This window comes from Egretta garzetta, unplaced genomic scaffold, assembly GCF_000687185.1.
Source record: "Egretta garzetta isolate BGI_Z169 unplaced genomic scaffold, ASM68718v1 scaffold424, whole genome shotgun sequence".
Taxonomy (NCBI): Eukaryota; Metazoa; Chordata; class Aves; order Pelecaniformes; family Ardeidae; genus Egretta; species Egretta garzetta.
Genome location: NW_009259489.1, coordinates 1,049,394 through 1,155,947, shown reverse-complemented (window position 1 = coordinate 1,155,947; position 106,554 = coordinate 1,049,394). Strand labels below are relative to the sequence as shown.

The window sequence follows — 106,554 nt, the reverse complement described above, 5'->3', positions numbered from 1 at the left end:
GGAAGAAGAAAAATAAAAAAGGCAAAAAAGAACAAAAAACCCTAGAAGCAAAAAGAAAAAAAAAAAAAGGCACCCTCTCAGAAAAAAAAAAAAAAAAAAAAAAAAAAAGCAAAAAAAAAAACCTACACCCCCCACCGCCCCCAAGGAAAAAAAGTAACAAAAATAACCCAGCCTCACAATGGGAAAAACCAAGGTGCCTCCCCTCCGGCATTTTGGCAGTGCAAGGTTGTGAAGAGGAGCGAAAAACCAAGCCCAGCACTCCCACTTCCAATTTTGCTCTTTTGAAAATCTCTCACCCTCCACAAGCAGCGTTTTTGCCGGGCCGGGAAGCCACTGCTACAATCTGCAGGGCACCTTTGGGGTGAGGTGCGCCTGCTCAGGCCTGTCCCATATTGGTGCCCCTTTCCAGGGGTTTTGCAAGGGAACGGGGCATGTGCCTGCATTCAACACCCTGGTATCCTCAGAGAGGGCTTGATTTTGAACAGCAGAGCAACAAATCCATGGGTCAAAGGCTCGTGTTTTGTGCCCACAGGCTCCCAGGTGACATCTGAAACACACCTGGAGATGGGCAGGGGCAGGGGGTTCTCAAATGGGGGTGTATTACAGGGCAGCACCATATCTTCCTGGCAGTCTCTAAGCCCCTGATGTGAAGTTTGCTGGAAGATTGAGAGTGAAATGGTGTCTGTGTGCAGCCACAACCTGCCTCACAGAGCCCGTGGGACACGATGCACCTGGGCATGCTTGTGGTTTAATGTAGAGCCAGGTGCCAGGTGACTCTCAATGGGTGTTTGCAGATTCTTTGGAAGACTTCAGTCATTTCTGTTTCAAAATAAAACAGTGCTGGATCTATGGACTCCCCTCTGTGGTTTTCCACAGGTTTGAGGATGCCTGTAAGTTGTTTGCAAGGCCTTCTTCTTGCTCATTCCCTGTCTCTGGTTGTGCTGGTTATGGCCCACAGGTTGGAAACATGCTGGGAGGGAAAAGACACTCCTGACAGTAATTAAAACATGGATTATTCAGGAAGAAAGGACTGAAAAGGTACAGAAGAAAATGATGTCCAACAGGAAACACTGTTACTTTTCCTGAAGCCATCTTGGTTTTCTCTGCTCCCTTTTCCTCCATCCCTGGAAACCAGAGATGATGATGTGCTGTGAAGGTGTGTGGTGTGGGCACTGGTAGAGCCACAACCTGCACTTGGTGTTCTGAATGCTTTCTTGAATTTTAAGCAATCGCCCATTTATTTGCTTCTTCTCCTACAAAAGAAAGCGAGTGACCAAACCCAACATGGAAATGAAGAAATTCACTTCCACAGTTTAAACTGCATTTGAGTTGATTGAAAAATTTGCATTTGCTTTAAATGACCATTTTTACTGCCTTTTATACTCTTACACTTAGCCTGTGTCAAGAAAATATTGAATAACACATTCTCACTCCATTTATTTTATTCCTTAATCAAAATCAGGAACTTCAAAGTTTTCTTTAAAATATTTTTCTGACTAAAATTGAGTGGCTTTGTGCCCCTGGGAAGCTTGTTTTTCACAGAGCTGCATCACGTTTTAAATGACAACACTTCTCTCTTCAGAAGCGTTCAGCCTGGTCTGCGGGGTGCATAGTTGTGGTGTGACAGGGTGGCAGGGGGATGTCTCTCCTGGAGGAACCATCTGCCAAAGCTTCAGAGGGTCTCTGTGAGACGGTGCCAGTCTCTGGTGTGTTTCCTTGCTCTCAGACTCGCTGTGGCTGGGAAGAACAGGGTGTGTGCAGCCATGGCATTACGTGCACACACGTGGTTACCACTGCTGAGAAAATGTTCACCCTTGTCTTTCAGCCTCTGTACCTGCAGCATGTCCTCTCCCTCCTCTGCTCCATGGCTCCCCTTGCCCTGGACTGGCACAAGCATTTTTGTCACCGCATATGGACTCAGCTAATTGATCCCAATGAAAAAGTAACTTTTTTCTTTTGGGAAGGTTATTTCTTAGGCCAGAATTTCCTCCATCACTTTCACCTAGCTGCCTCTCAAATGCGAGTGCCAGCGCAGACAGGGGGACAGCCTGGAGAGAGAAATGAAAGGCCAGGGTAGGGAGAAGTGAGAGTGGTTTTTTGGCAGCGGTAACCTCCGTAATGCTCACAGAGCAACGACCACAACAGGAACCAAATGCTCCCAGCAGGAGATGAGACAGGTAAAAGATTATTGGAGTAACAAGCAGCAGCCATGCGGGTCTGCTCACGACCTCTTGCATTAGATTTGTTAATCCTGGTTTTCTAACTTGAAAGGCAAACTTCATCAGCTGTTCGTGGCATGAAGATTTAGACAGCTCTGGCAGGAACCAGGTGGAGGGGTGGCAGCCTGCTCCTGCAAGCTGCCGGGTGCATGCAGAGCAGTCCCTCTGCACCCTCCTCCTCTCCTTCCTTCTTCCCCTTCCCAAGTGCTGCCACAGCTGCACCCAGTGCCTGCTCGGCTGGCCAGAAAGTTTCCCTGCAAGAAAGGCAGCACACTGTGCATCCTGCCACCCTCTTATTGGAACCTGATTGCAGTAAACCTGACATAAAATCGGCCACAGACTTTTAGTCAGCCTACACCAGAGCTAAGACTATGGATCATATTCTCTTTTTTGTACTCAAGCGCTCTGCTTTTATAGTTACTAAGAAGCAAGCGCTTAAGATAGCGTAGTCAGCTATCTAGAGTAAATGTTTGAATGCGAACATTTCCTGTTCGCGCTCTGGGTCCTTTAATGGAGCTTAAGATCAATGTCCTCACCGTATTATCAAGGACATTGTACTGCGGATAACGTGTTTCCCACTGCATTCTTGCTAACAGCCCAGCTCCAGCCTCTGCACCTGCCGGTGAGAAAAGCAACGTGCCTTCGATAGGGAATGAACGTGGGAGAGTTTGGGGTGAACGGCCTGTTATTTACATACACCGCCTGTATTTTCGGAGGCAGCTATGGACTACTCCAGATCTAACAGGGAAACAAGCTGATGGAAAACTGAGAGGAGGAGGGGATGAAAATGTACCCTTCCTTCATCTCATTGCCTGCCCTTGGATCAAAATACTGCAGAGGCCTCTGCTACTTCATGTTTCCTGACGGTCCTATTGTGTACAAAGGGATTTTATATGGCAAAGGATATTGATATTTGAAATTCTTGGGTGGCTTATGTAGCAGTGACGCAAGTACATGCAGGTAATTAGAGACACTGGGCTTTTTGTTGGAAACAGCAGCTTTAATGTCACTTTTTCTGTGACAATACCTTTATTTTATTGGTAAACCGTATGCCTTGGCTGGCTGCATTTGTCCTACGGAAAGGAAAAATGCAGTTGCTAATTTAGAAGAGTTTGGGGGTTGGTTTTGGGTTTTTTTTCCCCTCTTAGATATTGCAGAGAAAGACTATATCCTTTTTATTTTCACAGGAAAGAAAGACTGGGCTGGAGAGATTGCCCCAGTAAGTGGGAGCAGGGAGCTGCTCCTTGGGTGGGTCAGCCTGAATCTGTGTAGCACAATAGGGAAGGAGATTAGCTCTGGGCAGGCTCCCAGTTACCACAAGGACCTTTTCGATTGTTTCCTTTGCTCAGCTAATTAGAGGCTGACAAGCTCTAGCTAGACTTGCCACACTGGCGCTTCTGCAGACCCAGTAACAGTATGTCGTAACCAAAAAGCTCCAGACGTCCTTTATGGCTCCCTGTGCAGCCAGCAGATCTTTCCCTGACTTGTGGGATGTACCCCAGGTGCCTCAGCATGATGGGAGGGCCCCTTCAGCCCTGCTGGACATCAGAGGTGGCCAAAGGGATGGTCACACATGAAGGCCATGGCAGCAGAGCTGGTCCCCCTGTACACTGATAAGGATTTCAGTGGGAACACCAGGTGAACCCAGATTAATAAATTTGCAGAAATTGCAGGGATAAGGCCATGACTGCTGTGTTTTATGAATCCAATCCAAAAAGGTCAAGAGGTGCTCAAGGCAATGTTAGGAAACAAAATCGGGAAGTGGCCCCCCTACCCCAGCACGGCTGCCTCTGTGGGTCTTGCAAGTGGCTGCCTCCGTGGGGAAGGGGATCAGCTGCAGGGCTCAGCACTGGGAATCGGGCTGGGTTACAGCCTCCCCCTCAGCATGGTATTTGTGTTATGCATTATTTATTGCCGTGAGGCAAGTAAACCAATATGTCATCACATAATTGGCCACAGGGATCCCTGAAAAAACACAGCTAGTGTCAGTAGGGAGGCTGTAACTCCCCTGCTCAGGAAAAGCAAGCGAGGGACATCGCTTGCCTCTGCTGCCTGCCTTGTGTGCCTGGAGGGAAGAGGTGACCATGCAACCCAGCACTTCCCTTCCCCGGTTCCCCTCTCAGCTCTTCCCTTCCAACGGGTGAGGGCCTGTGTTCACAGCAGAACCCCTAATTAAAAGGGTACATTAAGCTCAAGCTAGATGGGAGCTATGTCAGTCAAAGAATCCTAAAGAAATGTGACATTTCACAAATTCAAAACACCACAGAGAACTGAAAGGGTGGGTAAAATGGAGACCCAGAACAAAAGTGCTGAAGCATGTTTCTTGCTCAGCAGCAACGGTTCCTTCCCATTGAGGAAGTGATTTTAACTTCTGAACAATCCTGGCATACAGTTGGAGGCAACACTGGATACCAAAACTCAATGTCAAAAGGAACATGTTCGTCAGATTTTCTAATGGCTGCTAGGGCAAGCCAAGGTAATTGGAAATACACCTAACTGAGCTTTGCTGGGCATCAGTCTAAATTAAAAACAATAATGATGTTGTTATTTATCTTGAAATTGAAACCCCAGTTTTTAAATCAAAAGAAATAATTTGTGGGATGCAGGGAAAACAAACGTGGGTAACTTTGGGCCAAACATTTAGAGAAAGAAACCAGAAGATGTGTATTAAAATGTGCTGGAAAGAATGTTTTCGTATAGCACTGACACCTGGAAAAGGACATGATCAGATAAATTACTTCAGTGTCAGAAATCTGTCATCTTTCTACCACTTGCAAATCTGATGTTGTTTGCCTTAAAGCTGCAGCTACCAAAGTAAGAAGGTGCTTAAGCACCTACACTTAAGTTGTTCTGAGGAAAAGAACCTTTCTAGACCTTGTGTTTTGAGGGAAAAGCTGTTGGGCTCATGAGGCTACCTGTGGGGTCACACCATTATCTGTCATGGGACTGAGCTGACTTAGCATTCCTATTCCCTGCCCAAAAGCTGTGATTTTTTTTTTTTTTTTCAGAAGCCAGCTCAGCTCCTGAATTGCTGCTCAAATATAAAAGAGGGGAGAGTGATTGTCTTCTGTGCTGAAAGTGAGAAGTGGTCGTGAGGCGGGAAATATCAAGTTATACCATACCTTGCTGTGTCTACCTCTAATTGCTTCATGTTATGCATCCTAGCCTTACCTCAGGTGCATTTCTAAGGTGTACTTTTATTTGACCTTTCCTATCATGTGAGGGGTCCCTCCACTTTTCCCACCCTGGCAGGACTTAGTTAAATCCTGCCTGCCAAGGTACCTAAGAAACCAGTTTCTCTGCTTGAACAGGTTTAAAAAAAAAGAAGTGTTTGTTCAGAAAGTCTTGGACCAATGCCCTGGTTCCTGCAAAAGTGGCAAGAGTTTAGCAAGACAGAAGGGGAAATCTTTCTGCAAGAACTTTGCCAGAAGAGAGCTTTTTCCATTTGTCTGTTGGAATAAATATTTATTCATTTAACAGAGTACTTCGGAGTGGAGTGACCCTCCTTGTCTAGACATAATGAATGGCCATAAAAATGAATTCAGAACTGTTTGAATGTAGGGAACATCTGTGCCCAGCTGCAGTTTGCAGATTAAGCAAAAAAGCATTCTTTATTGGGTTGGATGTAGCAAAATTAAAATCATGATTGTTTCCTCACATGTTATCCACAAGTTATAAGTGGTCTGCTTGTGGCAGTGGTATGTTTTTTTTTTGGGGGGGGGAGGGATTTGGGAGGCGTTTGGGGTGGGCTTTTTTTTGGTTTTGTAATACAGCATCTGTGTGCTTCCTTGCGATTGCATGTGCTTAGCAATGTTTCCACTTCGCTAAAAGTCTATGCATTATTCACTCATTAATGTATTATTTATTTACTACTCTAGAGGCAGAGTGCTAGGAGCTTTACATTGACAGTGAACCAAGTGACAGCTAAGGCAACCCTATAACTATTTCTAGCCTGCCAACAGTTGCTCCACAGATAAAGCATGGGCTGAACCCCCATGGATTTCCACTAGACTAATTCTGCTCTTCTTATTTCCACCACTTTTCCACTGGCATGGCTCCAGCCTTTTGAAAAGCTCCTCATTATTCACATTAGTGTAAAAAAAATGAAGAACGTGTCTAAAAGAGTGACAAATTCAGGCTCCAGGAGGTTTGGCGAGGAGAGCTAATTCCAGCATCCAGGACCATTCACAGGGAACACAGTGTCAGCAGCCTCCTCTTATTTAAATCAAAATGGCTTCAGTTTGAATTATGCTTCTGCAAGCAGCTATGTTGTTTTTTTAAGGAAAAAGGGTATTCCTCAGATAACAAAACTGATCCGAGGGATAGAGCACCTCTCCTGTGAGGGCAGGCTGAGAGAGTTGGGGTTGTTCAGCCTGGAGAAGGGAAGGCTGCGGGGAGACCTGATTGCGGCCTTCAAGGGGGCTTATAAGAAAGACAAACTTTTTAGCAGGGCCATGTTGCATTAGGAGAAAGGGTAATGGTTTTAAATTAAAGCAGGGTAGATTTAGACTGGATATAAGGAAGAAATTTTTTATGATGAGGATGGTGAAACACTGGAATGGGTTGCCCAGAGAGGTGGTAGATGTCCCATCCCTGGAAACATTCCAGGTCAGGCTGGATGGGGCTCTGAGCAACCTGATCAAGTTGAAGATGTCCCTGCTCATTGCAGGGGGTTTGGACTAGATGACTTTTAAAGGTCCCTTCCAACCCAAACTTTTCTATGATTCTGTAACCGGATCCCAAATCAGCTGTGGCTGCAGCATTAAAATCAGTATGTGAGATTCCAGGTAAAAATGAACCAGAAGCCTGTGGTAGGTTGGGGAGTGCTGGGACCCTGGTGCTGGTTCATTGAGTTACGGCAGCATGGCTCGCAGAGAGGTCAGGCGCTGCTTTCTGCTCTAGACTTGCCCCACTAAAATGCGTGGCAGAGGTGAGCCAGTCCCCGGCTCAGGACACTTTGCTTGCCCATCTCACGAAGCATGTGGTACCCAGGCAGCAGCTCTACCTACAAGTGAAGGATCTCAGCTTCCTCGGCCATGATAGCTGAAACTCAGAGAGAGCTTTATATTAATAAGGTATTTCCTGATCCTTTCCATTAGCTATTTTTCCTACTCCACCTGTAGGTCAGATTGACAATTGCACTGTTGGACTTTTTTATTTTCTATAACCTGACTACTGGCAGTGAAATATGCACCCCTGACATGGCCAGCATTAATGTTTCCACATAGGAAGGGTCTTGTGTCATAGTGAACAAATATTTTTCCTTTGTTTCAACATTCATGTAACAATAACAATGCAAAGTAATGTATTTAATTACAGGTGACTTCTTAAACAGATGTGTGCCCTTATCCAGCTTTTTTTCTTTCAGATTTATGATCAGCCAATAGTCCTGATATGCTTTTGCCAGGCAAAGGCCAGAATTCTTCCCTGGGAATTGGGCTCTGTATGCCCACATATTCTGGTCTTTAAAAATTACGTATTTTATATGTATTTTAACTCACAAAACACGTTGTGACAGCCCCATCAAAAGATCTGTTAGAGTTCTCACTAGCAGTGTAACACTGATATTGCTGTAACTAAAGAGTACAGCCATATCTTACTCTTTCTTGGTCCTACTCCAGCATCTTTACTAATAGCTAGCGACTTCTTTTTTTTTTCTGAACAGATTCACCATTTTATTCGAAATTAAAAAGCTCTGATTTTAGCTAAAGACTGAAAGGACAAAGTCAAACTCCTCCTGCATACTAAGACTTGGGTTGCTGAATAATTGTTCTCAAGGAGCCTGATCTTATTTTTCATGTAATTTTGCTGGACAGTAACAAAACAGTAATTTCCCTAACTCTTCATGGACAGAGTGGGGGGAAGGGAGGGATATATTCATGGACAGCAGATCACGAAGGGCCCAGACCTGCTGGATGCAAAATAAACCTGGGAAAAATGATCCAAACTGCTGTATAGTCCTACATACCAGGAGGATTGCCTTTCAGATAGTCTAGCTCTACCATCAATACTGCGATGCTGTTTGTAGGCAGAATCTGGAATTTGCAAGCGAGTCCTTGGGGGGAACGTGTGCAAGGACAGCCCCTCAAGGCTAAATGGTGTAGCAAATATGAGAGTCCACTAATGGCTTCACTTCCAGGATGCTGGAGAAGGTGGATTACTCCTAGTTTTATCTGACTTCTCATTCCTAGTCTCTGTAAAGTCCAGTCTGACTGCAAAGCAAAGGATGTTTTAATTTAAGGTCAGGAAGCCCCTGAAGTTCCCGGGGTTAAGCAGTTTGCAGTCTGTATGGGCACGCAACACAATTAATATGTTATGATACAACCTGTCGTAAAATGCACAATTCAGAGCTATTCTAACCACTGACAAAACCATTGTTGTTCTACATTAATCCAACTCTGTGTATTATCATGAAACTTTTTTAATTAAACTGCCATTTGCCTGTGGGAGAATTGAGATTAGATCTGTAGCCAAGACTGTATCTGATCAGAATTCAGCAAAGCTATCTGGATATTCAACCAACATTTTAAGTGGTTACAGCAGGCATTTCACACTTCATTCTTGTAGCTAAGGATTCTTAAGTACCTATTTTTTTTCAGGATTGGACAGTGTATTTGAGGAATACTTTGATATCAATTGATATAAATTTCTCATTCTGTGGCTAGAAGTGCCACAGTTTGGCTTTTCTGAAGCGTAACAGAAGTTACTCAAGGATTGATAAGGCTGACACTGGCTTGTCTTCTCATTTTCAAAGCTGGAAATGTTGCCCGGGTTGATGAGCATAGGCATTTCCAGGTGTAGCTTGTTCAGGCATTACCACCGATGGCAGCAGCTGCAGCTTCTGCCTCTAGCTCCAAACATGGGGACAGCATTTGGCTTTCTGAGCAGAAGTCATACAGCCCTTTGAAGATGGCATTGAACCCTTGTGCAGTCAGTAGTGGTACAGATATCACAGCTGCCAGACCTTTGTGTTTGCATAATCCAGCAAATGATGTGGTCAGGCCCTTACTTCAAGCTCTATCCTTCTCTCCCAGGAAGTCTCTCTGTAATATGGCTTTAGGTGTCTTCCCAAGCTATTTTGCACATGCGACTTTAGTCTGCTATAGTAATACAGAATCATTACTGCAGTCCCAGTTGGACCAGCCAGTTTTTTACTGTGAAAGTTTCCATATGGTGCCACCAGAAAACATACAGAATGGCATGATTTTCAGTTCAGTTTAATATTTTAGGGAAGTTTATGAGGAACTTTAAGCCAATGTTTATTTTTATCTGTTGTCAATGTACAGTGCTATAAAAAAGTTCCAGAGATGACTAAATGGGATGGGGAGTGGTTCAGGTTAGATACTGGTCTCACATCAGCCTAATATATTACTTTTATGTACCTTTATGATTGCAATGGACTGGATAATAATCACAGACTAGTTGGCAACCTAGTGGAAAGCAAAGCATATGGAGGGTGCACATGATCTATTTAACATTTGGTCTCACGTATACACAGTGCTAAATACCACAAAAAGCCTCCTCCTCTTACATTTGCATTGACAGTCTCTGTGTACCAGTCTTAACTCACACAATATATAGACAAACACACTGCTCTGAATTAAGTGTCACTTTTTTGCTAGCATAACTGCATCAGCCAGGAGTATATACATGTATGCTTGCAAAATTCTTTGGAAAAATGCAGTCCTACAAGCTGAAGTGTCCCTTTTTTCAAGAATATGTACTCCAACACAAGATTCTCTCCTACTGAAGGTTTTCTAGAGATTAGGTGAAGTTTCTGAAAGGTAGCTATGAAGAATATGTGCAAATTTTCTCCCATGCTCCCTTTTGGATTGTTACCTTTTCTGCTGCACAAGAGGTTGATTTCTTCCCAGAATCAGCCTAGGGAAAGCTTCACTGGAGGACAAGAGAAGTGCAGTTATACTATCAATCTCCTTCAGATGCAGATAGATGACAGTGTACATCTAAGGACACTTAAAATATGGATTAGTACTTCTGTTGGTTGTACTTAATAAACAGAGAAAGTTTTTTCTGTACTGCAACACAAAAAAACTCCTGTTGCCAAAGGAGAGCCACAAAATAATACATCTCCTTGGTTTTTGGGTTTTGCAGACAGTCTCTTGCATGAGCTGAAAAATGCTTCAACTCACATGCTTAACTTTTCGCTGTTGGTGACACAGCTGAAGAGGCTCATGTGTTTTGTTCAGTCCATCATCTCTTTGGAATAACCTATGTTTGGAGATGTATTTCTGATCCAGCCACGGAGATGGCAGAATATAAATAACTGAGCAGTTTTTTGTTATTTTAAAGCTGCCACATTTGATCTGTTGAAGCTTTTCAGAGGCCCTTAGTGCACAAACACAATGAAGAACTAATGTTGTTGCAGTGCTGCTTCGTTTTTTTGGATTTGAGGGGGGTTTTTTTGGTGAATACCAAGTTCTTATGGAACCATAGTTGATGTGTAAATTCCCATTGGCCTTTTGGATGCATACGTTGCAGCAGTATGCTTTTCACAGACTTAGATTAGACCCTTTGGGTGATAACATATCCCCGCAGTGCAGTTGTGTAGTGAAAGGCCAGATGTCTATTTTGTGCAATTATGTACCATAAAAAATATGAATCCCAGATGGTTAACTAAAGAACTTTTTCTCTTGCAACCATAGCAACTTCTACTCTGTCTTTTTTATGGTAATTTACATTTCTTTCGCTTTATTCACTTGTTCCATGTTTTCTTTTAATGCATGTTCAACCTCCATTACAGGCACTAAAGATGAGATACATGGAGAGCCTTTATAAAAGAACTAATTAAGGTAAAACAACCATTTTCAGTGTTTTATGGGTAGCGAAAATGATGTTCTGGCTAACATCACACCTGATATGTATTCATTGCAGAGAACAAATCTTTATTTGAATATAGTGGAGCAAAATATCCCCATTTATTAATCTGATGTACACTAAATAACTTTGCATTTGTTACATAGATGATAAATATTTGGCAGATAAATTTATAAACACTTCCACATTTAATAGATTTATACTGTACACAGTCATCCTACACAGAGCATGCCCTTTCACAAGTATACAGACAGCTTTCCTCAAGGGACTTAAAACACTTGGTCAAACATTTTGGAAGTTGGCAATCTGACACAGAGGAGCATACTGGAAAGATGAGTTCACAATAGTACCAGCTGGACTTGAAATGAAAAATTCAGAACCCCAAAAGAGAGAATTTGTCAAGGCACATACATGCAAACACATATATACAATAGTGATGACTGTAACCTGCTTTACAGGAGATCACACGCTGCAGTAAAGAAAACAAACAAAGAAAGAAACAGAAAGGTCAGGACCATTGCCAAGATCTTGCTGCAGATTAGCAGATCTGGAAGTAAACATGTATAAATGGGAATCTGACTTCAAAGTAGCTCATTACCATATATACAATATGTACATGCTTCCTCGCATTAAGAAATGGAGACTGTCAGAAATGGTTATGATTTTCTTGACAACGTATGCACACTGACACACCTGCGCTTTTGTACAGTTTGAAAAATTATACTCCCAGTTGACTCGGAACAGTTGGCAATTCGAGTGGAAGTTTAGTAGGAGAAACCGGGAACAGAAAATATCTCACAAAAAACTAGGAAAGAATACATGTTTTCTGTCTGTTGCTCAGCATTAGGAAATGCTAACAAGTATTTAAGAAAATCAGTAACCTGACAATGCCAATAAGTTACAGTGAAGGCAAAGAGCTCTACTTTCAGTACCTCATCCTCGATGCCTGACTTCTGCACATATGTCATTACACTGCAAAGGAAACTTGCCCACTTAAAAAAAAAAATCTAATTATGTATACTACATCGTCACATATATTTGAGGCCAAGTATCAGCTACAATTTAGTTGTCATGATGTTATGCAGCTGAGAGTAATACAGCAAATTTTTTGAAAGTTTTAATTGGGATTTTTAATACAATAATCTATAAAAAATGGTTAAAATAATCTGCCAGGTGATTAATTTGGCTTGAAGCATGGGATGCTATTAAAAATCTTTTTACTGTTTGGGAAATGTTACATTCATAGGAAGAAGCCAGGCTAAAATTATTCATTTAAAAAAGAAGAGCTAAATGAACACATTTCTCTTACACCAGCAATTCCAGCATGAGAGTATACACAATCATGTATTCAATATTTTTGAAAGAGGAAGCTAAGACTCCAATCCTGCAAATTACTTCAGTGATTTAAATGGGGGTCAGTTTAGACACACAATACTAGTTTCACGTAACACTTTGTAGGATATAAACCACTAGGAAGACAATAAATAAAGTCACTAGCAGCCTGGTGCATTTTTTGTTTTAACTCTTTATAAATAAGCTACCTTTCCTACAGCACTAATTTCATGCCTGTTCTCATTTTTGTTGCAAATGGCAGCAAAACCTTTCGTTTCACTAGTGAAGCACTAATCAGAAAGGATCTGAGGCAAGAAGAAACAGGAAAGAGCTGTAAGGTTTGTGCAAAAATGATGATGGGACTCTGTGTTTTGTAAGATTGCTTTCCAAACTTTAATACTCTCTTTTTCCTTCTAAACTATTGGTTTTAATCTATGTTTACAAATTTCCAAATAGAAGGTAGTATTATCTACTGCTACATTGAATCTGAATGGCAATTTTCTACTTTAAACTGTAAATATAAAATTTAAGTTAAACTTTAAACATGATCACAGTTAGAAATTCTATGCTACAGTCTCACTCAGTGAGTATGTTTTCCTTTTGGAAAGACCCACTACTTTCCAAAAGTACTATTAAATGAGCATTGCTACCCTTTCGTAGTCTCCTCCCAAAGGTTTGGTATAGACTGGTATTCAGTTTATCAACTCATAGAACACACGGGGAAAAAAAGAATTACAGGCTGCTCGAGTTTGTTTGTTCATTTGTTTTAATCCTAGTATAAAATTGTCTTTCCTAAAGCAAATATATGTTATTAAGTCCTATGGAAGGAATATGCCCTTTCTTCTGCTGATTTCTTAGTTCTGTAGCATGTGTGTGCGTCCTCCACCAGGGGAAGCACGCCGGAAAGACTGGATGTCCTGCAAAGAGGGAAGGTGAAATGTAGTGGATGCCAGAGCTTCTGAAAGAGCTCTCTCCACCCTCACTGCTCTGTGTGCCTGTGCTGCTATTTTCACACAGGATTTACTCAAATTGTAGCCTCAATTACTTTATACAGAACTAACTACTGTAGAAGGTCTTTGTAGATGTTAATCACTAATTGAAAGACACTCTGGCAACGGCTCTGTTTCAGGCTGGTCAAAGATTGCTGATAAGAACAGCAGCAAACTGTCATTCATCAACATTACTAGCATGAGAGCAGCTATGGTATGCAGAAACAATGAAAAACATACAACACGGGAAGGCACAGACATTTTCTCATATGTTACCCAGAAGTTAACATGTTGAGATCCACATGGAACATTTTGAAGGACTTCTAGTTGAGTAAGACAAGATTCATAGCTGGAACATGACCAATGCCTTTGCACGATGTGCTGTTTTGCTTTTTGGCATGGTGCAGCAGCAAGGGAAGGCTACAGCTAAGTCCGAGCTCAGTTTTCAGATCTCTTCAGGACTTCCTTTCCAATGATTGAAAGCTAATGGCCAGCTAAGATGAATCTTGGCATCCAAGCAATTTTGTGCATGAATGAGTAAGAAGTTCTGCACAAGGGACAAAATGGGATGTTAGGTGTGTTCAAAGCATAATGCATAATGCAGAAAGTAACACTTAGTGTCATTGAGAATGAGATGAGAAGATGGTTTGTAAGACTTACATCCACCTGTGTTACAGGGAGGTGTGTGAGTATATATCTGTGTATACTCACCCACACGTGTCTGTATATGTATTCACCTCTAACTGTGTAGTACTTCTTTTTTACAATATAAAGTATTTATATAGCTGCAGGCTAGGGTTTAAGGAAAACAGCTGACAAAAATAAAAGTAATTGAACCCTAGACCTTGAAGTCTTACTCTTTATGGTTTGCATTTAATTTCATTGTTTTTTCCTGACCCTCTTCTTTTGAAGGAGCAGCTTTTATCTGGGTAAGACAGACCTACATGAGATTCACAAATGACTTTTATCACATAGCCAGTGGGGGACAGGCATATATTTACAAGGCAGATATTAAGAAGATAGAAGACATGTATTACAGGTTAGAAAACATGCAGTATTATCAGAAAGAAATGCTCGATGACAACTCCAGCTCGAGACATCAGATGAAACTGGAACAACACATAAGACATTGGACTCTTGCAGAGTACTGTTCTTGCAATGAGTTCTGAGTGTTGTCCACTAGCAGCAAGTAGCTTCAACTTGCTTGGTCAGGACTACTGGTGAAAACTGACTGGCCGGTGGTAGGTGTCCAAAATTAGAAAGTAGGAGTCTGAGCGAAAGACCAGATCTTTAGGATCCAAGAGAAATGAGCTTAGGTGGCTAGCTGTGGAGAGAGTGATGAAAACCAGCCTGCCAGCAATTTCTCTCTCTCACTTGCAGACTGATGTGTCTGGCTACAGCTCAGAAGTGTTGATGGCCAGAGTAGGGGCAAGATCTCTACAAATCTTCTTGGTTATGTGGTGCTAGAAAATATATATTCATGAATACCCTGCATGGAAAGGACAATACTTTTGTGTCAGGTCATCCTCATCCAAATACTTTTTGTTAAGCAATCTCCAGTCTTTGGTTATTGGACTGTGTACTGCTCACAAGTGAGTAATATGTTCTAGACCTTTGTCAAGCAGGGAAGATTGTTCAACCCAGAAAGCAATTACACCTGCTTTTCCCCCCATTTTTTTCCAAAGTACATTGTTCCTAGTAAATGTAGCTTGTGCATATGTTGTGGGAGGAGACTGCACATAATTACTGCTTTATTCGTTTTCAGTTAGGCAGGGCGTACTCCAAGGGCTAGAAAGTATGGCCACATATAACAGGCCAGCATCTTTGGAGATAATTCAACCTACTATCAGATAAGAAAAGTAAAGTAATCAGGCCCATTTTGTCTTTTTCCTGTTTCTGACATGCTAAGTCACTGCATCAAAGAAAAGTCCTGAATGTGGATGAAGTCCTATATAATAATCTTACACATCTAGAGTAGGACTAAATATTGAAGGATCCTTTCTTTGCAAGAAGAAGTAGGGTATTCACCACTGCAGCAGAAATAAAGAATGCAGTTAATGATACTGGATCCAAAGGTATTTTGCATCACTTGGTTGAATTTATCCAAGTTAGAAGAAAGCAATTGAGGTGGATTTCAGCATATGCATACTGGTTGTAGACTGGGTGAGGGTAAGTGGAGGTAATGGAGATCTGTAAGTAGCATTATAAATTGGTGCTTCTTATTTAATTCAGGTTCTGAACTGAGTTCCAGATTTTCTGGCCAATATGTCTCTGCTAATTCCACATCACTGCCTGATCCCTGTCTTGCCTCCAAACTGCATGCAAAAGTCTGCCTTTTCATGGTTTCCTGAATTAGTAGCACTGGAAAGTACAAATTCAGACAAATACCTAATATTTTACAGTGAGTTTAATGAACAAGGCAGCAGGAAATGCAGAGGAAAAGCCGTCTCTCAGACATGTTTTCTTCTGGAATATGATTACCAAACATGCATTTTCCTTCAAGACTCCAGAGGAAGTGGAACATTTCTGTTTTCACTTCTTGTGTCTTTGACCCCCTGAGTGCAAGGATTCATTTTTTAACATTGTGATTGAAATTTCAATTGCATTTCCAGGTTAGTAAACAGGAAGCATGGCTTGTAGGTTGTATTAGCATGATATCATCTTATTTAGGTAAAGAGTAAAGACTGGATGTAAATATCTTTCTCTGACTAAAGAAGATGATTTTAAAACTCACAATGTGGGAGACAGCTAAAGCCCAGCACAAAGAAGCTGTCCATATGAGGGGCTCAGAACTATATTACATTGATAAGAATTGGAATCTATAGTTGCGCCTTGAGAGCAGTTACATGAAGATAAGGCTCCATAATGGTAGAAAAAGAAAACAAGAACAGAGAATAACATTTCCTCCAAATGGAGCTGAGCCAGGTGCATAGACAAGAAGATTCCCCCACATCTGCACCCACAGCATAAGGAACCCAACAAGGACCCTTCTGAGAGGAGACCCCTTCTTATATTAGATCAGCCTTCTGGGTATGTAGAGAAATGTGGAGTCTGGCTGCCTTAAAAGGGTGTTCATGGAGTTTTCTTTCCATCTTGGTTTGAAAAAGGATGGCCAAATTGCAAAGGATATGTGGCAAATCTTCTTACTGAATGTCACTCCAAAGTGAGAAGAAAGTGAGAGCAGGACCAGTGAGTTTTGACTTTCTTTAAGATTGGCTCTCTGGTAAGAAAAGCAGTTTGGGATGGAATGAATGGAATGGCATGAAGAGAAAGAGAGCAGAGCTTGAGTTTGCCCCACTTTTCTAAGATGATGAACGAAGAGTAGACTACTGGAGCCATAAGGAAGGGGGCCTATCCCTTTTTCACCTGTGTCAAAGTTTTGTACTATACACCTCTGGAAGGGCACTGGTTAAAATCAAGCACAGAGGAAGAAGGCTTCTCAATATATCATTCATTAGTAAGCCCCTTCAGCACTCCAGAAACCATGAACACCTAGTCCTGGTTCCCTTGCTAGGAGTCCATACTCAGCAATCAAAGCAATCCATACCAAATACTGTAGTGCATGCTTCCAACCAACAAGGTGCTAATGTGAATATAGCCAAACTGGTTAAAATGTACAAACACAATGAACAAGATGCTTTCAAGAAACAAGAGTCTGCTAAGTCAAGATCTACTATCAGACAACCCAAAGAGTAAAACTAATTAAAACAAAATTTCTTTGCCAAAAATGAAAACATGGTCTCTTGCAGACAATATTCATATTTTAAAGTAGTTGACCATCACTATTCTAAATGCTGTCAATCTTCTGTGTCTTCAGTGGCCAACGTCCTTTTTGTCATTGCTGTCGCTGGGGTGAGCCTTTCAGCTTTACAGGAGAAGATCACTAGACCTTATATCCTACTTCAATTTATACTGAAAGGAGTTTCCAATTTGTGGCCAGTCAGCTCAGTGACCAAAACAGAAAAATAAGCAGATGTGATTATATGTGTTTTATGGCTCTCATATACAAATGTTATCAAGTTCGGTTCTTTGTCATATATCAGGAATTCAAACAGGCTGCTAAGTGATTCTTTGTGTGAGATATAAGTGATCAGACACAGAAAGGAAGTGCAATTCCCACTGCCCAGTATTTATCACCTGAGATTGCTTTTGAAACTGAAAAAAAAAAAAAAAAAGACAGATTCACTACAGAGCAGTCAAGTCACTTTTGCTTATAATGTAAGTAACACTTATGTCTAGATCCCCATAGATTAAGTATTTCTGTTCCAGCTTATGGATTGTATGGATCTAAGCAAGTATTTACAGCCTGAAATTGCATTCACTTCTTTTGTCTTTATGAGATAAATCTTTACTGCACTCAAGCCCAAACAATTGATTGTTCAAACAGCTTTGATGCTGGCTTGTACACTAGTCCAAATCTGTTGAGCCAATTGGCTCACCAGGTAGGTAGATTCTAGTTTTAGGTTTTGGTTAGTATGTTGGAAATGTTAGTGGGTTTTTTTCTTTGTTTGACTCTTCTGATTATTTTTTATCCCCTTTCCTGCCCCCTGTTCTTTTTTTCTTTTTCTACCTCTGAACTCCCACTCTAATCCTGGACCATACAAGGTCCATGTAGTTGAGAATTTTGTTCATGTTTACTGATTCCTGTTGTTGCTATATTCCACTTCATCCAGACTTAATCACATACATAGACATAGTCAGGATTTAGGGTAAGAACCAGCATTGAAATCAGCATCATTTTACACGCAATGAGATTTTAGTGTGTTAGCCTTGAACTTCAGCCCCCAAAAGTGGAACCTTTTTCTGTGGCTCATTTCCTTCACACTGGTCAGGTGGCATGAAGTGTTGGATCAGAAAGTTCTTCAGAATTACATATACAGATGGACAGAATATACTACTTTTAAGTGGACAGTGCATAGCAAGACAATGTAATATTTTACCATTGCTGTTGGTGTTTACTCCAAACATGTACAGAGGCTTCAGATTTCAAAATAAGTTGTGCAGTAAATACCAGGAGGTGGACACATGCTACTAATGAATGGCACAGAGAAACAAGTCTCAAATATAATTCTCATTGGAGAAAACAGCTTTGAAAAAAACTTTAGGACTATGACTAGTGGACAAAAGCCACAGATGCAAAACTAAGGCCAGCACTTTTTTCTTAACCTTGAACTTGGTGAAAAATAATTCTTTCTCCTTTCTTTTTAACATAGTTTAGAAATTTAAAAGACATGTTTAAGTCAGATTTAAATATAAAATATTTAATCTCAAATATCTTGACTGTTTATATTGCAAAATAAATGCACTTCCTAAACGTTTTTCTTACTATAGCATATTTAATTATCAACATCAAAAAAATGCCCACTAGTTTTCCATACTCATGCTTTTTTTAATTTAACCACTTTTCTCATTTGTTAATAGCAGAAAACCACATCTTGGGCTAATATTTTGGTGCTACAATATGTAGCACAAACATTTGTTAATAAATGAAAAAATGTAACTTCTAGAATCAGTAAATTAAGCAGTGAACTTTAAATATAATGAATAATCTTCTTATGTGGACTTTTACTGTCTCTCTCAGTACAACTAAGATGATGACTGACACAGAATGCAGTGATAGATATCACTACACAAGCTAAGTTCACATACATGAGCAAAAGAAAAATTAACAAAAAGAAATCTATTCTACTACACAATGACCTTATCTGAAAGCATAATTTCTTTGGCAATGATTCATCCACCTAATAAATGTTGTCAGACATAATTAGAAAAAATACTGATAGATTTTCCCTTATGTTTTATACCAGATTTCTTCTTTGAAACTTGAAACTGCAGATAGTTCATCAGCTGATACAAGTTGTCCTAGCTTCACTGAAAGCAATGCTGGTTTCTGTCACCACAGGATCTGCCCCTTTTGTCTGCTAATTTTATAGATGTATTTCTGTTTAATTTTTAATGTTAACATTTTAAAGAGATCCCTTAGTCTTTTGCAGAGCAGTAGGACTGGTGAGGAACTCTTTGCTGTAGTCCAGAACAGTCCACAGCATATGGCTTAGAAAGAATATATTTACTACTGTCTACACTCCATCCTTGTGCTTGGTCTAACACAGACATTACCACTCCCTGCAGTCTTGCCCTGGCTCCTTTCTTAGTGGCCTTTCAGAGAGAAGTTGGAAATTGTTAAATGTGAAATATCTTTAGAACTATTAAAAATCCACTGAGAAAATGTTTATAAAAGAAGTGTATAAACTGTGAAAATAATGAAGGTGGGTTTTATTATTGCTTTTCTTCATTTTTGATATTATTTAAAGAAAAAAATTGAGATGTTATAATTGCATTATACTCTATATCGAAGTTATGACCTGACTAAATTTACTAGGTGGCATTCTACAGCCGCGTGGCTTTATAACCAATCTGTGACAAAGAAAAATATATTAGAAACATAAATATCAAACAAACTTCTCTGAATGCATCTTACTTTTCTTATAGTTCACTGGCCTGATTCTTCCTTTATTCATACTTACAATATAAATATTTGCATTGATTTACTCCTTCATTAAAACAAAGCCATTGTTTTAAAACAGCAAAAATATTCCAAATGCCACATGGGAGAAGAAAACAAGTGTTTTCGGGAGGATCAGCAGCAAAGAGTGAAAGTGCTTATTTTGTTACTCTCTTTGCTGCTCACCCATATTGGCTTTTCTTCTCCCTGCAGTAGCTGTTGCCTTCTCCTTGGCAAATATTGGATATATTTGGTAATCTTTAGATTGAATCTACCTAAAAAGGTTTCCTAGGAAAGTGGCATTGCCACAAGTTTTTACCATCTAAGCATGGCTGCAGAAGGTCAGTATTCTCAGTACTGATACGGTCTGCAGAGTTTCCCAATTAATGCCACATGCATTAATATATGTAATATTAACTTTTTCTGCACCAATACTGCTAAGTAATTGACTTGCATGTCTGTATTCACAATTCCATGGCCAAATTTAGCATGCATTTTTAAATAATATGGCTGCTTGCATTTTAAATATCTAAATTTCAGTGTGGTTTTTGCTTTCCTGGCCCTGTCACTGAAAGTGTTTTTGGAGGTAGCTTTGCAGTTTGAAGTTAAGTGGTTTTGAATAGCAATGTATGCAAGCAAACAAAAGTGACATCTAAAACTTTCATACAGAGGTTTCTAAATCTCTGCCGCTCCAAAGTATCTTTTGAGTTTGATTTCTGACATCTGAGCAATCTAGTAAGCGTTGAGAATCTGAAGCCTTTGCACCATCAGTCAGGAGAGTTGACAATTGTACAAAGAAGGAAATAAACAGTAAATGGCTTTTTCCAGTTACATCAACACCTGGGTTCTTGTGTCAGGAAGCCGAAGTCCTACCAGACCTCCGCATACTAGAACAGTAGAAGCAAGGAGGATAGGGATTGCTTTGGTGATACCAACAAGGGAACCAAATATTAGGTTTCCAAGTACAGCTGCTGCTTTGCATAGTGCATTCAAAAAGCCAAAGCCTGTTGCCCTAGAAGAGAAAACAGAATAAAGTTAAAAAATGTGTGAAAGAGTAAAGCCTTTGAGACAAATCCTCAGTGGGAATAAATGAGTACAGCCTTAATATCTTAAACAGAATGTATGCCAACAAGGATTCTGTGCTTGTCTTTATAATGGGAAATCAAAGCTCAGCTGCTACAGCATTTTACTGAGGCAAATTCATTCTGCTGCCTCAGGGACCAAAATGTGAAATGAATAACTGAATAGGTAACTTTACACCTCTACAGTAGAACAAAGGACTTGCAAAAGGAAATTCAGTAACACTTAAAATGCTGGATTGGGTGACAGGAGGTGGGAAATCTTTTGAGAGCTACTTGATGATTTGGGGAAAAAGTCACCAGAATAAAAGGATGATCATCTTGGGGTACCGAATAGCTATGGATTTCTTACAGGTGGTATACACGTTCAACCAGTGCTTTTTCAAAAGGCTAATGACAACTCCAATAATAATTGGAAATTTGTCTTTTAGAGCTAAAGAGAGTATGGCATAAAAAAACCCTGCTTGGTGCAGAAGAGATATCGGAGAAACTTTGGAAGAAAGGGAAAGGAAATAGATTGCCAACAGAAAATATGACCGGGCAACTCAGAGGGCCTTTTGCATTGCAGTGGTGTGATTTTAGTAGTCTGGATTAAGTATTTTAGACATTTGGTAACCCATACATAGATGTATTATGCAAACTGCCATCATTTTAATAAATTATGTTTTAACATGACTGTATGATTCATAGTTGCAGGAATAACCTAGTCCTATCAAAAATGTCCTACAGAAATATCTGTGTGATAGTAGAATCCCTAACATTTCTCAAATTCATTAGAAGTGAAAGAGATGATTATGTGGAGCTCACACTGTCCTCACTGAGATAAAATAATAAGAATCAGGAGCATAGAAACTTCTTTTCAGAACAAAACATTTCCCTTTTGTTAATATGAAATACTGCCATTAGAAGGAAAAAGCCCCCAGTCTAAAGAGCAGGGGTTAACAGAAATGCTAACGGTCTGAGAGCCCTAGTTATTATACTGAGGTGCATGTGAAGAAAAGGAAGAAGTCCTGTTCTCAGATGTAGCCCAAAAGCCTGAATTCCCAGGAATTAAGTTTGAGAAACTTCTATTGGAGTTCCTAAAGAACAGCCCAGAGAATCAACTTGAAGTAAGCAGACTTGATCCCAGCTGAGAGCAAGGATATAAATTCTCAATGTTCTTCACAGAACTACTTTTTGATTTTGATAACAGCAAACCACGGTATCAAGGGAGAAGAGATCCTCTCCCTCAAGCAATCAATGGACATGGCCACAGCCCAGAGTCTCACTAGTTCATCTTGCCTTCTGTTCTGCAAATCTGGCTGCTGAATCTCAGTAGTGTTGATCAGTCAGGCCCTTCTTTGCCCTACATCCAATTCTTATACTGGCAGAGATGTAAAAGCTAATGTCTAGTATAGTTGACCAGGACATAGTGGGTTTCAGCACTGTCCATGCCCTGACTATCTGACATGTTGTGCTTCAGAATTATACCAGTCCTGGTATATTTGAGGACCTGCACAAAAAGAATGATGAAAGTAGTTCTAGATCCTTCTGGTATATTTCTAGATTGGTGTGGTTTCCTCTAAGAAGCAGAATTCCAGTTAACCCAGAGAGTCAACTCCAGAATCTGAACAAGATTCTGAAATGTGCTAATTTCAAGTAATGGTATTTTGACTGCCAAAATTTGAAATCAGTTAAAAGGATGTTTGAAGAACAGAACAGAACATTATGGAAGTAAAATGAGAAGAGTTGATACTGTTCCAGTGCCAACTGTGTGTATTATATGCCTTTTCTGACTCCAGGACAAGACACAGATTAGTCTCTTTTGCTGGGTGATTATAATCATAATAAATTTATTATTAGTTTGGCTACACATCTCTTGCAATTGACAGCAGTGTTTTGGTCTCTTTAAAATACCTGAGATTTAACAAAGTAATTATTATTTTGCCTGAAGTGATCGTAATTCCTCTTTGTGCAAAACATGGCACCCATCCAGATATTGCATGACAACAAGTATCAGCCATATCTAAGGAAGGAGAGAGAGGTCATTCTGATGGCCAAGCAGAAACTACCCAGAAACACTGTGAAAACACAAGCAGAAGAGACTTGGATATGCCTCCTGAATGTTCAAAGCCGTTATGTGCTTTTTTCCCCCCCTACCTTTGATTAAACCTGCAGTGCTTTTACATACTACTTACTGCTGAGAAAAGCTAAACATGCATGTCCCGGAGGTAACCATCTCCAAAGTGACATGCTCTTCTGGTCAACAGTGCAGACCAGTGGGGGCTGCCTGTGAGCACAATGCGGAGAGCAGATGAGGAAACTTTGGAAGTGTTGCTTGTGAAACTTTCTGACAGAAAAATTTGCAGCAGCTCCTTGAAAATGCCTTCTTCTTCGGAGAAATGAGAAAGTTTAAAAATTACCCATTTTAAGGAAGACTTTTGGAGGAATCAGTCCAAAGGACAAGTGGGAGGTGCACTGAAAGAAGTAGCAAAGAGCCACCCTACTGGAATAATCTTTCAAAGCCTGTGAGAAGATGATCAAATCTCTATCACAGAAATATCTATGCTACAAAGACAAAGTGACATGCTCTTCTGGTCAACAGTGCAGACCAGTGGGGGCTGCCTGTGAGCACAATGCGGAGAGCAGATGAGGAAACTTTGGAAGTGTTGCTTGTGAAACTTTCTGACAGAAAAATTTGCAGCAGCTCCTTGAAAATGCCTTCTTCTTCGGAGAAATGAGAAAGTTTAAAAATTACCCATTTTAAGGAAGACTTTTGGAGGAATCAGTCCAAAGGACAAGTGGGAGGTGCACTGAAAGAAGTAGCAAAGAGCCACCCTACTGGAATAATCTTTCAAAGCCTGTGAGAAGATGATCAAATCTCTATCACAGAAATATCTATGCTACAAAGACAGACAAAGCAGAGCATCATAAGAATATCTGGAGGGAGCTGACCAGAAAGGGGAGAAGCTCCTGAGCAGGGGAAGGAGCTCTAGACTGATGCATCTTTCCAGGGTGAATGAGAGTGCAGATAGGAAGGAGGAGCATGAAGAGGAATCACTGTGGTAAAATAGACGTTATTGCAAATGGGTAGGAAGAGGTTAAAGACAGCACAGCCAGCCTGGAAAACAGAGTTTATGTGATAGGACAGTAAGAGTCTGCAGCTATTTTGAACAAGTCAGGGGAAGAAGGTGAGAAAAAGAGTCAGGACTGTTCTAATTTCAGCCTCATTTATGCACAGAAAGTATTCCTAAAGTTATGGTCGTGACTGGTTGTGGTCAGTGTCTGCACATGTAAACATAATTTCTCCAGCTGCCAGTACTGGTGTAAAATCAAACTTGCCTCCAAATAACAGTAACAGGAAAAAAACCATGTTCACATACAGAAAACAGACACTTAGTCGTCAACAACCTCAGTATGTCCAGAGAGATACCAGAACTCCCCAAGGAATACATAGATCTAGCTAAAGCAAATTTGGATAGATACAGGCAGGAAATCTTTGGAAAGACAATAGCACAAAACATATGGGGATGCTTTCCTTACATTCAGTGTTGTTTTATACTGCCTTATAAAGGTAAGCTGTTTCACAGATGTTATTTGCTTATATTAACTAGATATAACAGGGGTCTGAACATAATTTTCTGAGCAATTTGGACCATTTCTTCTGATGTGCTGGGCTCTACAAATAACACCTTCAGGGCTGCCACAGTGATCTAGATGTATTATACCCAAGATTGCCTTATTAAGGTTTAAATTAATTTTGTAATACAATATCTCTCATATCTGAGCAAAGTTAAGGTAATTTGTTGGCACTGAAAAAACAGTTCTGCTTTGTAAAATGAACTTACTCAATTTTTCCAATTGCAAGGAGTCATTATTTGACTAATCCCATTACTGTTATCAAATTAGAAACAAAGAAGAGTAAGACAAAGTAAGCCCATTTTTATAGCTTTGGCTGTCCTGATGATACTAAATGAACAGCTCAGCAGAATTTCAATCTTTTGATGTTTAAGCAGTTTTCAGGCATGTCCTTTTGCCTAAAATGTGCACATCATTGGCAGGAACAGTAAGATTCTTACAGGCTTAAGTAAAATGCTGTTGTTACCTGTACCTGGAAAGCACTGTTACTGTTCAGCCTTCTGCCTTCATATCCTTCAATTTTAATACCGTCTTTGAAATTTATTGTGTACTAACAGTCAGAACTAAATCATTGAGTGAACTGTTGAGCTCCAGGGATAGCAAATTCAGACTTGCTGATTTTAAAACATCTTTCTTAGAACAGTGTTTGTGATTCAAATCAGCTAAAATCTGTATTAATTCATGTCTTTATAGTTAATCCTACTGAATCCCAGGGAGTAAGCATGGCAGGCAATAAATATGCTGCAATTCACATACCTATATGAGCATAGTGTTCTCTTGCAGCACTAGTAGAGTCTTTGCTACAGTGTTTCAGGAAAGTGCTAGAGTGTATGGGAAGTCTGCAAATGATCAAAGATATGTGATGTTTCACCTCAGCATCAAGAATGAATCAAGTGAAAAATTCCGAGGGCATAAGGCCATTACTATATACACCAATTTCCACTGTGTTGACCAGTTACTAGGCAAAGCACTGGTACAAAAATGCCTTTTTGACTCCATGAGCAATCTTTATTACTGGTCAATGGAGTTCAGCAGCAAGAATCCCTTGTCCAGCTAGAGAATGACGATGAATCCTTCAGACACATCAGTAAGATAATGCTGGTGAATCAATTTGGGATTGCCTTAAGAAAAAAAAAAAAAGGTTACAGATTTTAGTATTAGTAGGAGAAAAATGCGAAAGTCCTATAAAAGTGTCAGGTCTGAGAGAAAGCTGGAAGTTAGAGAAAAGGGATTTTCCCCAATGTATCTTACTTCTCTTGCCGGGAAATCTGCAACAACGAAAAACACTTAGCTTCCTTTCACCCCACATAAAAATGGCAATAGTCCAAACAGTTAAAAATAGAGGGATTATCCAAGCCTTTAGATTAAAAGAGCTTGTTTCCTCGTTGCCACATATGCTCCTTCTTAGACCAGGTGCTTATATTCCTACACAAAATACTTCAGGGCCACTTTTCCATTGCTGATAGTCAGAGCACCTAAGAACTTCATTGTCCTGCAGTGGAGTGCTACTAAATGCATAGCACAGATTTTTGCTAACCTTCTTGCCAGAGCTAGTGCTAAGCAGCACTTCACAACTAACTTTGAATATCACTTTTATGGGTGTTGATAACATGCAAAGGCTACGAAAACAGAGCTTCTGAATACAGTATGGACAGCTTTCTAATGTCCAGACCTTTTAGGATCTTTTAAAAAATGAGTATGAAGGTGGATATCATAGCCTGGTCCATTACAGCACTCAGTGTTCAAGTAAAACTGTGGAATTTGCCTTCTGCCTTGGACTGCTGCCTAAGGCATTGCATAGGTTCAGCATGTCATGCCTTAAAAAAATTAACATGAAATTTCAGCAAAATGCTGTTGAACCACATCCACAGGATGGCAGTAGAAAATAGCTGTCAGGAAGTCTACTGTAAATCAGTGACTGCTGTTATGACTCAAAAGAACAGAAAACAACTTCTGACAGCCACAAGAATAAAAAGTTGGACTTAAGATATCCTGTGAACAATGTTTACTACTCTGGGGATAGATTCTCAGGGCCCAAGAAGAGAAAAATCTAAATATAATGAGCTGAATATAGGTGGGTGACTTCTTAATTATGACCAAACAGTTATGAACTTATTAAATAAGTTATTATTACTAAAAAAAGAAAAACAGGATGACTTCATTTTATAGCACACCTTGAATTCTAAATATTCCTGGCCAAGATTCAAACCCAGATGTCTGGCAGATGTAGTAAAATTGATGAATGTTGGTTATCTGATGCAACCTTGTTTTATTCTGTGGGAGATGACCTATTTCTATTCTGCTTTCTGTTTAGGTTTGGCTTATTTGTTGTGTCCGCTCCTTGACAAGAGTCTTGGCTTATAAAGCTGGTGCTTCCCAAGTTAGTTCACAAGAAGATATTTATCATTTGTGTGAAAGTAATGATTGCATTTTAAAGGCATAAAAATCTCCTAAACATTACTTCTTCAGAGACTTTTAACTCTCTTCCATTCCTATTTATATTACAGAGCTAGGAAACTGTGCAATGTTATTGCAAGCCCCTTGGGCACACACATTACAACACAAGCCATAATTACCTCATCACACAGTATTTTTTTTTCCACATCACTCTGCCAATGCACAGAACAAAGAAAGCTTGAGAGGTAAAACATAAATGAAGTGAAGAAAACTTGGTTTCCCTCATCTGCTGCAGAAGTTGGAAGGCACACTGTGTAGAAGGCTGGGGACTGCAAGATTAGAAAGCAGTCTCGAGGTTAAGGTAGTTGAGTGCTGTCAGGAGAAAGGATAGAATCCATGCCCCTTGCCGCAGTTTTCATATATGATGCAAGCAAGTCACTTAAAGCTAACTAAAAGGTCATTAGGTATGCATTTCATATTTTCTGGGTGCTTGGCTTAGCACCTTCAGGTTTGTGTTGCTGAAGTGCTGAACACTTACAGCTGCAGTGGAAGTTACCCTTTCACCCCATTCCCTCTTCTAAAATACTTAGTGACTGGGATTGTTGGTACCACACATGTCAAATAGGGCACCTAAAGTCAGTTTTAACAATACCTTTTTCCTCTGTGCCTCAATTTCTACATCACCCCTTTCAAAGCACTGTTTGTAAAATATGGAAAGTTTATGAAAGAGTAGGAAAGCACTCCAGAGCACCCAAAAATGTTCACAAGGCATTTAGTATCTCTCCTTCAGAGCAGAGCTTTCATGGTTACAGAACAGTTTGGCCCTGAGGAAGGTCATGACCAGCCAAAGACTTTTCAGAACCTGCTGACTGCTGAGCAGTCCACAATAGCACAGGCCATTAAGAAGATAAGGTGAAAGACAAGAGAAAAGAGGAGTTAAAAGATGAGTTAATACAAGCTCTTTACATTGTGGATCTGGATTAATCATCTTACTTATTGGAAGTTGGGTTTATAGCTAGTCACCATGAGTGTGCTTTTGTGCTGGTTTTGTCTGGGGTAGAGTCAATTTTCTTCACAGTAGCTAGTATGGAGCTGTGTTTTGGATTTATGCTGCAAACAGTGTTGATAACACAGGGATGTTTTCATTACTGCTGAGCAGGGCTTACACAAAGTCAAGGCCTTTTCTGCCTCTAACCCCACCCCACCAGCGAGGAGACTGGGGGGGCACAAGAAGTTGGAGGGGGGACATAGCTGGGACAGCTGACCCCAACTGACCCAAGGGCTATTCCACACCATATGACATCATGCTCAGCATAGAAAGCTGGGGGAAGGAGGAGGAAGGAGGGAAAGTTTGGAGTGATGGCATTTGTCTTCCCAAGTCACCATTACGCGTGATGGAGCCCTGCTTGCCTGGGGATGGCTGAGCACCTGCCTGCTCATGGGAAGCAGGGAATGAATTCCTTGCTTTGCTTGGCTTGCATGCTCAGCTTTTGCTTTCCCTATCAAACTGTCTTTATCTCAACCCATGAGTTTTCTCACTTTCACTCTTCTGATTCTCTCCCCCATCCCACTGGGGGGGATTGAGTGAGCAGCTGGGTGGGGCTGAGTTGCTGGCTGGGGTTAAACCATGACACCTTTTCATCTGGAAGACAGAAACCTACCTATGACTACCAGTAGTAATGTATCTTCACCTTTTAGCACATCTTCGTCATCCACCTGAGCACCATTTGAAATCTATACAGTCTCTAACATCTCGTATTTTAGCAGTTGTGTAAATCAACGGATGGCATAAAATTTGAAAGTAGTTATCAAGAATTTAGGACACAAGATTTAATTACCTCAAATCCAGGCATTAGTAAATTAAAATGTAAATAGGTAGATGAGTTTGAATGTATATGGAATCCAAATCTGTTAAAATTTTGAAGCAACCTTAACTTTGCGCTACAGGCAGCTGATGAAGAGGAAACTGAAATCTGTGCTGCATATCATATACACTGCACATTTCCAAATTGCTCACCACGCCCCTACATGGCAAAAAGCCAGTATGATCCCTAAATAACCTGGAGTACGATTTATGAAACACCTTTTGTACTACCCTGCATGACACTGGCAAAGCCCCAGTGGTTTGGCAACTGGCTGGTCTCCAAGAGGAGTTGTGCAGGAGGGAAAGGAGGGGCTGCCCAGCCTGGTCTCTTGTGTATGGTAGCATGAACTGGCCTCTTTTCACACACTTTTCTTGCAGCCCAGCCTCCGGCTGCATTTGCTGCTGGTTTGTGGACATTTCACTGGTTGGGAGTAGGAAAAAAGTACATATTGGAATAGTAAAATAGTGACAGTGAGCAATGTTTTGTGCCTAGATTGCCTCTTGAGGGGAAACTGGAAGCCAACTTCAGGACCAGATTCACTCTGGGTGTGGCTTTGAAGTGAAAGAGGACGTCGTCTTAAGCACGAAGGGCCTTGTAAGCAAAAACACATCAGGCAGCTTTGTGTACCATATATGCCTGGAAAAGCTGTTCAGCCCTACAGCTACTTGCAGAACCTTGATATTCCCAGCAAACTGTGACAAGTCATGCCAGGTTATGGAGATCAGAGGAGTATTAGAAGGAAAGACAGGACTGTCAGAGGTAGGCAATGGTGGTATTAAATTGTGGCTGGTCTGCATAAAAAAATGCCAGGGAGAAGAGTGTGAGAAAAAAGTTATTTGAGTCCCTTGCAGGTATTAATTTTCAAATAGTTCTATGAAACATGAAGAACCTTTGCCCCCAGTTTAAAAAAAAACCCAACAAACGTCTCTAGGAAGTGACTTCTAGAATTGCCCATTTCCTTACCCAGTTGGCAATAACTGGCAGTGGTGGTTCCATCACTTTTGGAACTTTGGGGGTGGTACATATCATCAATGTCTTTCCTAGCACAGGTAGACTTGGCCTATCAGACTTTTTATATCAATAATATAAAGTGATAGATTTTCTATCTGAGTTGGTGCAAAAAACCCCAACAACCCAGTTGCAAGAAAATTTCTGAGGTGGAATTCCAGGCAGCTATTACTGCATGCATAAGCTTTTTAAGAAAGAAAAATGGGGAAGAATTTGCTAAAATCCCAAAGCTAGCAGAAACTATTAAAAACGAGTATTAGCTACAAATACAGATGCTCTAGAATAGAAATCAGTTACATTCCTTTTATCATTCTTTGTAACAATGATTATTTTTGCTTCCATTAACATTGTGGATACATTCCTAGCAGAACGAGGACATCAAGTCCTGATAAGGTCGGAATGCTATTAAAAGGGAAATGCTTAGCTAGTATAAGGAACTTAGTTGCTAGAGTAGAGAAGCAGTAACCACAAGCAGGATAAGATGATGACAATGAAATAACCAATGAGTGAGCTGGAGGCTTATATGCTTGTTGGATAGACAGTAGTATGTATGAATTAGAAAAGTATACGTGATTGTGTGTACGGGGCTTGGAAGAATATAAAAGCTGTATGCAAAAGTATAATAAATGGCTTCTGGAGATTATACTGGTCGGTGTCAGGAGTCTGGTCTTCCGCATAACATGAATTGCTTTTCCAATTATTTTTCTTTACTTCATTTTAAGAAAATAACTGTGGCTGCTACATTTAGGAATACTAAAAAGATAGCTATTTCTAAAGGATATTTATTAGAATTATATCATAGAGTTTGTATGATGGAATAATTTTTGCCAGAAAAGCAATTTCCTGAGATGTAATAAAACCAGTAGTGCTTAATATTAAAACTTAGTGCTTTGGATTCGTAAGTAGCCTAGTACAATTACTTGATACAACCAAAATGCACACCAATTTCTTGTGTGAAGAAGCACACATTTTTAAAATGCCAGTGAAGAAAACCAGAGAAGTCAGTCTATAGTCTTCCTCTCCTGATGGGCAATACTAAAAACAGTTGCACCTCTGGCCAAACACTTAGACCTGCCAGAAGGGTATCATGCATTTATAAACTGGAAATATTTTTTATCGTATTTGAAACTTCTAGTGAATGACATAGTGAATAGCACTGTGACAGGAGAAAGGACACACTGTTCTTTGGCAGGAATCCGGGTAATCTTCCATAAAAACTGTTTAAGCAGAGGAGAGGGGACAAATATCCCAGTCTATTCAAGAAAATGTGGCTTTTACATTTTTAAACTCGACATACAGCGGTGTATGACTCGACTGTTCTTCCTTCAGTCCATTAAGTGACTTATGTCAGTGTTAAAAAGTACCCTGTATCTGAAAAACCCACCATGTCATCTAGCAGCAATGCTTGCAGGACATGAAGATTGTCCTGAGCTTTCCTGCAAGAGCCATGAAGAGTCAAGGAGCAGTGCCCAAGACATTTTTATATCTGCTTAATGCTGAGTATGTACACTCCTAGTGACCCTGCATACAAATTCATAGCAGATCGATTAACAGTTCAGCATGGTACAAGCCCACAATCTCTTCCAGAAGATGCTGTTCAGCTCCAGACAGTGATTTTTATTATCATCCCCCACCATTTCACAGCCAACAGACAAATGCAGCTATCTTGCTATTTCGGACAAAAAACTGCCTTCATAGCCAATGGCACTAGGGGAAACCCAGAAATACTCCATTACTGTTTTCAGAAATACTACTAATTGCCGTGTTTTAAATGAGGGAAGCAGTTAGACCTTTCTTTTTTTTTTTTTTTTTTTTTTTTATATGAAACTACATTTGTGGTATTTTCCTGTTTAGGTGATATTTGATGCAAAATACATAACAGATAGCTCTTCCCCCCCCGGATATTCATAAGACAAACTATTCGTTCAGCCCACTCAAAACATCACTACCACTGTAAAGCTCATATCTAACCATTTCTATTTACCATTTCTGCTGGTACATAGAGATAGTGTCAGTGAGGTTAGGGGAGCTGTATCTGCACATACCTTCTGTCTGTAGGATACAGCTCCACAGTAATGACATCTAGGGAGTTCCATGCTGAGATGGTGAGGCCATTGTAGAGGCACAGCATACCTATCATCATGGATTCACTGGTCCCAAACCACAGGAAAAAACAGCTGATGCCAGAGAGAACCATGGAGCCACCTAGGTATGAGACAGGTGAAATGAACACGAAGCAGAGCTGTATTTAAAGAATGATCTTCGTTTGTTTTGTCTAATGTTTCTATTCACACAGTGTAGCTAAATAATTGAGCCATATATCTGAGTGAAAAACTAAAAAGACCTCCTCTGCTGGTAAGACCAGTGAGGCAGACAAAGGCTGTAACTGGCTCAGAGAAAAAAAAAACAAAACTCCTCAAATATCAGGATATGTCATAAAGTATTGAGCTGGAACCCTCTCTGAAGTCCCAAAGCAAGATGTTTGGGGAAAACTACCCCCATTCTTCCTTGTTTGTCATCTTCTGCAATCACATGAAACTCATTCATATATAGTAACAATAAAAACACTGAGTGGGAATTGAGTTTATATCGAGATATTGTCCTAGGAAATTAACACAATAAACTACCACATAGTTAAGTGAATTGAAACCAGATTTGTCATTGCAGATAATCCACAGGAGATATTTTTTGACTGTGTTACTTTGCAAAATAGGTAACGGGTGAAGGACTGCTGACTCTTCCAAGGAGCTGCTCCACTAGCTGAGGGTCACCTCTGCACATCTTGCTTTCCTTTCAGCTGGAGCAAAGACAAGCCAATGGTCAGCACTCTCCAAAATCTCATCCCAAATGCCTAAATAACAGTCTTGTAATATCAGGGTGGAAAACCAATGACTGATTATGTGGCCTAGCAGAACGGATTACAGAACCCTTTGTTCCTAGAGTTTCTAAATTGGGGTCTTTTTAAAATGGCACTTACGATGCCACATAAATGAAGTATCTGCATAAGAAATATTTTGCATCTCTGTGAACCAAATTCATTAGAAAGATAGCATGTTACTTTACCAGGAGAGCTTTAGGTTTTGCTGTTGTTCCCTATTTTAAAGCGAAGCCCCTACCTAGCATCGTTAACCGTCCAATTCTATCCATCAGGAGAGCGGACACAATATTGCCTGGTAACACTGCCAAAGTTCCCAGGAAATTAACAAAGTATATCCAGTAGGCACTGTAGTCGTCATCGAAAGAAATCTGGCATCCTGTCCTCACATGGAAAAATGTGCAATTTATCAATTCGCTGTCAACAAATTTATATTGCTCGAGATCTGTGGAAAGAAGAAAAGAAAGATTTCAGCTAACAGCCGACTCCATGTGCAGCTTTTGATTAAAAACATTTCAAGTTTAGGCAACTCTAATGACAACTTGGAGATTTCATCGCTTCATATCATGGGATTAGTTATTACTGTTAATTTTGATACCTTTTTATCTTAATAGAAAAATATGCAAAGCTCATGAAAAAGAGGAACTAAGGCCTAGAATTAGGCAAGTTACATTAATGTATTTCAGCTCTGCTTGGACTGTATTTGGTTAAGGCCTTTGAGCACCAGCTTGTCTTGCATAAAAAACACTGGATGTCTGCAAACTTCTGTCACTCGGTCTTGCTCTGTATCAGACCTTCCATTTCCACACCAGGCAATGGATGAGACTGCCAATGGTGCTCAGTTTGGTTTGACTTCCTTTAAAGCTAAATGTTCCTACAGTATTTGGATTAAACTAGTTTTCATTTCTGAGAAGGCCTCGTGATCTTCAGCTCGAACATGGGTGAGTTACTACATAAAACCATTCAGGCCATTCTTCTTCCAATACCATTTCAGAGATCTCTCCCTATGCTTCCACTTTCTTTCTGTTCCTCCTGTCAGCCTTATAACCCTGAAGCAAGAATACCTTCCTCCCATGCAAAGAAAGCTGGACAGTTTTTTCTCTGAAACCTAACTCTATTACTATTACAGTTGCTGGAGTTACAGGAAAGTGGTAAGAAGTGCCCCATCTTTCCAACAAGCTTAGTTGGCCATGTTCTGCTTTCAGTTATGTTTTATTAAACTGAAAAAAGAGTCCTCTGTTTAAACGTATGAAAATACACATTCCTATTTTTGTTAAAATACTTAGGAGAGTGGAAACAATTATAGATTAGGTAGTTTGAATCCTGAACTCAGATTTCCATGCTACAGCAAGCACAATGAACTAAGTATTTTACCAGTCCAATTTAGACTAAATAAAAATACACTAGTTAAAGCTACCCATAAGGCAGTATTTTTTTCTCATCTCCAGACTGAATCTCTTTAGATATCATTAAATTCAAAGAAGTGTTTATTATCTGAGTCAATATTAGGCCTGTGGTATCTCTAGTGCAGGTGTGATCCTTTCACTTTTCTGTTATGACATTATGGAGGCCTGTTGTTTTTCATAGCTTTTTATTCCCTACAAGAGGACTTCTTTTATGCCTTAGAAGAATACCAGAAATTATAAACATAAGATGAGAACACGCAGCTGAACAATGGATGTTCAGGGTTTTTTCTCGTAATACCTGTGTTGTAGAAGGTGGTATTCATGAAAGTACAGTTCCTGAAGTATGTGTTCAGTGAAGTAATGTCTTCAAACACACAGTTCTTAAAAAGTGAATCTTCAAAGGTTACTGATTTAAACTTCATCATAATAAACCTGCCCAATATAAATAATTTCTGTCAGTCTACCTTCATAAGTTAGAAAGAGCAAGAGGTCAAGCTGATGCAGCTATACAGGTCTAAAAAATCTCAGCCCCAGAAACAGTGATTCCTTAAAGGCATTCTGGAGATGATTAGCTGATTCTAGACTGCTATTGTTCAGAAGAAGCATTAGTAAGACAAATAGCTCCACATAGATACTGGCCACAACTGGTAATATAATTTCTTTGATTATATTTCTGTTATCAGTTGTCCTTAACCATCAACCAAACCCAATGTCATGACATTCATGGAATAGCCTTGTAAAATCACTACTCCTTATAATTTGACACTACAGTCAGAAACTGAGAGATCATGCTCCAGAAGCTCAGTCTCTTGGGACAAACAAGCACCTGCTGGTACCAACAAGCTGGAAAGAAAGAACATTTTAAAGAACCTTTATTTCTCCAGATGGACACGCTGGGCACCATGTCAGGCTCAAATGCAAGACATGCTGGTCCAAGTGTTAAAAAATGGTTTCACAAAGTGGTTTAGCATCAACACAACAATTACATTGCCAGTTATACAGCTAGATATCTGACTGGAAGTACGTGTTTGTTAATCCTGTGTCTGTGGGTACAATTGCAATTCCTGTGTGTGTAAAATCAGCTATAAACAAATTGACAGTAGCTCATCTTGTTTCTGAACACCCTTCTTCCTACTGACTCTCATTTAACTCTTAGGCCTTTGATCATGACTGTGAATCAAGTAATTCATAAAAAAAGTCAATGATGAAGTGTATTACTAGCAGTAGCTTTCCACCTCAATGTTACTGGACTAAAATAATACTGTAAGCCTTTTTTAGTATAATTCTACCAAATACCATCATTATGCTAACAAAAAGAAGATGGCAGTAGCAATACATCATTATTTTTGTGATGTCTTTTATTTCACATGATGATGTGGAAAAAGCTACAACTAGAAAAGGACAGTTTTGCTGGCAAATTTCACCCAAAGCGGCAACAGTTTGAAAAGCAGTGCTTTAATTGTTATATGGTAGTAAGAACTGTTAAAATGCCAAAGCCTTCTGAACACAGACCCGGCTCTGCTCTAATTAAACCTGGTGTGATTAGCTAAGCATTTTTCTTGTTACAAGACTAATAGTAGGAATAGGAACACACAAAATATGCTACCTACAAAATAGTAGGAATTAAACTCTCTCTTCAATAAAGTTGTTGGAATCAAACCTTTCTTACACAATGAGAAAGGAGAGCAAAACATAATTGTGTTTATCACAGTAGAAGACTTACTAGCTAATGAATTCTATTTACGTATTGGTCAGAAGAATAGTGTTTTCAGCCCATTAGTTTTATTTACTATATCATTTATCATTTGTGACAGACTCTGATTAAAATCAGGCTGGTGTTCAGTGTCATCTCATTATCATTTCTCATATAGCACTTTCCATTTAAAAATGCAGCCTAATTCCAGACGAGAACAAAGAAAGTTTAGCAATTAGATTAGTCAGTTGGAACAGAAATGACAGACTATGTGCCCTACATTCTTTTGATGCACTTTTTACCTTTGGACAGGAAACACGTTGTGACTATATTAAAATTGGTGTTGTGGTGATCTGAAATAAAACCCAACAGAAATGTAATGAAGTAGACAGTCAAGTATTGATGGATCTTCTAGTTAAGAAAGAACATGAAGGAAACACTAAGTTTGCGGGTGAGTGGAGGATTGAAATGTTTGTAGAGGAAGAGTATCAAATGAGTTCATACTTCTGTGGAAAATATTTTCTGAATCTCAGATAACTGCCAGAGGACTATTAAATTTCCACATTTGAAAGAGTAGATTACTGGTTTAGAGTAGATTAATGTTAGATTTAGTGTTTTACAAGAATTTTCAGCTCAAATTGATAAAACCTGGGTTGACAGAGTGCTGTCAGTTACTGACAGTAAATGGTTCTCTGCTTTTAAGATAACATCTGCTTCCTGGAAAGGATTGGAACTGGGAAGCAATGACTAGTTTATAAATAAGGTAACTCCTATTTTTTGTCTGCAATGCACCAAACTTTAACTGTGTCAAAACTCAAGTTCTTATAAAAATAATTTAATTCCCCCCCCCCCATATTACCAAAATAATTGATTTTATTCACTTAGATACAGATTTTCATATGGAATTAATAATTACTTAGCACCATGATGTCCGGGAGACCATTCACATGATTGTTCTGTATATTTCTTAAGAGAAACCAGATACCTAAAACAGCTGTGTTTAATTTTCCCCTGAGTTATCTAGTTACCTGTAAAGTCCAGATAGAGCCTTAGTATGTATGGATTCATCTAAACAACACAATGTGTTGTTTCCCGTTTCAGAGCTTTTCATACTTTTTATTGATTTACAGTAATGTTTAGCTTTTATTTTTCTGTGGTAAGTTCCTAACCTCTCAATGTTCAATGTTTTCACAGAAGCGTCTTTCATCGACACAAGAAAAGAACTGGCAACAGAGATGAAAGTACGTCCTTCCCCAGCCCCCTACAATATGTCGCATGTGTTGGGTCTGAGAACCTTTGAGTCCTACTGTGAAAGGAAGTACTGTTAACTTAGGCTTTTCGGTCTGTTTTTCAGGGTGACAAGGAAGCTGGGTTTGCATGGGGGATCCTCACACAGGAACCACCAGGGCATGTACAGGTCCACTTCTCCCCATCCTCCATGAGTCATAAGAAATCAAGAAGAGAAATAAATTCCCATTTAAAAGTAACAAAACCATCTAGCATTAGCTATTGGAGAAAAACATTAGATTATTAAGACATGCTTTAAAACATGCATTTGTTTATTCCAGCCAAGTCAGGATATTAGGAAATCTCTAAACCTGTCATTGATGTATTCTCCATTGCTGTGAATCTGATTTTCCAATGTGAAGTTGAAGACGAAATGTGAAACCTCCTCATTGCGGAAATGTTTCACTCGGGACGCGTACTCATCTGACTGCAGATGTTTAATGACATCAGGAAACCAGACAGATAAACCATAGTAGCTGTGAAAAACAGAGAAAGCTTAGTCACCAATCTCACTTGTTCAGAAATCTGTCCAAGATGAGGATGAGCAGCTCCCTCGCCCATTTATGTGATGGAGCAGTTGCTCCATCATAATAAAATCCTCCATAAAATAAAAATATTGAAAGATGCTGACCCCAGAAGATGCCAGTTTTCTGAAGCAGATATCCTTGGTGAGTCAGGCTTGCAAGCAAGAACAGACTAACTGATAAATACAACATTTTGTGGAAAGACACTGAATAAAACCTTTCTGAATAAAAGGGATAAACAGTGTCAGAGATTTGCATGCAGGTGATTCTCTGTCTGTCAAGTCTGTCAAAAATGGTTTAAGATCTCAACCACTCTTACCCAAAAGACAGGGTGAACCACACAGCTGTAAGTTTGATCGTATTATCCTTCACTGGGTAGTTGAAGCATCTCATAAACGTCAACCAAATCTGTAAATCATTAGGAAATACATTTATTTTAAATCATATTTTGAACAATTTTGTTAAATGATAGAAGTTTTTTGGTTTTGATTTGCTTCCTTCTTCAGGGTATCAGAGAGAGCAGATCAGCTCTTTGATAATGGTCATAGCTGCACTTCTCATACAAGTATGTTAATCTCCAGCTGTAGCTAGGTTGTGTGTGTCCTGTGACTTTCCAGCTTCTTTTCATAGAATCATAGAATAGTTTGGTTTGGAAGGGACCTTTAAAGATCATCTAGTACAATCCCCTTGTGATGGGCAGGGACATCTTCCACTAGATCAGGTTGCTCAAGGTCCCATTCAATCTGACCTTGAACACCTCCAGGGCTGGGGCATCCAGAACCTCTCTGGGCAACCTGTTCCAGTGTCTTACCATATTCACTGTAAAAAATTTCTTCTTAATGTCCAATCTAAGTCTATCCTCCTTCAGGTTAAAACTATTATCCTTTCTCTTGTCACTACAGGCCTCAGAAAGAATTCTCTCTCCATCTTTCTTATAAGCCCCTTTATATACAGAAAGGCCAGAATCAGGTCTCTCTGGAGCCTTTTCTTCTCCAGGCTGAATAACCCCAATTCCCTCAGCGTTTCTTCATAGGAGAGGTGTTCCAGTCCTCTTTCTGTGTTCCTCCTCTGGCCCCGTTCCAACAGGTCCATGTCCTTGTGCTGAGGGCCCCAGAGCTGGATTCAGGACTGCAGGTGGGGTCTCACCAGAGCAGAGCAGAGGGGCAGAATCACCTCCCTCCACCTGCTGGCTACCTGCTTTTGATGCAGGATATGACTGGCTTTCTGGGCTGCTAGCAAATGTTGCCAGCTCATACCAAATTTTATATCCACTGTTGTGGACTGTGTCTGTCAATTCCTCCCTGCTCTGACCACTTCAAACTTTGCTAATCTCTAGGCAGCTTCATTTCCCTATCTCAAATAAATCTGAGATCCTGTCAGAAATGTTTCCTTCTCAATTTCCAGTATTACACTGCTTTAAGTTTAGGCAAACTATATTCCATAATTCAACAGGGACACACTCAGAGTCTGATCCACCTACCACAGATATAAATTAGAACTTTAACTATATGAGGAAAAGCTGAGACTACCCCCAGGCCAGAGATGCTACAGCAGAGCTGACTGAAAATGGTGTTTTCCTCTCTCTAATCTCAAGATGATCTCCTCCTTTTGAAGAGAAGAGGCAGTCTGCCCTAGGAGGTTTCAGCACACGTCATGCAACAAGGGGCCAGTCCATGAGATTACAATGATGTGAGACAACCAAGCTGGTTTAGCAACAAGACAAAATCATAACATTTCAATATTCATCTACTCCTTTTTTTGACAAGTAACTATGAAAGTAGACACTTTCTGGGTTTTTTTTTCATAGGAAAATGCCATTTTTCCAAACAAAGCAATTTTGTGAGAAACCTTGGTTTACAACACTTCATCATAGCTCTGGAGAGCTTTAAGATGCCAGATCTTTAACAGTTACAAAAAGCTAGTTTTGACTTTTCTTGGGTTGTTTTTTTGTTTGTTTGTTTGTTTGTTTTTTAAATTAATGAGACTTTTTGCATTGCAAGGATCAGAAGTAATGTATCATTTTGGTCTGGGAAAAAAAAGGATACAGAACACAGGCCCAGTGAGCTTATATTAAACTTACTGAAACAACTTTAAAATAGTTTTCTGGTAAAATATCTGACATGCCTAAAAATAGGTGGAGATACAAGGCCTTATGAAGTTTGTATTGACATTCATTTACACAATTTATTCACAACTTTACAATTTATATGTAATGTGGCTGCCACAAGTTCCTGCTGCTAATTTTTTTTTAGTCCCTGCTGATAATTTTTCATCTCATCATGTGTCACCTCTTTCCATAGGTGTATATTGATATACTTTCCCACTACATCTTATATTGTGGTGCTTGGCAATATGGCTATGTAACTATTGGCCATCACTCGCGTGAAGAACAGTGCAGCATTTTCCTCCTCAGAAGCTGGGACCACCCTCCATGATTCACCTGCGCCTCTTCTGGGTCAGGACACCAGAACCTTGCACTGGTTCCTGAATCTCCCACTTGTATGGAAAACGTAGCATTGCAGCTGTCACCAGCATGACCTCAATCAATCCATCCTATTTCTGAAGGCTAATTAAAAAGAAGAAAGGTAATTACAGAACAAACAGAGATGTTGTTACTTACACCATATAGCTCTGTGCGAATTCTAACAAAACACCTCCTGTACCAAGTTCCTGTATCACTCTCTATTTCTATGAGCTCATCTATCTGCTTTGGAGTTTTGATTCTGTTAACCTAGAAAGAAAAAAAGAAAAGCAAATGTTTGCATTTTCTTGAATCATTAACTACCTGTTGAGGAGTATTGGAAGGTTTTAATAAATACCATAAACTAAAAATGAGCAGGTATTAAACCTGTGTCTACACTAGAAATGCTTTAGAAATATAAAGCAATAGTGGCACACCAGAATGTCAAAACTAATTACGGATGCAACTGTATCGGAAAAGCTCTAGTTTCAAAGCATGCAGGAAATCCATTTCCTCTGACTTAAACAAGCTGTCAGGTTCTGCTAGAGCGTTGCTGCACATAACCCTAATGCTGCAAAGGATAAAACATTATTTAAACCCTCAGTTAACCATGTCCAGATTTTGCTATCATGTTGTTTCTGACTTGCTGTCACAAAATTGTTGAAAGTCTATTGATTAAAGATACAGTAATGAACATAGAAGTATTTAACATGTCAAGAATTAATAGTTGAATAACATTTTTCTTTTGTTCTTATTTCCTGTAGTGTTAGATGGGCAACTCTCTTTGTCTTTTGGATGTTGACTGTCCTTTTTAATGAAGAGAGAAAAAGTTAGGTGAAATGATCTGGAACTGCTCGTGTTATTGCTGTTACGAACAATCATCTACTTCATCTAAAGTGAAATGAGATAAACAGACATCAGGAAAAAATACAGAATTACCAGTGACAGAGAATGTGATGTTTCCTACAATGCTAATTTTCACCTGCACTCTCCTGCTTAGCAGAACGTGTTATATGGTCTTTCCAGACACAGGACCTGACAAACTTATACCATTGTATGGTTTTGGTTTTGGCTTCCCCTCTTGTCACAGGTTCATAGCAGTATCACAAAAGGCAGTGTGTTCATCCACAGTTTATTTAAAAAGAAGATAAATAGACAATGGAAAGAAAATAAATAAAATGGGGAAAGGGACTGACACATAAGGAGCGAGAGAGCAACAGAATGTTCAATGTTTGGCTGCAGTTTCTGGAGGTGGCAACACCTTGTGTTTCTTCTAAAGAGAATGACACCACCACCCACAGGTGTATCATAGTCGATTACAGAACATCAGGGAATAGCAGTATTGATGGTAAACCTCTAGTTTTCAGCCCACTGCTTTTACAGATGTACACTGTTTAAGATGCACCAGCAGCCTCATCCCGTGAACAAAACCAAACAAAAGCCCACTAAGCAGTTTTAGCTATAACCACCCTCATTTCTCAAATACTGCAGCTCACTGTCTTGCCAAACCATGACTATATCAAAAGCCCGTACCCTTCTCGTCATGCCTCTTTCAATAGCAATAATCCTGCCTGCATCATTCCATTGATTTTAAACTTTTCTTAAACTGCTTTTATGAAACATGTTATACAAAAGACCAAGTTGAGTCCTTCAAGATTATTTAAGACCTTGTACATACAGATATCCTCACATGCCACACCTCCGGGCAGAAAGGGCATGCGTTTTGAATCACGCTATATAAACCAGTACCACTCTTGCAGGCTCTGGGGCAGCCTTTTCTCTGTCCTGGCCACCTGGCTCATTTGGAGCTGTGGAGGTTGGGGAAACATGTATATATCCTAGGACCACTGTATGTGACTGGGGACAAAAAGCCCCTGGCCTTGATGGTTCTTTAACATAAGAAAAGTCCTATTGAATCAACACAATGGCCCATCTGGACCATGCAAATTCAGCTGCCAGTATATGAAGAATGAAAGCAAAACAATAAAGAATACCTATTTTAATGAGAATGAAACTTCTGTTTAAAAGAAATGGCTAGAATTATGCAATATTTTAAATATTACAAAATCAAGACATGGTGCAAAGGGAAATGTTTGCAGAAAAAAAGATTAATTAATACATGGAAATGAAAGTGTGGAGAGAATTTTGGTTTTAAGGATACAAAGATTTTTTTTTTACTTAAACTTTTAAACCAACAGATCTAATGAATACATATTTGAAGGGCCCAGAAAGGTAATTAAGCATGTACATAAATGTTTTACTTGGGTAGTGCCATAATAGAAGATACTATCAACTTACTACCATCTCTGTTAATGTCACTGCTCTCATGAGAGATCAAAAGTATTAAGAGCCACCACCTCCACAACCAGTAACTAGAATACATCATTTTGGAGTTTCTAACTCTAAACCCAACTGTTCATCAGTTGATGCCTTCTCTGTTCTAAAGGTTTGAAGATAAAATCCTCAATAATATGAATAACATGAATACACATGACTTATGAAAAAAGCCTCTAGGAAAAGATGATATCAATATAATCAGGAAAACATATAAAAGAAAAGCACACTAAAACTATAGCAGGACTGGGGAAAAGTTACATCAGCTGTAGAGTTAGAAAACATACTACCAAGTTGTATCTGATATAGCTAGTGACATGAAGTGGAGGAAAAGAATAATGCGTAAGTTATAGAATGGTACTGGATGAAGCAACAGGGTTTAGGAGATCTATGTGGATAAATTATTGAGTCAAAACATCACAATATCCAGGACCAACTAGTATTTTAAAAAAAAGAGACTAAAAGAATGTCCCAAACACATTATGCATAAGTTTTTTACTTTCTGGGTTTTATAAGATGAAGTGCTGATATTGTTCAGTGAGGAGACAATGATGCATTTTCTAATTGTAAAATTGCAAGCTAAAAATGGGGACTTCTATACATGTGTAACATTGACATAGGGTATGGTATTTCTAATCCTTCAACTCCTCAATATCTGGAGTTGAATTTTCCAATTGTCCATTGCAGAAACTGGCAAAAATCCCAAGAAAGTGGTGGGTTTTTCCTTATTCATGCCTGATCCTTCCTCCCACCTTTTGTCCCAGCACCTTTCCGTCTTCTTCCTCCTGTCTCCTTCCTAAAGCAACACTGCAGGGGGATAGGGTCTGTGCTATGGCTTACTGTGCAATCAGTCAATGAATATCAACACTGCCAGAAGAAAAAGAGTGACTGGGGACAGGCATACTCTACCTGAAAGCAGCTCAGATCCACAAGAGCCAATTGTGAAATTACACCCTAGCTGTATGGCGTTAGGCAAATCCCTTTGCTCATAAATGAAGTCAGAAAATAAAACATTAGGTTAGATGGGATTAGGGGTAGGTCACCAGTGTATCAATAAATGTGGATGTAATGTGATAGATGTGCTGAACAGCCTCCTTTTAGGCTAAATATAGGAGTTCTTGAGCTTCTTTGTGGAAAAAATGAAATGGGCGCAATGGAAACCATATCCAAGGCAATAAATTGTGAGCCTCAATGGAATAAAGTTATATGGTCAGATGGTCATTCCCTGAGACTCCCTGCAAATGCAGAACCTTTAAGAGGATTTCTTAATTGAGTTATATGTGCATTAAATTAAGAATATAGCCTCTGGAAGAGGGAAAACATGCCACACATGGCTCTGAGAGGGAGTAGAGTGCCAGCACTCCCACGACACAGCGCAAGCTGGAAAGGCAGACTGGATTTCAAGGCAAGAAAATGCCTTCTGCTGTTTTGTCCTACTGCATCCAGGAAGACAAAATTGTTTTATACACCCTTCATAAATAAAGAAGATGACATAAAAAAGTCCCACACTGGAATTACCAATTTCTCCTCCAGATAGAAACAACACATCAATACTTTGAATATAGCCGTATCATTAGACCTGCCAGTCAACAGGATGCAGCTGAGCTTCCAAGATATTTTATGAAAATTAAATGTCTGAAATTACTATTTCACAGAAGTGAAGATTAATTTTAAGAAATCATTTTAGTGGATAAAAATGAAAAAAAAAATTTCAAAACTTTAAAGACAGAACAGCCAACTCATTTGGGCTTCTGTGCACCTATTCTTATTACTAAGGGTGAAGTAAATTAAATAAATAAAACGCATATGAAGTCTACTAAGTATTTTGGTACACGAGAAAAAATTATCACACTGTGGGTTCATATGCTCAAAAATATGCCGGCCAAAGGCTGATACCTTAACATCTGCTGCATATATAACAGTTTCAGTAGGAATTTTGTTCTTATGTTTAGGTATTTAGAGTGCAAATGATTGGTTTTGTAATGCAGAGTATTAATACTGATTGCTTAAGCCCTCCAGACCTTTCCAGTCAGCAAGCTTGCTGATGTGCTAAACGATTAGCTTTAAAAGCAGTACTCACTGTGAAGACTTTCTCAGGCTGACCACGAGCTCGCATGTTTGTGTCATGGATTTGCTTCAGTATCATCCAAGCTTCATCATGTTTTCCAACCTAAACATTTAATCAAAACATTTAAACAAAATGTACATACAGATTAAGATATTCAGTACAGTCACTGAACAAACTTAATGCCTGTTATACAGAGGTCATGAAGTAAACACAAAAATAATTTTGTGGAATCTAAAAACCACTTGGAAAATTGTACCTCCAGCAAGAACCGCGGGCTCTCTGGCATAAAGGTGAGGGCTACCACAGAAGAGACACAGGGCAGCGCACAGACGATCACAAATACTCGCCAGCTGTGGAACTGGTAGGCAGAGCCCATGCTGAAACTCCATCCTATGAAAGCAGAAATTCACAAAATGTAGAGAAATAAGCAGTATTGTACCTGCGAGCCTGCAGCTTCTTGGAGATGCAAAATGATAGCTGTGTTTAAATGAAGCCTGACTGATCTCTTCTATTTCCACCAATATTGATGATTTCACAGACAATATTACACTATGCATTTCAGCCTCTTGCATGTGACTAGTCATTCTGGAAAATGGCTACATTAGGCAGGGTGGGAGACTTCCTTATGCATGGATGGAGAAGTCTCTTTCAAGTCTCTTAGCAAAATCTGCATGAAGGTAATTACACGAACCAAACAGGGACACCACCACCATACATGAGAGTACATATATAAAAAAATAGCTTTCTATGAATACTGGAAAAAGAGACAATTAAAAATATGATTATGTATTTCATGGAATCTTACAGCCTTCCTTATTATTATTAACTTTTTCTACAAAGAGTTAATTTAAATACTCTTAATAAGCATGTCCTAATGTAATACAGTGCAACACATGAAGCATACACAGTGCCTAACTTCTGTTTCCGTCTTGTTCCAGAGCACTACACCACTCCTTTTAACTCCCATTAAAAGTAAACTGACACCCAAAACTAGATGCATGGGGAAAAATACTCAATATTTAAACTGCTGTCATCTGAGATGAGCAACATTAACACTGAAGTAGAGAGAGAATTTATAATTCTATAGAATGATGAAGAAAAAGAGCAATAGGAAAACAACTCTCCTCCTCTGAAAAAGTCATCTTGAAACACACCTAAGTGTTGACTAATAACATGCTGTAGAAGCCATTACTAAAAATATACTGAGAATACAAAAGGAAATATTGGAAAACCACAGGGCTGGTAATTCAGCTTTTTAACAACATATCTGACTGTTTGATATATTATGACTGGACTATTGAAATGCTAGAATTGTAAGAAACCAAAGAATTTCTCTTAAGAAAGAGAAAAATTTGGGTAACTACCTGGCCTTTTAGTCTGTCTTCAATACAGCAGAAATTTTCAAGTAAAATTTTCAAGGATAACTTATTAAAAGATGAGTGGAAGATAAGAATAATGACAAAGGACAGAAGAGGTTACTGGAAGAAGATGGAATCCTGGCTAATGAAAGAGCTGACGCCAGATTAATCTGATATATTTCTTTGCTAAACGATTTTTCTAGACAAAAGACATGGTTAATTAAATCTGCCTGGATGTCGGTCAACAACTGGTACAACATGGTACCAAATGGCTTATTAAATAGTTCTTCAAAGGAGGTATTTAGCTATTAAATATATAGTGTATTTTGGAATTTAAAGATCTCATGCTGTGCATCATAAATACATTCTTGGAAAAAAATCCCTTCTCATATTAAAGTTCTTGCATGTTACCATATGAAAAATACAGTCAACCCATGATTTATTTTTGCCCTTTATCAACAGCTTGGTGAAATATTTTGATCTGCAGACTTGGGAACCTGTTTTTCCTAGTGTCCTACAAACTTTCTGTGTTTCTGAAACGATACCAGCTTGCTTTACAGCCTCATTCAGCCCCACCGTCTCTATCCCAGCAAGACAGAGGTAAAATCAATGACAGCGTTAGCAACGATCTTGGAATGCCAAGTTACTTTTTTTTAAGTAAGGCTCCAGATAAACATACCTTTCCCCCTCCAAATTTCCCTCCAACAAAAAGAGGCTGTCTAAAATTTAATGTTAAATTTTATTCCAAAATAAAGCTTGAAATGAGAATTTAAGATTCAAAAATACTAACAGAAAAGCATCTAAGAGTGTATTAAACTTTACTTTTTACTGATTTTTGGAAAATGTCAACTTGTAATCTTACAGTATATCAAATCTTAAATAATATGGGCATATTTTGCATCTAAATTGGGAGGTGAAGGAAATAAAGAAGGGAAAGCTTACAGTGAGTTAATGAGGCAATTAGAAACCATACCTGCGTTTTGGGTATTGTGCGTAAATGTTATTGTAATCATTGGAATCATATTCTTCATTATATATTCTAAACTATTGTACAAGATCACCTGATACAGAAGTTGCAGAATTATTTCCTTTTGGTTAAGTTAATTTTCAGTCACAGCAGCAAGCTGATCTGACTCGCTGGGCAGCTGGGCAACTGCTAGTGGCGGGGGGAAGGCAGCACAGTCAAGGCTCTCGCTCTCGTTGTCATCAGAAACCGTCCCAGAAATACACAGAGCCACCGGTATATTCAAACAACCCGCCTTTCACTGCTCTGGTTTATATTTTATGAGGTTGAGCTGCATAAAGGGCACTTCTGTAGTAAATTAAATCAATCTGGCTTTATACCTGTTATAAAACAGCAGCAGAGTCCTGAGCTCTGCAGCCAGTCCTGGAAAATGCTGGTGGTAGTTTATTTTAAGGTGTCATTTACTAATGTAGGTGAACCATACTACACTTAATTAAAACCTAATGACAGCACTGTTCATCCCACTGTCATCCTGACAATCTGCAAAATGCCTTTTTTACTACTCAAAATATCTGAGGGGCATGTCAAGTGAAATGTTTGTTATGGATTTTATTGCTCTTACTCCGTCTTTTTCTCTATGTATTTGTAGTAGCTGCTGCAATTTATCTTGTGATTTAACATATCTGCTGAATTAATGATAATAGTGAATGTCAAGATTATAAGAAGAAATTGGCAGAAAAAAAGTCAGCTGCAACACTGCTTTCTTGAGGTCGCTCTCCTGTCTATTCCAGCACCAGCACTAGATCAGCAAAATAAACATATATTTTAAATGCAGAGCAAGTTTAGATTTATTCTTATGTTTAACACATCCCATTTTCCTAGGTCATGAGCTAATTTGGAAAATGGAGCCATTAGAGTAGCTCTGAATTTAGCTCACAAAGTGGCTTTCATTCCTATTTTACATAAGTCTTGAAACCAAATGGAAGCATGTTCTTGGCTGAAACTCAGTTTGCTTCTCCCTTCTCTGATTTATGACACAACAGCAAAGAGAGAGCAGCTCTACACAGTTGCATTCAGAGCATTGCACAATAACCTAGAGCTAAACTTCGCCCTTGCTCCCTGTTACGCTGTATTTGAGAGGCATTAATCTTGAAAACAGTGGCAATCCCATTGTTTTATGAAATGCTAAAATGCTTGGCTCAAATGTGTCTTCAGTAGAGCAATGTAAAACCCGCAACAACTGAATCTGAAGCCGCTGCAGCAACCTTTGTGCTGAATACCACCCTCTCACTTTACTGACTGCTGGAAAAGGCCAAGTGCATCACAGACATGGCAATTACTGATCACAGTGGCAATTACTGATCACAGTGGCAATTACTGATCACAGAAACACAGTGGCACACAGCAGAGCAAAACCAAAATGTACAAGATGCTAATCTATATCTCATCACCAATTTATATGTTGAATTCAATGTCAGCAAAATCTTCCCACCCAACACAGCATTTTGTCTGCTCCATAATATTAATAAATTAAAAAGATACTATAACCAAGTTCTTTCTCCAAAGGAGAGAGAAGATCATTTCTGTCATAGAGGTTCTGAATAAATATAGAGGTAAACCTGTCCATATTATGCTGATTTTATAAATGTATATTACCTGATAAACAGTGGGTATCTTCAAGTCCAAGGATCATCTTTTACAGTGGTTAGGTTACTAGACAGCAGAGTAATGGGATGATTTGCTTAACTTTTGAAAATGAGGGCTGAAAGGGAACATGATAACTCTCTACAAATCCATAAGGGTTACTAAAGTGCAATGTGGGCGATGAAAAATAAGGGTGCCTTACAGGCTCTGTATAAATACTGTCTGGTAAGGGGAAGGTTTCTAAATACCAGAGGAATAAAGTTGTGAAACACCTTTCTAAGAGATTAATATGGGCAAAGAAACTCTACCCAAATATAGAGATTTATGGAATGGTTAGCTGAAGACTGACCATTCTTGATAACAATTTTTGTTAGTCATTCTGCAGGAATCAGAGGAACTAGATTCATGGCAGTGGTGGACCAAAGGAGGGAGCAGATGCAAGGATATCCCTAAAATTAGGGGTAGAGGAGAAAGATAGCCAAGGAACTTATAGGAATTCATGGAGTCGACAGATTCTTCTGCAGAATACTTTCTATGATTTTATAAGTTTTCTTATTTCTGTTATAACACACAGCCTTTGGTCAGAACTCAGCTTTCTAGCCTCAATTTTTAATGTTTGAAAAATTTCCAGTAAATAAGATGTGTGATTGCGCTAATTTGCCACATGGTGGCACTGTTACCGCACTTAATAAAAATAACAAATTTTTTAAAATCTCTGCAGACTGTTTTGTTGAGCATTTCCCAAATCTAAGCTAAGCCAAAATTATAAGGAGGACTGGGAATATTTTGCAGCTGGCAGCACTGAAATGCATTATTATTGCACTTATAGTTAGTCTGTCCTGGCATTACTAAGCTTAACTGTGAGTGACATCTAGGATTTGAGCCCACATATTTTAGTAGTACTGATTAGAATAATGGTAAAACGTCACTGAAACTGAAAACAAAAATAGTTCAGGTAAGTTACATAGCTGAGGAAGCTCAGTTAGACATTTTTACAAGACTGAGTGAAATACATGAAATGCAGACCCATCACCCCATAAGGGGAGAGGTAAAGGATAACATCAAATCTGTACAAAAACCTCTACATGGTTTCTTGAAATACCTACCCTCATTCCTAAGAGAACTAGGGTTGTTCTCCAATACCTGCTTGGCCCTGGAGAGGTGCTCAGCTGTTGTGGGATGATCACACAGAGCTTTGTGAGCCTTTTCTAGACTGACCTCCTGATTTAATCTATTTGTTGCACCCATAGATACGATGCTGCATGAAAATAAAGGCTAAAAGCAAAGCATCCCACTTACAGGGAAGGAACAAAAGATGTCCCTGCTGAGGAGTGGAAACAACCCTGCAGTCGTTTACTTCTGTTTGTTTAACACAGGCCACTTAAAACTTTCCGTTCTCAAAATAGGGAGAAATAATAGAAATGCATTTTGCTAAGATGTCATGCTGATATAAATGTCTCCACGTGGCCACCACCATGCAAGATCCAATTTTGGACCTTAGCAATTCTGAATACAAATGCAATGCAACTATCCTGTAAAGATGGAAACCTACCAAATCTCAATGCACTTCAACACAGAACTGTTGTCTCGACTTCGGTCACCATTAAGAGTTTCGTCTCCATCCTGAGCCATTGTGCCAGACTGGAGACACCTATTACCAAGAATCACACCTGAATAACTTCTACATTCTGAATGCAAATATGGTTATACTCCTTGGGAAGTGGGTATATCCTCACTCATTACAGATAATGAGCATAGATTCTGAAAATTTTCCAGGATGAATCTGTAATTTCCTGCTTAGATCTTAAATCAGCATTCCTAAAACATTCTACTTGTGTGTCTTCAAAATAGCTTTCTTCCTCTCTACCTCATACTTTATAAAATACAAATCAATGCAAAAATCTCTCTTAAAACTTATGTTAATTTTATATTTCTGAAATTTAAAATGAGAAATACCATGTTGCAATTAAAATTATTGAGTAAGTAAATATGCATTTTCCAGGCTAGAATGTTCTGCACTTCCCTTATGTTCACTCTTTTTCAGAGAAAACTGCCCAAGATTACTAGAAATTAATATAGATGGATATTGGTCAGATTTTGTCCAGGATTCAGATGCAAAACTTGGAAAGAGCTGTGATTTGTAATCAAAAGCTCAAATGTTTAATTTCCCCATAAATGGCTGCTTTTGTCACATTCCTACACCTAAATTGGATTTGGAAAATTTTGTCCTTTCACTTAAAGATCTAATCCAGATCTACATCTACTTATAGGTAGAGATATAAGGAGTCATATGGCACCCTCCGCAGTCCTGTGGAAATCAATGCTTGCTATAAGTGCTTGGATGTATGCTTGGTTTATGTATACATTTGCAATCTTCTCAGTGCCTTTGTGATACTATGGAGTCAGAAAAAAATCAAAAGTAGTGCTGGGATGCAATAGGTCAGTGGTTTGCAACCTTCCTGAATTTAATCATTGCTAGATATTTTTCAAATGGATGTGTAGAGTCCTACATAGCTAGCTAAGGCCTATGGACGCAAGATTTATCTGTCTTAATTATTTTTATGGACATATAACCTAGAAGCATTTTATGACATCCTCGCTATTGAAAACCACAGCAGTAGCTGGCAGCATCTGGAAAGAAAACTGAATCAAAGAATGGTCTAGGAATTTTCTTACCTTAACAACCAGATAAAAAGTGAGCATAAAATTTGAAATGTATTTTTCCAATACAAGCAATTCAGTAATTATATGGAGTTTACATTATAGTCTAAAGCAGAATGGAGACTCAAGAACTGGAAACATGATGTTCTAACTACTCACGTATTAAAAAAAACAACAACCCAGAATAGGACACCAAGGGTTAATATTTAGCTGATACCATCAAAAATCTCATTACAAGCCCTGTGGCACAAAATTGATCTGACTCGCTGACTGAGTCAGTGGCCCCAGAGATTTATGTACTCATGCAATTCTGCAAAGGCCTTGCTTAAGTCTGGCTCTGTGCAGCTGTTCAGTGAAGGCACTTCACGACCTGCAGAACAAAGAGGTAAAATCTGCTGACCACAACCCTGACAACATCATAACTTAGAGGCTCGTCAGTCTAAGAAGAAAAGGCCATGTCATGCTTTCCAGATATGACAGATCAGGTAAATGACAAAAAAAAGTAAGGGGCAGCACATGTTAAAAGATGCTGCTGTCAGAGCTTGAAAATACCATGGTCAATGTTGACCTCACTTTTGCTTTCTTGTTAAAATTTCTACCTCTGGTCTCCTACATGTACCTAGTTGTTTCCACTGCTTCATTTTACTACACCTAATTAAGAACTGAAAAATGGTTTGTGTACAAAGTTCGAAATATCTGTTTGGACAGTGCTAAAGAGTACAATAGGAGTAAATCATCAACAGTAGACAAAATCAGCTTTTATAAGTAGACAATGTAAAATTGCCAAATGCCCTATGCAGTAGTCATTATGAACCAAGTCTGAAACAAAACACTTGTCTGCAGCAAAATCTGATTATATTGTTGTCCTACCAGTATGCAAAACACATATACAATGATCTCTACGTACTTCTGTGTGGTGCCCTCCACAGCCTACCCATAGCTCTGAGCTCACAAATTGCATTATATTTGGCGTGACAAGTTGTTATAGACACTACTAACAGCAGCTGTTAAATGTGGAAGCTAATTGAAAATGTAAGTGTTCCTGTCCTGGTCCAGGACTTCCAGTGATTTATGAGCATCTGGACTAAGGATATTTAAATGATAGGCTCACAGTGAAGAAGAAAAGAGAAGCAATTAATCAAAAAAGACAATCAGGAACACTGCAGTTTATGAAAAGAAAATGGGGCCTATTTATCTAGCCTAACTTTTAGAAACAAAGCAATCACTGAAATGCTGAAACAGTTTCTGAAGAATACAGAGAGGACGTGTCTTTTAATGTTGATGTGCATTTTACTTTTCGCATGCTCCTGCAGTGTAACAACAGAACATCTATGTAATTCAAGAAAATCTTTCAAAATTTAACTTTATTATATTTTATTTGTTTGGAAGTTGTTGCAAGAAAAATCGTCTTTTAATGAGCATTTCAGTGCTGTGATTTAAGTCTCATTTCCTTTTTTGCTATTTAATTTACCTCTTATTATCTTATTTTTCTATTTTAAACAAAAAGGACCAATATCCTATCACAAAGAGGGAGACAGATAGACTAAACAGGCAGTTTATATGATCTAATAATTAGACCAGACGTGCATTCTAAGAATTATCTTCTAATGTAACAGCAGTCAATTAAACAAACCTGGTCGGTTGAATACGTGGAGCTTTTCCGTACATATTGTACATATGCATCAGAAGTCCTGAATTTGAACTTTGGTCAAACACTTCCAACACAAATATTACTTACACTCACAAGTCAAATACTAATGATCTTCAGTTATAATCTGTCATAGCAATCCAAGTGGTGGCAGGGGTGGGGCGGGAAGTGGATTTTGCCTACAGAGAGGCAGTCACAGTGTTTGAAATGTAATTATCAAAGGGAACAAGGAAAATACAACATATTAAATAAACAAAGGATTATATTATATTTTTCTTTTTATAAAGCTTCATGACTGCCTTACAGGGTCTAAATTATCCAGATATGATGAGGGAATCAGATACTTCTATTAGATTGAAGTGAATAAGTTTCCTGTGAGAAAATAAAACAATCTAAAAGCCTTACCTTGATCTCTTTAGCTGTGATTGCTCGCTTTTATATTATATGGCAATGCTGCCTTCAGGTAACAACTAGGAGAGGGGCCAAAACTTTCAATGCCCCAAACCAAATAGCCCATGTACTAGGAAGGAAACAAGATAATACGGACTCAAACAGCAAGAGAGAAGCAGAATGGTAGAAAGCAGCATCTCTTCCCCTCAGCCAGCATCAAAGCTGAGGAGATCAGCAGCTGAAACCTCAACCCAGAGCCCTCACTACCAAATCTTGCTGCTTCTCTTCACTCATTCTGTACTGTTTTCTGCTGGCATCTTTGGAAAGTGTAAAAATGCACCATGTTGGGAATATTAAGCACACAAATTCTATAGGGGAGGTAGATCAGTTTTTTCCCAATATTTCTACAGGTCCCTCCCCTGTAAATATAAGCAGAAATAATACAGTCAGATGCCCTATTCAGATACTCAGATACACATGGATAATTAAATATACTTTGATGGAATTGGAATTGCTTTCACAGAAGTAGGCATGATTTTTAAAAGTAACATTGAATATTTTCTTTGAGGAAGAGTATAAACAAACTTCCTGAAAAAGAAATCCAATGCCATTCTGCAACTGATTATGTTAATTTTATTTTAAAGGCAACTGCACTGCAAATTGAAAAATGCTATTCCAGTTGTATATCCAACTCACAGACAGAGTATATTATTGAAGTGAAAAGAAAATTACTAAAAGGACAATCACTACTCCTTCAGAGCATACGGTTTTATAAGCCAGACAAACAATATGCAAGTATGGTTGGCAAATTTGTACTGTCGTACTGTGTTCAAGAGAAAATGAATGCATTTATAGTTCCGAAAAATCATAGAATAAGACCAGTGACCTCTTCTCTTGCCTGCCTGTACAAATCACCTGAATTTTTCATCTGTTACAGACCAATCATGAAACCAAGAGCTTTTTTGTCTTTTTAAAATTAAGAACTTGAACAAAGAAGAAATCTCATCAGATTAGCATCTTGTTTATTTCTGAAAATGAAAAGCAAGGTTTATGCCTGACTCTGCATATATTTCTGATGGCCACTGGCTAGACTTCTAAGGCAACTTCATTAATTTTTTCTTAATTTATAGTCAAGGCCAATTCATTGTGTGAAACTGAGTTTTCATTAAAGCTAAGGCTGAGGAGTTGACATTGGTTTATTGCTGTAAGAATTATTGACTATTACTGTGGTTTCTGTGGAAAAGGATGTTTATGGCATTAGACAGTGATGTTTATGGCAACAGTCTGTTCACCTGTCTGATGGTTCCTCATGAGCGTCAATGAAAGCCATTGACCTACTTCAGTCAAATCTGATGGGAAGAAGTAGTCTCAAAGATAATCACATTCCCCAAAGTGTTGTGAAAGACACTGCCCAGACAGAGGGGAGAGACCCATCAGAGGATGGAATAAAAAGCAAGACAAGTCAGTGGTCCCTCAGGGATGCTGCAGCCATCCTGGGGGCTGAGACTGTGCCATGGCCATGCTATCCATCAGATCTGGCACCGGTCCAACCCAAGCCAAAACATGCTGCCTCCTCCCTGACAGCAGCTGGACTGGAGCAGGGCTGTAGCACAGTGGGGAGCATAGTGAGGGTGTGGGAAGCTGACTGTTTCCTATCGCACAGTGCTGGGTACAAGAAAGGGCAACCGGAGAGACAACAGCAGAAAGGGATCTGGAAAAAGCAAGGAGAAACCACCACTGTGGTGGTGCCTTGTAAGGGAAAGATGGCAAGACCAGAGAGAATGGGGTTAGCCAGGATCACAGGGACATTGACGGAACCCCCTATGAAACAGGACCTCATAACTTCTCTGCTCACAACACAACTTGCTAGTTTTTTCCTGAACCTTTCAATAAACAAATTTTCTCTTTCACAGTTAACCTAAAGAGCCCAAGAGAAGGTTATATTTGAAGCTCACTAATGAGCATCTTTAGTGCTCATTAAGTAGATGTGTTAAAAGCTACTTAAGCTTCTAACACTTGCAAATATAAACATTTAAATGACCATATCAAACCCTGCATTAGGACACAGAAAATCGAAAACTGATAAACAAAGTGATTTGTTTTGTTTTCCTAGCTGGACTGGCATAAGCAGCTATTCTAAATTCTGCTGTGTTTTGTCATTCTTGTTGTTCCTAAAGACGAAGATTTTTTTTAAGGTATACACATCCAGTATAATCTGATTTAATAGGATTATTTCAAATGAAGAGCAATTCATAAGTAGGTGTTGATAACTCAAGTTAACATTAAAACTGCCTCGTACCCACTTTAATTAACACGGATTTAAAACATATAGATATAGCTTCAGCCTGGAGAACACCAGATTAATGGAAGGGCATTAAGTATGGGTGGAAGCACAGCACATTGGGGATCCTTTTGCCTCTTACTGGAATGCAAAACTGGTCAACAGATGCTGCATTATGTAGTAGATGCCTTTATGTCTGATCTGTTCGATTTGTTCAGCATGATACAGTCTCATAGCAAATGTAGATTCAACCATAACAAAGCTGCAACTTCTTTTAAATCTCAAAGAGTATTTTTCATTGGTAAGGTACCACAGATTCAAGGATTCTGAATGCAGAATCAGAAAGGCAATTGTATGGAGGAGGCAAAATTGAAGAGCTGCTCTTGGTTTTAAAACTTGGATCAAATGTTTCCTCCAGGTTAAAAAAAAAAAAAAAAAAAAAAAAATTGATTTAAAGTTCTGCAGATTTATTAGTGTATTCCTGGGCTTTTTAAAACTGAGAAAAGACATATACAGCTCTTCCACAGGCCATCTTCTTTGCTATCTCTCTTTGTTCTGGATGACTAATAAAATTCAGAGATCTTCTGCAGAGAATGGGAGCTACTGTGTAATAGAAAATGGAGCCTTGGCCTCAGCTTTTTCCAAATGAGCTGCTGCTATGGCTTGGATTTGTTCTGTACCACCATGAAAAGGCAGACAAGTAGGGGGAAAGGTTTGAGAAGAATAAGAAAAGTAATGTTTTTTAAATTGAGAGTCCAGTATTTTCAAGATTAGGGAAGGACAGACATTTTAATTCCTCTTCCTACCACTGCAGGGTTATTCAGCAGAGAAACCCTCTGTCTTCCTTTTGGAGCTATCAGCTAGAGTAGTTTGATAGACAAGCACTTCCCTACATGTACTGTGAATGTCCAATGATGCTCCTTTTTCTTTTATTTTTGTGTGGCTTTTTGTTTGGTTGGTTGGTTTGTTTTGTTTTTCTAATTTCTGAAGCTCACTCCTCCTTTTGTCTTTGTTTTTCTTTATTTGCTCTTTTCTGGCCTACTCCAGCACTCTCTAGAGCAATGGTGTCTGTTTAATAGTTCCCTGAGAACAGGGGTGGGTGAGACCTTGAGGGGGCATCCGGTCCACCCACATGTTCCAAATCAGAATTAACGACGACACCTACTATATCCCTGAAATACATTAATCTAGAATTTTCTTACAGATTTACAGTAATTGAAATTTCACTACTTCCATAGCAGTTTTATTCAGATGCTTAGCTAACATACCATTAGAAAGTCTCATTATACATACTATCTCCCCTCAACAGAAATTTCAGCTCATTACTTTTTGTCTTATCATCAGTGAGCAGTTTTTTCCTTTTCCCTTTGCAGCTTCTCATGCTTTTCTCCTATTTGCCTTCTGCAAGATTAAAGAAGACATCACTGATGCACCTTTTGCATGCCTAAATCATTGATGGCATCCTATTTCAGCATGTTCCAGATTTGAATAAGGAAACCAAACAGCCATCATATGACTGTTTTTCCTATTTCCAACTCACATTAATCAGGTGTTGATGTACAAGGAACTGCAGTAATTAATCTCTGTAGATATGACTACTCAGTAGTTTCTCTGCCTGTTTGTTTCAGGCACAGTCACTGCAGCGATGCAGCAATATGAAATCAGTCAAGTGTGGGTCTTTTTATTATAAATCATGTAAGCGCACCCAGGTCTTTTGATTGCATGGGTGCGCTGCATCAGAGATAGTCAAATTCCCCTCTGGGGACTACAACAAAGGAAGGGAAGAAGAAGGAACTTGATGATCCTCTCCCTAAGATGAAACCATGACTTATAATACATTTATAAGCTGCTGAGCACCGTGATGCTGAGAAGATGCTGGAAGCAGCTGATGAAATAGCCATGAATGAAATCAAGCAGTACCTCTGATGCTCAGACCCACCTCTAACATCCATTTCAGAATTTAGAAGTGCTACCGTAAATATCTGAAATGCAGCAATATCTGTAAAAGTAACAGCCACTTAGAGCATCACCATCAACTTTGACACTTTGAAGCTTATAGATTTGAGCAGACAAATTTTGTCTAAAGCTCCTTATTAATCTGTGCAATCTCAACAAAGTAATTAATAGTGGTTTTTTCTACAGACAAGTAATAATGAGGTTAAGACCTTAACTTTTGAAAGCAGTCAAGAATTTTCTATACCCATCCAGGTACAATCCTGACCTAGACCTTGAGATACCCAAGTTTATGGGCTACTGTTGAAACAAATGTAGCCTATACAAGCTGCTAGCAAAAAATATGGCTTTTAGTACTTCATCTTAGTAACAAATCCATTCATTAACCTTTTAATTTCTACAAAAATAAATGCTGACAAACAGAAAAAGCTCCACTTTTTACTTATATTGTCTAAAACATATGCCATGTAACATTTATGTACTGGGCAACAATTGCTTCACAGCATTCATCCTGGAATAATCATTACCATAGAAGAGTGTCACCTTTTGACTCCACTTTGCTAATGCAATAAACTCTTGTCTCCTCGTAATGAGAGGAGACCAGCAGGCTAGACTGAGATCTTCATATGTCTACACCTGCAGCTCCCACCACTCAGAAGGATCCAGTTCAGCTCATCAGAAGTGCTGGAAGATGAATGGCTCCTAATATCCTTCTGCTTTTATTGCTAATCAAGTACTCATCATGCCCTATAATTCCAGTGATAATACATAGCATTGGAATAGTATCTTTTTATCCCAGTACTGCTGCTGCCATGTGCCACCGAGAAACCCTTTAGCCCAACAAAAAGAAAAGGTAGAATAAGGGAGTTAAAGGTTTTTCTGACTTCATTGGGACTGAACAGTTTTAGTCCATCATGTTTTCAGTTTAGCTTGTGTGCTGGTTTTGTCTGGGACAGAGTAAACTTTATTCAGAGCAGCTAGTATGGGGCTGTGTTTTGGATTTGTGCTGGAAACAGTGTTGATAACACAGGAATGTTTTGGTTACTGTTGAGCAGGGCTTACACAGAGTCAAGACCTTTTCTGCCTCTCACCCCACCAGTGAGGAGGCTGGTGTGTACAAGAAGCTGGGGGACACACATGCACACAGCTGGGACAGCTCCACTCTAATCACAATTACACTTGATTAGAAAGAAAAGACATTTATGGAGCCCTGTGCCTCTGAAAAGATTTACCTACTTATAGGGAGTAGAATTAAGAATGGGCAATGGGTCTTTTTCCTTACCTTTCCTATTCCACTCTGTGGAATAATTGCTGGAGGTGACTTAGAAATTAAACTTACATTCACATTTTAACGAAGGGTACAGCATTGACAAAGCTTCCAGGGTGGAGTGTGGCTGACAGGAAAGAAATCTATTCCATGGAAGTTTCCTAGGCTTGCAAACTTAGATGTTGGCTACACTGGGGGAACTTGGTGTGCTGACTCTAAGAGGAACTGTATGGAGTGTGGAGTGGAGTGGACACACCGCAGTCAGGCTCTATACAATACGGGAACTTGAAGGTACAATGGACCCAATAAGCTGTATACTTGCTACCCTGGGCCAACGGTCTGTCATGTCTTTGACAAAATGCTGTCGTTTTGGTGAACTTTGCCCATTATAATATCACTATAATACCAAGACACACCTCCATCCCAAAAGCCAGCCACCTCCAAGGTGTAAGCACTCCTCACTGTGATTGCGCTTTAACATTTTTCTAGTCTATACCTTTAAAAGCAAAGTGAGAAAATTTTACTCTAATCGTAACAAAGGTACATAGGACTAGAGTCACTCAAGCTCCACCTGAAAGGTAAAAAATTATATAAAATAACTTAAGGGAGAGAGGATGTTAGGGAAGATACCATCATGTACAAGAAGATACCATCCTCGTGTCTGGGATCCATCGATGGACTGAGCCTCTCTTCCCCCCATCGGGACACCTTTGGGTAAGATTTGAACACTTGGTTATACCAAGTGCCTCCCCGGAAAACTTAGAAAATCTCTATGGAGTGGCTTTATTTATTTATTTATTTATTTATATCTTTTAATGCGTTTACTCATACTCTTGGTATTTGCACGTGCTTTGCAGACAGTGAATTTACCACCGGCAATCCAAAAGAACCTGTGTTTCTGTTCCTTCAATAAACTGCACTATTAATTAATCTAGCAGTGATAGTTCTCATTGAACGCGACCAAACTCTTTAAGTGTGGCCGTGGTAGTTCACAGAACGCAACTGCACTGAAGGTGTATCGCGTTACTTGTGCATCCGCAATCATGATACTTCAGTACACTGAACACGACCGGACTTACAATGACGAATTGGGCATCACTCCAAATTACTTTAACCTTTAACAAGACATTCTCCTCCAAATTTGTGTTCCTGAATGGTGCTAAATACCTCTCCTATGAACATGAGTAACTGGTCCTCAGTTAAGTGGAAAAAAGACTCTACTGATGAAAAGTGAATAGTTTAGATGAAGATCTGGTCTGAATAGAATGTTTAGACTAAAGACTTAAATCTGCTTTTTGCATTGAGTGTGTTAGAAAGTAACATGTTTCCTATTTCCTTGATTCTGTATTTTTATTTCTGTAGTCTTTCAGTGAATAATCTAGCCTAATTTAGTTGGAATTTGATATGGATACATATGGAAGTAATATCTCTGCCTCTGATCATACCGTGGAGATTTGTTCACTGGAGCCATTTGACATCGTCATCTCCTCTCTCCTCTTGTAAATACCAGAGGTGGGGGGGGGCTAGAGTGTGGGGAAAGCTTCAGATTTCAAGTGCAGTTTACACTGTAGCAGCCTGGACACCTGCACCATCCTGGTCATACTCGCCATCACTCCCAGTTCTCTGCCTTGCAATCTGATTTCTTTTTGGCCACATATTCCCTTTCTTGTTCAGGAATAGGATTTACAAATCAATGAAGTCAATATTTGTTTGTCAGTAAGCAAAATACTCCAGGGAATGTTTCGAATTCCAAAAGGGTTTTCTGTAGTTTATGAAGCCAGAAAGGGCTTATGTACATCATAGATGCAAAACATAAAACTACAAAGAATACCCAAACTGATAGGTTAAATATGCTGAAATCCTTATCCAGCTTCCCCTGATTTTTAGTTTGGCACAAGAAAAATTGAGACTGATTTTTAAAATAATACATGTGCATAGCAGGCAACATTTTTTTTTTTTGTAGAACTGATAATTTTATAACTTTCTTCTGGTTGTTCTTTATTTATGGGGTAAAATGGCTAGAACAACATGCATAATTCTTTTTTGTTCCTATACTCAGACTAACATGTTAACTTGGTGTAACACAATGGTAATATAACACTATCTGGATTTTAAACTGAAATGTAATTCCTCACCTCTTCATTATTTGAAACATGAACCTTTTAAAGACTATTGTAATAAACATTTGATGCATTTGACATCTTTTAACTAATCTACATTGAAGTTTGATGATAAATTTAAAGTTGCACTTGCAAAATTATTTATAAAACAGTAATTATCCTTCCTTTCCAGCCTGTCCTAAGTAGCAATTTCTTTGTACCAGCCTAATCTGGGACTTCGTTAATTGGCAGCAATTAGAAGATTTCTCTGCTGATGTTTGTTCTAATAGCTCTCTTTCAGAGACCCTGAACAAGTCTACATCCATTTTCGGTTTTTAAACAAAAGCCAACAGCTATAGACTTCAAGAAGCCCTGACATAGCGGTGCTTGCCTTCCACATTATATTAGCCTTTCAGTATGTGGTCACTGCAGCACTACGTCACACTGCTCTTAACAGCATGCTGATGCCAAGGGAACTATTGACTTCCTTTTATTTCATGTTTCAGAGTGTTACTCAGGTTTCAGACACTCCTGTGCTGCTTGAACAGAAACAGAGATAAACTGTTACATATAGAGAATGTAATCTTTGTTTTCTTACAGAAAGATAGAGCTAAATGTTCAGCTGTTAAACTTGTCTAACTTCACTGGCTGCCTTGGGCTAGATAATGTATACTGGCTGTGTATCTAGGACTTTTTAAAGTGGCTTATATAAGAGGCAGTACAAATGAAAGGAATAAATTTGTAAAAGAGGGAGAAAAAAAGTCTACAAAATGATTCTACTCTGTTGGCCTGGTATTTTTCTATTCATTTGAGAATAATTCCACTACGCTCAATGGCAGTTTATTGCTTTTCGACAGATGCAACCTCATTCACTGCTGTTGAGTAACTTCTGAGTTCAGCTGGGAAAAATCAACTCTGTTTACCTCTCATGTGAGAAGCAGAGAGCTCAGAAATCCCTACACACTACATAAATGTGCTTTAGAAGTGGGTGGGCTGCTTTGTTTCTAATTATGTTTTGCTTCCTGGTCAGTGGAGACATGAATGATGAGAAGGACTGGAAGTGATTTGGATAACAATCTGTATCTTTCCTTAATTCTGGCAAAATAATTCCTTGGAAACCATGTAGAAATTATAAAAGAGAAGACACAGCTACAAGAGTCTCCTCATGAATGCAGGTGATACAAACGGTGCAGAGGTCTGCCCTGGTATTCGCCTGGCCCGGAGTGTTTCCAGGAGGATACAGCAATGGGTGACCATGCTCTCCTGACTGCCAGGGCAGGGTTTGCCCTGGGAGCCCCTGGCAATGCCTGAGACCTTGGCACAGCATCACAACAACAAAGCAGTCTGCTCCTGGTCCTGAGCTGGGGTGATTCCATGTTTGTACTAGGAACTAAGACACAGGCTTTCACAACACAACAGAAAAGTATAATTTAAAGTGAAAACAATTTTAAGACCTCACCAAAACTCATAAATACACTCTGTTTAATTTTGTCAAAATGATGTGTAAACCCACTTCTTTTCCTGTGAGGAAGGATTGTTTCAGCTGTCTATAGCTTGCTTCTTAGGTCTCCTTTCGGCTATTACAACTTTCCTTAATATATTGCAAGGAGAGTGATTTACATTTGAAGAATTCTGACTTTTAAAATTGGTTTTTACATTCTTTTAAATGATTTCATAAATATTTTTGCATAAGGGCACAAAAGAAAAATCAGTGCAGCATGGTTTTTAGTTGCTGATATTCTTCCACTGCTAAAGAAAGAAGAAAATGATTCCCTCTAGTGCCACTGCTTTGGTATAAGGAAGTGTAATATATTATTATTAATTGAGATATACTGCCATGTGACAATTTAAAAGCACCTCAGTAAAGGTTGTTGAGTTATTTATAAAATCTACAATGAAATTAGACAACCTATGTAAATCAGTCTGTCATAATGTTTGCATTTTCCACTGAAAGATAAAGAAAATTAAATTCCATAGGAAAGCAAAAAGTACTTGGCATCCAGAGCAATTTGCTAATTGGAAAAAAAATAAGTTACACATTGTGCCTTGTCAGCAAAAATTCCCCTCTTTGATTCCAGCAATTCAAAGCCAAAAGGCAACGATGAAGACGTAGATAAAGGTTGTATGTACTGGACTCTAAATTTGATTAATCTGCATGATTATAATTCATTTCTGGGCATTACTGCTTGCTAAATGTTCCAATCACTTTGGGCAAACCTTATGAAGTTGTCCTCTCTTTCACAATCCAACTGCAATAAACCTCACTGCTTGGCTAAAGAAAGCTGCTTTGGGTGCCAGCTAACTCACAATGCTGCTTTACTTGTCTTGAGTGCCAGGGAGAAGTGCTTGCAGATGCTGATTTTCAAGAACCCCTGAGCAGCCTCAGCAACCCTGGAGACCCGTGAGCACTTAATTCTTCTAAAAGACAAGCCCAAGAGACTAAGAATTGAATCTGTACCTCCACATAATGTTTAACCAGTAATGAGCTCTTTCACAAAGTGCTTATATTGCATGTGTGCGTAACTTCAGCCATTACAAGCTTTCGGTCTTATTCACCCCTACAGCATTTAAGTGCACTCTGTCCAATTACTCTATTTCTACACCATTAAAAAGATCTACTAAGAATGAAACATTCAGCATGGCTTTCTATTCAGAACTAGTGCTGCAAACATTAAGATAGTCCTTACTCTTCTTTCTCAAGAATGTATAATTGACATTTTATCTCTGTATCAAACAAACAAACACAGTGAGCATAAATTTGACATCCAGCTATTTAAAATGTTTTTTCTGTGATGGAAGTCTCCACATCACTTATTTTCTCCAGATTCAACAATAACACAAATTATATTTTCATGTGTCCAGGTTTTCAGTAATTTAAAGAATCTGACTAAACGTGGGTATTGGCTAATTTTTGTGCCTTTTAATATACTGTTTGTTATTTAGGGTACAACCTATTTTCATTATTTCCACTAAAAGGATCCAACTTTTTTCTTAACATCATCGTCAGTATTTTGAGAACAGACATGAAGTCACCTTTTTAAACTACACTTCAAGAGTTTTGCTTCCATACTAGAAGAGCTACAAATCACAAGGAGATGTTTTTCTTACCATAATGAGGAATTATTGCCCAAGCCATTGCAGAAGCGTAGATGCCACCAATCATCCAAAACATACAGAGCCAACTCAGGTGTTCACCTCGTTTCTCCCGAGCAAGCACTTCCGAAAAATAGGAGAAAACTGTTGGCACAGCTCCACCAATCCTAAAAGGAGATACAGATGACAGATTAAGTGAGAGAGTAACAGTTAGCTGAAGTTTGAACAAGCCCATAGCTGCAGCCATTGAAAATCCAAACTACAGGCAGCTTTTCTAGCAAGAGTGGTTTTTCTCAAATTGCACCATGTATTAGGGAACTCTTGAGGAAACTCACTAGTTTGGACACAATTTTTGTCAAATATTCCCCTGAAAACTCTGTGTACAATTTGTTGCATTGAGTGATTGAAGGGGATTGTCAATGTGCCAGCCACTGGAAGAGAAACTATCACAAAACAGACTTTCACTAACACAAAAATCCTGAAATCATGGCAGTCTACTGAGAAGTGTCAAAATACATTGCTTTTAACTGAAGATACTAGTAATTATCCCAGAGAATAATAGATATTTCTCAAAATCTTGCCTCTGATGCTCTAGGTAATCACGCAGTGTCTAAATGCCAACTATGTCACTAATACATTTTATTTCATGCATATTTAAAAATATGTTTTATTCAGTTTCACTACATGATTTGCTAAGCCCATGCTGGTTTTTTTTACTTAAGTTTTTTTATGAAAAGCCTATGCACTCATATAATATCCAGTTTTTCACATGGTAAAAATAAACACTGTCTGAAGGTTAATTGGACAGAAAGAAGAGTTCAACTTGGTTTTACAAAAATTAGAGTAACTTAATTTATGTATCATTTTCAGTACAAGCTTCCAGATCATCTTTTTCTGTCTTTATCTCTTTACTACCAATGCAAACTGTCAAATGTTCTACAACAGGATAAGTCTTTGTGGATTTTGTTTTTCCTGCTAGAGAAAATACATGTGAAGCCTGAAGAGGTATTCTTACACACCGGATTACCTACTCTAAAGCAGTATCTTGCATGGTTTGAATTTTTAACTGTATTTTAAAGATAAATGCATATTTATGCTGTCATCTGGGAGTTCACAAACTGTGAGCAAAAAGAAGGAAGCTTGAAACAGATTAAAACATATATTAAAAAGGAAAACATGAATACAGAAATGGTATTTCACTCCTAAGAAAAGTCAGTGCTATAGCAATACAGTTTATTTTAATACATCTTCAGGTACAGTGATGAAGTACTGGACTGAGCTGTTACACCTGCTTTGGGGTCTGCTGTTTTGTCACATCCTTCTAGACAGCTTTTCATGAAGTACTTCTGGTCAACTCTTAGCTTTACAATGAATGTTTCCCATAGTTGAGCCTGCTAGTTCTTATACTCTCTTCCAGTTCTGCAAAGGTTTTTCTCCATGAATTCTTGTTAGATATACAGCTAACAAGGGCTGTATCTCATTTCTTCTTATGGGTGAAAACACTAAAAGTCTTCATTAGTAAACTGCCCTGCCACAGGCAACGGGAGACACTGTCCTTGGAGGTTCTCCCAGAAGCCCAGGGTGAGAAACAGTGGAAGGGCCATGGCCAAGTGTGGAATCACAGCTCATTCTCCTGTAATGGGGAAGCCCTGCTGCCTCAGTGGTGCTATGGGCTCAGGGCTCTTCAATTCCCAAAGTATAAGCAGATTACAGCTATGATTTCTTACACTCCAGGGCTCAGGCACAACTTTGAATTGCACTCCCCCAGTACTGCCCAAATGCAGTACTCATGGATCTAATTAGAGTTCTTCTTCTGTTGTTGAAAATTCACTAGCAGAACCAGAAACAAGGTCTTCCTCTTTCCTGTCTAAGCTGGAAAGTGCTGATGAAGAGTTATAGGCTCCCATTTTCAAGAAGACCTAAATTAATAGATTGCTTATGGCATGTAGGACAGTATCATTCATGCAATAAAGCCCTACCTAAAGAGTATAATTTTTGGTAAGTGCTTTTTTCTGATTGCTTCTGCACATTAAGAAAAGTAAAGAGAGTGGTAAGTAAATATATATTTGGTAATTATCCCATTCTATTATCCTATCTGTTCTTCTAAATTTACAGTTTTCTTCATTTCATGTCTTCTCACGAAGTACAGAATCTACTATTTATTTTATAATGCAGTTACTGTGGTAATAAATATAGCCTGAAACCATCTGTGTTATATAGCACAATTAATAGTAAATCACGTTTAACACTGTAATAGTTTTCCTATTGCAAAGTGATTGAAAATATTCTCTGTAAAGGGTTCATTTCAGGCAAATAGAGGCCTTACACTTATGAAATTCAAGCCTCAACATATAATCTTCTTGAAATCTCCCTTAAATTTCCTAGGCTGGAATTCTGATGGAGTGGGTCTTGTAGAGAGTTTCCAATGGGTGAATTAAGTCATGCATCCATAGGTCATAAAAATGTTTGTGGGATGATGGTTTAGTAAATGTTTGGATGCTTCAAGTGGAAACAATGTACCCTATCCTAATGTCATAAAATGTACAGAGATCCTGACCAAAGGCAACAAAAAAGGCATCTCCTACCTGTCAGCATGAACCAACTATACTGTGGAGGATGGAAGGTTGATGCTGCTTTAACATTTAAAACTGATCCAGGTGGATTGACTCATATGTTATATCCTAAAGGTCCTCCAAGGCTGCAGAAAAAGCACTGTTTGTACTGACCAATTTAGTAGAGCAACTTTTCTAATGAATAGACTTTTTAGACATGTAAGAGGAATTTTGGAGCCAGCAGTCCAAAATGTTTATTTAGGATAGACAAAGAATCAGAAAAAAAAATTAATCAGCTTTTAAAAACTCCCAGGTTTTCTGCTTCGTCTGGTGTGATTAAGTTGCCATTTCCACTGAGTACACCAACAGGCTAAGAAAAGCTTAAAAGTTCAGATACTATGTTCATATTGATTAAACAGTGAAAATAACTTGTCTGTTGCCTAAAGGAGAAATAAAGGATGTATTTTCATCATACAGACAACAGCTGCTATTTAGAGTTGTAAGTCTCTGTCCTGGTTTTGGCTGGGATAGAGTTAGTTTTCTTCCTAGTAGCTGGCATAGTGCTGTGTTTTGGATTTAGTACTAGAATAATGCTGCTAACACACTGATGGTTTAGTTGTTGCCAGGCAAGGCTTACATCAGTCAAGGAATTTTCAGCTTCCCACGCTCTGCCAGGTGCACAAGAAGCTGGGAGCGGGCACACCCGGGACAGCTGACCCCAACTGGCCAAAGGGCTATTCCAGACCATATGACGTCATGGTCAGTATAGAAACTGGGGGGAGTTCATAGAATCATAGAATGTTTTGGGTTGGAAGGGACCCCGAGAGGTCATCTAGTCCAAATCCCCTGCAGTCAGCAGGGACACCGCTAACTAGATCAGGCTGCTCAGAGCCCCGTCCAACCTGGCCTTGAATGTTTCCAGGGATGGGGCCTCCACTACCTCTCCGGGCAACCTGTTCCAGCGTTTTACCCCCCTCATGGTACAGAATTTCTTCCTTATATCCAGTCTAAACCTACCCTGGTTTAGTTTAAAGCTCTTACCCCTTGTCCTGTCACAGTTGGCCCTACTAAAAAGATTTTCCCTGTCTTTCCTATAGGCCCCCTTTAGGTACTGAAAGGCCGCAATCAGGTCTCCCCGCAGCCTTCTCTTCTCCAGGCTGAACAAGCCCAACTCTCTCAGCCTGTCCTCATAGGAGAGGGGCTCCAGCCCTTGGATCATTTTAGCAGCCCTCCTCTGGACCCGCTGCAACACTTCCATGTCCTTCTTGTGCTGAGGACTCCAGAGCCGGACACAGTACTCACCAGAGCAGAGTAGAGTTGGCCAGGGGCCAGCAATTGCTGCTCAGGGATGGGGTGGGCATCGGTTGGTGGGTGGTGAGTGGTTGCATCACTTGTTTTTTCCTGACTTTTGTTCTTTCTGTTGTTCTTGTTTTCCTTTTCACTGTAATTTATTGTTATAATTCCCATCTTATCATAATAAGAATTATTATAATTTATTTTATTTCAATTATTAAATGAGCAGCTGCATGATACTTAGTTGCCAGCTGCGGCTAAACCATGACACCGTTTCATAGCAACTGTGTAGTAGTAAAGTGTGTGCGCTTCCTCGCACCTTAAATGTGTGAATGGAAAACTTACTTCTTAGCTGGTTAAATTCTTCCTTCTGGCCTCACGTAAGTGAGGAATGATACTGCTAGAAGCTTTTAGGATACATTTGATACATGAAACTACATTCTTCCCTTCACATGTCTGCACATGTGGATGAAAAACTTATGAAAACCTTGCTGACTTGAGAAGAATGTTTATTCTAAAAGATTGGAAGCATTTTAACTTTCTTAAATGCAAATGATTCAAGCAAACTGTTATTTATGTATTTCTTCAGCCATCATAGCCAAAGCAGTGGATGCAAACTTGTTACCCATAGATCACAGGGGGGAGTCCATGCATTACTTCCTAAAGGATCACAAGAGGTACCTACAAGGTGTAAATATATTGTTAGTATGTACAAATTAAGTATAAAGGGGTTTTGTACCTCCACTGGAAAATTGTGTAGAATCTGGACATATTTTAAAGATTAAAAAAACACTGGTCTAAACCTCTGGGTTGATGACCATGGGTGATAACTGCCTCCAGAATAACAGATTCTGCTATGAGGCACAGTCTAATACCAGCAAGAGGCAAAACTTTGTTGAGCTTGGCTCAAGACAATAAAATAAACTCTCTCACTCTACAAGGATCAGTCTCTGCACCTAAACCAACAGGATGCATTCCTTCAGCCTTGTCCTTTTTAATAAGATGTATGTAGGAATATGTGCAAGAACAACACTTAATAAACAGCAGGAGCCTTCTTCTACTGAAGGTATTACTCCATATGTGGAGAGAATTGCTTAAGTGTCAGTCAAAAGAATGACAAATGTCAGTCATGACCTTTTTCAGTTATTTTTCATCTTCTCTGATAAACCCCATCAGAAGTAGACAGAGAAAGAGCAGAATGCTCGATTGGAAGGAAATACTGACTAAACAGCATATTGTTACCCTTTTTGATACAAAAGATAAGCCAGTTTTGGAGCCTTACGGGTTACTTCTGCAAGGAGGAAAAATTAGTGACTGAATATGTTATTTGATGCCTCAAAATTCTTATTCTACTCTTACTTCTTACTCTTGGGGTTTTTTTCAGGACTATGTTCTTAATACCTTTCTAGCTACATTTTTAGGTTTTGGCTACTTCTTTCAGTCTGCTTTTGCTCACATACAGACACATACACGCGGGAGTCCTCCACTGTCTAGTACCTGTGCCTTGCAGCTGCATTTTAGCCTCTAGTGAAAGACATTTCCTACACAGTTCAGCTTCCACTCAGCATGCATGTGGCATGTGTTTTGGTTGGTAGCTCATATTTGGTCAGTTCTGTTACTTCAGAAAAAGAGTTGTACTGTTTCTTCTATTTATTCACAAAGAAGGGCAGCTCCTTATCCAGCATTTTGCTGCAATTTTTCTTGTGGATTTTAGATTCAAAAAGAACAACGGTTACCCATGGGGAAAGGGCAATACAGAAATAAGCAACTGATATAATCCCACTTTTCAGCAAAAGAAGTTTCAATTTCTGACCCCAGAAAATCATCCAAACTGAAGCTCTGTTTTTATAATGTTTTCTGTACACCCTCTGTTCATGTTTGTTCTGTGAAATTATGGGCAGGGGGAAACCAAAAGGAGATTTAAGTAGTGCACCCTAGGAGAGTAGGATTCAGTGAAACAAACAATAAGCTAAGGTACATTTGCATTTTCTTTGTCACAAAAAATGATAATAAATGTCTGCTAATCTACCTTCAGAGCTGTGATTTGTCACAACAGATTTTGGCAACTGCACAGTGTGACAGCTGGGATGAAAACACTTCGGCAAGGCATTCAGGAACCTCTGGCTTCAGACAGAAGCCTTTGTTTATTTGCAGATTCACTAGCCAACGGGGCTTGAAATGCAAAATCATACAAGGAATAGAGATAATTAGGAAAAAACCCCTTCCAGAATACTAACTGCACAAGGCAGAATGGTGTTCTTCTGAAATACCTTGTCCTCTTCTCTTTCAAACTTGGACACCATTCAGACTAAAAATAAAGACATGTCTGTGTGAGATGGCATTTGCGAGTGGTCACCTTGTTATTTGCAATTTGTTAAAAATTGATAGAGCTCAGAACACAGATTCAGTCTTACATTCCTGAGATTTGGAAACAGCCCACCACCCTTTGTCCTTCTGTCCAATTGCACCTACTCTTCCCTCTTCTTATTAACAGTTCTTTACCCCCACTACCACAATTTTCATTAAAAAACATCTGTTAGTTTTCCTTTCAGAACTGCCATTAGACTGGTGAAGTACCTAAGAGTGAGCAGCCAGATTGATCGGTTCTCCTTCAGAACTGTTGGATAAAGCCCTACAAAATTGCAGAAGGGTATAGGCTAAGATTTGCTGATCATTCTACCCATGTTTAAATACATGTAATGTTTAAATACATGTAAACCAAGCCTCTTTGAACTATGTATGCTAGAGAAGTTGTCTTTCAAGTACACACATGGGCTGTATGCTATTAATAGCAAGAGATTCTTTGTGATAAAGATTCACGTGATTATTTATTGAATTTACAGTACTGTCAGTTCTGATGGAAGATGAGCTGATGAGCAAGCAGTTCATTTCCCAAATTTACCCAATACTATTTTAAAAAATCAAGTCAAATTTGATCTCAGATTCAAACATATAGTTCCAAAGAATTTGCGTGCAGTACTTGCTCAGCTAGATATGTCAAAGAAATTGCTTTCAGATCTGCCGGTATTGGTAGTCGCAAAATCATTGTTTATGAACACTTGCTTTTGTGGATTTTCTTCTTCTTTTTCGTTGCTCTTTTCAATTTTTACGTTTTCTTTTGACTGTTTTCTGTCATGCAGGCTCTCTACCTTATTTACATATTTCCCTTGTCTAGTCTTTTCCTTTTGTAGAATCTTCCTTTCATCATAAGAATACTGTCCTCTTCTCCTAACAGTCTTTGGAAAGACCACTTCTCTCCCAGCTATCCCGGATTTACATGAGTCAACCTTTACCCACAGCTGAAGCTGAAAGGGCTAGATCAAAGCTATTTGTAAAGCTCAGACCTTGCCAACTGCTTGCTTGGCTTGACTGAGAAGCATGTCTACCCTTTTGGCATACGCTATTGGCTTTGAAGCCAGTCACCTGCAGAGCTATTCATTAGTTCACAGTGTAAAACCACTGATAGCCACGGGTGGGAGACAGCTGGGACCTGGAGAGGAGCTAGAGACAGTAGGATTACAACACTTTGAGGGTGAGAGGACACAACATTTTTCATGAGAAAGAAGTGGAGCGAGTGTGAAGAGGTAAAAGATAAATAGAACATGGTAATAAATACTGATGACACACAATTATAAAAGCAGCCTGTTGGTCTAGATCTGAAGTTACTGAAGGCAACTGCTTGTGTAGGCCAGCCATCTTGTGCTGTGTCCACATGGTCCATATTTCTGCTAGAACATTTTTACATTTGTTATGCATACAGGTTGCTTGCATGTCCTTCCTATCCTGGGCATTAAGAGAAGGGGAATAGACAACACTACACGTAATGTACGAAAGTGGTGGTAAAAGTCAGCATGCGTGGGTTTGCACAGGAAATCACATCAAAGCTGCTAGTTACAAAAATCTTCATCCACAGTTTTGGACTTTCACTAACTGTTGATTCCTCACAAGAGCATGAAGAATTTGAGAAAAGTCAAAAATTATGAGTTTAGTGCTACTACATTGACACTAGCACTCTTTGGTAGATCCCAGTAATGTGCAAGGAGTACTGCAGGTAGCTTTAGAGATATTTTCTGAGGAAAGGTTAAGAAAGCTGTCTGAAGGTGAGTCTCAGATTTAACGAAGTGTGGTCTAAAGTCTTCTGGAAAAGAAACACTATATGATAGTGTGTCTTGAGAGACACTGTTATTCACAAGGGGTAATGGGCAAGGAAAAGGCTTCTTAATAGCTTTTAGTTACATACTTAATGACATCTAAGCTGCACTTCCTAATATTTCTGTTAATTTGGAGAAGACATTTGGCCAAACTGGCAATTTTGGCAAACTAAAAGAAAACTCTGTAGTCTGGTCATAATGTCTGGTTCGTAAAATGAGACACATTTATTTAGCATTTTTTACTTTGCTCATGAAAAAGAATAAATTTTATCTGGGACCAAACATGTCAGCTTGTCTGAAGAATTTCTAAACCATAGTTTGTCTCAGGATATTTATTTCAGATAGCTTTTTACTGCATGAAAACTCTGATTACTTTTAGAAGTAACATTTGGGCTGGATAAGCATGATACAGTTTTCCAAAATTGTATCTTTGGTTATTTCAAAGCAACTGAAATGAAATTTACAGGGATAATATAACTATATAGTGCACTTTTAAGCACTTTATTCTAAAGTGAATTGTTGTACTTAGAAAAACTGCATCTGAAATTACCTAAAAGTATCAAAAATAGTCAACTAATAGCTTAGATTAAAGAAATACAATTTTTTTCTGTAGAGGTTAGATAAAATTCTCTAGGTGAGAATAATGCTTCACAGTGGCAGTGCTGAACAGGCGACAACTCCAGTTCCATTCAAGTTAGCAGCGATGTTATGAGTCATGTTCTGGTATTAGAGAAAAGTTCCTTTGACAATTTGAAAGACAGATCTAACAAGGTGCTTTTTGATGATAAATCTTTGCACATTCCCCCAGTGGCTAATGATGAATACAGCTCACAATTTCTTGTCTAGGTCTTTTTACTTTGTAGGAAGCCATGTCTAAAGCCTTCCTAGACCTTTATCAGGCTTTTGGATTCAATTTCCTTTTGAGTTTTGATTTTGGATTAATCAATGTAAGAATCACAGTTATGATACTATTTTCCATAAAAGGAAATGATTTTGCAGACTGTCCGACATTTCTTTATTCTTTTCACTAGCTTAAGTTCACCTTTCAGACTTTCATATCCCTCAATGCCCTTCACCCAACAACATCTTAATATTATTTATACTCCAAATATATATTACAAATCACCTTTTTGCATACAAAATTTTTAACAGTTTTAGGTTTTTCAGAAGCAAAAATAAAAAATTAGAAGGGATTTTTTTCCCTGAGCAGTTTGCTTCTATATACACATTTTGACCGCAAGAGAATCTAAGAAGAATTTATTTTATAGTATTTTTCATAAATAAAATCTTCTATCTGATACTGGTTTTATTTTTCATGCTTCTTAATCCGCTTTTATGTTATCTAGAAGATATCAGACAAGTTTAATCTCTATACACCTAAATGATTTTATATCTTTTGAATACTTCTTAATACTTTATTGACTTTTAATTATATGAAATTTTCCATATAACTCTCTGCTCCTTCAGAAAGCTTTTCACCAATCTGAGTAACAGTACTCTTTTCCCTTTAAAACGTAGCATTCAATTCTTTCCTTAAAATTAATCCTATTTCATATTTGGGCTCTTTGATTCACACAAAATTACTGGAACAAAGCCTCCTCCCTTGGTAATACAGATGACTTTCGGTAAGAAATGGGATCTGACATCTACTGTCCAAAGACAGGACTTCTAAAATGAGGAGAGGTTATAACGAGAAATTAAGTTGAATTTCTATTCCCACCTAACTGACACAACTTCTTTTTTGTTTGAGCAAGACGTGGGATGTAGTAAAGAATGGAATAAATGTTCAAGATTTAGTTCAAACCCTTTAAGCAAATTTCCTGTCATACAGCAAGAAGATACGGCTTCAAACTGGGCACAAATATCTGGGAGTTCTTCAGTGAGCTATACCAGAAAGATTTTGCCTTCTTGCACAGCAACCGATGCATCTGGAAACAGAGACCTGCAAGATGTATGCTCTTACAGTGGGTATATTTGTGCCCAGCTGTTTAAAAGTGAAAAGATTTTACTTTTCTGCCTCTGCAACTGGAACATTCTAGCCTCTCTCTTCTTTTTTGGTGCTTGGCATATGATGTGTCTCTTGCTGTTACAGCTGCTCTCAGAGCAAGATCCTATCCAAAATGGGATCAAAAAACAGAGGAAAGGTGGATGTGACACAAATACTATCTTTAATATTGCTCTTAAATGAAAAGTAAGCCTTCTCTGAGAGCAGGTGAGCAGATGAAAAAGAAGGTCTCCAAACATGCAAAGTCTGGTGGAAAAAATGCATCATCACAGGCAAATAGTAAGAAAAGAAAAAGGAAGAGCTTTCCCTCATCTTGACAGTATGAAGCACAGATACAGTTCTAGAAACTTCGTGGCTTTTATAATGCAACTCTGATACCAGCTGATGGAGGAGAAATCCAGTCTTTCAACAAAAGAGCAAACATGAGCCAGTCATGAATCTTTCTCTGCACTAGTTGGCATGAGCTCTGCAGCTCATGCCGTCTTGGGTTTTGTTCCTGTTGGTGGTGGTGGTTGGTTGTTGGTTTTGGAGGGGCTAAAATGTAGTACATGGTGTCAAATTATCTATCATCTATTCATGCAGCTCTCAAAGATGAGGTAGGAGGACTTTGGACACAGTGAGGACCCACATGGAGGTATAAGATACAGCTATGAAGGGCCTGCACCTTCAAAGACCATTAATCATAAGCTGGGTACATAATGGAACATACTTCCCAATCCAGGACATAGATCTATCATGAGTAAATCTACAGGCACTGTACATTACTGGAAAAGTTACTGCCACAGATGAGGAAGAGATCCTGCAGGCAAGTTCGGCATGAGGAATAACAAATACAAGTTTTATGTATGCCCCAAGAAGGACAGTCTTGATGAAAGACAATAATGTCACAAACCTTTGTGGCATAAGGGCCCGCTATTGCCCTCATGAATTGGGCAGGCTAAGCAGGGATACAATAAGCTTCTGAACTTTGACAGGATCAAAGTAGAGTGAAAGTGCCATGCAACATGGTCAGTGTTTCTCTATGGAGAAACAAAACATGGCACCTGGATAGATAGTGACCTATGATATGAAATACATGCAAAGCAGCTGGATGGAATTTTTTGGTTTGTTTTTCTAAGTTTTTATTTTAAGAATTAGAACAGTTGCCATTTCCTCTTGGTCTCTTTTAGAGTCATATCTGATGATCTGGTGACAGACTAAAGGGATTCCTCTAGGAAAAGGACTCCTCCCACCTCCTTCCTGTCTCCCCTTGCCTTTCCATTCCCCTTCCTAAATCAGTTTAATAGTACTTAGTGCTATGGCAATTTCCTTTTGGTATGGGTGTCTAACCCTACTCTGCTTCAGACTAGTTCAAAGTGTTTCTAAAACTGTAGACATCACACAACAGTGTTAGTGCACTAAAGCTACTTAAACTACAGCCAACAAACCATACAAGCAGTGGACTTCATGTGCACGGCTTTATGACACAGCATACCGTGCTCTACCCAGATCCTGCTTGTTCAGCATCCTAAAGACTGGTAGTGGCCTGAAATTGAATTGTAATTGGGATTTTTGATCTGAATCAAGCAATTACCAGAAGTGCTAAACTAACTGCTTTGCAGAACAGAGCTCTTGATTATCCAAGGGTGCAGTAAAGGTAGAAGCTTTCTCATAGTAATTTACATAGTATCTCAATCTCTGCTCATGTAAGTTTAAAATGCTAAACTTAATTGACCATTACCAATATCTTAAACTTTTCCAACAACTGAGAAGTTATTTAAATTAAAAGAAAAGCAAACATGGCCACAAACAACATTCTTCTAGAAAAAGCAGTGAGATCTGGCATGCTCCAGGGCCCCATTTTAAATTTGACAGTCTTGACTTCAGTAGAATTATAAACAATATTATGCACACAAAGACACTAGAAACTTTACAGATATTATGGAAATCTTACAGTACACACGTGAGGAGGGTATTGTTTTGCTGACTGAACAAGTAGTACATAAAGGAACTGAAGCATAAAGAAATTAAGCAAGTTGATCGAGTTCACAAGTCTGTTGCCAAGTAAGAACAGACCTTGATCTCACACTTTGCAGTCTGTGTCTTTCCCCTAAAATCATTATTCTTCCCCTTCAAGTTGTTATTTAGGAATGCAGTGACTACCTTGTTTAGTTCTCTTGCTGCTGACACAGACTATGTTTCTATATTAAAAAATGTACTTTTGCAAACAGGAAAGTTTTATTAATACACAGAATTGTGGAAATGAACAAAAGCAGAGGAGCTTACCCAAATCCAGAAAACAAGCGACAGAAGAGGAAGAAGCCATAGCCCTGGACAAATGATGAAAGGAAGGCAAAGAATCCGTTGACAGACATGCATATCAGGAGTGACTGTCTCCTTCCCACCTTGTCTGCCAAGCCTCCCCAGAAGAATGCTCCCACCATCATCCCAAGGTACACTATGCTACCTGCAATACACACAAAAAAAAGATATTGTTTTGTGAGCTACATAACTGACCACAATTGACCACACCAAAAATAGTTGATCTTCTATATTTACAAAACAAACAGTATAGAAATTAATTTCTCTTTTCTCAGTGAATAGAAATTATATGCATAGCTTTGCAAATGTATCTAGGGAGAACAGATTTCCTACCGTGTCTTTGTCACCTGTTACCAGACATACTGAAGCTTAATATAATTATTAAACAAGGTGCCTCTAGCTAAAACAATTCAAATACAGGCAAATAAGACTGAATGGGAGAAAGAATCCCACTATTTCCTTACTAATAAACCACATTCATGTCAAATACTGCAAAAATTGTAACTTCCTCTACAGAACCAAATTTTCTGAACATTTCTAGTATATAAGCAGTCCTCTAGGGGATTAATCACTGGGATAAAGATGTGCTAAGTGCAAAGGAAGCTGATTATGAAACATACACTTTCCATTTGAGATCTATAGAATCAAAGGTGTCAAGCGTGATTGTGGGATTTTTTTTCTCCCTTCTACTTCAGTGTACTGCTTTATTTAAACAGGCACTGTCCTGTATACAGAAAAGCAGTGGAATGTTTTGGGTTGGGGTTATTTTTTCAAAGAATTTTGGAACAGATACATTACAGTTTAGCTACATACATTAAAATGAGATAGGGAAAAATTATTTTGGAGTGACTTTTTTTAGCATTCATGACGTTTTCAACGTGAAGTACTTTCCACAGAAAGATAAGTTGATATATTTAACAATCTGACCATTCACATCTTAGCATATTGTACATTATTTCCTTTCCAGAGACAAACCTTCTGTGGGACATTTGGCAAAAATGCACAACACATTGAGCAGACTGTCAGAAGAAAAAGTAGCTCCCAAACTTTGGACAGAACCAACCAGATTTTTATTTTGTTTGATACGTGTAATATTCTTTTTCCACCTACTTTCTTATTAACTTTCCAGATTGGGTTTAATCTACCTAGCAGTTGCTACCATCTTATATGTCTACTACAGAGCAGGAATTAAATATAAAGTAGCTGGGAACAGCTAAAATACTAGCAATCCTTGTCCTGTGTCTCTTTTTGATCAGCCACAAGAATGGGCAAATTCCCCGGCAACTCTGTTGCACTTTAGTTGCTGTTGTGTAGAATCCTGGCCTCCAAAAGAATCACCTCTGTCCTGCAGAAGGTAGTTGGAAGGGAAAGAAAGCTGAAAGAAATACTTAAATGCCTGTCTTGGTTAACTGCACATTAATGTAAAGATCACTCATGGGTAATTCCATGCAGGGAATTACAGATGTTAACATCTGAAGTGCTGACATCTGCAGGGTCTCATGCACCCTAAAATGTCCCTGTTCCCCCTCATGTTTTGTTCAAGGAGTTTCCACTGCTGCTTCCTTGTAAGGCATTGTTTTAAAACATTTGATAGAACACACATTGTGTTAAATTTATATTAGCAAGATAATTATATATTGGTTAGGTGAGTATGCTGTTTTTATCAATGCTCTTTGCCATTGATTGTGACCAATACTAGCAAATCAGTCTTTTCTGCAGCTGCCTTTTCAGCCAACAGGATATTTCTAGACTTCTCCATGAGTCCCTCAGGACAGGATGATAGGTCCATTGCTGCTTATCACAGGAGCATTAGCTATTTCTTTACCTAAGCAAGACCAACAAGCTCCTTAGGAACAACGGTTAAATAATGTCTCAACTTTTGTCAACACACACTATCTAGCTGTTACTGGGATCTTAGTCTTTCATCAAAGGATATTGATGAGAATGTAGGCAAATCCAGAATTTGCAGAATTCCCAAGATATCTTTGTTCTCTTTCCTCTTAGCCCAGGAAGAACACAGACACTACAATATTCTTTTTGGTTTAGATGTGTTTAACAACAGACCATTATCAGACAACTCATCCATTCTGATCAGAAATTTTTATTCCAATAATTGAGATTTTCCTGAGAATGCACACACAGCTTGTACATTTTCTGGTCCTAAAGAGACAAAGCTGGGCGAGTGGCTTATCATATTCACTCAACTGCTTTAAGATCTCTCTTGTGGGCAAAGTTACTACACCACGCTGCAGGTAGACCAGTACTCACAAGCAGCTTGGAAAGCCCTTCCAGCAGAGCTGGTGCTTGCTTGTCACTATTAGTTGAAAGAACTTAGCAAAAATAGTTCAATAGCTGCTTTGCCAGCAGATTTTCAAAAAGGCAAATAAAATGGTGGATATTTACTTTTATTTACATTCTTTGATAGATAAACATTGTTGGGCTTTCCCAGTCAATATTCTAGTATTAGAAATACTAAAAGAAGGCAAATCAAATAGTTTTGGGGTTTTTTTATATGTAGATAACTTTGAAATATTTTATGCAAATAATCTTATTTTTACCAAGTAACTACTTTTCTTGTGATGCACAGTAATATCAAAACACTATGAATGATGAAAGAAAAAATTTTCCAAGTCTTGAGAGTTCAAAAACATTAACTTTTCTTTTTGATGACAAGTCCTTTGGGCATTGTGCTGCGCTTTGGCCTCTCTTATACCCATGTAATTCTCCTGAAGAGCATTCAAAAGATGTTGCCAAAAATAAAATTTTCTTCCTATCAATAAACTGCTATAAATAAGCTGCTCTCTGGGCTGCACCATTAGCTTACTCTTTCCCATTATATTAACTTCGAATTTTTTCCTAACTGTTTGGCAAACCCTCCACAATCCCTCTCCCCCACCAAAGATCTGTACCCCTTCCATCCTGAACCTATTGCAGCTACCGATGACACCTGTTTCAGTGCATTTTCCTGTCTTTCTTATTTTTCATATTTTCTGTGCTTCTTTATACAGAACACAATCCTGCCTGCAGCCCATAAAGGAAGTCCCCTTCCCCTCAACTTTCAAATCATTCCTTAAGACCTTTCGCCTCTGTAGCAATATTCACAATAAGACATAAAACTGACAAATGGCAAAGGACAACTCTAACCATGAACAGTTAAAATAGCTGAAACCACCAAACAAATGCAAGAAATGGATAACATAAAATTATCATTTTACCCTTCATCATCCCTTCCTTTCCAACCTTTGTGGCTCTTGTTTATTATGTCATGTCACTGGTCAGAACATAAATCTCATTGGGAAAACACTGTGATTTTCATAAGTCTTATATTACATTTTGCATAAATTTATATATGTAAAAATTAAATATCCCGTTTTGGTCAGACCTTGCTCCCTTTTCTCATTACCTTTAAGCACCGGTCATCAAAACAATAATTGTATGAGTGTACATATACAGATTTTAATCTAGTATGTCATCCTGAGGGTGGTACTCACTTTTTGAGCAGCTACTACTGATCACAAAAGTGGCTGCTTTGCTTTTTCCTTATGCCACAGCACACTTGTACCTCTAAACAAGTTAGCTTGTACAGCATAAGGCACAGATTGATTTGTCATCCAGCATGATCCTAGAAACACATTTTTTTAAATTAAATTTTATTTTAAAATACAAAGACTACTAATGATATCTGTAACATAAGTTTTTGATTTTGCACACAAAGTAACGTGAACGTCAAACTCTGTAATTTGGTGGGAAGGTACTAAGAAGAGGCAAGTGACAGCTAAAAAGAAACTCCCACAATGCTAAAATGAATATTCTCTTCTATTATTCTTTTACCAAGTTTTAACAACCTGTATTTTCTTTCCACAGCAGAAATTCTACATACTTCAACGATTTTCCCCATTGTACAAAAGGGCAAAAACCACAGTTGCTTCCTCTTCAGATGAGGGGACTTGACTCTGGGATTGGTTTACACCGTGCACCCACTTTGGCTACCAGTTGGCTAGATATTTTTTGAAAAGATGCGCACACAGCTTCTTTCAGGTTGCTAGCAACAGCTTAACCTTACAAGGCAGCTGACCAAGAACATCCTCAGTATCCAAAGGCTAGTTATGGGCAATTTAAGCACACATGCCTGATCAGTCAGTGAGGTTCAGTTAAACAGTATTTTACTCCTTGTGCTGCCATAACTTCATTACTTGCTACTGCCTGTTGCAATTCATAGCCTGGTATCTAAATGATAGCCAAACCCCTCTGAGAAACCAGTCTGTAAGTGTACATTTCACTGGGAGAAAATATAGCAATGGAAGTAAAGTCCAGGTTTCTTTGCAACAGAGAGACGAACTGATGGCCATCTTTTGCTTTAGCACACCTATTACAAAGTAGATGTAAAACTAGCCTGAAGTTGTTTTTTTTCCTGTTGTGTCAGTTAGGTCACTTGTCTGAGTGAGGAATGCATTTCATACAACTGGAAAAAGTACTCTCATTTTAAAGAATATTCTAAAAATGAGATTAAAATATTATTTATATTTTGGAAAAAAATATTATAAATGTGGTCCTAAGACAGCTCCAAGAGGAGAAAAACTCCTTTCATGACAATTATACCATACTTTGATCAGTGTTTTATTTATTTGTGCTAGGATCTTCCTGTATGCTACTGTTTAGAATATAACAATTCATAATGAAGAATTCCATTGCCTATAAGTAGCATAATGAGTAAGAATATCCAGATTTATCTTTGTTTTAACCCTGATAAACAGCATATTCAGAGTTTAAAGATGATAATCTTTCAGAACTATGCTTAATTATAAGCTGTTATTAGTTTCTTTGATCAGAAGACTGTGAAAGGAATCACAATCCATACAGTATCTAACTTCAGTCAAACATAATGTCTAATTAACTGTTTATAATTGGAGGTAATTCAAATTAACATTTTTCCATTAAGACAACAAATACAAGAAAACTGTAATAACTCCAGAACTGGCGGAAGAGCTCCATTTTCTAAAGCCACTGTCTTTGGATACCTAAAACCATCTGTGTAATCAGAATATTGGATCTTCCATTCTTATATGTTCTATTATGCCATTCACCTCCTCAGAGGTACTAACACTTCAACATTCTTACATAAAGAACTGCCACAAACTAATATTCCTCTGTAATAACTTTTTCTTCTTTTCTCTAAAAAGTGCTCAAAGCGTTGGAACAACAAGCTCTATATTTATGGAATGGCAAAGCTTTAAGGTGTAGATCTAAGTGGTTAAAGGAGTAAAACGTTAGTTGTGCAGGCATCTGAAAAAGCTCCTGCATACTGTTTTGTAACAAATGTGTGAGCCAGCCACCATACTAACTTGCAAGTTCAAGACTTCTCAAGCCATGGATTTCCTTTGTCTAAATGCTAGCTGTTTCCCACAGCAATCATTTTGTGTCTTAGCTTCAGATGTTAAATGATTTCTTTTACCTAATAATATGCAATGTATGCAAATCTGCAAATGCCACAGCATATCAGGCTTCTCTTCTATTACTGCTCCTCAGACTAATCTATTCCTCCTGCATTCCCTTTCAGACCGCTGCAGACAGGCTTCAATCTACAATTTCATACACTCTAGTGCAGATGCTTAATTACACATTCATTTTGAAGCTTTTTGCTCTTCTGCTTGATACATATATTTACAAACAGTCAAGTTTTACTTACCATTATATTATTAGAATTATTTTTAGCAATCATGGTAATAGAGTTTATCTGTTTAAACACATGAAAGACGTAAAGCTGTTTTAAAATGAATGCTGAAGCTCTTCAGTCTCAATATAAAAGTCTGCACAGTGTCTATCACACTGCAGTGATTCTTGGACCTTCAAGTGTGACTTGCAGTTGAGTAATCTGTATGCTTAGTTCACTAATAGTAATAATTCCAAAGTGACAAGCCTTTGCACGACAGACCATTTAGCTTTTGGGGGTTTTTTTTAGCTGCTGAGTGCACAAGACATTCTGGATATCCTTCACAGTCAGTAAAAAAGGACAACTTCATCTCCATAATAACTAAAGCAAGATATAAATTCACACTCATTGAGACAAAGGAAGATACTGAATCCCAGTGAGATCAGTGAAAAAAAAGACAACCTTATCTCCTCTTCTGAAACAGGCTGAGCAATACAGAAACATTAAAGTTTTCATGAAGGGAAGAAAAGAAAAAAAATCGGTTTCAATCTGAAACAAGTTTTAAGAAAAAGCTTATTAATTTCTAAAAGTCTGTTTCTCTAGTATTTACATAGGAAAATAACTCAAGGAAATGCTCTCATATAAAGGCTACCAAAAACATGTAGGTTATAATTCATAGCTCATGTCAATCAAATAATAATAATAATACAATAAACAGCCCCCCTGCTCCATCAACAGAAAGAAGAAAACAAGCATGTCCTTATACCACTTTCAAACATACCTACAAAATATCTGATGACATTCAATCCGACACCAATCCAGAAAGTTCACATAAATAGAAAGCAAGTGAATTATATCTGGTTTTCAGACAAAATGATCCTGTTCTCAGACAACACTGATGAACTGCAATATTTGATAGAGGAAAATGGAATTGAAAGCAAAGCTGAGCAAAAGCAAGATCATACTCAGTTGACCAGCATAGATAGGAAAATGAAAGAGCAAGTAACTCAACAGTTCTACGTGCAAACCTATTTAGGAGGTTTGTAATAGAATGAAAGACATAATTTGATGATTGATTTAATCAAAGGAAAACTGTCATGAGGTAGCCAAGTACTGTACTTCTGAAGAGAAGCCTCACAAATACAAACCAAAGATAGAGCCTAGAAAAAGTAAAAATATTAAAGAGAAATTAAAAAAAAAAAAACAAACAAACACCACATTCTTTTTTTCCCTTTCAAAAAGATCAAGACCAAATTTTCCAGAGAATTGAACTAAAAAAGGGCAGCAGATGTAGAAGCACACTATGGAATCTCCAAGATAGTTGAAAGACAACTGAAACTAAGTGAATGGAACTTATGGAATACTCAGAAAGCAGAAAGCATCTAATGTAAGACAAAATTTGACAATTCAAAATTTTAGGTCAACAAAATTTTAGACCAACAAATACCTACGATATATTTGTCTTGATTTAACATTAAGGCTGATGTGAAAATGGTCTCACAGCATGGCTACCTAAACTCATCACCCGGGGGTGCTCTTACAAAGGTCAAAATGAGCCAGGAAGTCAATTTTTTTCCTTGGGAGGAAAGGAAAAGTGAGAACAGTTCTGACCTCTCCATGAAATAAAAAAAAAACAAAACAATTTTTTTGCCAGGAAAACAACTTGCATATATTTCCAAATAATGAATCTACTCCAGTGTGTGTCCACCCTAAGGGAAATTCCAGAGATGAAAACCCAAAGCTGGAAACATTTGATCAAAGCTTTACCAGTGTTATAACAGAAATACCATTCATGTGAAAGTCAAAGGGTTCCATAACATTCATTTGCATAATTTTCATTCAGGTATTAGTTACTTTTTTGGTTTCCTCTGTCATGCTTGTATTGAGTGTATGTGCCTAATACGCCTTTTTTTTATTTGCTTCCTCGTATCTCGTATCTCAGGTACGAGATTTACAGCTTGAAGTATTTGTGGTGTAAGGCTCAGTTTAATTCCAACAGGAAAAAAATTGGCACTTTGCCTCCGTTTTTCTTCTCACTGGCCTGGTTTATATATTAAGTGCAGAACAAGTTGATTTAGCTCTGGGCATTTATATTACCTGTTGATTTTGAAAAACAAAATATTTTCTTGCTTTAAGAGTCTATATGCTATTAATGCTCCTTAAAGTTCTAGCGACATTCACTTTATAATATATTTAAAATTTACACAAGCAGGTGTGCTGATACATGTTCTTTTACTAAGGAGATAATACTGTGTCTTAACAGATGAGTTTCCTGCGTACTCAGATATTATTTTAGTTGAACACTGTAATAACAAAAGGAATAACTGCTCTTGCTTTTCCTCAGATCCAAATTAGATAAATTAATAAATGCATGGAAGAAGCTCAGTAACTGCAGAGATTGTGACAGGTAATAGAGTACTTGCTAGGATGGGGAATTTTCTTCACAGCTGTGTTTTCTGATAAGGCAGCAAAATAGAGAATATGGTAAACTGGTACCTTTGCAGTACATTGTCATCATCACTTCTGCCTTAAGAACATTATTGTGTTGATAACTAAAAGTCTTTTAAAAAGGTGCCATCTACTACCAGATGCTAGCATAATTTTTATTTATTCCATAACAGATTTCTCATGATAAAAAATTGATCGGTGTTATACCATTTTCTTCATTAGAATCATTTACAAACTGAATACTGGTAGTGATAATTGCAGCAAAGAGTAGCACACTGCTATTTCATACTGCTATTTCTTGGCTAGCTAAATCAACAATGCATTATAGAGAAAAAGACTAAAGCACTGCTGCCATGACACTCACAACAGAAATAATCAATCAGTGTTCAAATTTAGCAACATGAGACTGTAAGAACCAGCCAATATGTGGTATTTTTCTTCCCATAAAACAGTATTTTTACAAAATGGCTGTTACCAATATCCAGTACATAGAGTACAGACTTTATAGAAAACTCAGGTAATCCCAGGTGATGATGTGAAGCTGCTGACAGATTCCCTCGGTGTTATCACTGAACATACTATTTTCACACTATCTTCTCCTTTGATCCAACAGTTCCGTCTGGCATTACTGAGAAAAACCTAACAGACAAGCTTCAGATAAAACACACCTAGTTAAGCTGTCCTAATACCCTTAATTCCTGTTTTCTTCCACTGCAACTGCAGAGGTTCCTCTGGATTTTTCTACTCTCAGGTTTAGCTGCTAAATTCAATGCACTCTTTGCCCAGCTCTGAATTGACCCTGTCATGCTAGAAATTGCTGTGACTTTGCAATTTGAAATGCACTTCCATGGCAATCCTGAGAATCAGAATGATTATAAATGCTGCATATGATTGAACAGTGCATAGCACTGTGCAATGTGTTAGGATTAATTAGATTTCAAAGCAAAAAAATATATTTCACTAAAGCTTTAAATTGCCCATGCAGTCATCTACATTAATCATCTCATTTCATATCAAAACTTCATTTTGGCTACCTATTTTATTGCCTGAATGTTAATTTCTTATTTGCCTAGTCCTGCTTCTGACTCAAAACAAAGCAGAGTCCATGAAAACCATTAGCTTTTAATTAGTGCTGAATTAAAACAAAAAGCCCAAAGTATATACACCTACATTAATAACAGATCCATCCAACTCAACAAATCAAAGCACTTGATACTGAGAATTAACAAAACTATGCTGCTAGTGAAGGTATCTGTGCAATATTAAAGCTAACAGTTGATTATTTCTTTAGTGTTTAATCAGCTGTTAACTCTTCTTACTGTAGCAATGTTCCAGTACTGTGTAAACTTCTTTCCTTGTAAATGGGAGGAAATAACTTTTTTTACTTCGCTTCATCCATAGAGGGGCTGTTACCACCTTTGTTCCAATGACATGAAAGAGTGGGGAGAGACAAACGATGCTAAAAATGAAATGAAATAAAGAAACAAAACAAACTCAAAGACCTACCACTGGCTTCAGAAAAAAACCATTAGATTAGGCTTAACCTCATTAGGAAGAGGTTACCAAAATTAATAAGGGTCTGAAAATCACACATCTCCCAAAGTGTCTGACAAAAGACCTGGTCTACCTCACCTAGCACACAACAGCATACGAGTGCAAAAGGAAACTTCCATTGCTAATGGTCCCGCATCTCGTTTCTGACCCATTTAGAGTCAACAAAATAGATTAACTAATCCAGTGTCAGAATGAAGAATAACAGATCAGAATAATCCTCTGTATGGTGCCAATACACCTGCAGGTGCTGGTGATGCTAAACAGGCTTTTTAATTACGTATTTACAATACTGCCAGGAGGCACTGTTATAATATCTAAATGGAAAATTGTTTAGATGACTGTATCTATCAGTTCATGATCTCCGTTTAACAAGACCTGCTATTGGCAGCTTCAGAGACAACCTTGAAAATTGCCCTGAATTCTAGTGGATTAGAAAAATATTTGTGCTCTGTGAAAATGAGCAGGTCTGACAAACGCCAGACAAAAGCAATACACAGCACAATAGAGTCACACATCACATGGGTTATATTCATCCGTACTCCCTCAATTTTATGTGAGGCTCTCCTCTGCTAACCAGTATACAGCAAATAAATTCTGTCAAGCTAACATGACATTAAGAAATTTGCAAATGGGCCCCCTTGGCTTATCCTTGTAGACCTTTCTTAACATGATTAATGTAAAGCCAGTGTCACTTTACACCATTTTCTTAATTTTCCTACTTTACTTTACTCTCCCAATTTTCTACAATCCCCCAAAAAAGTCAGATAAAAACATCTGTCTGCCTGATAAAGGGGTTTCTGTGAGTCTTTGAAAACATTTTGTCCATTACATGTTTATTCTGAGAAAAGCACTGAGATTCTTTGGTGAAAAAAAAAAAAATTATGGACGGAACTTCCCTAAGCTGCCCACACTTCCAGTCACATAATAAATCCACGAGTAATTCCTCCTGGACTACTGCGGCCTGTTAGTTTGTTGTAGTATGTGAAACTGCAAAACTTTACATTTATATCATCCCCTCCTATCAAGCCTTCCCATTCTGTGTAGGTTCAACAAAGTGTTGAAAAATGGGTAAAAATAAATGAAAAAATAAACTGTATTATAAATGTCAGTAAATAACAGTGCCCTTGACAAACTGTTAACTATCACTATAGCTGCTGTTAAACTTTGTGCATGAATAGTTTAAAAAAATGTATATGTGTCATATTCATGTATCTATTCTAGCAGTAACTCAGTATCATTCCTTCCTGTAAGTATTTCTGTTTGTATGGTAGAGTGACTTTGATTCTGTATCAGCTATGAAAGTAGTGATATTCCATACACATTTGAAACAATACCAAACTGGTACTTCAAACAAGGGAACCTGGTGAATACAATAAGAACAGAAGTACCCATCTCAAGGAAACAATTACATCTGCTGTAAAATGCAGTCAGAGTAGATTAAAAAAACTGTGTTCCATACTTTTCAGCACTGACATTCCCTTAAACAAGGCAAAAATCTGGATTAAGTAGTTACTTCAAACCATATCTATCATAATATAGAATTTGCTTCAATTCTTTGAAATACTGATAGTGTAAGATAAAATGACAAGTCAAACTTTGAAAGGTTCTAAAATTCTTGATTGATTACATCCATGGATAAAATGCATAGGAAGAAATTTACTCAGCTGTGACAAAAAGCCATAAAGTTATGTTCGTTGCATGTTTTAATGAATAAGCTCATTAACACTTTCTCTGTGAAAATATTTCTTCTTGCCGAGGAGCTCATATGTCCTCTTTCGTTTCATAGCTCAACATTGGATGCAAGATGCAAAATTAGAGCTACAAATATGCAAATAATGAAGATCAGCATTTCTATAAATGAAAGCTTGCAGATCCTAACTTAACTGCATTGCAGAATTAACCGAATGGGCACTTGGAAGACAGCGCACCATCATACTTAAAATGTTAAATTTGGTTAAAAAACTCCATTTGACACGTTGATTTAAGAAGTGATGTATCATCAGCCAGAGATCCCATGGCAGTTGAGAGAGGGAGGAAAAAGTGGAGGTGACAGCCAAATTAAATGTGTGAAATCACCATGGCCCTCAGGCTTTTCCTTTGGGAGGCATTTCCTTCTTTTGGACACTTTTGTAAGATTATAAATTTGTGTGACATAAATGGTAAAATCACTGATCTGTCATGGAATAGGCAGAGCCAGAAAATAACTTGCAGCGCACAAAGAAGCAGGCTGGTGATTTTTAACTATTTCAAACACAATGAATCTCTGGACAGAGATTTGAACATAACTACAAGTGCATAATTATTTAGCTTTATGTTTGTGTGCAGATAAGTGGTACAGGCATAATTTCACAGGATGGCAATGCATGTTTGTAAGTGTTTAAATGTACAAGTGTCTCACTGGCCACTCATACAATACATTTTCCTAATTGCAGGCTGTATTTTTCATCATTTAAATAAAAACAAGTTTCCCAGTGTCCACTGCACTCATTGAATTCAGCTGAAGCAAGCATAGCTTAACCTTGAAGAAATATTATATTCTGGTAACAAATGTCTTGCTCAAAAAGTGACCTAGTACTTTAGTAGCTGTATGTATGCTGATTGATCTCTCACATTATTTGAGGGTATACAGGTGTAGTTAGGTCCATTTAACTAAAAAAAACATAATTAGTACATCTTACATTACTTACAGAACTCTCAAAAAATAAGTTGGTTAAAATAACATTTGGCTGTGCTGAAAATGCAGCTGTGAACTGCAACGCAGTCATTTCATCTTGGCTTGTATTGAGTGTGTTACTCACGTTAAAACTGTGTGACTGAAACTGGGTATTGAGCCAGGGAAATATTATATTTAAGCCCAGGCTAAATTGTGAAACTCTTAAAAGTAAAGAGTGAACATGTAGGTTAATGGTGTCCAATAGCTTGTATTCCTCAGTAAGGCTGCATGCAGGAACGCTGTGAAAGAGGAAAAATATTTGACATGGTGGTATTGTTATTCCTGTTAGCACTGGTTTGGGAACAATGTCATCCTCAGAAAAGGTGGGCAGCTGTGACCCACCTTAAATACTGGCTTATAACGCAAGTCTGCAATAGCGCAGAGGACTGAATACACTGCATTTTATTAATGGTTCAAAGCTGTGCTCCCAGTTCCTGTCTTGTGATAAGCCCATGATATGCTGTGTGATACAGGTTTAGTCCAGTTCATAAGAGACAAAAATTACATTGCATACTCTCTCCACTGTCCCTTTTTACCCTCAGAAAAGAAAAACAAACATAATCACCGTCCCACTGGCCCACATAATGTAGCTGCTTAGAATGGATAAGGATCTGTCTCTTAATTTTTCTCCCTCAAATAATTGTGTTTGGAAGGTAAGCAGAAAAAACACTGCAGTAGGAGTACTTTAATAATGTCACTGCAAGGAAACTGGACAAGGTGAACAACATGGATGATGGTATTTGTATTTCTGGCATCTCCTTCTGAAGAAATAGGACATTAATCCTACAGGCCAGTTTTCACCTTGCTCCAGAATATTTAGCACACATTTCAATGACTGCAGCTCTGCTTCTAAATCTTTCTATTGCTGCTAAAGATTTATTGCTACTATTAACTGTAAGTGCCATGGACTCTCACTATTATTTCAATGAGATTCCTTACACTCAAAGGTCTGTATGGTTTCACCAAGTATTCTTAACCTAGATGCATTTCTTGTGAATACAGTAATTCTCAGACCCATATATAAGTATCTAGCTTTTTGACATCTGTGCTTTCTTCAATAAAATTTACACCACAGCCAAGAGTCCACATTAAAACATTAGTACTGAATCTCTTCCTCTATCCCTGAAGTCTAAAATAATTAAAAAAAATCCCCAACTTCAAGATGTTTCCCATAACAAATATATAGACCTTCCCCTTGAAGATTCAACTCTATAGTTGAAACAGTAGCAGATAATAGTAAAATATAGATTAGCAGAGACTAGTTTTCATTCATTTTACATCACTTGTGGTCTATTATGTTATCATAAATCTTGTACCCTGCTAATAACTGGAATATAACCAGAGGACACACACTCACTTTCTCCTCCTGTATTATGCAGTAAATCTCACCTGTATCTAATGACCTATAATAATATTTAACTAAAAAAGAGAACAGCGCTATACATAGATGCCTACTTATAGCAGCAGGAAGGAGTTTTACTCACTGATATGTAAGGATGATTTTGTGACAATCTGTTAAAAATAAGACCTTTTAATAAGTAAAGAAGTGTCAAATATATGGTTAACTCTTCCTGTCTTCTGCATGACAGTATATGGAGGAACCATGCTGTCAAAACTAAGTGTCACTGGAATTGAGCAGATAAGAGAAAACCATAACGCCTGAAGTAGATCTTGTTTTGAAATAAGGTCTTAAATGTCTGAGTTTTAAGAAGAAATGCAAAACAGAAAATGAGCTGCTCAGTATTATACTTACCTAGTTTTCAGTCACTGAATTCTGGATTTGGCCCTGAAGGTCAAATTTCAGTTAAGCCACAAGAGTAACATAACCGAGCATAAATGAGGCTGGTTAAAAACAGTTTTAATGAATTCACAAACAGGATTAATCTTAATCGATCATTAAGATCAATATATTTAGTTTTGGCCTTTTTCCAAGCTTTAAAAGTACTTTTATTTACAAATGACAAAAAAAAAAAAAAGCTTGTGATGTTAACTTAACCATCAATTAGCAAAACCAAAACCTTTAGCTTCCATATTAAAATATTGTTCTCAAAAAATATTAGCAATCCCAGAAAAGCTCGTCCTCCCTGCCAAATCATGATGTCTTTAGGTATCTGTCCTACACAGAGAATTAATAGCTAGTTAATAGATGGGAAAACAAAGGAATATCACAAGTACTAAATTTCAAAGAAAACTCAACATAAAATTCTGCTTAAGATCAAGCTTGAACCTCCACAAGAGGAATCTCTCTAAAATGGAATTTTATTGCTTCAGCAGCAAGGTACATGAAGGAAACCTATCCAGGCATGAAAAAGGGAAACCACAGTCTGAGAATAATGATTTGATTCCAGATTTGTCCATATATTTATGTCTCTAAGGATGTGTGTAAAGTGTCTAGTGATGTAGTGAGGTGCCTAAGTACATTGGAGAATCCCTCTAGGCATGTAGATGCCTGAATATTTACAAAATGGTCCTGTCGGACTCAGGTCCTGCAGTCTTTTATACACTGATGTTTTGTCACATACTCCCAGATTTCTGCCAGATCTGGAAAAAATCCATACAGGCTCAGGAGGAGAACAAATAACTCAAGCTATATGATCTTGCCCAGACAAATTTAGACTCTGGTCTGTGTTTAAACAAGCAAGCCTGTGTACAACCCATGAGTTAAGAACACTTTTTTTTAATTTTAGTCAAGTGTAAGAGCTGCAATATCTCTTTATAGGAAGCTGGAAGTGTTGTACATTTACAGGCAGTTATTTTTTAATTTATGGAATCAGAAAAACTTGAGTTGAGAGGCACCTTCGGAGAGCTCCAGTCCAAATTCCTGCTAAAAGCCAGCTTACCTTCAGAGCCAGAGCATGTTGCTCCGGGCCTTCTTCAGTCAACTTTTGAAAAATCTCCAAAAGATCCCACAGCTTGTCTGTGCAATGTCTCCCAGTGGCTGACCATGTCACTGTGAACTTTCTTTGTTGTACCAGAATTTCCCTGGTTGCAACTTCCGACCTTCTGTGCTCTTCTGAGAAAGATTTGACTCCACCTTCTCTATAGCCCTCCTCAATTATGTCACCAAATAGTATAGACAGATCCCCTTTTAGACCTCTTTTCTCCAAGCTAAACAAACCCAGTTCCTTTTGCTTCTTTTTATATGCCATGTATTCCAGCCCTCTAACTGCTTTGCTGGTCCTTTACTGGATTTGCCCTAGTTTATTAATCTCTTCTTTCAGGTGGCTCCACAACAGGACAAAGAATTCCACATGTGGCCTCACTAGTGTTGAAAAAGGAAAGTAATCACTACCCTCCACTTACTGGTGACTCTTGCCAACACAGCCCAGAATGCAGTTAGCGTTCATTGGCAAAAGGCATTGCTGACCCATGTTCAACTTGTTTCCTACTAGGAACCCTAGATCCCTTTCTGTGGAGCTGTTTTCTACATAGCAAGTCAGTACCTAGCCTGTAACAGTGATCTGGGTCATTCTGTCGCAGGTGAAGGGCTTGTATTTGTCATTGGTAAGTTTCATAGAAGGCATTTGTGGTTGAATATAAAGTTGTTGCAAAAGATCGGTGCAAAACCAGAATAAAATGAAGTAGCAAATATCTGGCAAGCTAGTACTTTTTTACACTGAGGAGGGGTGGGGAATTCAATATTCATCATCTGGTATTCTTAGCAGAGTTTATAAATACTTTGCATCAACTACTGAGCACCTGGGGAGTGCTTTCTCACATGTAAGAGGACAGCCAGTCTGAATTAGAATTATGCTGGGTTTTGCTCACTAGGTTTTAAGACAGAGTAGATGTAGGAAGCATTGCATTAAACAAGCTAATATGCAAATTGGCAATCAATGCAGAAGTGGTAGGTGCATGCCCATTGTCCCAAACTGAAAAACAGGTAAAAAAGAAGAGTATAAGACCTTTGGAAGAAGGGGCATGCAACTCAGGAGGACTACAAAGAAGTTGTGAGGTTATGCAGGGAAAAAATTAGAAGGCACAAAGCCCAACTAGAATTTAATCTAGCTACTGCCATAAAAGACAATTAAAAATGTTTCTGTAAATATATTAGCAACAAAATGAGGGCTAAGGAGAATCTCCATCCTTTACTGGATGCAGGGGGAAACATAGCAACAAAAAGTGAGGAAAAGGCTGAGGTACTTAATGCCTACTTTGCTTCAATCTTCAATAGTAAGACCAATTGTTCTCCAAGGTACCCAGCCCCCTGAGCTGGAAGTCAGGGATGGGGAACAGAATGAAGCCCCCATAATCCAAGGGGAAAAGGTTAGTGATCTGCTACACCCCCTAGACACACACAAGTCTATGGTGCCAGATGGGAACCACACAAGGGTACTGAGGGAGCTGGTGGAAGTGCTCACCAAGCTACTTTCCATTGTTTATCAGCAGCCCTGGCTAACCAGGGTAGTCCCAGTTGACCAGAGGTTAGCAAATGTGATTCCCATCTACAAGAAGGGCTGGAAGGAGGATCTGAGGAACTGCAGGCCTGTTGGTTGACCTCAGTGCTGGAGAAGGTCATGGAGCAAATCCTCTTGAGTGTCATCACATGGCATGTACAGGACAACCAGGTGATCACACTCAGTCAGCAGGGGTTTATGAAAGGCAGGTCCTGCTTGACTAGCCTGATCTCCTGTGATCAGGTCACCCGCTTTGTGGATGAGGGAAAGGCTGTGGATGTTGTCCACTTAGACTTTAGTAAAGCCTTTGACACCACTTCCCACAGCATTCTCCTGGAGAAACTGGCTGCTTATGGCTTGGACAGGCATACACTTTGCTGGGTGAAAAACTGTCTGGATGGCCAGGCCCCAGGAGTGGTGGTGAATGGAGTTAAATCCCATTGGTGGATAACACATTGCTTTACACAATGGTAAGTAACACAGAGCAAAGTAATTAATGCTCAAGAGAGATCATTCAGTCTAAACTTCACACAGGACGATATATGGATTCTAAACAGACCGGGGAGACTATCAGGAAGCAATGAGGAACAATTGGCCTCTGGAAAAGATGGCAGTCAGAGCATATGCGTAGTTAACCAGTTGTCAAATTTTGTTGGCATGAATGCAAAAAAAGTTTTAAAGAGGATAATGACTTAATCTGGGGACCTTTATATGATTTTCTTTTTCTCTAGTGCTGAGGTGATAAAGTACAGAAAAGGGACGAAGGTATCTGTCTGAAAAATGTGCAAACTGAGGCCAGAAGACTGGCATTGTGGGCCAGTCAAGCAGAAGTCATCCCGTACCTACTGCTAGCAATGGCAACAGCAGTGCAGTTGTGAAGAGTCTTGCACGTGAAGGTGAGCACTTACAGGTCCCATGGCGAAACCAGTGAGGAGGTGGTTAGCAGTGACATGGCATCTGAACAGAGTTAGCTGGGAAAGGCTAGTTTTCGCTTATTTAGGGAAAGGAATGGTTCATTATTTCAGATGCAGAGGTGCTGAGGAAAGAAAAGGCCATAATTTAAATGTTATAGAAAAAAAAAAAATCTGTAAAACTTAAGAACAATCTGCATGTGAAGATATACCAACAAAGTTATGTAGAAAAGTACACTCAAATCAGAGCCCAGAGAATTAATCTAAAATCAGTCCAGTTCTGACCTGCACATAAAACCAAAGGAATAAGATGTAAGCAGGAAAAGAATTAAAACAATGTCTTCAGGCCTGAGCTGACAACTTGTCTCATGAAGGTATGGTCCTGTCTCATTGGTGCCAGAACCCAGGAGGTCAACATGGATCCACATATGTGCAGGAGTTCGCAAGCACAGTCAAGTTATAGAGCAGGGGAGGAGGCCTTTCCACCACGCTTAGTGACACGTCACTACAATCTTGGAGGAGTTTAAGCAAGTCAGTTTCCGTAATTTTTAATAAAACACTTGCTTGGAGATGAAAAAAATACATTATTTTATTATTTAACTCAAAGACATCAAGAAACCAGTTCATGATTTTGATCAGCACTCTCATCAGGTAACTTTATGGGCTCTGAAATACTGCTGGTAATCAATCGACAGTGACCTCAAGCTCATACAGGGGTCAATAGGGAGGGAATTTGGAAAATTGTCCTGGTGCAAGAAATAAAAAAAATGCAACATGGAGGCTCTGTGAATATTGTCATGTGCTTTTTATTAGCTCATGTTCCCTAGTGAACTATTGTGGCATGATGTATGAGAAATAATTTTTTACAATTCAGTCAATGAGTGCTTCTTCAATGACAAATGAGCATGTTCTTAGTGTGTTTCTTAACAGTCTAGAAAATTGCCTGGAAAATAAATATGCATACCAATTCCACCTTATAACTCCTAGCACTGGTCCCATGACTTTAGAGTTCTAACAACATTAAAGCCCTCTGGATCATGGAATTATAATCATGAAAACAAATTATGCCTGTCTGGAAGACCCCAGTTAGGATATAATTATGATGTGAAATTGCAACAGCGAAGTAATAGAAATGCATGGCTGTGGGGGCTTAGTTATGATCATATAACAGTGTTTTCACTAAGCAGTCACTGCCCTGATGAATATTTTGTGTCACTGGAATTATGATTATGCTGTCCGAAAAGGCTGTATATCTATACTGGTTATAAGCAATATGTTCATCAGTGTACTGACAGATTGCAGGCTGCGATACATTTCTATCAGCAATGGGCAAGTAATATCATTTATGTGAAATTGATAAAACCACGATGTGTTGCAATGCCTTCAATACACACTTGGAAAGAAACTGCTTTATCTCTGTTCTTTCCTGCTTTTGTATATTAATCTTTTAGCATAGAATTATTTGTTTGTTAATACCACAATACAGAGGTTATTGTTGTATTATTACAAATGGAAGATATGGGGATATCCATTACAACGTCTGTATTTTAGGCATGAGAATACATTGCTTGCACACCTAAGCCTTCCAGAGCTGTTTCTTTATCACTAAGCACCTTTTATATACACACACACATATATGTATCTACAAGGTATTTAACAGATTCTGTACTGAATTTTAGCTAAACATTGACAGAGTCATTCCAATGTATCTCAAGACCACGGCACAAGAAGTCTAGTGGCAGGGAAACCCTCAACCCTCTTCTTGACATGGGTCACACCTTAACAGGCAGCTGTGAATCCTCATGGCCGCCTGCTACTGCAGGGACAATACTCCCCACTCCCAATTCCAGACACTGTCATAATGTTTACAGCAACTCTTCAAATGAAAACCTATTTTTAGAAAATATATTGAATTTGCCTCCAAATTTCAATTCTATATAGCAGGTGTAACAAAGAAAAAGTGTCACAGCCATGTTCTCCACACTCAACTTGAGAATCAGAGAAGCCAGGAGTACTAAAGTGTTCCAATGTCTTAATTATTAAAAGATCCACTTCCCAGTTTAACATTTAATGTAAGTGGGAGGAACTGCACTTGCAGATCAGTAAGCTACTGAACGTGTAAGCATCATGAAGCTCCCTCTTAATGTTGCAGAACTTTGTTCTTTTCCTTAACCCCAGAGGAACTAATTGCAGAGAGATTTGATGTTATACTGTTATTGTCGTGGAGAGCAAAGATAACTTTGACCATTCAATGTGTTGGGAAGGTGCATGTAGTAAAACAAACAGGATTATCAGTAATTTAAAAATGGGGTTGAGATCCATCATTTTTGTTCCAGCAATAGAAAGGACTTACAAAAATTGATTAGTAGAGTTTAAAGATGTTCTCAGCTGTGAAGGACTGGGTAAAAAAAATCATATTAAAAGTAAGTTGGGCATAGACTGCTTTTATAAAATGTTTTCTGTGTTATTATCTGCACTGACACAGTGACGTTTCTCTAGAGATACCTTTTGGGTTTTTTTGGTTTATCTTCTTTCTCTTTACTCTTTAAATTACTTCCAGAGCTCCAAAATGACTACAAATAAACATGTTTATGCACCTTCTTTTTGTAAGAAGTAGATCTGAAAACTCACAAGTCCAAGCATGACAAATACAATGTTTGTAAATTTGTGCAAAGAAGCAGTCCCAAATAGATTATATGCATACAGCATATTTAACCATAAAAACTTAGATAATTTAATTTCCTTTATTAGACATTTAATCAGTGCATGGTACAGATAGGCAGAGTAGTTAATTTCTAGAAACAAATAATCAAAAGGCAAGGAATGCCTCAAAGGACCCAGCCATCTGAGAACTCAGCTCCCATTTCCACTCATGATTCTCTGACACGGAGGGAGGCTTATAGATAAAAATGGGGGTGAATACAGTCCACTTTGTTGAATCCTATAGAGCCAAACTGCTGGTAACAACATGTCAGGAATCCAACCTGTCATGGGCTTAATGGTCTACTGAGAAAGCTCCTGTGTTATATAAATAGCACAAATAGTCTTGTGCTATTTAAAATTCTGAATCTAATTTTGACGCAGTTGGTATCTTATGGTCCTTCTAATTGATACTGAGCAAAGGAATAAAATCAGGAAACTGAGCTAAGTTAAAATGGGACTGTTGCAACAGAAATGCGCTGTAAAGGTGCAGGGAACAAAGAGTACATCTGCTAGAAGACAAAGGTTTCTTAATATTTTATAAGAAGCCCTCCTTTTCTGTAATAGGCCTTCCTTCAGGGCCAAGCTGCTTATCTACACACATATATTCCATTTTCTGCCGCATCCCAAGCCTCCATGCTCCTACCTCCCCTCTTCCACAGGGAACCATTTCTACACCCTTTCTCCACAGCCCAGCCCCATGAGAGCCTTGCTTTATCTGCCGAGCCCAGGCATGCCCAGGGAGGGCAAGCACAGACCTGCCCTCAGCTCTGCTGCTCTCACCAAGTCACACAAGGCCAGCTCAGCCTGCCTATTTGCCACACTACAGGAGGGAACCCGCCAATTCAAAATAAACATTATGCTTTTGGGACGGCTAGAGAACAGTCGTTGGTATAAAAGGAGTAAAAGACAAAAGGAAGGAAAAGGCTAGACAGCGTTTTCTCTGGATTTCCTGCATTTCCTAAATTGCATTCCACCTTGCCCTTGGGAAGGCTCCCACACAGTATGACAATGTTGCTGGACAGTTGTATCATCTACTTATTCATCTGGATGTCTACTCTTGTGTATGAGAACAAGATGTATCGCTCTCACCTTAAGTTTTACTGTGCAGTCTTCCATTTCAGTGATTTATTTATACTTACTGACTGAAAAAGAAAACAGTTATCTAAAAAAGAAAACTATAATCTTCATTAAATCCATATTAGTTGTTAATGCACTTTGTGGCTCACTTATTTATGTTCAATACATATTTTTATGTAAGCATATATAAATATTAAGGCATACTGTAAGCAACAGTTGTAATAGGACAAAGACAGAGCAAAGACTTTACTCACCAAGCCATCCTGATCCAGAATTGGGTATACACATATCTGTTTCAGCACTGGGCAACACAAATCCAACTACAAAAACTTCAACCCCATCAGCCATTAGGGCCATTCCCAACACGAAGAAGAGGGCCCACTGGAAACGACCATGGCCGCATTCTTGTATTATCAGTTCGTACTGCTGTGCTAGCTCTTCTTCATCAGCTTTCCTCTCTGTTTCCAGTTCGTGACGATCCTTATATTCATCACGCACAGGCTGACCTAAGGCCACCATGCCATCTTTGCCCTGCCCCATGTTGGGGATTCCCTGATACTCCCCTTCATAAATTTCATCATCTTCATCGTGCCCTTCAGTTGCTTCACTTGATCCTTCATCATCATTAACTTCTACACCATAATTTCCTCCTTGGACATAGTAATCGTCGTCATCTTCCTCATCCTGGAATCGGCTGTAGGACCTCTGCGTATAGCCATCCTGAGCTTTGTCAACAGCTTTGTTCACTTTTTTCACTGCTTGCCTCTTCACTTCTTTGGCAATATCTTTTGCCCCTTTCACTAATGAAGTCCTATCTTTGTATGTTTCCTCCATCTTGTATCAAAGAAGGATTGTTGTTATGCTGCAGAAGGACCTGCTCAATACTCTTTAAAGTATCTGTGGTGTGTTGGATATCAGTAGAAAAAGCCCAAGTACATGTGAAGCTGTAATATTTAACCTGCAAAATATGAGAGAAAAAATTTTATACTTTGCTCCTTCTTAATTGCTTCTTCACACTGATACGGTGCCATACCAATCTTCATTTAGGCACTGGACACTACAGTTCAGAGCTTCAAATATACTAACCTGGATTTTCTTCAGAGATGCAAATATCCCAGGTTACAAGGAAAATATTCTGAAGAGAAATCTAATATTGATACCAGTTTTCAGAATGAAATTTATTACAGTCTAGTCTTTCAATGGATACCAGGTTTTCTTCTGAAAGAAAACAAGCAATTCCATGCATTACACATCGTATTGGCTCTGTCTGCAGTGCCGTTCTCCATTTGAACACCCTGCTATGTAATAAAAGGCTACAAATATTATTTTTTCTCTCAATAAGTTACCGTTAAATATCTGTCCTTTGTCTAGCCTGCCACTTACAGAAATCTTGTAGGGAGTTAATATTCCTGAGATCTGTACCAGTCTCTCAAAGCCAACAGAACTTGGCCAATGCATTCACAGTGCATTCACACCAAGCCTTAGAAAGATGTATTCCCACCCTAAAAAAAGATCAGCGCAAGGAGCTGGGTGTGTGGAAGTGGTGGCACAGTCACACTTTGAAGATTTCTAATACCTAAATCATGGACAGGCATCTCTCTCTCCCTCTCCTTTCCATAGTGATAGTAGAGGCAGCCTGGAGCAACTGCATAGCATCAGCTAATTCACCCCAGGGTGTGTTAGTCTAGCATGAGCTCACGCCAATCTTGCTGTGTGAAAGCACCAAGACATTTTGTCCCAGTCCCCCTCCCTGCTCCCCTGCTCTACCTTTCCATCTCTTCCTTTATGCAGCCCCAGGATCACGAATGCAGACACAATGAGTCAAGAGCAGCTTGCTTATTTGACCAAATAGTAACCATTCCCTTCTTTCCTGGGCAGTTTTCAGGCATATCTGCAAGGCAATTTGCTCATCATACATCTGCACGATCATTAGAGGCAGTAGAAACAGCAGCAGCATGCAAGCAGAGGAAGGGAAGAAATGCAGGATCGTCTTTGGCACCAGTCCATAGTTAGAACAGACAAAATCAATTACAAAACTGCACCATTACTCATCTGTCTAAAGCTAAGGCAGGGTGAATCTGGGCACTTGCAACAGGATCGCAGAAGCCTTACCTTTGGGAGAAAGCAAGCTAGAATTTCTGTAGCAGTGCTTCCAAGAAAACACTGCCTGCTTCCAGCTTGGGGTAAAGGTTGTTTTTAACCATGATCATGCTAATGATCTATTTTCCAGCCTAACTTCAGAAAAAGCTGCAGTAACGCAACTAAGGAGGCAGTGAGATGTAATTCAGGAGTAAGAATAAATGGCTGGAAATTTCTGAATCAAATCATATTCCACTTGCTGAAGTAGTGTGAACCCTCCCCCAAGCTCCATGGGAGAAGATCAGGATAGCGCTTTGAGGAACTGTCATTTACTCATTTGGTTGTAAACGCTGTCCCCAGAAGTATATTCCAGACATCAATTTTAAGATTGGTAACTGTTTTAAGGGATAGGAAAAATTACAGACTGCATTAGATAAACTAAGGACATGATATACCTCTGATAAAAGAAAACCAACCCTGAAATCACAGACATGCAGGCAATATGACTTAAGAAGCTAAAAGATATTTCCCTGCTTTTTTTTATAATGGCTATAGAAATTCACCTATAGTGGAAAATGTCCTTATTTTTAGTCCCTTCCTCTAGATTAATTTCATACACTCTGAATGTTTCTCAAAGAAATCACATGTGATGGCACTATTCAACTATTCAATGCAAACTGAAGCATTTACTGGAAGAGAAATGCAGCCTTAAAACGCCAGGATGTAATATTTATGACTGAAAACTGTAGCTTGATTTTAGGTGCATGATGATCTTTCTAAGTAGGTCATCCTGGTGAATCTTTTATGCTAAGGCAGTTTCTCTCATTACAGCTTTCCAGTTTTCAAGGCACTCCTTAGGAATTATTCTTTGTGTACAGAATTAGGCATCTGATTCTTATTGTTACCTCTGTGTGACTACAGTATCTACTGGCTGTTATCAAACACACAACACATAAAAACGTCCACTGGGTCTGTTGCAGCCTTCTACAAATGCTTTCAAGGACTTCATGAACTCCTAACAGGTACCTTTCTGAGGGTTAATGATTATGAAGTGTTCCTAGATTTTGACCATTTTAGATTACTTTAGAGTGTGCATGCACCTTATTTAACCTAAACACTGAATTCCTCCAATTCTTAGATTACTGGGGGTATTTTTCAGCAAATACTGTCTTATTTTAAGGATATTTAGTTGTCAAATTCCATTTTATGTAGGGTATGAGAGGAGTTTAGGAATACTGAATGAACATAAAGTCTAAATGCCAAGAGTGGCAAAACCGTGCTTTGCACTCCAATAGTACACCTACCTCATGAGTTCAGCAGTCTCTAAAACCACAAATTTGCAAAAGCAACTGAGCATAGACTGTAGTTTATGACACACCAGGTATGTCAATAAGGAATTACACTTGTCCAAACTCATTAACAGCATGTCTGCCAGCAAAAACCTGCACATAGACCAAGTCAAATTTCTGAAAGATGTACTGAGTACGAAATCAGAAATTTCTCTTTATCTTGCCTAAGTTTCCAAGCAGCACATCTAATTTGAACGCTGTTCTTCTAAACAGTTTTGCTTTCTCAACGAACTGGAATCCCTGCCTTAAGGGTGATAAGTACAAAGTGCAATTATTTACAGCCTGTACATGATAGCTCCCCACCCTTTTAATTATGTTGGACCGATTGACTACAAGTAAGCAACTGGAAACTCTGAAAGAGTGAGGATTAATGACTACCTGAGTAGCATAAAGCAGCAAAAGCACAGATGAGAATCTAGCCATATACTCTTGTTTGTGCCAACTGTCTTACCCAACGAGCCTGCTCACGTTCACTAAACTAAACACAGCATTCTTATTCAATTTCTTTATTAAAAAAAAAAAAAAATCCCAGGAAAATAGTGACATCATCTGAAATAAAAAAAGTATTTCAAGAAACACCTAACAATTTTTTTTTTCAAAAACACTCAAGGATGCATGCACAAAAAAGATGAAATTACTTGTTTGCTCTAACGTTTATTCCTTTCCATTCTATTATATTCACAAATTTCAGTATAGTTACCACTTTCTACATGTTGTGCTACATCTGAAATAAAGCTCGGACATTACAAATTAAATCAGTCAGGTCCCATGAAGAAGTAAATGTATGAGGTGTCAGAAAACCCATACCTACAAAGACTTTAATCTTTGCTTAACATAAGCCATGAGTCTTCTCACCAAAGATGAACAACACATGATATTAACTACATGCATAACTTCAGATAATAAATTTTTCAGGATAGACCTAAAAGTCACACTCAAAGGGCTATGGCTTTTCAGGTAAACTTGGGGAGCTAGTATAGCATCTTTCCTGCTTTTTTTCTGAATCTGTAATTCCTTTTCAAAGAAAAAGAAAATACTGAAAAACATTTCCTATTGAAGTTGATGCCTTTTTGAAGGCACATTTTACCCAACATTTTGATTCTGGCTTGATTTCTCTTTTTCTACCTTTGTCTTTTATTACCAATGACCTTTTCATGAATACAAGTGTTCTGTTTCTTTTGAGTTTATCTGTTGCTCCAAGTTAGTCTTTATATGAAGATATAATCTTCTGTTAGATCTTAACTACTTCCAGTTATGCTACTCTGATGTTTCAAATGATTTTATCTCCAGGTGAAATACTGGCATCTGAACTTCATAAACTCACCAACAGAAGATATGGGTTTTTTGCATGCACTCTCAATAATAAAAAAAAGTGTAAGAAGAAATAGAAAAGTAATATGCATTGCTGTATCATAACACAGAACAATGGTATTCAAATTTTACTAAAGTTCTCCAACAATTTTTACATGGTACAGTTCAAATAACACAAAGGATGTGATCCTACAAGTCACCACAGACCTGAGCTATACACAGAGGTACATCCATCCTTGATTTACTGGGATACCAGCAAACTTCCTTCCCATCTGCACAAAACTGTTCGAGAATAGCTGCTCTTTTATTGTTCCAGGGTAGTACTTGCTTCAGTGTGCCTTGATAAAGAATAGATACCTCAATAAAAATATTTGTTTATAGGAGTATTATATATATTTATTGATGAAGGTATTTACTTACTTATATTAAATAAGAGCTGGCACCAAAGCTGTTGAGAATGGGATTCTTTTCAGGTAATGTTAGTAGATTAAAAGATAAGCTTCTATAGTCTAAGAAAATCTTCTTTCTCTAATGTCAAGAGTCACACACTCAGGCTGAAACTCTTCTGTCTTGGGCTGTAGTTGTCAAAGCCGTATAAATCACTGTAGGGCTGCACTGCCACCAATGCTGGCAGTCCCCAACCCTCTCCCCGTTTGGATGCCATTCTCACCATTTGCCCTGTACCAGCACTTTTCATTCTTCATTCTCAGTGCAGCCACAAAACATGTACGCAAGATGAGCCTGGGAATTCATTAGTCTAGTACATATCAAAGATCATGAGCTCAGCAGAGATGGGCATTTCACTGTACACTGCAATCTATCCCTGTTTTCTTCTTCTTCTTCCTCATTAAACCAGCAGAGATAATTGTTTCTCTCTTTGCACTATATGCTCTACCTGCCCAGCCTGTCTTAAACTATTTAACTAATTTACCTAATTAGAATGAAACCAGAGGAATTGCTTTTAACTTGTTTTTGCTTGAAACTTGATAAACTTTATCAGAAAAAAAAAGGGACTTTTTTGCCTGAAAGCATGTTCTTTTTTTCTGTGTACATCAGCTATTAATAAAAATTACTATTTTTAACTGCCTCTTAGGGCCTTAAAGTATCACCAAACCCAAATAACTCTACTAATTCTTTTCTCAGAGTGCTTTTGGTCACAGGCCTAATTCTTCCTCACTTGCAGATGGATACTTAAGCACAGAAACAGGATCTGCAAAAGCTCTGCCTAAAGCAGAACAAACCCAAAAAGCTAAAGGCACAATGAAATCAGACCAAATACATACATAAGACCAAACATGAAAACCTCTGTCCAGTGAAAATCAGGAAATCTTAACTGAATCATCTGTGATAAATATTCAATAATATTGCAAAAATTAATTCCCCTGTGGTCCACCCTCTCTTATTAAGCTCTTTTCACCCTTTCTTTTGACCTACAAAATAGCTTTATTACTGACAGCAAGAGAAGATGCTATCTTCTCCCTGGTTGTAATACTTACCAACCCATCTAATTCCTTAGAAGTAGATTCTGCTCAATGCCCCCCCAACAGTAAGACTAGGTAGTGTTACAAATCTGAAATAGTTTTACCTAATAATTAAATTATAGCAGCAAAACTGTAAAGACTCCACAGTTGAATGATCCTTTTCTTTACACAGTAAACTAATAACAGAGAATAACACATAAAAAGAAAACAACTTTATTAGTAAGGTTTTCTTTAAATCTAATGCAAATTACTTGCTCTACCTTATTGTATTTAAATACCCGAGTTTTAATTGTTTTTGTTGGTTTTGCAATCAGTCTGATCACTCTCTGACTAGTTGAGGATGCTACTTGTTGTTTTTACATGGCAAACACTGAAAAACTCATTCACATTAAAGGCAAGGCAGGACCATTGGAATGCTCTTCCAACACTGTGGTTTTTATTTGCACTTTGAACACCTCCATATTTCCTGTGGACCTCTTCAATTAGTGTTTTCAGGATCTGTGTTGAGTGGTGGTTGCTAAAATGAATCATCTTGTTCAATAAGCATTGACAAGAATCAAGCAAGGAGAAATTTCAGCCAGACTGGATGACATAAAATAAGTCTCTTCAGTAAAAGTTAACAAGATTGCATACTGTACCCACATTACCTCCAATAACTACCCAAATCTTGAGGAAGTTGAAATGTCATTATTTTCAAAACTTTCATTTTAACCAAACATGTTTAAACATATTTCTGCACTTTTCAGGCTGTCACAGTAAAAGAAAATTTTATTTCCCACCGGAGCTGAGAGTTATCCCCCTTCTCATACCTATTTCTCTTGAAAATTCACTTTCTTCATTGGGGTACGTGCATCCAATGTATTTTGTACTTTTCAGTTGTCAGAATCACAGTGAAAACAATTATCCAGCATTTCAATAGTGAGGGAATAGCACAAAGCAGGTGGACAAGCAAGTCTTTGTTGCTCAACATTGCCAATAAAAAAAAAAAAAAACCTACCAAAATCATGCCAACCAGAACTTTCTTGTATCTGCCATGGTAATGTCTGCTGCTGCACAGAAAGCAGACAAGGGTCTCCTCTGAAAGTAAAGGCCCACCAGCTGTCAAGAATGGCTCAAGGTCGAAAGAAGACAGAAAAATAATTCCCCTTACAATGGAAAAGACAGAAGGAAAACCTGGGCACAGATATCTGGAAAAATGTATTTTAAAAGTGCCAAGACTGAACTGAGAAAAATAATAAAATAATGCATTGTAGGAAGTCTCCAGGGAATAAAATCTGCAAATGCAACAGGTGAGCCTTAACCACTCAAGTGACCTTTTTCTGTACTTTGCACAAATTTGTGATGCACAGGTACTATGAAACAGCAACCGTACAAATACTAGACTGACAGATGCCACAGAACAGCGCTGAAGCTTAGGGAAAACGCGGGAAGGTTGAAGGGCATATTGTAGGGCAAGCTGTATTACAAGCTGGAATTAAATGCTTTTCCTTTCCTCCTGGAATAAAATAGGCAAGCATTCTTTACATTTCCGGAGGAAATACAGGGTCACAGTCTCAGCTCCCACTGGGAAAAACTTTCTGAAAATAATCAGCTTTCCGTGCTGCCGGCTTTCTGCCAGGGCACGTCATCCCTGCGCCTGCAGAATTAGACTCCCAAGACTTCTCAGTTCTGAGCTAATACATCTGCCAGCTACTTCCTTCTCTGCTGCTGGTTCATGTTGACCTCCTCATGGGGAATCAGCTGTTACAGCCAATAAACTTTGGTAAGAGAGTAGTGGTTTCTTGGCGTAGTGTTAAAAGGTACTTTAACACCCTGCCTTTTAACCCACACTGCGTTCCAGGCATTTTGCTATTCACTCAAAGCACATATTCTTTCTTTTTTATCTTTAACACCTGTTATTTTTTATTCTTTGTGACAGGATATGATAAGTTGGAAAACAAACCCCTTTTTTAGAATTCCATAGATCTCATTTCCTGAATATTTTATTTTGCTTTGTTTTCAGCATAGCAACAGCTGAACTTGCTAGTTCAGTTTTCTTTCTGTTTCACAAGCTTGACATCAGGCTGATGCTACTTCTGAGAATCCCAAGCACTCATCTTAACCTGTTCCTCCTTCAGTGTAAGATCTTTGCATTGTCTCTCTCGAGCAAGAAAAGAGTGACAAACTATATATAATGCTTTCTGTGACACTTCTGCATTGGCAGTTAGCCAGCATCCTTGCCAAAATATCTTGTGAAAATAGTAAATAATAAAAACAAGAACGACATACTAAGTTTTTCTAGTGTGGGACTGCTTAAGGTGTGGGAATCTGAGAAGAAACTGAGCATTCAGCAATTTGACCTAAATAGCAACAGGAAAAAAAGAGTAATTCAAGGTGTATAGTAAAATGAAATGAGCCTGGGTGAACAACATGAAATACATCAGTGAGTCTAGCTAAAAAAAAATTACTTACATATATATGTATACATATTTATATCTCTATTAATATATAAATATAATCAATACCTATATATTACACATACATATGCATATACATAATGGAATGCTTATATACAATATAAGCATTATAGTATAAAGAAGTTTTTAGTAACAACTAACTTTGGATGGGAAGAATTGACAAGTTCAATCAAAAAAGAAATGCTTGTGCTTGGTGGCTGTATTGGGTTTGCATGGTAAGGTTTTGGGGGGGTGGGGCTACAGGGGTGGCTTCTGTGAGAAGACAGCCTGACA

General features: G+C 38.5%; 1 protein-coding gene across 1 annotated transcript; it reads right to left on the bottom strand.

The window, feature by feature from the left end:
• Positions 1-20,705: 20,705 nt before the first annotated feature.
• On the bottom strand, positions 20,706-98,439 carry SV2C (synaptic vesicle glycoprotein 2C). Its single transcript, XM_009637239.1, has 12 exons — positions 97,860-98,439; positions 76,117-76,297; positions 63,866-64,017; positions 44,749-44,882; positions 44,505-44,594; positions 40,250-40,360; positions 37,949-38,037; positions 37,417-37,581; positions 34,424-34,557; positions 32,961-33,164; positions 31,890-32,049; positions 20,706-20,889 (listed from the first exon to the last, which is right to left on the bottom strand). Exons 1-12 carry the CDS (start codon positions 98,437-98,439, stop codon positions 20,706-20,708), a joined length of 2,184 nt encoding a protein of 727 aa, XP_009635534.1.
• Positions 98,440-106,554: the final 8,115 nt, after the last annotated feature.

Excerpts from the sequence above, each read along its gene's own strand:
- SV2C (XM_009637239.1), bottom strand. The coding sequence starts at position 98,439 with ATGGAGGAAACATACAAAGATAGGACTTCATTAGTGAAAGGGGCAAAA. Across the intron at positions 40,361-44,504 it reads AGCCTGAGAAAGTCTTCACA|GTTAACAGAATCAAAACTCC; the intron begins GTGAGTACTGCT and ends TTTTCTTTCTAG. Across the intron at positions 20,890-31,889 it reads CTGTATCCTACAGACAGAAG|GGCAACAGGCTTTGGCTTTT; the intron begins GTATGTGCAGAT and ends TTTCTCTTCTAG.